The sequence below is a fragment of the Schistocerca cancellata genome, chromosome 2 (genome assembly GCF_023864275.1).
Source record: "Schistocerca cancellata isolate TAMUIC-IGC-003103 chromosome 2, iqSchCanc2.1, whole genome shotgun sequence".
In the NCBI taxonomy this organism is placed as follows: Eukaryota; Metazoa; Arthropoda; class Insecta; order Orthoptera; family Acrididae; genus Schistocerca; species Schistocerca cancellata.
In genome coordinates, this window is record NC_064627.1 from 836,387,227 (window position 1) to 836,531,405 (window position 144,179).

The 144,179-nt window shown below is 41.5% G+C and overlaps 1 protein-coding gene across 2 annotated transcripts; it reads left to right on the forward strand.

The window, feature by feature from the left end:
* The first annotated feature begins 12,946 nt into the window (after positions 1-12,946).
* On the forward strand, positions 12,947-101,167 carry LOC126162747 (torsin-1B-like). Of its 2 annotated transcripts, XM_049919427.1 has the most exons (7): positions 12,955-13,100; positions 13,358-13,450; positions 23,875-24,137; positions 53,182-53,333; positions 56,572-56,720; positions 81,076-81,223; positions 100,275-101,166. In XM_049919427.1, exons 3-7 carry the CDS (start codon positions 23,985-23,987, stop codon positions 100,408-100,410), a joined length of 738 nt encoding a protein of 245 aa, XP_049775384.1. In that variant the 5' UTR covers positions 12,955-13,100; positions 13,358-13,450; positions 23,875-23,984; the 3' UTR covers positions 100,411-101,166. The 2 variants fall into 2 exon arrangements, with proteins under 2 accessions (XP_049775383.1, XP_049775384.1); XM_049919426.1 differs by having other exon boundaries at positions 12,947-13,450; positions 100,275-101,167.
* Positions 101,168-144,179: the final 43,012 nt, after the last annotated feature.

Sequence of the window (144,179 nt, forward strand, 5' to 3'; positions counted from 1 at the left end):
GTTTTCGAAACGCGGATATTCTTTGAACATGCGTGTGGGTGTTTAATGGCGGGTTTTGTGATTTGTGTGCGTTAAAGCTTTTCAATCACGGAAAAAAATTGACAATACTTGCTGCAAAAGCAGATGCTTGCAGAGGAGAAAGGATAGTTTATATTCCACATAATGGATGTTAAGTAACTTCCGTTAGTAATCTTATAATGCTCAAGAAAAGTAAAGTGTATGGTAAATCTACAGAAATTTCATTATTTGTGCCTATAGTATTCTGATGCATTATGTTACCCAGTAAAGTTTCTTTCAATGCATCTATGTGGATTATTTGTGGTAACGGCGTATTCTCATAACAAATGGCTTCGGTATTTAAGTTGCAATCATTGTAACTTTTTCGTTATCAAAAATTGTGCAGTGACTATTCTAACATCAGTAACCTGCACATTTGAAAACTTTTGAATGTTCAAAATTACATCGTTCATCATAGTCAGTATTTTTTACAGTAAAATAGGTATGAATTGCAATGACTGAATCCAGATTTGTGAGTGATGTAATCTGTTTTTGTAATGGATGTTTCAGTTTCTGAAGTGAAAAACCAAAGAACAGAAGACAGCGAGAAGTAGCTTTTTGTCTGTTTCATAGTTTATAGGCCTACTGGGGAAACTCGCCATGTAAAAAAACGAGTAACGCATCAAGCTTGGTACCTCTATGGTGCTGTGGAAATCCGAGCATTGTTAATAAAGAATTCAGTGTGTGTGTGTTTCTTTTGATTCCTTTACCATGTTGCTTATAGTAGACCAAATTTAATTAAAATACCCAAGTGATAATTTTAATATAAATTGGACTAAGGGCATAGCTGTTTCTAATGACTTTGCTTCTTCTCAGAGGCAAAGTATGAACATTTACCTTCCTCAGGCATGTGTGTTCACTAGTCATTTATGGGAAAAGAAATCACTGACTGAAAGCATAATTTGCCTGGTAGACATAATTGGAAATGGCCTTTTTAGTTATAATTTTACATTTTTGGATTACAGTACTCCCTGAGAGATTAACTTATGCATTTCTTGACCCTGACATGATTAGTAATGGATGTTTCACCACCAGGTCAGGCATACAGCATTAAGTGTCCTGCTCTGCTGTGAGCAGTATGGTAGTCAATGTGTTAAGCAGACATTTAGGAACTTTGAGTGTGAAGTATATGAATCTGTACAATCGTAACTAAAAAGAACAGCTAGAATGCTAATTACTGTTTCAGGAATTATCCTTTACACAGTTAAATATGTATCTAAAAATGAATTCATGAATAACTTTGTAGTCATTTAATAGTTTGGTTTTGTAAGACATTTAAATAAAAATACTGCAGACCCAAAAATAGTCTGGAAATGGCAAGGAATATCAAATATAAGTAAATATTTTTCCTCAATAAGATTAAAGTGTAAAATTGCTGATACCTGGTTGTTACCATATCACTGCTGGCCCCAGCAGAGCAGTCTGCTGTGACCACCAGCATAGGACGATAGTGGAACAGGAGGGGAAAATTGCTGCGCTTCAGGCTGAGCTAGATCAGGCTAGGGAAGATCTGGACAGGTTAAGGAGGGAGAAGGGCAAAGAGAGGTGGGAAGTGGCAACAGGTAACAGAAGGAACAGGCCTAGAACTAAGTCTGACAGTTTTGTGGTGAATGTCAAAAATAAGTTTGACCTGTTGCTTCAGTTAGAAACTGATGAGCCTCAAGCAGAGGTAGGTGTAGACAGGACACAACAAACTTGGTTATGGGTTGAAAGACAAATTCGTGCTGCAAACGTCTCAGTGGTAGTTAGCCTACATTAGTAAGCTACAGTTAATGCGTTAAAAACATTCAGACACATTGTCCGCAATGCATAATATGTGTTATACTATAAATCATTCTGCCTTTCGACCAATAATTCGTAATCAGTTGGCTTCAGTCAATCACGTACGGCTCTAAAATGTAACTTTGACTACACTGTGGATTTATCATGTCACCATAATACAGATTATTCGCATTTAAACCTTCTTTCTATATTTTATTCTGTTAACGGAAGCTTCATTAAAACAATCTGGATTGATTTGACATTCCAAAACAACAGCTGAAGGCAAGTCTGTATAAACACTATAGCCAACGTGTGACGTCACTTACGTCAACAGAGTTGTTTACAGGTCTAGTCACCAGGCAGCGCTGTCACGCTTTCAGCATTTTTTTATGACGTCATGAAGCGATTCCTCGGGGCCCGCGAGACGCACGTGATGAGAGCTCTATGTAGAGGGGGTGACTCTGACATGTCCAGTTTCGACTCTTGGGAATAGCTATCGACTTTCATGTTCTTATCCCAAGTAACATTCGGTGTTTTGGCTATGTGGAGACGTAATTGTTTCATCAAAATCCCTATGCTGCATGCAGTTCTGTTTCTCTCATATTTCTATAATCGTTCATTTTGTTGATATGCACAAGATACTATAGCATGTATTGTTTTTTTCCTCACTGCACACATCTGTGAGCTGACAAAAACCCATAGGTACGTTTTTTGAAAACTTGAACACTAAAAATGTAGCTAATACGAACTGAAAACGTAACGAACAAGAAACAAATACCAGTAAGCAAACAAGTATTGGTTTCGGAGTTCCAGTTTCATTTGTTATCGAGACAAATACAGCAAAAGTGGAATTACACGGATTACGAAAGCATCCTCTTACATATGAACCTTCTCTTGTTGGTTATTCAAAATATATCAAGAAAAAAACAAGTTACATTAACGAGAACAAATGTGTCGTATCACAAGAGCTAATATTCCTTCAAGAACACAATAACTACAAAATTACCTTTCTGACACTATTTAATTCATGCAAACATTGAAATTTTTAATATTAAAAAAAAAAGCTGTTGTGTGCACACGAGAGAAACAATTAACAAGAAGCAATCGCAAACATTAATCTGATAGTGTTTTGGCTATTTAAGAAGGCCATCCTTTTTTTTTTTTTTTACCTCCATGTCGGATCTACAGCTGGTAGCGGTTTCTGGTGATAGTCGGCAAAACCTTACAATACTATTCACGTGCATTTGTTTTAATGCATTTGTTTACGTGACATTAATACAGCTCTCATTTGAAAAATGTAAAACTGTATTTGCAACTTGTGCTCCGCAGCATGCGGCAGTAATGAAAGCTTACTCGCAAAAATGTCCAATATGTTGTTGTTGTTGTTGTGGTCTTCAGTCCTGAGACTTGTTTGATGCAGCTCTCCATGCTACTCTATCCTGTGCTAGCTTCTTCATCTCCTAATACGTACTGCAGCCTACATCCTTCTGAATCTGTTTAGTGTATTCATCTCTTGGTCTCCCTCTTCGATTTTTACCCACCACACTGCCCTCCAATACTAAATTGGTGATCCCTTGATTCCTCAGAACATGTCCTACCAACCGATCCCTTCTTCGTGTCAAGTTTTGCCACAAACTCATCTTCTCCCCAATCCTATTCAATACTTCCTCATTAGTCAGCATTCTTCTGTAGCACCACATTTCAAAGGCTTCTATTCTCTTCTTATCCAAACTATTTATCGTCCATGTTTCACTTCCATACATGACTACACTCCATACAAATACTTTCAGAAGCGACTTTCTGACATTTAAATCTATACTCGATGTTGACAAATTTCTCTTCTTCAGAAACGCTTTCCTTGCCATTGCCAGTCTACATTTTATATCCTCTCTCCTTCGACCATCATCAGTTACTTTGCTCCCCAAATAGCAAAACTCCTTTACTACTTAAAGTGTCTCATTTCCTAATCTAATTCCCTCAGCGTCACCCACTGTCCATTCCGTTCAACTGCTCATCCAAGTCCTTTGCTGTCTCTGACAGAATTACAATGTCATCGGCGAACCTCAAAGTTTTTATTTCTTCTCCATGGATTTTAATACCTACTCCGAATTTTTCATTTTTTTCCATTTCTGCTTGCTCAACATACAGATTGAATAACATCGGGGATAGCCTACAACCCTCTCTCACTCCCTTCCCAATCACTGCTTCCCATTCATGCCCCTCGACTCTTATAACCTCCATCTGGTTTCTGTACAAATTGTAAATAGCCTTTCGCTCCCTGTAGTTTACCCCTGCCACCTTCAGAATTTGAAAGAGATTATTCCAGTCAACATTGTCAAATGCTTTCTCCAAGTCTACAAATGCTAGAAACGTAGGTTTGTCTTTTCTTAATCTAGCTTCTAAGATAAGTCGTAGGGTCAGTATTGCCTCACGTGTTCCCATATTTCTACAGAATCCAAACTGATCTTCCCCAAGGTCGGCTTCTACCACTTTTTCCAATCGTGTGTATAGAATTCGCGTTAGTATTTTGCAGCTGTGGCTTATTAAACTGATTGTTCGCTAATTTTCACATCTGTCAACGCCTGCTTTCTTAGAGATTGGAATTATTATATTCTTCTTGAAGTCTGAGGGTATTTCACCTGTCTCATACATTTTGCTCACCAGATGGTAGAGTTTTGTCAGGACTGGTTCTCAAAAGGCTGTCAGTAGTTCTAATGGAATATTGTCTACTCCCGGGGCGTTGTTTCGACTTAGGTCTTTCAGTGCTCTATCAAATTCTGCATGCAGTATCATATCTCCCATTACATCTTCATCTACATCCTCTTCCATTTCCATAATATTGTCCTCAAGAACATCGCCCTTGTATAGTACCTCTATTTACTCCTTCCACCTTTCTGCTTTTTCTTCTTTGCTTATAACTGGGATTCCATCTGAGCCCTTGATATTCATACAAGTGGTTCTCTTTTCTCCAAAGATCTCTTTAATTTTCCTGTAGGCACTATCTATCTTACCCCCAGTGAGATAAGCCTCTACATCCTTACATTTGTCCTCTAGCCATCCCTGCTTAGCCATTTTGCACTTCCTCTCAATCACATTTTTGAGACGTTTGTATTCCTTTTTGCCTGCTTCATTTACTGCATTTTTATATTTTCTCCTTTCATCAATTAAATTCAGTATTTCTTTTGTCACCCAATGATTTCTACCAGCCCTCGTCTTTTTACCTACTTGATCCTCTCCTGCCTTCACCTCTTCATCCCTCAAAGCTATCCATTCTTCTTCTACTGTATTTCTTTCCGCCATTCTTGTCAATTGTTGCTTTATGCTCTTCCTGAAACTCTCTACAACACTCTGGTTCTTTCAGTTTATCCAGGTCCCATCTCCTCAAATTCCCACCATTTTGCAGTTTCTTCAGTTTTAATCTACAGTTCATAACCAATAGATTGCAGTCAGAGTCAACATCTGCCCCTGGAAATGTCTTACGATTTAAAACCTGGTTCCTAAATCTCTGTCTTACCATTATATAATCTATCTGAAACCTGTCAGTATCTTCTGGCTTCTTCCATGTATACAACCTCCTTTTATGATTCTTGAACCAAGTGTTAGCTATGATTAAATTGTGCTCTGTGCAAAATTCTATCAGGCGGCTTCCTCTTTCATTTCTTAGCCCCAATCCATATTCACCTACTACGTTTCCTTCTCTTCCTTTTCCTACTATCGAATTCCAGTCACCCATGACTATGAAATTTTCGTCTCCCTTCACTATCTGAATAATTTCTTTTATCTCATCATACATTTCTTCAATTTCTTCGTCATCTGCAGAGATAGTTGGCATATAGACTTGTACTACTGTTGTTGGTGTAGGCTTCGTGTCTATCTTGGCCACAATAATGCGTTCACTATGTTGTTTGTAGTAGCTTTTTTATTCATTATTAAACCTACTCCTGCATTACCCCTATTTGATTTTGTATTTATAACCCTGTATTCACCTGACCAAAAGTCTTGTTCCTCCTGCCACCGAACATCACTAATTCCCACTATATCTAACTTTAACCTATCCATTTCCCTTTTTAAATTTTCTAATCTACCTGCCCGATTAAGGGATCTGACATTCCATGCTCTGATCTGTAGAACGCCAGTTTTCTTTCTTCTGATAACGACGTCCTCTTGAGTAGTCCCCGCCCGGAGATCTGAATGGGGGACTATTTTACCTCCGGAATATTTTACCCAAGAGGACGCCATTATCAGTTATCCATACAGTAAAGCTGCATGCCCTTGGGAAAAATTACGGCCGTAGTTTCCCCTTGCTTTCAGCCGTTCACAGTACCAGCACAGCAAGGCTGTATTGGTTATTGTTACAAGGCCAGATCAGTCAGTCATCCAGACTGTTGCCCCTGCAACTACTGAAGAGGCTGCTGCCCCCCTTCAGGATCCACACGTTTGTCTGGCCTCTCAACAGATACCCCTCCATTGTGGTTGCACCTACGGGACGGCTATCTGTGTCGCTGAGGCATGCAAGCCTCCCCATCAACGGCAAGGTCTATGGTTCATGGGGGGGATGTCCAAGATACAGCCATGATAAGTGTAAGTTAACATTTTTACTAGGAGGTGGAATCGGATGCTACACATCTTATTTGTTTTCGTTTGCAGAGGAAACATCGCGAATGTTTCTTCTGTACCGCAAGTAAAACTACTCAAGTCGATTTGTAAGGGGAAAAACTATCTAAGTGTCGTACACGGCACGGCCTTGCCACATGAGTCCTTATATTCAATCTTGTGGCACGAAATCTAAAGATACTTACAAATGGCCGTTACTGTTTTATTTGCTGCAGGAGAGTGAAAAGAAGCTGAGGAGCTAATGAATACAGCTTCCCATTTAATCTGCAAATCCTTACTAAAGATTACATTTCAACATTCTTATCCCCAACTTTTAATCTCGAGGACCTCAGACTTTGCCATCTCAAAAAAGTTATGGAAAGAACGATATTTCCACAACGTTGTTCTACTCTCATACCAAATATTACGTTTTTCATATTTGGAATGTACACCATATTTCATCAGAATAGAAACTGATGAAATAATAAATTTATTTATGCGAACAGTCTGATCTCTGTTTTGATGCATGTGCAATTGAAATATCTCATTTCTGAGTCATAGCCTACATAAATTTACAAATCGTATAAAAAAACTGTGTTGCATGTACAATTTAAATATCTCATTTCTGAGATATAGCCTGTATAAGTCTACAAATCGTATCAAAAACCCTACTGTCCCTTACTTTGTAATGGTTCTCAGTGTAAAAAAAAGCGCTTTGACAATTTTTTTACTTTTTTTAACTAATTGTCATTAGCAATGACAATTCCATTTGTTTTTTATTTATCAGCAAATACACTAACGGCAGCCAGACAGAACAGGCGGTTTTTTATTCTATCTTTTATGGTGCTAAAGTAATCTTAATAATCAATAATCCTGAATTCCTGCAATGCTGTTTGCACTTTACTGTTAATTTCTTAATTCGAAACGTCTTTAGCAAGAAAATTGCCCAGGTCACTAACACCGAGATTATGTACTCTAAAACAGTTTCCCAGTTTCCAGAATATTTCATAACTCTGATATAGTAGAGTTCTTGCTCTAATTATTTCTCATTAACATGATTATCTTATGCCAAAATACCAGTCAACAGTTTCTGATTCTCTACTTCAGTGGAATATATTAATAAACACTTCCGCACGTCCAAGATTGTGAAATATAATTACAACAGTGTTTGTGTTACTGGCAGATTCAATCTGTTGAAAGGAATGCCACATATGCCACATAAAAATACAAAACCATTCGTAAACTTCTTTAGTCAGATACGAACTTCTCGAAAGAACTTCATGAAGTTCTGCCACTTAAAGATATAATTCAGCTTCAGGTTAATGAAGGAAACAAGTGACAGTGAGCTTTGTGCAGCTATCAGTGATAAACACCGGATTCAGTCCAATATATCTGATTAGTCCTCTGCAGTCATAAAGTATATTAGTAGTCGATTATGGCCATAAGAACTGGAACACTTCTCTCGTGAAAAATTACTCTTAGTTTGACGATAACTTATTTATGTTTTTATTTGTGAGATATATTTTCGAAGAACTTTTTGTGAAGTTATTCATTATCGTAAACTAGGTCCTAAGAACTGCATAAGCGAGCTGCATAGTTAACGTACAATTTTGAATTTCGCACGGAAGGAATCAAGCAGCTCCTTGTCCTTTGCGAATGTATAAGCTTTCATTGTCGTCTGTTAGTGCTACGAGCTGCAGACCAGAGGCCAGCCGAGCTCAACTGATCAGCACACCTGGTCGGCACCAAGATTTGCTGTCCCTTGACGCCGCTTGTTGGTGGCGCACAGAAACCACTGGACGGGCCCCTCTACTTTTACGACGCGACTGCCCATGAATGCATGAGAGTGTGGGATAAATGTGCCCAAGCATCAGTACTGTACAAGCAGCTTGATGCTCGATGGAATTTTGATTACCCAGATAGCACAGTAAGCCGGTTTCAAACTTGTTTCCAGATGTAAAGTTCAAGTATATAAGCTTGATCAAAGCTGGAATATTCAGGCCTGGTAGTTGGATTCAAGCTTGAAACAAACATCAAAGTTGGCAGAGTTCAAGCTATATTTCAAGCTTGACTTATCAAGTTTGGCTCCAGCTGTATCTACACACGTGGAATACAGCCTGGTATTTACAGCTTGTTTTAAGCTATACATATAATTATTAATCTGAATTTATTGAACCTAATTAATTAAATAAATATCAGAATGGAAATGGCGTGAAAAAAATTATCAAGACATGTATGTTTAAAATTTTTTATTTTCAAAGTGATTAAAATTGTTTTATTTTAAAATTTAATTATTCTGAAGCCCCTCCAGCCCCAGCACACAGACCATAGAAGGATCAAATATCGCTGACTTCTGCCGGTATAATGATCCTGTAACAGGTAAAAGAAAATGTTAGCCATACCTAAACATAAAAAATGTAAAAAGTTGAAACTGATCAACGTAAATATAATTTATACCCCATATTAGCAAAATAACTTCAAACTCACTGATGTAGTAAGAATCATTAACTAGTATAAACGTCACTGAGTAAGCAGCTGCTTCTGGTGACTTCATTACAAAGAGTTTTAAAGTAATTTGAAATAACTTTTTGTTTGAAATTTTTAAAGTAAAGATGATATTTGGGTAATTTTGCGATGACTTCATGCAGAAGCCACACATCACTATTTCTAACAGTTTCAGGGCCATTTAATCTGAATTATAAAGAAACAATTACTTGAAATGATATACACCTCGTACTGTAAGCTTATAAGGAATCTACTGTTTAGAAAAATGTAGACTTTTATTCTACCCACAATTATTTTTTGGTGAGTAAAACTGAATCAAAATGAATTTAAGAAATTACCAGTTCTGGGGAACTGAAATGTGAAAGAACAAAAAAAGGCGAGATTTTAAAAAGGTAACATAACATTAAGTTTAATTTATTGGTGCCACATACTAGAGAGCTAGTTTAAAATGACCTCTTTTTGCTGAACAACTTGTAACTTAGCTGGTAATCCATTTCACTTTCATCCAGGCTCAATTTTTCTACATAAAAGAATATGATATTTCTTTATGTTACATAATAATATTTAACATTTGTAATATTAACGTACCACTATAGAAAAATGCACCAACGTACCTGTAATACACTATATATCCTCTTCAGACCCGGTGTAGCAGTAAGGTAGGAGACGCCACACACTTACCGAACTATTTTCCAGTATAAAACGAACTTCACAACAGTCAACAATCATTAATACGCGTCACAAAAGTAAAATGGCTGTAAACCTAGCAGAGTCAGTGCAAGGCTTATAAACGCTTGTGGCGCTTCCTGTGGACGTCTATGGAAGCTATGTTGCGCGCGCATCTGCTGTACAGGCTTCCAGGGAAATTACAGTTTATTTCAAGCTTGGGAAAATTATTTTAATTCAAGCTAAATTTTTACAGCTTGATGTAAACTGTGTAACAGGTTGATTTTTCAATCTTGAATTTTCAACTGAACCTAAACTCAAAGCCACGTTGAAATAAGCTGTGTAACAGGCTGATTTTTCAATGTTGACTTTTCAACTGAACCTAAACTCAATATCCACCTTGAAATAAGCTTGAGTGCTAGCTGGGTATGTATGCTTGTGCAAGCCTTCAAACGTATGTGTTCTTGAGTGTGTGTATCAAGAATAGGGAGACTTGTGCAAGCATTTGTCAGTTATCTGCCCTTGATTTAAATTTCATTGGTTATGTTATATTACTTTCTGCACAAGGTTGGACTGTACTGTGGGTCAAGTCAAAGAACACAATGTTTCACGGAGAAACAGAGAAGAAAATCAACAGTATGGCTCTGAGCACTATGGGACTCAACATCTTAGGTCATAAGTCCCCTAGAACTTAGAACTACTTAAACCTAACTAACCTAAGGACATCACACACACCCATGCCCGAGGCAGGATTCGAACCTGCGACAGTAGCAGTCCTGCGGTTCCGGACTGCAGCGCCAGAACCGCTAGACCACCGCGGCCGGCAAAATCATCAGTACTGTGAGATAATTTCCATAGCGTGTCTACCACAAATACACTCCTGGAAATTGAAATAAGAACACCGTGAATTCATTGTCCCAGGAAGGGGAAACTTTATTGACACATTCCTGGGGTCAGATACATCACATGATCACACTGACAGAACCACAGGCACATAGACACAGGCAACAGAGCATGCACAATGTCGGCACTAGTACAGTGTATATCCACCTTTCGCAGCAATGCAGGCTGCTATTCTCCCATGGAGACGATCGTAGAGATGCTGGATGTAGTCCTGTGGAACGGCTTGCCATGCCATTTCCACCTGGCGCCTCAGTTGGACCAGCGTTCGTGCTGGACGTGCAGACCGCGTGAGAGGACGCTTCATCCAGTCCCAAACATGCTCAATGGGGGACAGATCCGGAGATCTTGCTGGCCAGGGTAGTTGACTTACACCTTCTAGAGCACGTTGGGTGGCACGGGATACATGCATATGTGCATTGTCCTGTTGGAACAGCAAGTTCTCTTGCCGGTCTAGGAATGGTAGAACGATGGGTTCGATGACGGTTTGGATGTACCGTGCACTATTCAGTGTCCCCTCGACGATCACCAGTGGTGTACGGCCAGTGTAGGAGATCGCTCCCCACACCATGATGCCAGGTGTTGGCCCTGTGTGCCTCGGTCGTATGCAGTCCTGATTGTGGCGCTCACCTGCACGGCGCCAAACACGCATACGACCATCATTGGCACCAAGGCAGAAGCGACTCTCATCGCTGAAGACGACACGTCTCCATTCGTCCCTCCATTCACGCCTGTCGCGACACCACTGGAGGCGGGCTGCACGACGTTGGGGTGTGAGCGGAAGACGGCCTAACAGTGTGCGGGACCGTAGCCCAGCTTCATGGAGACGGTTGCGAATGGTCCTCGCCGATACCCCAGGAGCAACAGTGTCCCTAATTTGCTGGGAAGTGGCGGTGCGGTCCCCTACGGCACTGCGTAGGATCCTACGGTCTTGGCGTGCATCCGTGCGTCGCTGCGGTCCGGTCCCAGGTCGACGGGCACGTGCACCTTCCGCCGACCACTGGCGACAACATCGATGTACTGTGGAGACCTCACGCCCCACGTGTTGAGCAATTCGGCGGTACGTCCACCCGGCCTCCCGCATGCCCACTATACGCCCTCGCTCAAAGTCCGTCAACTGCACATACGGTTCATGTCCACGCTGTCGCGGCATGCTACCAGTGTTAAAGACTGCGATGGAGCTCCGTATGCCACGGCAAACTGGCTGACACTGACGGCGGCGGTGCACAAATGCTGCGCAGCTAGCGCCATTCGACGGCCAACACCGCGGTTCCTGGTGTGTCCGCTGTGCCGTGCGTGTGATCATTGCTTGTACAGCCCTCTCGCAGTGTCCGGAGCAAGTATGGTGGGTCTGACACACCGGTGTCAATGTGTTCTTTTTTCCATTTCCAGGAGTGTAGTTAATATGGGAATAATGTTTTCGTTTCTTTAACCACTCTTACTCCACATATCGCATTTCATTCCTTGTTTTTTTCGTAACACAAGCAAAAAGGCTGCTAAAGGCAACGCATCATAGTCTGAGCTCGACATTTTCTGATAAACAAACTAATGCTTGTACAAACATGCTTGACCGTGTGTAGGCGCCACGAATTTGTCCATTATTGCTCAAGCACTCTTGAGCAAGCGTGATTGTCAAGCATGTATTTACGTGAGTGGCCGCCTGAAGAAAGCTGTGGCTTAACACTACCTAAAACAAACAATTGAAAAGAATACATATTTATAGAACGAACCTGGAAAACTGGAAACAAAAAGACAGAAACGAAGCAAACGTGTCACAACAAAAGAGTATACCTAAGAAAATACAAAAAAAATATGCCATACGTATATCTGAAATTTTTTTGCTTCTTTCTCAGTCCTCTATCCATTCACCAGTGGTTTTCCACATGTTAGGTAATACGCTGTATATTAATGACCTGGAAGACATTATTAACAGTGAATTCAGACTTTTTGCAGACGATGCAAAATGAGGTTATATCCGAAAAAACCCGCAAAAGAGAATATCAACGCTTGAGAATATTTCAGTGTGGTACAAAGTTTGGCAGCTTCATTCAAATATCCAGAAAGGTAAAACTGTGCAATTCATAAAACCCTAGAATGAAATATCGTACGACTGCAAATCGAGTTCCAATTGGAATCTGTCACGTAGAATGAACAAATTTCGTCGGGAAGCATGTTGGCAGTCAACATGTTTGAAGGACAATGTAAACGCATACGTCAACTAGTACGAGATGTATTAAAAAAAATAACAATATTTGACTCTTTGCAACTGTTTCGGTGTCGAAACCATCCCCTGTCGCTCATTAGCTGAAATCAGTCATAATTATTGTTTACCTACGAGACACATTTTTCTGATTGAAAAAAAAAAAACTGTTTTGATGACGTGATATGTACTGTAGTTCTTGTAATAGGGGTCGGGTTTGACATGTGCTGCAGCTTAATCATTTAAGATTACAAGCTATGTCATTTTCAAGGTCTCCTCTCTCAGTGTCTTGCCGACGTGGTGGATTTCCCCTACAGTTGGCATGCACTGGACACTGTGTATATACATTATACTATATAGTACAATGAGCGCCGGAATCAGTGTTTTTGAACAACCGTAGAAAATGTTGTACTTAGAAGTGAGTGAATGAATGCAATAGATGTTTATATGCCTGCAACATTAGATTAGTAGCTTCGTGGGGGAATCCCGTCGATGTAGAATGATAAACATGCCTGTTGTTAATCGTTCACCGGATGGTATTTAACAAATGAGATTTCAAATAGAAATTGTATATGATTGTGCATTTTTAGTTGATTTGTTGTATTTCAGCAATGAAACGTATCGTAGTAATTATAATTTATGTTACTCTTGTACATATTAACATTGTTGAAGCAGGGTACTTTGATCTATTAACAAATGCCGTTTCTGGAGTTTGGTGTCAAGCTTTCGAATGCTGTGATTCTACGTGGGAAAACGCCGACGTCTCACGTAAGTATTAAAAAAGAAAAATCATGATTATAAAAAGGACAGTGGACGGAGTTATTTAAATTATTAATCTTATGTAAAATATGTTAGCAGCCGGCACAGCTTTCCTAGAATGACGGTGACGAAAACAGAGTAATCATTATTTTTTTCGTGGATTTATAGTCATAGCTTACCTAATTTCATAAGTCCTTTATCATATGTATAGACATGATAATTAGCTAAGACTAAAAAAATCTATTTAGATTTAAAGAAAACTCATTTACACCTACCGTGTAAAAAATTGATTTTAAGTTGTTAATTTTTCAGTGTTTTGAGTGATGAAATTCGTACAGTGTAAATCGGTTCACAGATTAATAAAAAAAAATCAAGCCAATGAACTTGCAGAAGCTTTGTGGGAATGAAGTCTCGCGCAAAATCTTTCGCTCATTTATTTATTGTGTAAGAGGTTTATTATGAACGAAAGATATTGATCGAATGGGACAAGTATAAGAGTACAGGCTTTACAGTTTTGTTATTTAGGCCTACTGGAAATTTTGTAGCTGATTAGTAGAGAAAACCAAATTTCACCCACTCACTGTTCATTACTGTTAATATTGCTTTATATCCATCACGGAATTAGGATAAGTAATTTTACATCCATTCCCATTCATATATAGTTGTTTTACGTTTCTGCTCTGTAAGCCCACATGTATTACAGAGTAGAGTAAGGATACTGCTTGGGAATGTCATGAGACATTTTCTATTTCCCTTCACAGTTGAAGTAAACGAAAAAAAAAGTCATTGTTTTATACCTGTGTGCTTTATGTTTTACATTTCCATTACTATTTTACCTAATAATGAGACAAGTTCATTGTGAGACTTATAACTGCACTGATTGTTTCACAGAAATGTACTTATTAACATTACACACTGTGAACCTTTATTGTAGACCCATCCAGAGAAATTTATTTGGCACATCAGTGGAGATGTCTTGTACTAATGAAATTGATCAGTCATGATCTGTGGTGATTGGTTTTTGTCTATTTATCGGACTAATGTGTAATAATGGGCTCCACACTAAAATGATGGTTGAGGTGATGGGTGGACCTTTAGAGTAGCCCCAGAGAACCATAACCTGATGTGTGGCTTATGTTTAAAACAGATTTAAGTGGTCATAGGCCTGCTGTGTGTACAAGGAAGAAACTGAATCATGTAGAAAGATGACCAAAAAATGTATTGCACATGACCTGTTTTAAACAGTGGTAAATATTTAACTGTTAGAATGTAAGAATATTGTAAAGTGGATAACTGTACATCTTGCAGTGTTTTCTAAGCAGTCTGCATTGTGGATTAAGTACAATCTTTTTAGCAATCTACCAATGGACTGAACTCTGCCACCTGCTACAGTTTAACCTCTTAGGTTTGCCCATGTTACCACAATTTGTGACTTGCAGGTGTTTGAATGGGTTGACTGATCCATTTGATACTCATCGATACTGTCGTATACTATATTTGGCATTTTGTGAATTACACAGTTTGACATTACTGAACATTTAAGGCAAGTTGCCAGTGTTGACAACACTATGCAGTTTCAAGATCTGGCAGAATATTTCTGCAGCATTTTTTTTTACTACCTAATATTTAAGCATTAGATAACTGCTTCATTAATTGTGACGTTACTATTAATAGAGTCTGATAGGTCATTAATATACAACATGAACAGCAAGGGTCCGTACTTTCCTAGTACAGACCTGAAATTACTTTTACATCTGTTGAATATGCTACATCAAAGATAACCAGCTGTGTCTTCGCACCCAGAATTCTTCAATCCAGTCTCAAACTTCATTTGATACCATGTATGTTGCACCTTTGCTGATAAACATTAGTATGGTACTGACTGAAACACTTTTTGGGAGCAAGTGAATGCTGCTTCAACCTGATTGTCTTGATCCATGCCTTTCATGACGTCGTGCAAGAAACGTCAGAGATGGGTTTGGCATGGATGGCGTCATTCTGTTTTAGATAACCTGATTACCTTATTAGTGCTAAGAATATGTTCTAAGATAATATCAGTGGTATTAGATAATTGTTTTATGGACCACATCTGCTACTCATATACATTTTTGTATTCCAGTATTTCAGTGCAACACTATACTGATCATCACCGAAGCCACTTTCCCTTGTCCTATAATTTTCAGCATTAACTCACACTAGATGGCAATCAAAACTTGTTTTGTTGGTACAATTAGAAATGTTTTCTAAAACTATTGAGAGAAAACCATATTGCTTCACATGTAGAATAATATTTGTGTCTGAAATGACAGTTGACAATTTGTGTCAGAACTAAGACTAGAAACTGCACTTCCTGTTTTTTTTTTTTTATGTGTTGTACTTTTAAAGCATGCGTCCTGGCCTGACCAAATTCTCTTTTTCAATTGATGCTTCCTACTAAATGTAAGAAAAAATATTCTCAAATCGAGTGCTGATTAGACAATCCCTGTGCTTTACTGAGTGTGGTTCTGTTGGAGTTGGTGTGCCGTTGCCTTCTTTTGACCTTTGAAGTGATCTACCTGGCCAATTATAGGAGATCTACCGTTTACCGTGGACCCCAAAGCACAGTGCAGCTTGGCGTTTTGCACATTAACAAAACATTGTTACAAGTGTTCCTTTAGACAACTGCATCATTCGTGAATGCCTCACAAAGCCTCCAACATTATCCTCTCGACTATTTATATTCATTGTAAGTAAATATTAACGGGCTTACAAAACTAACTTGAAGTTGTCTTGACACCATTCAGGTTTGTTCTGTTAGGAACAGTGTATTGTTCTGTTTGAATTAATGTACTGAATCCATTCACAAGTCTAGTCTGATGCTTGTTAAGCTTGTATTTTGTTTGCTGAACAACAGTGCAGAACTGAACTGAATGACTTTCCAGAAGTCGAGGAACCACCTGGACACCTTTAGGGCCTATCTATGGTGCTCTCAATCTCGTGGACAAACAAGTGGAGTTTTGCAAGTTCTCTGTTTGCAGAATCCATTTTAATTTTGGAATATAGACTTTTGTTCTATGAGTGAGCGTAGAACGTGTTCCACAATTCTGCAACGATTAATATTAGTGATGTAGGCTTACAATTACATGCATGTGTTCAGTGACTTTTTGTTCCAATCACTAGGTACCCGTCCTTGCTTAAGTGATCTATGACTGCTAGAAGGGAGGAAGTTCTTTCACATAATCTCCATAAGCCCCCTCCCCCCCCCCCCCACCTCCCTCCAGCCCCTATGGCTGTCTCATCCAATCTAGTTGCCTTTCCACTTCTGAGCAGTTTTAGTTGATTTTCTACACTGTGATAGCTTATGTCGGCATGTGCAATATCGAAATTCATTCGGTGATTGAAAAGAGCAACTATATTGGAGTAAAATTTAAAAGAGCAACTATATTGTAGTAAAATGTAGTGTACAATTTCAGGAGATCGAATTCAGTGTTCTGTATGTCATCTTCTGGTTCGGTGCCTCTTTGGGCACTGAGCGACTGGATAAGTTATTTTGATTCACTTACTGACTTTACATAAGGCTAGTGATATGGTCACTTGTTTCCTTCCCCAATGTTAACTGATTTGCAAAGTTTGGCGCAGTTAGTTATTGGAAGGTCTAAGACATTGTCCTCAGGTATAAGTTCTTTAACTACTTGCTTGAAGTAATTTTCATACTAGACATTCCAAACAGACCCGATCTGGGGCAGGCAGCTATTCAAAATGAAAGCGATGGTAACACCCAGAACACTCTAATGAATCCTCTTCTCTGTCAACAGGGTCATTCCATGTGAAATCAACAAATAAAAAAATAAATTTTAAATTTGATGATTTATAGTTTTGTGATCTTTTTTGTCATTTTGTTCTACCTATCAAAATAAGGTAAAATAAGAAATTAAAGATTTTTAGATGTTACATTTTTAAGTTATTTAATTTTTAAAGTTTCCACAATTGTGCTATTTTTGTCATGTTTTGGAACCTTAACACGACCATACCTCAAAAATCATTTGACTTATAGACTTGCCATATTATTCAGTTTTTTTATAGGCTTTAGAAGTATGTCTATGTGGCTATATTCAAATAAAAAGGATAAATTTTCCCAAACCAAATTCTTTTCAAAATTTGCATTTTTTTGTTGAAAAAATTTGTCTGGTGTGCACTGTTTGTTAACATTTACACCAAATTTCATGATGGTATTCTAGTGAGAACATATTGAATAAATTTTATTTTTCCTGAGATTTGTTTTGCCTGCTGTCCCACAACAGCACTCAGGCTGGCTCATAAAACTAATGTTAAAATGAAAGTATTCTTTACAAATTAAGCACACTTCAGTTAATCAAAACAAAACAAGCCATACAACAGTTTAAAATGGGAGTTTACAGAACTGTATTTTTGTCCCAATTTGAAAATAATTTCTTACTTTAATGATTGCACTGCAGCACAATATAAAAATCTCAAAAACATTTATAATTTTTGTCATTATTTTGAAGATTTGACAGGAATTGAGGCAGAATGGCATTTTTATGCTACTACACATGGAAAGGGGTTCGCTGCACATTAAAAAGGCTTGAATTCAAAGCTAGTTTGCAGAATCCTATGACTAATTGAATATTAACTCATGTTAATATACAGGGTGTCCTATTTATCTTGACCACCCTAAATAACTGTTTGTCCAGATGCAAATTACAAAATGTTTCAAGCAAATGTTCTTGACCTGTCAGGGAGATATCAATCAGCATGATTGCCTTCATTGTAGCGTTGTTTTTTACAAAGATATGAACAGTGGTATGACTTTTTTAAATGGCACCCTGTATTTTTTATTCAGTAATTCATTTGCTCTCTGAAATATCTATTCAAATATGTATCACAGTATACCCCTCACTGAAACACAACGTTATTAATTACATAACAGAACATTGACTTTGAGCCCGGGATCACAAACTCATTCACTTTCTGGAGTTGTCAGAAAACAAATGAAAACCCAGTCAAAACATAACACAAAATTGACTTTGACTCTCCTGTACCAATGCCCAGGAGTAGAACATTCGAAGGTGCTCAAAGTGGTGACCCTGGACACTAATACACTGGTGCACTCGTTGAGTGAAAGAATTATTTACTGCTTCCAGTGTTGCCTGCTGAAGAGAGTTACAAGTAAGCACGATACGTTCCTGCAAAAATGTCCTCTGGAGTTGTTGAAATATCGTGATAGACAACGTCTTTAATGCATCCCCAAAGAAAAAAATCCAGATGATTTAAATCCGGAGACCTAGCAGGCCAAGTAACTGTTCCTCCTCGACCAATCCATCTGGCAGGATACCTTCCATTCAGAACATGACGTGCACTCAAGGCATTATGTGCTGGACATCCATCGTGTTGATACCACATAAGTATTCTGGTTCTTAGCAGCACTTCATCCAGAAGAGGAGGAAGAACCAGTCTGTGGAAGTTGGCATACGCTGTGCTGTTTAGACTACCATTGATGAAATAAGGGCCAATAATTGTAGTACTAAGCATCTCACACCAGACGTGAACTCTCCACTGGCACTGATGTTCCATCTGTCTAAGCCATCGTGGGTTCTCGCTGGACCAATAATGCATGTTCCTTGTATTTACCTGTCCTTTGTTTGAGAAGGAACATTCATTGGTAAATAGAACACTGGAGAAGAAGTTCGGGTTGGTGAAGATTTGCTGCTGTGCCCACTGACAGAACTGTACATGATTCTGGAAATCATTCCCATGCAATTCTTGATGTAAGTGTACATGGTAAGGATGGAACTGGTAATGTGTAAGAATATGATGTACACTGGTTTTAGGAACGCCAGTCTCGTGTTCAAGCTGTCTTACGTATGCTCACATGTGGATTCACTGCAATGGAAGTGAGAACAGTAACTTTGGCAGCTTCGTCTGTGTGAGTGCTACAACAATTATGTTGTTGTGGGTTGGAGCTTCCCGTTTCCTGAAGGGTCACAACAAGACAAGAAAACATCCTCCGGGAAGATGGGTTCTCGTCAGGATATCGCTCTCTGTACAGTTCCATTGCTTGGGTAGCATTTCGCCTACCTTCAACAACAAGAAAAGAGATGTTATGTCGATGCACTTGGTAGGAAGGATAGCCTTTACTGTATGCCTACTCCACACAACAGTATGGCTAGGGCCCCCCCCCCCCCCCCCTCCCGTCGGGCAGACCGGGTGCCGGTCTTCCTATTTGACGCCACATCGGCGGCCTGCAGTCAATGAGGATGATAAGATGATGGTGATGACAGCACAACACCCAGTCCTTGGGCGGAGAAAATTCCTCGACCCAGCCGGGAATCGAACCTGGGCCCAGAGGATTGACAACTCGTCACGTTGCCCATTCAGCTACCAGAGGCGGACACTTAGTTACAATAATAAATATTAACTCCCTTCCAACTAAACTACTGTACTAAATGTACCCGTATAGTACTAAATGTACCCATGCATAAGAAAACAGTATTGCAATTACTGTTCTGCTATCTTACATTCCCCATAAATGAGTAGGATTTCGTTGGTGTACATTCTACTCACACAACTAACAATGGTAGATGGAATCACTGATGTGCATTCTATTTATGTTTGTATTTGTCCTCTGTCAACGTCAGCTCGTGGGTGTGTTCCATGAGCCCGAGTACCTGCACTAAGTGCTGGGAGCGCCAACGTCATTGTTGTGTTACTAATTAATAACATTGTATTTCAGTGAATGGTACACTGTGATACATTTTTAGATAAGTATTTAGGAGAGGAAATGAATTACTGAATAAAAATTAGAGCACGCCATTTAAAAAAGTCATATCTTTGCAAAAAAAACATAGCTACAATGAAGGCTGTCATGCTGACTGATGTCCCACTGATGGCTAAAGAACATTTGCTTGAAAAATTTTGTAATTTGTGTCTGAATAAACAATTATTTAGGGTGGTCAAGATAAATGGGACACACTGTATATTTAACTGATGTTAGGTGTTATTTTTTCTGAAATTCTCAGCTGGCTGTTATCACTGATCACCAAACATGCAAGAGCTGCATTCACAACACCACACAAAATTACATGGCAGTGGTCGTCAGCAGACTACCAGTGTCATTTAGTGTGGTGTTGTTGATTCGGATCTTGCACATTTCCAGATTGGCAATGACAGCCATCTGTAATTCTGGGAAAATAATACCTAACAAAAGTAGATGTATATATTAATATATGTGTTAAGATTGGGCTGGGAGTCTCAAAATAAATCTTGTATTTTTAATACATCCTTGCAACCAGAGGATCTTTTAGTTACAATTTATTTATTTAGTCCTATGGCTTGGGCCATCCGTCAGGCAGACCGTTCGCTGGGTGCCGGTCTTTCAATTTGACGCCACATCGGCGACCGGCAGTCGATGAGTATGATAAGATGATGGTGATGACAACACAACACCCAGTCCTTGGGCGGAGAAAATTCCTCGACCCAGCCGGGAATCGAACGCGGGCCCAGAGGATTGACAACCCGTCACGCTGCCCATTGAGCTACCAGGGGCGGACACTTAGTTACAATAATAAATATTAACTCCCTTCCAACTGTTGGAATCGTGTCAAGCAAATATCCCATCAGTCTTTTTTTCAATGTGGCAAATGACGATCATGTTGCAGAAGAAATGAGCTAGACAAAAAGATCTTATGAAGCGTTAGTGGTCATAGGGACTCAGAAATATCATACATTTACTCCCGTGAGCAAAGCCTTGGTTAAACCAAAAGTCATTTATGATTTTAAGGATTTTGATGCTCGTAAAATTCAAGTTGACACAGATGCAGATGCCATGCCTTTTGAACAGATTGTAGGATTTGTCACTGTTGTGACAACAAAAGGTGGACAGCTTGTGTGCTATTGAGAGTTGGAAAAGAAAGAGAAGTAAACCTCATATTTGTGCATCCTTGTGGATCAGTTCCTTCTTTTTCATACCGAAGAAGACCAGATAAATTGTTTGTTCCAAAAGACATCATATTTTGCTAAATATGCCCCACAGCTTCCACTGGAAAAACATACAGACTATTAGGTGAAGAGATACAAAGAAGCTCATAGATTATTTTGGAAAAGACTATGTTGTAATATCAGTAATACTGCTTGAGAGGACACAGTTACATCATTTAGAACAAGGCTGTAATATATAATCTTAGACTCTAATGAGATTGTAATTGGATCACCATAATGTTTTTCTTGTTGATGATGAATAGGTATCGTCTTATTGCGAGGCACTCAAATAACACAATACTAAATAGTAACAGCTTTGGGAATTTTTAATTAATAATATCAATTAATATTATTATACTTGTAAAATAAAGGTACAGTTAAGTTAATTATTTATTGCCTTTATTGAGTGCGTTTTGTTATGGTGTGTGTTAAAATGTTTTCACAGTTAACAGAGAAAGCTAAAAGTGATTCAAAATTTAAATGTAGGATTCTGATAATCTAATAAATCAGTAGTCATGAAATAAAAAATAAGTGATGGTACAGCCTTGTTTTGTTTTCATCCTTTGATCTTTCTATTACAGCATAATAATAAGCATAAAGTCCTACGTACTACATGCTGGATACTAAGTTCGCTAGCAAAATAAAATTTATTGTAACATGTTCACATTGAAATATCATCATGAAATCTGGCTCATACATTAACAAATGATGTTGGTTTGACAACACACATTTTATAAATTTAATGAAGTTTTAGATACTTTAAAGCTTAAAGGAAACCGAATAAAATTGTGCAATTCAAATGTTAAAAGTCAAATAAAGTCTCAAAATGTGACAAAAATCACATAATTTTGGAACCTTTTGATATCAATAATTCGAAAACATAAAATTCAAAAAAGAAAAAAATAATTAATTTGGGGTTTTTCATGCAGGCAACTACTGCTACCAATTTATAAAAATGTATCAAATTGTGAGATGTCAAGAACCAGACCATTGGTTGGTTTCACATGGAAGGACCCAACTGCTTTAATTGCACGACTTCCCCATATCTGGAATATTTAAGTCTCGCCATATTACAATAGCATGATCAGAAAACTTCCTCGGGTATTCTCTAAGTAATGTTTGAAGGCCATGCCACTGCATCTCCTGACACAGGTGATCCATAAAAGTGTCAGATTACCATGTTTTACTCACCGTTGATCTTTACCTTTAGCCAGACTATTCCACATTCAGCATCTTTAATAACCTCACGATATACTATAGGGGTCTTTATGTCAATAAATACACCACCATCTGTGGTACCTATCCTATCCTATCCTATCCTATCCTAGCCTTGGGATGTGTATTCCAATCAGAATTTAGTATTTTGCTGCTGATCATTTCCAATTCCAGTAAACTTTCTGTTCCTGATACTTTGTGGGTATCATTACTTTAAAAAAGCAAGACTATTCGGGGATCTTAGCATGGATGCCCATGCAGTTGACTGATAACATTGTGTGAAATGAGTAGGTTTACTTAAATGTGCGGTACAGTGTTACTTGACAAGACAGTGGGTGGAGTACTTACGACATTAATGTTGAACATTATGGAACAGATATGTTTCTGTTGTGTTGTGGTAGGGACTCATTAATTTTATTCATCTGATATGGTCATTGTTCCTTCATCAGATCCATCAACTCAGCACATCAAGACACCGGCTCATTTTCTGGAATAAAATTATTCAGATTTGTGTGCATCCACACTGGTCCGTGTGGTTTAGATAAACAACTTAAGACAAATACATGAATATTTCTTTCATCCAGATTATGGTGTACTTAATCTCGTGTCCTATTCCAACTGGACTGGATGTCCATCATTGACCAGCCTTTTTCTGGAAATAGTAATTCTACAGCTACACTTTATTGATTTTAGTTTATGTATTCATATTTCTTCTACACATATAGTCCCAAGGTGACAGCCTTTTTCTGCAGCATTCAGCCAAGTTGTCAAATTGGAACCTGGCATTGTCACTGGGCACTTTGTAAATATTTATCCACTATCTGTAGAAAAATACTTTTATCAATTATGCACTTACAAGTACATTTTCCTTCTAAGTTAATGTAGGGTATAAAGAACACAGTCTTGAAGAGACACTTAAACACCTATCTTTTTTTTTCATTGAAACCAGTTGTAGAACAATCTTAACAGATGTTTCTTATTGTTTCAAACAATGGAAATTGAGTATTGAATAATGACTATCTTATGAAAGGAATAGTTTGCTACTTGTCATGTAACGAAGATGTTAAGTCACTGTATTGTGAATTTTTTAACGTTTATTTGAATTTTATCACCATATGTGACAGATAGAAGAGTTTATTTTCCATCTTTATAGCTGATTCTTGTAATGAAACTATTTGTATTAAGGTTAGTTTGAAAGAACCCCCATTAAATGATTGTTATTGTTATTCTCTTTCCTTTTTCAGGTTTGGATTATGAACTGGCAGAAAAACTGTATGGGCAACACATAGCTCATGACTTAATTGTCAATGCGATAAGAAGTCATGTGAAAGGTAATAATCATAAACCTTTAGTGATGAGCTTTCATGGCTGGCCGGGCGGTGGGAAGAATTATGTTACAAAGTTTATCATGAAGAACTTATTCAAGAATGGCGAAACTGATAAACATGTACACATTTTTTCTGGGAAAGCTCATTTTCCTTTAATTCAAGAAGTTTATTTATACCAGGTAGGAGAAATAAGTACTTTGTTTTCACATTGTATTGGAAAGTAACAAGATAGAGGCATTTTAGTCAGAATTTTTACTAGATGCAAAACTGTATTGTTTGATCTTACGTATACCTCTCTTTGAGTTCCCTTCCACTCTCTCCTACTGTATCTCCCTTAACCTTGTGTCTGTACTGACTTCCTCTCTTAATCCATGAATATTGTTGTTTCGATCAGATGGAGGAAATTTAAATAAGCCTGGTGTCTCTCCTAAGAGTCTTCGGGTGCTTATCTCTAGTGTTTTCTATATGATATCAAAAATTCTGGCAGCAAATTGTAGCCACAGAGAGATAGAGAGCGAGAGAGAGAGAGAGAGAGAGAGAGAGAGAGAGAGAGGGAGAAATATGCCAGGCATTCTGGCCTGAGCCACTGGAGTTGGCATTCGTGTGTACATGAGGTACACTTGCTTGTGTGTATGAGTAGTGTGTGTATCTGTCTTTCTTTTGTCTCTGTTTTATTGATGGAGGCTGTGGCTGAAAGCTTTGTAAGTGTCTTTTAGTTATGCCTGTCTGCAACTTAACGTGTCTTCTTTACAGCAAGTAGCAGTCTCTTTCCCTACATTGTTGATAAACCTTGCACATAGAATGAATTTTTCACTCTACGAAAGGGGAGGAGACATGTGGAGTTTAACATCCCTGCCTGGTAGTTAATTATTTAGTTTCATGTTCTGTGGCTCATTCATACGAGTAATTGTAAAGATCTAAAATGAGTCAATTTACATTCCCATTACAAATTAATATGTAAATATGGCCATAAAAGCTGATCATGTGTGTTTTTTAAATTACAGTATTACAGTTGTGAGTTAATAATTCGTACCCATTACCTTTTACACATTACAAAATTAGGAAATCTTCTGTGGAATGGAAGGAGTTCCCAAGGAGAAACTTTTTCAGTTTGTTCTCAGATTTAACTGTGCAGTCTGTCAGACATTTTTGTATCATTGGGTTAGTGATCAAAAATTTTGTTGTCAGCGTTGTGCATTCCTTTTTGTGCTAAAGAGAACTTTAATGTGAAGTAATGAATTTCATTTTTTTCTTCTGGTGATGTAATTATGTACATCATTATGCCTTTTGAACTACAGTGAGTTATTTATAACAAAATTCATGAGGGAATAAATATACTGTGAAGCAATAGTCACAATATCCAACTTGTTAAACATTGTCTACAAAACTTCCTGGCAGATTAAAACTGTGTGCCGGGCCGAGACTCGAACTCAGGACCTTTGCCTTTCGCAGGAGAGCTTATGTAAAGTTTGGAAGGTAGGAGACGAGGTACTGGCAGAAGTAAAGCTGTGAGGATGGGGCGTGAGTCGTGCTTGGGTAGCTCAGTTGGTAGAGCACTTGCCCGCGAAAGGCAAAGTTTCGTAGTTCGAGTCTCGGCCCGGCACACAGTTTTAATCTGCCAAGAATTTTTATATCAGCACACACTCCGCTGCAGAGTGAAAATCTCAATATGTCTACAAGATGATCATGGATGAACACCACATATTATTCTTACAGCAAATTTTTGACCAGTGAAGATGTTCTCTCTTAAAGTTCAGTTACCCTATAACATCATCCTATATCACATTACTGAATGAAAATACGCAAAATATGTCAACTTACTTATTTGCCGCTCCCCAAGATTTGCAATAATTCAAAGTGCAAATGTGGCTGAAGTTGTTTTTGGAGTTCCAAAATGTATTTTTCCAGTTTAAATTCTCATTAATATGGACACTTAAAAATTTTGACTTTTATACCCTATTTATTACTTGCTCGCTGTGTGTTGATGTAGTACATCTAGATGTGCAGAACTGAAAATGTTGTGTCTTTTTGACCTTGAGATTGAGGTTATTTGCCGAAAACCACTAAATAATAGTTTTAAGAATCTTGCATACTGTTGTTTTTTTTGCTGTATGTTTGGGTTGATTAAAATACTAGTGTCATTTGCAAAAAGAACTAATTCTGCTTGTTATACAAGGTATTCATAATTACAGTTCCAGTTTCAAAACACTTTAGATAGAGAACCATTGTTCAGAATGATGTCAAATTTGAACAGTGTATTATTGACTCAAGGAGAAATGCCATAGAACAAAATAAAAATATTAAAAAAAAATGAACCAGTAGATATAAATGGGGTTGGCTACAAATGACAGATGAATCGCAATGTGGCGGCTATGCTTTGAGTTGCACAGCACACTACCCAAACTGTTCAGAATGGATGTTGGCACAAGTTTGGCAGTCAACTGTTGTGGCACTGTGAGTTAGATAATCCGATCCACCATGGCAGTCTACATCTAAATCCATACTCCGCAAGCCACCTGACAGTGTGTGGAATTGTACTACATTGCGCACTGCATGTTTTCAGTTCAGCTACATTTGTAATTGGAGCACTGAACCTGACATCTTTCAGATAACCCCACAGGCAGAAGTCACACATATTAAGAACAGGTGGTCTGGATGGCCAGGCTGTAGGGAAACGATGACTGATAAACTCTAGCGTTTCCAAAATGCCTCTACAGCTTCCACTTCACTGACTGTCCACTGTGCAGAGGAGCACCATATAACATAAAAATGATCCTACCCCACACATCCATACTGTTGAAGGATTGGAATGACTGCGCAAAAGACTCTCACAGCATTTACCAGGGACAGTATGTATAAGAGGACCTGCATGAATCATCTCGGAAAAATATGGCCCTATGATAAATGATAATCCTACAGAAATAAACAAAAAATATATCTATTCAAAAAAGCAGATAAAAATTCACATGACGCCTTTCTGAGAGATAATTTCCACTCCTTCCAAATTAACAATGTAGGTGTAGACCAGATGTGGTTTGAATTCAAAGAAATAGTATTGGCAGCAATTGAGAGATTTGTACCAATTAAATTAATAAACAGTGGAGCTGATCCTCCTCGGTACACAAACATGTTCAGAACATTATTGCAGAAACAGTGAAAAAAAAATGCCAGATTTAAAGGGACATAAAATCTCCAAGATCGGCAATCTTTTACAGAAGCTCGAAATTTAGTGCAGACTTCAATGTGAGGTGATTATAATACAATGGAACTTTGTCTCGAAACCTGGCAGAAAATCCAAAGAGATTCTGGTCGTAAGTGAAGTATGCTAGTGGCAAGACAAAATCAACACTTCCTCTGCGCAATTAACAGTGGAAATACTATAGAAGACAGTGCTGCCAAAGCAGAGTTACTAAGCACAGTCTTCTGAAATTCCTTCACCAAAGACGACGATGTAAATATTACAGAATTCGAATCAAGAACAGCTGCCAACATGAGTAACATAGAAGTAGATATCGTCGGAGTAGTGAAGCAACTTAAATCACTTAATGAAAGCAAGTCTTCCAATCCAGACTGTATACCATTTAGATTCTTTAAGAGTATGCTGATACAATAGCTCCATATACAAATGTTCGCCCGACAAAAGATCTGTACCCTAAGACTGGAAAGTTGCACAGGTCACACCAGAAAGGTAGTAGGAGTAATCCACTAAATTACAGGCCCATACACCTAACATCGATATGTAGCAGGATCATGGAACATATATTTTCTATCTATTGTGAATTACTCAGTTGCTGTTTTACAGCCATGTTTAAAATTGTGAACATATATTGTGTTCGAACATTATGAATTATCTCAAAGAGAATGGTCCATTAACTCACAGTCAACACATATTTAGCAAACATCGTTCTTGTGAAACACTACTGGCCCATTACTCACACGAAGCCTTGAATGCTGTTGACAAGGGATTTCAAATTGATTCTGTATTTCTAGATTTCTAGAAGGTTTTTGACACGGTAGCACATAAGCGGCTTGTAGTTAAATTGCATGCGTATGGAATATTGTCTCAGTTATGTGACTGGATTTGTGATTTACTATTGGAGAGGTCACAGTTGGTAGTAATTGATGGAAAGTCATCGAGTAAAACAGATGTGATTTCTGGAGTTCCCCCCGAGGCAGTGTTATATGACCATTGCTGTTCCTTATCTATATAAACAATTTGGGAGGCAATGTGAGCAGCCGTCTTAGGTTGTTTGCAGATGTTGCTGTTGTTTATCGACTACTAAAGTCATCAGGAGATCAAAACAAATTACAAAATGATTTAGAAAAGATATCTGTATGGTGCGAAAATTGGCAATTGACCGTAAATAACGAAAAGTGTCAGGTCATCCACATCAGTGCTAAAAGGAATCTTTTAAACTTGATTACACAATAAATCAGTGAAATCTAAAGGCTCTAAATTCAACTAAATACTTAGAAATTAAAATTACAAACAACTTAAATTGGAAGGAACACATAGAAATTGTTGTGGGGACAGTTAACCAAAGACTGTGTTTCATTGGTGGGACACTTAGAAAAGGTAACATATCTAGAGAGACTGCCTGCACTACCCTGGTCCGTCCACTTTCAGAATACTGCTGTGATGTGTGGGATCCTTACCAGATCAGATTGACAGGGTACATCAAGAAAGTTCAAAGAAGAGCAGCATGTTTTGTATTACTGAGAAGTAGGTGAGAGAGTGTCACTGAAATGATACAGGATTTGGTGTGAACATAATTAAAACAAAGGCGTTTTTCGCTGCAGCAGAATCTTCCTATGAAATTTCAGTCACCAATTTTCTCCTCAGAATGCGAAAATATTTTGTTGCCATCAACATACTTCGAGAGAAATGATCATCATAAAATGAGGGAAATCAGAGTTCGCATAGAAAGATTATAGGTGTTTGTTTTTTATGCACGCTGTACTAGATTGAAATAATAGAAAATTATTGTGAAGGTGGTTCAATGAACACACTGCCAGGCACTGAAATGTGATTTGCAGAGTATTCATATACACTCCTGGAAATAGAAAAAAGAACACATTGACACCGGTGTGTCAGACCCACCATACTTGCTCCGGACACTGCGAGAGGGCTGTACAAGCAATGATCACACGCACGGCACAGCGGACACACCAGGAACCGCGGTGTTGGCCGTCGAATGGCGCTAGCTGCGCAGCATTTGTGCACCGCCGCCGTCAGTGTCAGCCAGTTTGCTGTGGCATACGGAGCTCCATCGCAGTCTTTAACACTGGTAGCATGCCGCGACAGCGTGGACGTGAACCGTATGTGCAGTTGACGGACTTTGAGCGAGGGCGTATAGTGGGCATGCGGGAGGCCGGGTGGACGTACCGCCGAATTGCTCAACACGTGGGGCGTGAGGTCTCCACAGTACATCGATGTTGTCGCCAGTGGTCGGCGGAAGGTGCACGTGCCCGTCGACCTGGGACCGGACCACAGCGACGCACGGATGCACGCCAAGACCGTAGGATCCTACGCAGTGCCGTAGGGGACCGCACCGCCACTTCCCAGCAAATTAGGGACACTGTTGCTCCTGGGGTATCGGCGAGGACCATTCGCAACCGTCTCCATGAAGCTGGGCTACGGTCCCGCACACTGTTAGGCCGTCTTCCGCTCACGCCCCAACATCGTGCAGCCCGCCTCCAGTGGTGTCGTGACAGGCGTGAATGGAGGGACGAATGGAGACGTGTCGTCTTCAGCGATGAGAGTCGCTTCTGCCTTGGTGCCAATGATGGTTGTATGCGTGTTTGGCGCCGTGCAGGTGAGCGCCACAATCAGGACTGCATACGACCGAGGCACACAGGGCCAACACCCGGCATCATGGTGTGGGGAGCGATCTCCTACACTGGCCGTACACCACTGGTGATCGTCGAGGGGACACTGAATAGTGCACGGTACATCCAAACCGTCATCGAACCCATCGTTCTACCATTCCTAGACCGGCAAGGGAACTTGCTGTTCCAACAGGACAGTGCACGTCCGCATGTATCCCGTGCCACCCAACGTGCTTTAGAAGGTGTAAGTCAACTACCCTGGCCAGCAAGATCTCCGGATCTGTCCCCCATTGAGCATGTTTGGGACTGGATGAAGCGTCGTCTCACGCGGTCTGCACGTCCAGCACGAACGCTGGTCCAACTGAGGCGCCAGGTGGAAATGGCATGGCAAGCCGTTCCACAGGACTACATCCAGCATCTCTACGATCGTCTCCATGGGAGAAAAGCAGCCTGCATTGCTGCGAAAGGTGGATATACACTGTACTAGTGCCGACATTGTGCATGCTCCGTTGCCTGTGTCTGTGTGCCTGTGGTTCTGTCAGTGTGATCATGTGATGTATCTGACCCCAGGAATGTGTCAATAAAGTTTCCCCTTCCTGGGACAATGAATTCACGGTGTTCTTATTTCAATTTCCAGGAGTGTAGATGTAGATGTCATCAATCCATACCACATTATCACCTTTGCAGAATGAAGAGGGACTGGTTGATGTGCATTTGAATTTTCCATCACCCATATTCTGTTGTTCTGCATTTTGATATGTTCTCAGAGTTGGAAATCGCCTTTGTCTTCCCATAGAATATTCATGACTGTTCATTGTCCACTTCCGCTTGAGCCAGAAATTCCAGAGTGAACATTGTCGTGCTGGCAGGTCAGCAAGAAGTAACTCCTGAACATGGATGATTTTGTATGAATAGGAGTGCAGAATGTTTTGTAGGATTTTATGCACCGTGCTGCAGGTGTGTCCAATGTTCAGGCAATTCCCCATGCACTGCATGTTTGCACACCACCGCTTGACCCCTCCTGCAGTGGTGGGACCACATTTTAGACAGACACCGTATCAACTGCTCTTATCTCTCTTCCACACTGCATTTCAGAAGAATCTGCCTTTTCAAATTTTTTAATCATTTTTCTACAGACCCTTAGCAGATATTGGACCAACAGCTTTTTTCATACTCTTGAGTGTCTGGAACTTCTGTGGTGCTCCGGTGTCCAGTCACCATCAGTGGCACGCTATCCTTCATGGAGACAGTCATGTTGCGTGTCTCAGATGCAAATTAAGGAACAGCCATGTGCCGCACATCTATTGGTTTGCATATTCTGATGCATTCAGTGCCACCTATTATTTTCGTTAATTTTTTCTTTCCTCCCCCCATGATGTTTCCGCCTGCGTCAGTAATATGCTGTTCAAATTTGATTCTGAGCAGTGGTTCTCCTTCTGCAGCCTCTTGGAACTGGAACTTTAATTATGGACACCGTGTATTTTAGACGGAAAGTTGTTTACAAGTATGAGGAACAATGGTGGATTTAAGATTGAGCCTTCTGGAACCTCATAAGTTATTTCTCCCCCGTCAAAAGAATTTATCTTGCTTACACTGGTTGAATTTATTGTGACTTTTTGCATTGTTTAGTTATGTATGACATTATGTATTGGTTTATCCAGGAGAATATTGTGATTTACACAGTCAAATGTGTAAAATAAGTCAGACAGAATACCAACTGGTGCTATTTTGTTATTTAGTGGTTGTAAAATTGAGTGAATGAATGTGTAAATGACATTCTCAATTGAGCAACTCTTCAGAAATCCAAACTGTGATTTACTGAGGATATTATTGTTACTCACATGGGATACTATTCTAATGTACCTGACCTTACGAAAAATTTTAACAATTGATGTCTGTAGTGAAATGGGTGGGTAGTTATTGACATCTCTATACCGAGATTTAGCAAAGGCATATTCCAGTCTCCCTGGAAAAATGCCCTGAGTTAGTGATGCATTACATATTTCAGAAAAGACGATTCTTATTACATAGGTGAAAGTTGCCAGTACTCTGTTGGAACCTACATCAAATCCAGATGAGCTTTTATTTTTTGGAGAACATATAAATTTCTTAATTCCAAAAGAAGAAATGGATGAGTCATCATCTAATTGAATTTTATGCAAGCTGCTTGTTCATCATACTCTTTCCATTTTTTTCTAGGACATTTTGTCCCTTTATTTTCTAATACATTTAAGAAATGATAGTTAAGCATGTCTACTACCTGTTACTGGTCATTTATAGCCTTTCCATTAAAGTTAATAATGATTTTGTTCTTTTCCATGGCTTGTTGCTCTATGTCTCGTTCCACTACTTTCCATGTAGCCTTGAGTCTGTTGCCAGAATTTTAAGTCCTGGCGTAACATGCATGTTCCTCGATTTTTATTAATATTTCTTAAGAATTTAAGAGTAGTTCTCATAGAGTGCAGCTATTGCAGAATCTTTACTTGTTCTTTCCAGTGGATAACAAATCCTTTTTCTTTAACCTTCTAGAGATCCATGGTTTTCTTATGTAGCCATTTAAAGTTCTTACTGATTAGCTTATGTGGAAAATTGTTTTCAAATAATGAAAAAATGATATAACGAATTATTTAGGAATAAAGGAGATGACTCACTGAAAGGCAGAAGCGCTGTGTCATCAATAAGTACACAAACAAAAGGTACAGAGTTTGGCTGTGGGCTATCTAGGGATGCAGGTAGAGGGGGCAGGTGCTGGACAGCTGGGCATGCAGTTCATAGGCTAGGGCTTGAGATAACAACATACAACCAGCTGATGTAGGCGACACAAATCAACACACACGGGAGGGGGGGCAACGAGTTACCTTAGTAAGGTTACTGGACCAAAGGATGCACTGTAAGGATAGCTCCCATTGCGCAGCCCAGAAAACCTGATGGTGGTGGGGAGGATCCAGATGGCACAGGTTGTGAAGCAGCTATAGAAATCTCGCATGTCACTCTCTGCTGAGTGATGTGCCACTGAGTGGTCAAGCTTGTTTTTGGCAGTAGTTTGGCGGTGGTGATTCATTCTAGTTGACACCAGGTTGGTTGTCATATCAGTGTAAAATGCTGTGTAGTGGTTGCAGCAGAGCTGGTATGTAACATGGCTGCTTTCACAGGTGGCCCAGCCTCTGATGGGGTAGTATAAGCCTGTGGCGAGACTGGGGAGGGTGTTGCTGGGTGGGCAGATTGGGCAGGTCTTGCATCTGGGGGTTCCATAGAAGTATGATCCCTGTGGCAGAGGTTTGGGAGAGGGAGTGGCTTAGGGATGAACTAGGATGTTGAGTAGGTTGGATGGGAGGTGGTTGTATATATCTTGGGTAGGATGTCTGTCATTTCAGGGCATGATAGATAACCAAAGCCCTGACAAAAGACATGGTGCAGTCATTCCAGTCCGGGGTGGTAGTGCATGACAAGGAGGCGGGTATGTGTGAGGATATGGCACGGGAGTCCTGTTTGGGAATCAGGAAGTTATTGCCTGTCTGCGAAAGCCTTTGTGCGGCCTTCAGCGTACTGGGTGAGAGTGTTCGTATCACTGCAGATGTGTCTACCACGGGTGACCAGGCTGTGTGGGAGGGATTTTTTTTTATGTGGAAGGGGTGTGGCAGCTGTCAAAGTGTAGGCACGTTGGTGATTGGTGGGTTTGATGTGGACCATGGTGTGGATGGAGCCATATGAGAGGAGGAGATCGACATCTTGGAAGGTGGCATGATGGATCGAGGAGGACCAGGTGAAGTGGATGGGAGAGAAGGTGTTGAGGTTGTGGGGGAATGAGGATAATTTGTCTTGGTCTTGCGTCCAGAATATGAAGATGTCATCAATAAACCTGAACCAGACAAGAGGCTTGGAGTTTTGGGAAGCTAGGAATGTTTCCTCGTGGTGACCTATGAAGAGGTTGGCATAGGAGGATACCATGCGGGTCCTCTTGGCTCTGCCATGAATTTGTTTGTATACCTTCACTTCAAAAGTGAAGCAATTATGGTTTAGGACGTGGTTGGTTAAGTGTGTGAGGAATGAAGTGGTTGGTTTGAGATCTGCGGGGCATTGGAAATAGGGTTCAGTTGTAGCAAGGCCATGCGCATGAGGAATGATGGTGTATAGGGAGCTTGCATCAACAGTGATGAGGGGGTAGGGTTGTGGGGATGGTGCAGAGCCAATGCAGGAAGCTATTGGTATCTTTAATGTGAGAAGTCAGGTTTTGGACAAATCATTGGGGATGTTGATCAACAAGAACCGAGATTCTTTTGGTGGGGGCACTGTAACCAGCCACAGTGGGGTGCCCAGGATTGTTAGGTTTGTGGATTTTGTGGAGCATGTAGAATGTTGGTGTGGAAGCTGTTGTTGGGGTGAATAGGGAGATGGATTCAGGGGTGAGGTTCTGGGAACGGACTTCCGGAATGGGATCACTTTGGCAGAGCTCGTAAGCGGAGGTGTTGGACAACAGGCAGAGGCCTTCCGCCAGATAGTCACTCCAGTTCATCATAACAGTGGTGGAACCTTTGTCTGCTCGAAGGATGATCAGGTCGGGATCTGCTTTTAGGTTGTGTAGGGCAGTCCTTTCTTTTGTTGAAAGGTTATTGTTCTTAGGGAGGGACCTGAGGAAGGATGGTGAGGCCAGGTTGGAAGTTAGGAGTTCCTGGAAGTTGACCAGGGGATGGGGGCAAAGAAGTGTTTCCACTGTAGGGGGCAGGAGAAGGCGAGTAGGTATGTCACAAGTCCAGCATCGTTAGACCTGGGAGTAGGGCTGAATTGAGATTGTATAGGACTGAAATTTCTGTGGGGGCTGAAACTTTTGGTGGATAGGTTAACAACAATGTTCTGGTAATATTTTGGCCCCGATTTTGATGGTGTGTTGGTAGGGGGTTTTGGAGGATGTAGGAGGTTGAAAAGGTCGGCTAGGCAGGTACTGGGTGCTATGAGGGGTTGATGAGGAGGAGCACTGCAGGTAAGATGGGGGTTGGATAGTGGTGCCTCAGGGTGGGAATAGGATGTCAGCAGGATGGGTAAGTTGTGGAGGTGGGGTTTGGAGTATTCTTCAAGGTGTTGGGAGTGTCAGGATTCCAATTTGGGTGATGAGATGTAGGCAGTGGTGATTGCATAGTAACAGTATTTTGCAGAGGGAGTGGAGGTGGTTCAGGGATGCCTGTGCCATGGAGATTTTTTTTGTAGAACCAGGTTTGTGAGGGAAAGGGACTAGCGGAATCTGAAAAGATGGTTACTGTGGAAGGAAGGGTGAGATGCAGAAATAGGGATTTTATTGGTTAGACTATGGGGGAGAGGGGGTGGCTTAGGCAGCATTTAACAGGATGCGGGACAGGTTTTTGGTTGTGGTCGGGAATTTTTCTGAACTGGTTCATATAAATAGAGGAAGGGGGCCAATGTAGAGGGCGTGGGGGAAGGGGGGGGGGGGACAGTACTGAGGAAAGAAGTTGGCATTGAAAGTGGTGAGTAAAGGTGTCAGGTGGTTGTAGGGGGAGTCGAATAACATTGACGTGTGTAAGGAATGAAAGGAATTACATTGGGTCAGGGGGTAGTGTTGGCACTGGGGTATGTTTGATCGCACGTGGTGTATCATCAGGCTCATGAAATAAATCCAATTGCGTGATTTATCGTTGCATGTAGGAGATAAAAAGGAAACAAGGACTGGCAGATTGGGAGTGATATGTGATGGAAGGAGGGTTTTGAGTTGCTAGAAGAGTGTTATGCTGTTATTGGGAGTTGCATGGCACTTGGAGTTGTGCGCACAGCTGTCGTAATGGACATGACCGATGGAAGCTATATTTACAGCACATCCTTTGCTCCTGTAACCTTCGTGGCGTAAACCTAAGGTAACTCGATAATCTCCCCCCCCCCCCCCCCCCCCTTTTTCCAACACTCATCTCCCACCCCCTAGTTTGTGCACGCGCGCTCGTGTGTGTGTGTGTGTGTGTGTGTGTGTGTGTGTGTGTGTGCGTGCGCGTGCGCGTGCACACGCACGCATGCACAGCATGTGCACCCTGTTTGTGTCCCCATATCAGCCAGTTTTGTGCTGTTATCTCATGCCTAGTCTACGAAATCATGTGCGGAGCAGTCTGCCACCTGCCTCCTCTATCTGCACCCCTAGCTAGCCCACAGATGGCTCCCAACTCTCCCATGAGCTGCTAGTCACTTCCCCCAACCCCTCGCTATCTCCTGCCTCTCTCCATCTCTCATTCCTCCCCATCCCACACTCCCACCTCTCCCCCTGTGGGTCTGGGGGTTAGAATAGGCCCGAGGTATTCCTGCCTGTTGTAAGAGGCAACTAAAAGGAGTTTCACACGTTTCGGCCTTTATGTGATGGTACCCTGTAGGGTTTGACCTTCATTCTTCAAAATTTTCGTGAAGAGCGAGCCAATTGGGGAAGGGTGCCTTGCAAGGTGCATCGTGTCCATCGTGCATTGAGGTCTTTACCCACGTATGCCAAGGAGTAGATGCCCATCCCCATGGGGGCATCAGGACTCCGGTAAATGCCATCCTGCCAGGTGGCCTTTGCTGCGGCAGGGTGGCCTCTGTGGGGAGGGCCCCTGGTTTTAGTGGGTGGCATCAGGGCTGATGACACGCAATGAAGCGTAGTCCATCATCTCTTGCTAGTGGTGAAACGCCTGCAATCTCTAAGCGATCATGAGCTCACTTCAACGCACAGAAGTATGACCCCAAATCGTTCCCCTCCCTGACCACACCATGGGAGGAACATCAGGCTAAGGATGGCAGTAGATCTTATTCACCCTGGTACCTTGTATGTTCGAGAGCTGATGGCGAATCTTTCATGACGATGAAGCCTCAGTTTTTTGTTGAGCATTTAGAGGACAAGTTCGGGGAGGTGGAGGGCTTGTCCAAAATGAGATCTGGGTCAGTCTTGATCAAAACAGCACCCTCTGCCCAGTCACAGGAGTTACTCGCTTGTGACAAGCTGGGGGATGTTTCTGTAACCATCACACACCGTAAGAGCTTAAATATGGTCCAGGGTATCATATTTCACAGAGACCTTCGTTTGCAGTCCGACAATGAGCTGCACGCCAATTTAGAGCGGTGATGTGTACATTTCGTCTGACGTGTCCACTGGGGTCCAAAGGATAATCAGGTTGCCACCGGCCCTTCATCTTGGCCTTTGAGGGTAATACATTGCCTGAGAAGGTCAAGGTGATGGTCTACCGGTGTGATGTAAAGCCCTATATCCCTCCCCCGATGCGATGCTTTAAGTGCTGGAAGTTCGGCCATATGTCTTCCCGCTGTACTTCTAGCGTCACATGTCGAGATTGTGGACGCCCAGCACATCCCAATACTCCATGTGCCCCGCCTCCCATCTGTGTCAACTGTGGAGAGCACCATTCGCCTTGCTCGCCTGACTGCAGGATTCTCCAGAAAGAAAGGAAAATCGTGGAGTAAAAGACCCTGGACAGGCTGACCTACACTGAGGCTAAGAGAAAATTTGAACGCCTGCATCCTGTGCGTGAGACATCGTCTTAAGCCGCTGCTACAGTAGTTCTGGCACCATCAGCTCTGCCAACCCAGGTCACTTCTCAGAGCCAGAAGACTACACCTGCCCCCTTGAACTGTGGCGGGCATTTCCCTCCCTGTTGCTCCTGCATACCTACTTCGGGAGCAACACCCCACAACCATCAGTCTTCTTCGGCTTCTCTCGCTAGGAACGGGTCCCTTGGGTCACTCCTTTCCCAGTTTTTTTAGTGGGAAAGATGACACCTGCCAGTGGCTGAAGAGCCCAAAAGCAGCTGGTCATACGGCTTCACACTTATCCCGGAGACTGAGCCAGTGAAGTCCCCCCAGCCAGGAAAACCCAAGGAGTGGCGAGAGAAATCCAAAAAGAAAACCTCTAAGACCAAGTAAATTGCAGTGGCACCCACACCACCGCTACCTACGAGCTCTGCGGCTGAGGATGAGGTAGAGATTTTGGCATTCGCTTACGACCTATATCTCGCCAGACCCTCAGACAGAATGCATATGGACTGCTCGGGTAATAAGTCGGTGGCAGCAGGTGACCCTGAGGTGTAAACTGCCTAATTGAATGTTCCGTGCCTTCCCAGTCTCACGATGACATCATCCTCCAGTGGAATTGCAGCGATTCTTTCCATCCCCTGGCTGAGCTACGGCTACTGTTGAGCTTTAACCTGCTATCTGCCTTGCCCCCCAGGAAACCTGGTTCCCAGCAATGCAGACCCCTGCCCTCTGCAGCTATAAGGGATATTACAGGAACCGTAGCGACTATAATCGAATGTCAGGTGGAGTTTGCATTTTTGTCCTAAATTCGGTATGTAGTAAACATGTGCCCCTTCGAACCCCTCTTGAAGCTGTGGCTGTCAGAATAAGGAAGATGCAGGAAATAACTGCCTGTGGTGTATATCTTCTTCCAGATGGTGCAGTACCCCTGAATGTATTAGCTGCACTGATTCATCAACTCCCTAAACCTTTCCTACTTCTTGTGGGGTGGTACAATGCTTACTGGCCGAGGCAGAGATGTTGAAACTTTACTGTCACAATTTTACCTCTGCCTCTTAAATGCTGTGGCCGCCATACATTTCAGTATGACTCATGGTAGTTACTTGGCCACTGATTTATCAATTTGCAGCCCAGGACTTCTCCCATCTATCCACTGGAGAGCACACGTTGACCTGTGTGGCAGTGACCACTTCCCATCTTCCTGTCACTGCTCCAGCGTCAGGCACACCGACGCCTGCCCAGATGGGCTTTGAACAAGGCGGACTGGGGAACTTTCACCTTTGCTGTCACCGCTGAATCTCCCCCACACGGTAACATCGATGTGATGGTTGAGCAGGTGACCAGCACAATTGTTTCTGCTGCAGAAAATGCGATCCGTCTCTCTTTAGTCTGCCCAAGGCGTAAGGCAGTCCCTCAGTGGTCGCCGGAAGTCCTTGAAGCAATTGAGGAGTGTCGGCGAGCTCTACAGCGGCATAAGCAGCACCCTTCCCTGGAGCACCTCATAGCCTTTAAACGTCTCCGTGCCCGTGCTCGCTACCTTATCAAACGATGGAAGAAGGGAGTGTTGGGAGAGATACGTATCCACCATTGGGTGCCACACTGCACCTTCCCAAGTCTGGACAAAGATCAAACTTCTTTTCGGTTACCAGGCCCCAACAGCTGTCTCCAGTGTTACCGTAAATGGCAAGTTATGTACTGACGCAAACGCGATTGCTGAGCACTTTGATCGAGCCTCTGCATTGGAGAATTGCCCTCTAGCCTTTCACACACTCAAATGGCGGCTGGAACGGAATGTCCTCTCATTGACTACATGCTGCAGTGATCCTATAACACCCCATTTACAGAGTGGGTGCTCCTCAGTGCCCTTGCACAATGCCTCGACACAGCTCCCGAGCCTGATCGCATCCACAGCCAGGTGAGAAAACATCTCATCTGACTACAAGCGACATCTTCTTGTCATCTTCAACCGGATCTGGTGCGATGGCATCTTGCCATCACAGTAGCGGGAGAGCACCATCATTCCGGTGCTCAAACCCAGTAAAAACCCACTCGATGTGGATAGCTATCGGCCCATCAGTGTCACCGACGTTCTTTGTAAGCTGCTGGAACGTACAGTATGTCGGCGGTTGGGTTGGGTCCTGGAGTCCCGTGGCTTGCTGGCTCCATATCAGGGCGGCTTCCACCAGCGTCACTCTACCACTGATAATCTTGTGACCATCGAGTCTGCCATCCGAACAGCCTTTTCCAGATGGCAACGCCTGATTGCCGTGTTTTTTTACTTACGTAAAGCATACTACACGACTTGGCGACATCATATCCTTGCCACATTTTATGGTGGGGTCTCCGGGGACCACTCCCAATTTTTATCCAAAACTTCCTGTCACTCCATACTTTCCATTTCCAAGTTGGTGACGCCCATAGTTCCATCCATATCCAGGAGAATGGAGTCCTGCAGGGCTCTGTATTGAGTGTCTCTCTATTTTTAGTGGCCATTGATGGTCTAGCAGCAGCAGTCGGGCCATCCGTCTCACCTTCTCTGTATGCAGACGACTTCTGCATTTCGCACTGCTGCTCCAGTACTGTTGTTGCTGAGCGACACACCCAGGGAGCCATTTTCGAGGTGCAGTCGTGGGCTCTAGCCCTTGGCTTCCAGTTTTCGGCCGCAAAGTCGTGTGTCGTGCAATTCTGTCGGCACTGTACCGTTCATCCAGAACCCACACTTTACCTTAATGACAATCTACTCACTGTAGTGGAGACACATAAATTCCTAGGAGTGGTTTTCGACACTCGATGGACTTGGCTCCCTCATCTTCGTCAGCTTAAGCAGAAGTGCTGGCAGAACCTCAATGCCCTCCATTGCCTGAGCAACACCAATTGGGGTGCAGATTGCTGCACACTGCTGCAGCTCTACAGAGCCCTTGTCCAATCCCGAATTGACTATGGGAGTGTGGTTTATGGTTTGGCAGCACCTTCAGCATTGCATTTACTCGACCCTGTGCTCCACTGTGGGGTTCAGTTAGAGACAGGAGCTTTTAGGACGTGTTCGGTAACCAGCATACTGGTGGAGGCTGGTGTCCCTCCACTACAGATTAGACGTGTGCAACTGCTCGCCAGTTAATGCAGCACACATTCATAGATCCCCTGTGCATCCGAATAACCGACTCCTTTTCCCGCCCGTAGCAGTCCATCTCCCGCATCGGCGGCCCAGATCGGGGCTAATGACTGCAGTTCACGTGCAGTCCCTTCTCTATGAACTGGAGTTCTTCCCTTTACCACCTCTGCTTGCGGTCTGTTTGCACACACCTCCATGGTGTACACGCCTCAGTCGTAGCTTCGTCTGGACCTTTTGCATGGCCCTAAGGACTCCGTTAACCCCGCTGCTCTCCGCTGTCACTTCCTCTTGATTCTTAACGTGTTCTGGGGCTCTGAAGTGGTTTACACCGACTGCTCAATGGCTGATGGTGACATAGGCTTCGCATGTGTTCATGGATGACATGTTGAGCAGCACTCCTTGCCAGTTGGTTCAGTTTGTCACTGCAGCCCTGGCATGTCATTTCTCCTGTGTACTGACTCATTGAGCAGGCTACAAGCTATCGACCAGTGCTTCCCTCGCCACCCTCTGGTAACGTCCATTCAGGAGTCCATCTGTGCCCTGGAACAGTCCCGCCGCTCCGTAGTGTTTGTGTGGATGCCAGGACATGCCGGAATCCCCGGCAATGAACTTGCCAACAGGCTGGCCAAACAGGCGACGCGGAAACCGCTTCTGGAGATAGGCATCTCCGAAGCTGACCTGCGTTCTGGCTTACACCGCAGGGTTTTTTGGCTTTGGGAGATGGAATGGCACAATAGCATGCATAACAAACTGCGTGTCAGTAAGGAGACGCGGGCCTCTCGCAGGGAATCAGTTGTCCCCTGCCATCTCCGCATTGGCCATCCGTCGCGAGGACCCACCTCAGTGTCGCTGTGGCTCCCAAATGACAGTAGTCCACCTCTTGCTGGACTACCCACTTTAAGCCGCTCTGCGGCAGACTTTTAACTTTCCCAGCACCCTGCCTTCGGTGTTGGGCGACAATGCCTCCACAGCAGATTTAGTTTTACATTTTATCCATGAGAGTGGGTTTTGTACTTCTATATATAGGTTTTAACACATGTCCTTTGTCCCTCTATCTCTTCCACCCTAGTGCTTTTAGGGTGGAAGTTTTTAATGTGTTGCAGAGGGGTTGGCTTTCTATTTTCTTGATTGGCCAGCCACTGTAATCTGCTTTCATGTTTTACTCTCTTCTGTTTCTAGCGTCTCTGTTTTCGTGTCCTCTTTTGTTCCTTTTAGTGTTCGTTGCCTTCTCTTTGTTCTTATGGCTTTTCCTTTTTTTCCGTTTTGTGTTATATGTTTCGTTTTGTGTTATATGTTTCGTCCGTTTTATTCTCAAACTTGTGGCACTGGGACCAATGACCTCGTAGTTTGTTCCCTTCTCCCGCCTTTAAACCAACAAACCAACACTCCCACCTTAACCTAGTACACTCACCTTGGGCCAGAAAAGAATTGTGTGCAGGTAAGTGTGTGTTCATATGCATGTTTTCCTCCAAATGAAAAAGGAAGTCCATTCCAAAAGTTAGCCAAGCTCTGTACCTTTTGTTCAAGTACCTGTCGACGACGCAGCACTTCAGCCTTTATTCCTAAATAATTCATAATTCTCAACCAGAACTTTCTGTACACAAATAATGATATAAATTTATCATGGAATGGATTAAGTTTTATGTTAGCATTTTCTTTATTGTAATTTTCATCTGAGGTCATCACCTGTAAATTATTCTTACTATTCTTAAAAATGTTTGTTATGGGATCATTAATTATTCTAACTGATTTACACTGTGAGTTATCTATATGGTAAGATACTATGCCATTTATCATAATTAATTGTGCATCATGATCAGAGAGAGCATTGAGTATATAGTTATTTTCTTAATTTGAGCTTCAGCAAAGAACTTCCTTCTCTATTTATCGACCTGTGTTGGAAGTTAGTCAAATTGTAGGATCCAGATAAGTTGTCCAGATCATTTTTCCTACCAGAATCCTTTAGAAAATCTACATTGAAATAACCACTTACTATTAACTGTCTGCTGCCTGTCTCACAAATAGCACATTAGGGTATCCAATTCCTCATAAACAGTGAATGTTTTTCAGTTTTAATTTACAAGCTCTCATCTGTGTGCTGATCACTACAAAATCTACTTGTCTTAATGAATCTAAGAACTCCCCTTTTTCCACCTCAGGTCTATATGAGTGAGCTGCGAGAGTGTAACCATTTGTATTAAACTTCTTGGACCCTATGGTTATGTGGTGCTCAGGTCGGCACAGGATGTCTATATTTTCAGAGCTCTCCAAATTTTATTAACAGACAAGAAGCTCTTCTGCCTTATTGTTCAAACTTCTTCTTCTTCTTCTTCTTCTTCTTCTTCTTCTTCTCTACACTGTGATTCAAAAAAATGTTTACAAACTAACATGGCACATTGGGCATACAAAAACATATGAACTGGGGGTCACAAAGACTCGCTGAAACTACTAAATGGAGTTATATTTATTTAATCACATGCTACAAATGGACAGCCACTACAGAAGATGATCAAAGTTTTGTCCAGATGCATTGAGCCTAACAGTGACGCTGCATTGAACTGCGCACCCTCTCAAAGATACCTGGTGTATATCGAAGGCATCATGCTGCTGCATCAATCCTGCCCATTAGGTCCTTGGGTGTTGTAATAGATGTTTCATATACAAGGGCCTTCAGATACCCCTCGCAGGAAAAAATCGATTGGGGACAGATTGGGTGATCATGGTAGCCATGCAACTGAACAGCACCCCATGAAGAAAGATAGTCTGTACTGCGCCGTCTGTGATGTCATGCATGTGGCCCAAGGCAATCTGAGATCTGAGGCTGGTTAGCCTTGTAACTTATTGCTCAGTATGTCTGCATGGTTTTGAAACGATGCCGTATGTCAATTTGCATGGGAATCTTCCACAGCAGATATGTATAAATTGTTGTTCTTTTTTTTCTCGTCTTAAGCTTATTGCAATTTAAGAGAAGTTTTTCACCACACTCATTTTGCTTTTATGTGCAATATGTAGTCAATGGTGCCTGTTCCTCTTGTCTCTATGTTTTAAAATGCACTGTTTTTTTCTTTCATTCTTAGTGGATGTTGGAATCTGAAATGTAGTTGCACAGGTGCTGAGTGTGGAAGAAGAAGAACTAGAGTTCGATTTCCATGAAAACAACTGTTGTGGAATTTACTAAAGATAAATGCAAAAAATCACCACAAAAGAAAAAATGACTTTGTGAAAGCCAAGAAATCACAAAGGTTAAATGATGTGCAACCATGGTTCCACCCCCCCCTCCCCTCACCCTTCCCCTGACTCTACAATGAAGGAAAAACCATTGGACTTCAAAATATGTAAACAAGAGGAAACACCAGTGAACTCAGATGATGCTTTTTAAATACAAAGCAAAACCTGCTTGGTGAGAAAAATCTTTTAAATTGCCATAATCTTAAGGCAGCAAAATGAAGAATAATTGCAGATGTTGAAGTTATTGTTCTTCACAGTTCGTATAGCTTCCACTACAAAAACATGTCTCCATTCAAATGTCCCACTTTTTCAAGATGAGTATTTTTTTGTTGCCAGAAAGTTATGACAGCCCTGCTTTATGAATTCCGTTGAATTCACTCTTTTCACTAGGCTAACGGCATGTCGGTAAATATTTTCAAATTATGTTATAGATAGTGTCAAATCACCAATTAGCAATAAAAATTTCACTTCCTTAGCTCTAATAAAATGAAGAGAGAATGGTTTCATTTTCTTACTGCTTGCTTGACAAAAGTAACAGAAATAATGAATAAACTTATGTTGCCCCAATTGCAGTTGTATAGTTAGCTTACGTTTAAAGTTACGTGCAAACACTGTTCATTAATTGTCTTCTTCATTATTGAAACATCTTTCCCACTAGAGGTGGGCGAGAAATCACTTATCTTTTACAAATAATAATGGTTGAGACATCTCAGTTTTCACAATAACAACTTGATAGCATTTAGCTGCAATTTCAGTCAACCTGGGTCACAAGTAGCAACTAAAAGTTGCATTTAATGTACCATGCTGTGAATGTATAACTTACCTATGGTTGAAGAAATGAAACCAGAAGCTAATTTGCTGTGAGAAAATTTTACACCTCCTCTCCCATATCCATCCTCCGCTCCCTCTCTCCCCCTTTAGCTCCCCCTCCCACTCTCCCTCTCTGTCCATCTCCCCCTCTGTCCATCTCCCCCTCTCCCTCTCTGTTCATCTCCCCCTCTTCCTCTCTGTCCATCTCCCCCTCTCCCTCTCTGTCCATCTCCCCCTATCCCTCTCTGTCCATCTCCCCCTCTCCCTCTCTGTCCATCCCCCCTCTCCCTCTCTGTCCATCCCCCCTCTGCCTCTCTGTCCATCGCCCCCTCTCCCTCTCTGTCCATCGCCCCTTCTCCCTCTCTGTCCATCCCCCCTCTCCCTCTCTGTCCATCGCCCCCTCTCCCTCTCTGTCCATCGCCCCCTCTCCCTCTCTGTCCATCCCCCCCTCTCCCTCTCTGTCCATCCCCCCTCTCCCTCCCCGTCTCTGTCCTTGCCGCCCGCCCCGTCTCTGTCCTTGCCGCCCGCCCCGTCTCTGTCCTTGCCGCCCGCCCTGTCTCTGTCCTTGCCGCCCTCCCCGTCTCTGTCCATGCCGCCCTCCCCGTCTCTGTCCATGCCGCCCCCCCCGTCTCTGTCCATGCCGCCCCCCGTCTCTGTCCATGCCGCCCCCCGTCTCTGTCCATGCCGCCCCCCGTCTCTGTCCATGCCGCCCCCCGTCTCTGTCCATGCCGCCCCCCCGTCTCTGTCCATGCCGCCCCCCGTCTCTGTCCATGCCGCCCCTCCGTCTCTGTCCATGCCGCCCCCGTCTCTGTCCATGCCGCCCCCGTCTCTGTCCATGCCGCCCCCCGTCTCTGTCCATGCCGCCCCCCGTCTCTGTCCATGCCGCCCCCCGTCTCTGTCCATGCCGCCCCCCGTCTCTGTCCATGCCGCCCCCCCCCCCGTCTCTGTCCATGTCGCCCCACCGTCTCTAACCACGCCGCCCCCCGTCTCTAACCACGCCGCCGTCTCCGTCCTTGCCTCCCCTCCGTCTCCGTCCTTGCCTCTCCCCCGTCTCCGTCCTTGCCTCCGTCCTTGCCTCCCTCCCCGTCTCCGTCCTTGCCTCCCTCCCCGTCTCCGTCCTTGCCTCCCTCCCCGTCTCCGTCCTTGCCTCCCTCCCCGTCTCCGTCCTTGCCGCCCGCCCCGTCTCTGTCCATGCCGCCCTCCCCGTCTCCCTCTCTCCGTCTTTCTCCGCCTCCCCCTCACCGCCTCTCTCCACCCATCTCATCCTCTCGTCCCATCTCTCTTTCCATCCATCTCCTCCTCAGCCTCCCATCCCTCTTTCCATCCGTATATTCCTCATCTACCTATCTCTCATTCCGTCCATATTCCCCTCGCCCTCCCATCCATGTTTCTGTCCAACTCCTCTTCACCCTCCCATCACTCTCACTGCCCATCTCCTCCTGCCCCCTTGCTCTGCTCATCTTGTCCTTCCCTTCTGTCTCCATCTCCTCCTCCCCCTCTCCATCTCCTTGCTTCCCCCCTCTCTCTGTGTCCGTGTCCGTCTCCTCGCCCCCCCTCTCTATGTGTTCGTGTCCGTCTCCTCGCCCCCCCTCTCTATGTGTTCGTGTCCGTCTCCTCGCCCCCCCTCTCTATGTGTCAGTGTCCGTCTTCTCTCCCCCCCCTCTCTCTGTGTCCGTGTCGGTCTCCTCGCCCCCCTCTCTCTGTGTCCGTGTCCGTCTCCTCGCCCCCCCTCTCTCTGTGTCGGTGTCCGCCTCCTTCCCCCCTCCCCCTACCCATCCCTGTCTGTTCTCCTCCACCCTCACCCCCTCCCTATCCACCTGCTCCTCCCCCTCCCATTCTCCCCTGTGTCTATCTGCTCCTCCTCCTCCCATTCTTCCTGTCCACCTCCTCCTTCCCCCTCCCACTCTCCCATTTCTATCTACCTTCTTCTTCTGCCTTACGAGTTATGAGGCAAGGGGTCGGGAGGAGGGCTTGTGTGGAGATGGAGGAGGATATAGTGTAGGTTTGGTGGGTGACGGATTACCACTGTGGGAGGGGTGGGAAGGATAGTGGATACTCATTTCAGGGAAGGTAGCCAAAACCCTGGCGAAGAATGTGATTAAGCTGCTCCAGTCCTGGGTGGTGCTGAGTTATGGGGGCAGTACTCCTCTGTAGCCAGATGGTGGGACTTTGGGATGTGATGGGTGACTGGAGAGAGACGGCACAAGTGATCTGTTTTTTTTACAAGGTTGGGAGGGTAATTATGGTCCCAATGTGACCCTTGGTATATTTCAAGAGGGTCTACTCTTCACTACAGATGCGATGCCCATGGGTGTCTAGGTTGTATGGAAGGGATTTCTTGGTACGGAATTGGTGACAGCTGTTGAAGTTGAGGGATTACTGGTGGTTGGTAGGTTTGATATGGACAGAGGTACTGATGGAGCCATCTTTGAAGTGGAGGTCAATATTGAGGAAGGTGGCTTCTTGGGTTGAGAAGGACCAGGTCAAGCGAATGGGGAAAAGGTGTCCAGGTTCTGGAGGAATGTGGATAGGGTGTCCTCATCCTAGATCCAGATCACGAAGTTGTGAATCTGAACCAAGTGTAGGATTTGGGATTCTGGATGGTTAGGAAGGATTCCCCTAGATGGCCTTTGAATAGGTTGGCACAGGATGGTGCCGTGCAGGTGCCCATTGCCTTACCCCGTATGTGTTTGTAGGTGACACCTTCAAAAGATAAGTAATTGTGGGTGAGGATATAGTTGGACATGGTGACCAGAAAGAGCCTGTAGGTTTGGAATTTATTGGGTGTTGGGGAAGGTAGTGTTCAATAGGGGCAAGGCCATGGGCTCTAGAGCTGTTAGTGTAAGTGGAGGGGGTGGATAATAATTGGATGGAGTAGTGAACTTGAGTAAGACAGGGTTCAACATTGGTCTTTGGTTGAGTCTGTTAAGGTTGATGGTGAAAAAGTGTTTCCACTCTAGGGACCAGGAGAAGGAGAGAAGGTCTTAAACAAGTCCTGCATGGTTAAATTTGGGAGAGGGGCAGTAAGTGAGGCTTTTGAAATGGCTTTTGTAAAGCTAAGGCTTTTGGAAGAAAGGATCAGATGTGTTTATGTTCTGGATTTTGTATGGTGGTGGGAGGAAGTTTTTGAGGGTGCGGTAATTGAAGGTCTGTGAGGCAGGGTTCGTCATGTATGAGGGAATGTGGGAGAGGTTTGAAGGTTTTTGTAAAGGTGGCAGATAGTGGTAGTCCAAGGTGAGAGTAGAAGGGGTGGCATTGTGCATGCTGCTTTACTTCCTGGAGGGATCCAGGAATTGGAGATTGCATAGCAGGGAGACTGTTACAGGTGGAGAGGAGGTATTGCAAGGTGGTTTGGGCCTGATTTACATGGACTTGCAGGACTATGTTGATGAGGGTTAAAGATTGGCAGAATCTGATCAGATGGAGGTCATTGTGGGAGGAGGGGTTGCAGCTGGAGATACGTAATTCGATGGTAAGGTCATTTGGGGGGATTCCATGAGCCAAGCAACAATGCAGGAACAGTATGCAGGACTGAGTTCTGTCGAGGGATAAGGAAACACTTATGTATTGATGCAGATGGAGGGAACAAAGATCCATGGTGGAGGATAAAAACACTTAAAATACATAAATAATGTAGAAGTACATGGGAAAAAATTTGCAAAAATCTGCAAAAATATGTGGGAAAAAAATTACAAAAATACACCAAATTACTTGAGAAAAATCATGAAGAGAATGAAATGGGTGAAGTATGGGGAAGTGATGAAATCTGAGGGAGTAGACTGATAATGAAAGCGGAAAATCAGCTGAAATCAATGTGAAAACACAATGAAATCAAAGGAAAAATAAATAAAACTCTTGTAATGTGGGTTGCAGGTCTGTGGGCAGATAAGTGTGAGGAAGGGGGACAGCAGATCTGATTAGATTAGGTGAACTGGAATAAGAGAGGAGAAAGAGTGGAGGGTTGGGAGGGCTTGGTAGGATGAGGCACAAGTTCATATGCCACAGGAAAATAAGATACAAAAATTTGGGAGAGTTATGGAGGAAGATTGATCAATTTGAAGATGTAAGAGTATTAGCAGGAGTGATGTGGGACATGAGATGTTTGTTGCACCAACAATCAGCATGGTCTTGTAGCTGTGTGTTGTGTGTGGACGAGATGGTTGATACAGGGTGCCTCATAAGTAGAGTGTGCGGTGCAGTTTTTAAGGTGAAAAGTAAAAAACAGGAAAGAAGAGAAAGGAAAACGGACACTGAGTATAGTAATGTGTTATAAAATAGTAACAAAGGAAAAAGCACTGGGTTATGGAATGGAAGAAACACTGTTTGACAAAATCAAACAATGGAAAATCCAGCCTGGAATAATGACAATTTTAGGAAACAGATAGATTGCTGCTTATCATATGTTGGAGATGTTGAGTCACAAATAGGCACAACAAAAAGATGGTCAAACATGTAAGCATTTGGCCATGAAAGCTTTCATCCAAATTAGACAACATACACAACACACTCGCACAAATGCATCTCTCCCTGTTAACTTTTCAGGATTTCTTAACCTCGAACCTTGCCTCACCACCATTCCCCAAATCCTGCAACATGCAAACTAACCTTACATCCGCAGAAAGAACCCCAATCCCCCACCTAACAACTAATCCCAGCCTCATAATCCTACATTCTGGCAAAGGCTACACCACTGTTGTTTTGAACTGCGAGGATTACCTGGCAGAAGGACTCTGCCAGTTGTCAGATTCATCCACTTACAAACCCTGTTACAGTGACCCCATTCCAGAAATTCAGCAGGATCTCCTGTCTCTCCCCAAATCCTTAGCCCTATCCCAGAATATCTTCCAGGAGTCTATTTGTCTTCTCACCTCTACCACTCTACGTACTCCTACTATCTACATGCTTCATAATGTCTATAAACACGACCACACAGGACATCCCATTGTCGCACGTTACTGTGCCCCTACTGTGAGACTTTTCCTCTCATAGACAAATACCTTCAGCCCATTACCCGCAACCTACCCTCCTATATAAAAGATACCAACAGTTTCCTTCACCAATCTCCACAGTTCCTGTTCTTGTATCTCATGTTGCCCTGCTTATTACCGTTTGTGCCACCTCCCTTACACTAACATCCCTAATGCCGATGCCGGCCGTGGTGGTCTAGCGGTTCTAGGCGCTCAGTCCGGAACCGCGGGACTGCTACGGTCGTAGGTTCGAATCCTGCCTCGGGCATGGATGTGTGTGATGTCCTTAGGTTAGTTAGGTTTAAGTAGTTCTAAGTTCTCGGGGACTGATGTCCATAGGAAGTCCCATAGTGCTCAGAGCCATTTGTACCTAATGCTGATGGCATTGCCACTGTTGAACACTACCTTTCCCAAATCTCGATAGATTCTAATCACCCAGAATCCCAAACACCTCATCTGGTTCAGATTCATTGATTACATCTTCGTGATCTGGAATGAGGGTGAGGACACCCTATCCACATTCCTCCAGAGCCTCAGCACCTTTTCCGCCATTCACTTCACCTGGTGCTCATCAACCTTCTTTGATGTTGACCTTCACTTCAGAGGTGGCTACGTCAGTACCTCTGTCCACATCAAACCTACCAACCACCAGCAATACCTCCACATCAACAGCTGCCACCCGTTCTATACCTAGAAGTCCCTTGCATATAGCCTAGCCCCCACCCTCCCCCCACCCACCTCCCCCCGCCATGGCCGTCACAACTTTAGTGGCGAGCAGTCCTTGAAATATACCAAGGGTCTCACTGAGGCCATCATCATTATCATTATCCTCCCAAATTTGTACAGAAACAGATCTCTTGTGCCTTACCTCTCCAGTCTCCCACCACATTCCAAGGTTCTACCGTCTGGCTATAGAGGAGCATTCCCCTTGTGACTCAGTACCACCCAGGACTGGAGCAGTTGACTCACATTCTCTGCCAGAGTTTTGACTACCTCCACTGAAATGAGGAATGTCGTACCCACTATCCTTCCCACCCCTCTCACAGTGGTATTCCGGTGCCCACCAAACCTACACTATATCCACCTCCATCTCCACACAACCCGTGGTCCCAACCTCTTGCTCATGACTCATATCCCTATAATAGAAGTAGATGCAAGACCTGTTCCATAGATCCTCCTACCACCATCACCACCACCACCACCACCTACTCCATTCTGGTCACAAGCATTACCTATCTCATCAAAGGCAGGCTTATCTGTGAAACCAGTCACGTGATCTACAACCTAAGCTGCAACCACTGTGGTGTGTTCTACGTGGGCACAACAATCAAAAAGCTATCTATTCTGATGAATGGTCCTGACGAAGTGGGGCCAAGAAACAGCTGGATCACCAATTGCCGAGCATCCTGCCCAATACAATGTTCTTAGTTTTAATGACTGCTTCACAGCGTGCGCCCTCTGAATCCTTCCTAATGATACAAACCTTTTCTGAATTGTGCAGGTGGGAACTCTCCTTGCAATATATCCTACATTCTTGTAACCCACCTGGCCTCAACCTTCTTTAATCATTTCCTATACCTACCTGTTCCCTTCCCTGTTCTCACTCCAGCACTACCCAGCCCTCTATTCCATTGCCGCACCTCTGCTTCTCTCCTTTTTCACCCCTACCCAGCTAACACTCCTCCTTCGCGCCCCAGCCTCCTCGTTACCTCCACCATCCATATTGCTTCTCCCATCACATGCTGCTGCTGCTTGCAATCTGGCCTCAGCAGCCAGAGACTGTGGTCGTGTGTGTGTGTGTGTGTGTGTGTGTGTGTGTGTGTGTGTGTGTGTGGTTTTTTTTTTTTTTGAAGGCCTTTCTGGCATCTGGCAGAAAGCTTGCTTGTTTGACTGTCTTTTTGTTGTTCCCATCTGCGACTCAACATCTCAGCTATGTGGTGAGTAACAATTGTTCTTTTCATAATATTGTCATTATTCTTGGAAAGAACACTTATGATAAACTGCTGATGGAAATGTAGAAAGTACTCACACAGAAGCTATGCAAAATCAGACAGATGTCATATTAGTTACGGTGTTTTTCAAATAGATTGTGCGGATTTAGTTCTGAAGACAGTCCTCTCTCTTTTCTCCTTATGTACCTTGACTTCTCACTCAAGATTCTTTGAGATGCTACACATGAATTCAAGGATGAACAACTATTAAATTTTTTTTGTTAATATATTGATCTTTTTATTTTTCCGTAATTACCATTCCTTTATTTGGTCTTTATTTTCGTGTGTTTGCATATAGCTGACCTTCCACTTCTAAAATGAAAATTTCAGTTTCAGAGGGTGTCCCAAGAGGAATTATATTTATGGAAATGACAGGAACTGGCATTTGAAGCAAATAACGTCATATTTAGATGTGCCGTATTCTGAATGGTTTCCGAGATGAACACGTTTTACCAGATGTGGGAGGGAATGTCTCAGCTGCATTTTACCTGATCTCTGGATTTGTGGTGGTACAACTGGTCACAAAGATTTCTGGAATGTAATGTCAGTAGATTTTTGTTTATGTGGTTGAATGAAGCGTGCTACGTGCAAATGAAAGTGTTTGGTCACATCACGGACTTTTCTGTCCTTATTAGGAAACATGAAAAGTCACCCAGACAAGCAAAATGTTATCCCAAGAGTGCACAAATGCATTGAAGTTGACGGTGGAACAACCAAACATTTATTGTGAACTGTACAACAATTGTTATGTGACGTGTACGATAACGCTTAAAGTTGAATGTGTTAAAAATATGTATTTTTCAATTGATACTTTGTAAAATACTCATTGTAATGTTAACTAACTGTTATACATGTGCAAATGTGACAGTGTGTTGACCAAAGCAGGAAATAAATAACAAAATGCATGAAATGTGTTCTATCTCAGAATCATTCAGAATAGGGCATATATCTGTAGGAAGGTTTTTTGCTTCAAGTGACCGTTCCTGCCGTATCGCCAAATACTGATCATTCCTCCTGGGACACTCTGTATAATTATTTCACTAGATTTGTTACTAGATTTAGGCAGTGTATGATTATGCTTTAGTTAGTTAGTTAGTTTTTTCATGTTCTATGAATCTTAATTGTGATCTCCTGGTATGATGTGAAACAAGTCAGTTTACAGTTATAATTACACTTTCGTAGAAAAAAACGCGTGGCAAACTGTTGACCATATACATGAGCTGATGAGCTGTATCATTCAAGAAACATTAAATTAATAAAAACAATCATTCTGATGATGTGTACAGCAGTAAAGGAGATCACATCCAGATCATGCCTTGTGTGTGTGATCTCCTTATTGTATAATGTGCCACAATGACTGTTAGAAAAATGGCCATTTGCACTGCTATAGATAAGAAACCAGCAACAAGTGAGTTTGTTTATGCTTTGCTTTGTTAACTCTGTATCAGTAAATCTTGGGAATTTATAAAATTTTTTTATGTTGATAGTTAAAACACTCAAATTGCATAAAGTAATTAATTACAGTTCTAGAAAGAAAAAAAGCTTGAAAATACTATGTAATCGCATCATGCAAACCATTCCAAGTCTTTAAAACATTCTTATTTGCATAGTTTATCTGTTTAAAGTTGTTTTTGTTCAAGTATTACTATTTTAAATAACCTGTCTTAGATGCAGCTCAACACTCTTACTTTAAGACATAATCTCGATGGGAAGCCTGCAAAGACGTTGTGAAATTTTAATTTATTGACCTTTTACATTGTTCAGTTTTCATTATTTCCAGCACCAACTGAAAACTTGGATTAGAGGGAATGTGAGCCGGTGTTCTACATCAATGTTCATTTTTGATGAAGTTGACAAAATGCCACCTGGCGTTTTTGATTCTATGAAGCCTTATCTTGACCATCACGGATGGTTTGATCACGTTGATTTTAGGTAATGTGCTCATTGCATTTAATATAATAATTGAAATTTTATTGGAAATACTGTGAAATATTTATATATTTCACGTATGTGGAAAAGTCCATCTGCATATTTAATTTGTAATGCTGAATGGTGCTATGTGGCGAGATAAGTAGCTACAATTTCTGCAGAAATGTTATCGGTAAATGTCCACTATCGCCAGATATGTGGGTAATGACCACACTGTCCTGTTAAAGAGGCTTTTGCCATCAGTACAGATGAAGGTATACCTTCAGATATTGTTGAAACTGAAGCAAATTATCTTCCCTTTTGTTCATGCGAAGTGATTTGACGTTTTTTGATCACTTGCAACCTGGAAAAGCATATTCCTCCCTTCCATATTATATGAACCACAGAATTTTATTAATGTTCTAGAGCCAAGAAAAAAAATATTTTGTTCTCAAAAGTATAGACAAATACTCGAAAAAGCGATTCAGGCATTTTCTATGTCAACTAATAGGGCTCACCAGATCATAAACACATAAAATTTGTTCTCAAAATTGCCGAAGACGCATACCACACTCAGATACAAATGACTATGTTAACAGCGTTATCATAGAATTATGACAATGGAGCGAAGAACATTGCACTGGTACAGTACTTGGTAAAGGTCACCAAACATTTGGAAAAAAATTGCCCTTCCACATCACCCAAGTGGGCATTAAGACAGTCACACCACCAGCAAAGAATGAAGTCAGTTGAATCTCTATAGGCTGCTGTTAATTCCCTGTACATACCAGGAGTCTTTGCTCAACTACAAGGATAACTTTAAATCAATGAGGAAAAAAAACAACAGAGCTATTAACACATGGTTGACAGAGCTTAAGCATCACTTGTGACTTAGATACCATAACAAATCAACAGGTGTAGAATAACAAACTGAGTGTGGAAGTCCTGTACAGTTCAGAGAACCAGGTGGACTTGTTCGCTACTCTATAATCTATAATCGTCAAGGAAATCAAGACACTGTTGATATATACTTCAACAACCTGTTCAAATGGGTTGTGCAAGCATTGCAACGTAAGGAACATGAAATGTTGAAAATCATACGTGGAACCTACATTGGCATAGAGTGACAGGAAACTGATTAAAAAAAAAAGCATTCTGCAGATTTTTGCTTTGCCTTTCATTTAGTCTTTAGTGAATTGAAAATCTCATCTATGCTACATGTTTGCACTTTCAGTTGAACGTAGATAATGCTCCCTTCCTGAGAAAGCCACAGTTGCCTTTTCACTTTAAGATGTGACGCAGGCGGCACCACATATGAACAAAATTTGACATGAGAACTGGGGATCGCAAGGCAGCACCTTTTAAAATCTGTGCTTGTTTTTAGTCTGGAACAATAACTCCACTATTGTGATAGTCTTAAATTCTATACTGCAAGCTCAGCTCACCTGCCACCTTGCCTACCTGGAATGCATTCAATTGCTGCTATGCCATATGTACTGCCCACCCACTACAGAACACTAAAAGTGTAAGCTCTTTTCTGAAACAAACTCAAATCCCACTAGTACAGGCAAAATAGATCCTGTTTCCTTGTATCATCTCAGACGTCAGAGATTCTAGGATCACTGCTACATCATGGCAGGAGCTTTGACCTGATTTGATAATACTGGTCAATAAAATCATATGTAGATTACCAGCAAAAAGCAACTCGGCCTCCTTTCTTTCTTCTCCCATTATTTTGAAACAGTATACTGGAAAATGTTTGTGATGAAAACATGTGAAAGATGACTGAATGGTTCAGGGTAGGCCATATTAGGATCACCAATGTCCACTGCACCTGAGATCTAGATGGAGACACCACCATTGCACTGCAAATTCACATAAATGTCCTTATTTGTGAAGACAGGTACACAGAAGTTATGAAGATTACTATTTTACATTGTGTTAGTGTTATAACTATCCATTCAGTTCTTCATGATAAGCTTAATCGTCATGGAATGAGTTAGAGATCAGTTCCATTAAGTGTTGGCATTGGTTCTACACTCAAACAGCAGTTGGCACCGTGCTGAGAGTGTTACACACTTCCTAATGCGTATCAATGGGCTAGTTACCTCTGTCAGACCAGTGGCTATCCCTGTGCCTTAGGTCAACAACTTTTGTGTTTTATGGAGTTTCCAATCTGTAGCTTGGCTGAAAGCCAGTTTCAAGGAGCCAGCTGAAGGAGCTCCATGTGGACCCTTTCCCATGACTTTCAATTTTCCCCTCAAGAAAATGGGATCATGCTTTTCTGTCATTGTACCACAGTTCATGTTGACCCATAACTCTATTTGGGAACCCAGCACTTGAATATTTTTGCTTAGTTCCAGTTTTGGGACTTCTTATATTCATCAACTTCAGTCCAACTACAGGCAAAACCTTAGTGCTCTTTCCTTCATCACCCGTATGTGAAGACCCCCCCCCCCCCCCCCCTTTCTCGCTCTGTCTCACACGCACGCACACACGTATATTAGAAATTAGTTTGGCACGTCTGTTGTAATTGGGACATTTAGGAGATGCCATCGAGTAGTGTTCACCACAGAATCTAGATATTATCTCGACACAAGTGACCTTAAAATCTAAGTACTCTACGATAATGTCTTAGCACAACATAAGCCAGGATTTCCTTGTGAAGTGGCACAAGCCAGAACAAGTCTTGTCATGGCATGGTGTTTCATCACCTGTACAAAATTTACCATTGAATCACATCTTTTACTGTAAAAAGAAAATCATTTAACCCTGGTACTGAATGGATACTCAAACTTTCCATGACCTGTTCATGTACCAGTTTTCACATCTGTGTCATGGTGAATGATGCTTTGCAAATATTTTGCAAGTAAAATGGTCTTTTGTGTGGCAGTGATTATATTCTGAATTAAGCTTGATCTGCAGTGTAACAGTAATTTTTTTAAAGCATTTGATACTTCAGTGATTCTATATTCAAGTCAGTGGTATGTCTTAAATTATCATTGTATATTACTGATTCATAATTTTTGGTGGCATATTGTCACATATACAAATTTTGTCATTTAATCCCATCTTCTTCTGTAATAAATAATTATTTAACCCTGGTATTTGAATGGATTCTTAAAATTCCATCACCTGTTTATGTGCCAGTTTTCATATTGTTATGGTAAATGATGCTTTGCAAATTTTTCACCAGTAAAATGGTCTTCCGTGTGCTAGTGATTATATTCTGTATTAAGGTTAATCTGATTTTACGTTTCAGGAATGCAATTTTCATATTTCTGTCCAACACTGGAAGTAATGTAATTACTAGGACAATGATTGAGCTTTACAAAAATGGGAGAAAACGTAATGATCTCAAATTAAGTGATTTTGAAAACCTAATAGCCAGTGGTGCTTTCAATGAAAAAGGTAATAACACCATTATTTTATTTCTCTCGTGGAAACTCTTGAAACATATTTGTAGTAAATAAACTTTTCCCTAGACGTAAGTAGTGACAGGTGGAGTATTTTCAACATATATATATATATAATATCAAGTAATAACTTTTTCATTGTATGTACCTTTCACTTTTCTTTCTAAAATTAAGTTTGTTTTTGAGAATTTGATCATGGACCTCCAAGATGTTGACAAATTTAGTAATGCACCACCCAGGCTAGGGAGCACCACTAGGCAGCCGCTGAGAAAATGGTTAGTAGCTGTGGAAATGGAGTGGACAACAGCAAAAACTGTATAAAAGTACAAGAGGCAAACCGAGAGAAAGCCAAAACATGATTGCCAGGAATCATCAGCTGTGCATGAGCAAAACCACAGCAGCAAACTGAGAAAAATGGGAGTTACTGAGTGCGAATAATAATGTTGACAGTCCAAAAGCTTTTGATACATAAACACAACTGGATGAGGAAGGCGTGTGCATTTTTGTCATAGTTTAAGCCATCAGACAGTTTTGCCGACTGGCAAAAAGTTCACACCATACACAGTACAGCCATGAAACCAAACAAATCAAGATGGTTAATGCTGGGTGTTCATCTCTGTATCAGTGTTACAGAGTCCAACAACAATACTAAGACAAATTTATAGTATCATCATCACTTAAAGATAGTGTAATGGTTTCAGGGAACTTCTGTATAGTCTGGTATTCTAGATGGAAGACAAGCAGTAAATTTAATAAAGATGATGACACGTCTTTGGTGGAACTGATGTGCAATAGGTAGGCTCATAAAAAATTCATGGAGTTTGGCTGGTTAAATTAAAATATGTTGCTGACTTTAATTTTCTCTTATGTTGGAGCTTTTGTTATTCCTGAATTTTATCATTTGCAAACCTGCACCAGCAACAGATTTCCATGAAGTCAAAATGACAGGATATTAAATTCACAGTGTACTAGATATTGAACTGACTTAAAATACAATATGAAATGCTTGAAATACAAGCCAAAGAAAATCTACATTATTAATATTAAAATACAGTTCTAGTTTACAGAATGAAATTTTTTGGCAGGATATGGCTCTGAGCACTATGGGACTCAACATCGTAGGTCATAAGTCTCCTAGAACTTAGAACTACTTAAACCTAACTAACCTAAGGACATCACACACACCCATGCCCGAGGCAGGATTCGAACCTGCGACCGTAGCAGTCCCGCGGCTCCGGACTGCAGCGCCAGAACCGCTAGACCACCGCGGCCGGCTTGGCAGGATATCTTGTGCAATGTGGGTCACCAGTCATAGCAGTGCAGAGTAAGATCATGCTGTGTACACCTTGTGTAAGAGCAGATCGGCCACTAGCACTTTGTTCCAGGGCCATGTTTACAGTTTATGAGTGTGGTCTTACTCTGGGCTGCATCACGAGGTAACCTCATGATGCCCTACCTGGGTGAAACACATAATTTTTGAGCCAATAAAGAGCATTTTGCAATCTAGGACATTCTTTTAATATTAATCGCAGTAGAATGTTGCTGTACCACCGTTCCGCAATGGATTGGAATAAATTTTAATCTACATTATCTCTGTTTTTTGAGAAATAATACAAAGCTTATAACCAGAGATGCTATATTCCAGTTCGTTCTTATGTGTGTGTCCACCGTTTAAGTATCCCCCACCACTAAAATTAAAATTTAAAACAGTCTTGATCGCAAAAATTATTTTTCTTTATTGGAGATCGCTAACTATGTTTTCAAAATTTTATCCCCCACCATGGTGAGAGCTTTACTTATTACATTGATATAAATAATCTTTTGTTTCAAGGACTTCAGTCTCTGTTCTCTAATGTACAGTTAAAAATCACTTCCACTGTGAATATAATTTTGTTTTTATTTTAGTTGTTGGGGTTGTTTTAATGGATTTCCATAATTTCTGATGATAGTCTAAAAATAAAGAGAAACACAAAACTCATGACAACTAAGTGGTTTTTTTTTCTTTTTCTTTTTTTAATAGCTCCAGTGATTAGGAAGAAATACAAAGCCCTATGTACAAGTATAACTGATGTTGGCAAGCATCATGATAATGATTATAACATTGATAATAATTGACATCTGTGGTGGTGGTGATGGTTGTGGTTGTGGTGGTGGTAATTATGATATGGCAATGGTGATGGCAATGATGGGTGCTATGATGAGGCAGAGGGGAGAAAGAGAGCTAGCAGCCAGTCCCTGTAGAGTGGAAGAAACAATGGGTTGTGATTCTCATGATAGTTATGCAAATACAAAGCTGAGACGTTATCTGCCTGTGCTGGATGTTATGCTGTCTAGAAGAGTTTTGCGAAGCAATAAGTGAAATCCACGCTGTTGAATCAATGCAGGTAACAGCATGTTACGATGGCTCGCCCAGAAATGTGGATAAATGTTTCCCAACTGCTTTGTTTCTGATGCAAAATGCACCTTCGAAAATTTTAGAAATGATAACTGAAATTTGTATCTGCCAGGAACACAACAGAATTGTCAGAGGATCTTCGAGGAACCAAATAATATAGTGAAGCTTGACATTGTATTAAAGGATTTTTATCAACTCCGTCAGTTGGCCTACAGGCAAAGCACCCTAAGTGAAAGGAATGGCAAAAGAATACAAGCAGCACATAGACACTTGTATTTCATTTGCCAAATTACCCACTTATCAAAGAAGACTTTTAGGTGAAAATTAAAAAGAGAGTCTTTACACTTATTCGGAATGATATGCTTTAATACAGAATAAATGAGAAGGCTACATATTTCCCATGGAAGCTCAAGCGATGCATTTGACTGCATTCAGTAGCACAAGCAACCAATGAAGGAACGCTTCTAATGAAGGTGGTTTTTACTGTGCTGAATCTTTATATAACAAAAAGCTGTATCACCCACCATTGTTTTAAAAATTTGATTCAATGTTTTCAAAATTATTGTCTGCATTTCATATTCTATTTCAGTTTGTAGTGACTGGAGTTTTTATCACTTTGTCGCAATGGATTGTTACAGTCACCAGGGCTGTTGTGCTAGTGACGACTGAGATTAAAAAAGAGTGAAGGGTACCCCCCTGCGGGTTCGGGGGTTAGAATAGGCCCGCGGTATTCCTGCCTGTCGTAAGAGGCGACTAAAAGGAGTCTCACATGTTTCGGCCTTATGTGATGGTCCCCTCTCGGGTTTGACCTCCATCTTTCTAAATTATTCCGAAGAGCGAGCCAATTGGGGAAGGGCGCCTTACATGGTGCACTGTATCCGTCGTGCAATTAGACCTTTAGCCGTCTTTCTCGTCGTTGCAATGGTGTCCCGCTCGTTTTCGATCTCTTGGGCGATTACCACACTGCACTCTGCAGTGTTTCTTTTAACTGCGACGACGACCTTGGCCATTTTTGCACCTAAGATCCAGCACGGTAGCCAGTCCGTTGTGGTGGGGCCGCCATGTACCCTCTTGGTTGTAGCCCCCTGACAACACAGGGATCGCTCTACTGATGCCTGCGCCGTTAACTCCCCACGTATGCCAAGGAGTAGATGCCCATCGCCCTGGGGCATCGGGACTCCCGGCAATGGCCATCCTGCCAGGTGGCCTTTGCTGTGGCTGGGTGGCGCCCATGGGGAGGGCCCTTGGTCGGAGTAGGTGGCATCAGGGCGGATGACCCGCAATGAAGCGTGGTACATCCTCTATCGCTGGTGGGCCTCCACCAGCAGTCTCTAAGCGATCGAGGTCTAACCTCAACGGGAAGAAATTGGATCAGAGATCGTTTCCCTCCCTAGCTACTCCATGGGAGGAACGTCTTGCTAAAGAAGGCAGTGGAGAATATTCACCCCGGTACCTCGTGTGCACGCGGGTTGATGGAGAATCATTCATGTCGACCAAGCCCCAGTTTTTTTGTGGAGCATTTAGAGGACAAGTTCGGGGAGGTGGAGGGCTTGTCCAAGATGCGCTCTGGTTCTGTGCTCATCAAAACGGCATCCTCTGCCCAGTCACGGAGGTTGCTCAATTGTGACAAGTTGGGGGATATTTCCGTTAGCATCACGCCGCATAAGAGTCTGAACATGGTCCAGGGTATTATATTCCACCGGGATCTTCTTCTGCAGTCCGACGATGAATTACGCGCCAACCTCGAACGATGAGGTGTTCACTTCGTCCGGCGCGTCCATCGGGGTCCGAGGGATAATCAGGTCGCCACCGGTGCCTTCATCTTGGCCTTTGAGGGTGATGTCTTACCCGAAAAGGTTAAGGTGATGGTTTACCGTTGTGATGTGAAACCATATATCCCTCCTCCGCTGCGGTGTTTTAAATGCTGGAAGTTCGGGCACATGTCATCTCGCTGTACTTCCAGCATCACGTGTCGGGATTGCGGACGTCCTTCGCATCCTGATACTCCATGTGCTCCGCCTCCCATCTGTGTTAACTGTGGAGAACACCATTCCCCCTGCTCACCGGACTGTCGGATCTTCCAGAAGGAAAGGAAGATAATGGAATATAAGACCCTGGACCGCCTAACCTACACCGAGGCCAGGCGCAAATATGAGCGGCTCCATCCCGTGTTCATGACGTCTACCTATGCCACTGCTGCAACACGAGTTCGCTCTCAGCTCTGCCAGAATTCACCGGCCCCCTTGGTTGCGGGGGGCACTTCACTCCCTGTTGCTCCTGCTCCATCTCTTTCAGGAGCAACACCACCCCAACCACCGGGGACATCTGTTCCCCCTTCACAGCCGGAGAAGCGTGAGCCTTCTTCGGCTCCTCTCGCCCGGAAGGGGTCCCTTGGGGCCCTCCCATCCCAGGCTTTGCCCAGTGCCAAAGCGGACGCCCGCAAGTTTGTCAAACGACCACCAGTCGCTGGTCGTAGGGCGTCACGGACGTCTTCAGTCCCTGAGACTGACCCAGTGAGGCCCTCCCAGCCAGACCCACCTAAGGCACAGCGCGCAAAGCAGTCGAAGAAAAAGGCTCCCAAGCATCCTGAAATTGCGGTGGCACCTGTCCCTCCGCAACCTTCTCCCTCTGCATCCGAAGATGAGGTGGAGATTCTGGCGTCCGCTGAGGACATGGATCTCGCCAGTCCCTCGGATGCAATGGATGGCTGTTGTCCAGGTGGTGACTCAGTAGCAGCAGGGGCCCTGGAGGTGTAATCTGCCTCCCCAGTCCCTTCACGCCTTTCCCATCCATGGCTAATACCATCCTCCAGTGGAACTGCAGCGGTTTCTCCCACCATCAAGCTGAGCTCCGCCAACTTATCAGCCGTCATCCTTTCCTTTGCATTGCTCTTCAGGAAACTTGGTTTCCAGCAATGCGAACCCCCGCCCTCCGTGGCTATCGGGGTTATTTTAAGAACCGGGCAGCTTATGAAAGGGTGTCTGGTGGCGTCTGCATCTATGTCCTTAACTCTCTTCACAGCGAGTTTGTACCTCTACAAACAGCTTTAGAGGCTGTCGCTGTTCGGGTGTGGACGCCACAGGCTATCACCGTCTGCAGTATTTACCTTCCACCTGATGGTGCTGTCGCACAGCATGTCCTGGCTGCTCTGATAGCCGAACTGCCGCCACCTTTTTTGCTGCTGGGCGATTTCAATGCCCACAACCCTCTATGGGGTGGGACTGTCTCCGATGTTCGCGGTCGGGCTGTGGAGCATGTGTTGGCTCAACTCGACCTTAGCCTCTTGAACACCGGTGCTCCCACGCATTTCAGTGTGGCCCATGGCTCGTTCTCGGCCATCGATCTCTCTATTTGCAGCCCTGGCCTTGTCCCATCCCTCCACTGGCGAGTGCACCCTGACCTGTGTGGTAGTGACCATTTTCCCATCTATTTGTCACTGCCCCAGTGTCATTCTTCTGGGCGCTTGCCCCGCTGGGCTCTCCACAGGGCTGACTGGCCAGCTTTTACTTCCGCTGCAACCATTGAGTCTCCCCCACAGGGTGACATTGACGAGGTGGTTCGTGTTTTAACCACGTCCATCATTTCAGCGGCCGAGGCTTCCATCCCCCGTTCTTCTGGCCTCCCTCGGAGGAAGGCTGTCCCCTGGTGGTCGCCGGAGATTGCTGAGGCTATTCGCGACCGTAGGCGGGCTCTCCAGCGTCATAGGCGGCACCCGTCTCTGGAGACCCTCATCGCCTTTAAGAGGCTCCGTGCCTTCACCTGCCGTCTTATTGCACGGCGTAAGCAGGAGTGCTGGGAGCGGTATGTTTCCTCCTTGGGCTCCCGTGTTTCCCCCTCGCTCGTGTGGTCCCGGATACGGCGAATTTATGGACACCAGACCCCTACGGGTGTCCCTGGGATCTCTTTGGACGGCGCTGTGTGCACGGACGCTGCCGCCATTGCTGAACACCTTGCTGCGCAGTTCGCTACGAGCTCTGCGACTGCAACTTATCCCCCCGCCTTTCGCTCTCTCAAGGAGCGGGCCGAGCAGACGCCATTATCGTTCCACACGCGTCGTTCTGAAACTTACAATGCTCCTTTCAGCGAGAGGGAATTCCTCGCTGCCCTCGCCGATTGCTCTGATACAGCACCAGGACCGGACTGCATCCACGCACAGATGCTGAAGCATCTCTCCAGGGACTGCCAGAGACACATTCTCGCGATATTTAATCGCATTTGGAGCGAAGGCGTGTTCCCGTCGCAGTGGCGAGAGGGTGTTATTGTCCCCATCTTGAAGCCCGGTGCGGACCCACTGGCGGTGGACAGCTATCGTCCCATTAGCCTCACCAACGTTTTGTGCAAATTGCTCGAACGTATGGTGGGGCGCGTTTGTGTTGGGTCCTTGAGTCGCGCGGTCTCCTCGCTCCATCCCAGGGTGGCTTCCGTCGGGGCCGGTCTGCAGTGGACAATTTGGTGCGGCTGGAATCTGCTGTCCGTACGGCCTTTGCCCGATGTCAGCATCTCGTTGCTGTGTTTTTCGATCTGCGGAAGGCGTATGACACCACATGGAGGCATCACATCCTCGCCACATTGCATGAGTGGGGTCTTCGTGGTCGGCTCCCGGCTTTTCTTCAAAGCTTTTTATTGCGCCGCTCTTTCCGGGTGCAAGTCGGTGCCACCTCTAGTTCCTCTTACATACAGGAAAATGGGGTCCCACAGGGCTCGGTGTTGAGCGTCTCCTTATTTTTAGTGGCCATTAATGGTCTGGCTGCAGCAGTGGGGTCGTCGGTGTCTCCTTCTTTGTATGCCGACGACTTCTGCATCTCATTTAGCTCCACGACTACGGGAGTCGCCGAACGCAGGCTGCAAGTCGCCGTTCGCAAGGCAGCATCATGGGCTCTGACTCACGGTTTTCAGTTCTCTGCACCCAAGACTCGAGTTATGCACTTCTGCAGGCGTCGGACGGTCCACCCTCATCCTGCACTTTACCTCGACGGCCACCTGCTTGAAGTGGCGGACACTTGCCGCTTCTTGGGACTCGTGTTTGATGCCCGACTCACATGGGTTCCTCATGTTACTCAGCTGAAGCAAAAATGCTGGCGGCACCTCAACGCCCTCCGCTGCCTTAGCCACACGTCTTGGGGTGCAGATCGCTGCACGCTGCTGCGGTTGTACAGGGCCCTTGTGCAGTCCCGGCTTGATTATGGGAGCCTGGCCTATGGGTCTGCGTCCCCCTCAGTGTTGAAGTTGTTAGACCCCATACACCACTGTGGGGTTCGGCTTGCAACTGGCGCTTTTCGCACCAGCCCCGTGGATAGTCTACTGGTGGAGGCCGGGGTTCCCCCGCTGCAGATTCGCCGCCATCATCTGCTCGCCGACTATGCTGTCCACGTACATTGCTCGCCAGGCCATCCCAATCGTCGCCTGCTTTTCCCTGCCATGGTCCTCCATCTGCCCGAACGGCGACCTATGTCTGGGCTTTCCGTCGCTGTCCGTGTCCAGTCCCTGCTGTCCGAACTGGGGTCATTCCCTCTTCTGCCTCCCTTCCGGGTCTGTACACCTACGCCTCCCTGGTGTTTGTCCCGGCCGTCCGTCCGTCTGGATTTGGCACAGGGACCTAAGGACTCGGTTCCGCCTGTGGCCCTCCGTCGCCGTTTTCTTGCGCTCCTCGAATCATTTCCGGGCTGTGAGCCTGTCTACACTGATGGTTCCCTGGTTGATGGTCGCACTGCCTACGCTTTCGCTCACGCTGCCCATGTTGAGCAACGCTCCTTGCCGGTTGGCTGCAGTATTTTTACTGCAGAGCTGGTGGCCATCTTGCGCGCTCTTGAGCATATGCGTTCCTGCTCAGGTGCGTCCGTCGTCATCTGCAGTGACTCCCTGAGCAGCCTCCAGGCCATCGACCGCTGCTATCCCTCTTCTCCTCTGGTGTCCTCTATTCGGGAGTCTGTTTCCACCATTACCCACTCTGGTCGTTCGGTGGTTTTTGTTTGGACGCCAGGTCACGTTGGCATCCCGGGGAACGAACGTGTTGACAGGCTGGCCAAAGGGGCGATAGACGCCCCAGCTTTGGAGATCGGCCTTACGGCTCGCGACCAGCAGCTGGTGTTGCGCTGTAAGGTGCTTGGGATGTGGGCTGCTGAGTGGCTTGGCATGACAGCCCCGAATAAACTGCGGGCTGTCAAGGAGACGACCGCTGTGTGGCGTTCCTCCCTGCGGGCTTCTCGCAGGGACTCGGTGGTCCTGTGTCGGCTGCGCATCGGCCATACGTACCTGACGCATGGCCATCTCTTGCGTCAGGGGAATCCCCCCCTGTGTCAGTGTGGGTCCCGGCTGACGGTCGGCCACATTTTGCTGGAGTGTCCTCGACTGCGCACACTCCGGCAATCTTTTAATCTCCCGGGCACTTTGGCTTTGGTTTTATCTGACGATGCCTCCATGGCTGATGACGTTTTAAACTTTATCCGTGGTAGTCCGTTTTATGGTTCGATTTAGGGAGGTCCTGCACCTTTCCCTTTCTGTGTCTTTTGTCCTTGTGTCTGTTGCTGTTCTTGTCTGTAATGTTTGTTGCTCCATTTGTGTTCTTTTAGCGCCTGGGGGGACGTCTTCTCCCCCTTTGGTTTTTACCTGCTCCGTAGATTTTCGGCTCGCCTGATTTTGGAATGGGGGACTGATGACCTTCGCTGTTTAGTCCCCCTTAAACATCCCAACAACCACCACCAGTGAAGGGTAACCTAACATTTCTTCTCAATCAGATAGTGAGAGTGTCACTCACCTGCCGATCTTCCTTCCCTGGACTGCAAAGACGTCTGTCTTCTTCACTACCTTTTACGGGTTTGTCATTAAGTCAGTGATATAATTAATAAAGAAGGGATGGGGGAAATCTGTAACAAGTGAATGGCCTTCAGTGAAGTTAAACGTGAAAGTATGTTACAAATCTAAAGGAACATAAATTAAGATAGCACTGTTATGCAGTTACATTTCTCTGCTCACAATTACAATCAATTTGCTGCCTTCCTGCTGTAGGCCAGGTATTACACATGACAAGCACATTAAGAAGCTCAGTAAAGACCGTGAAATCAAACTGTGAGAGTTGTATAGTGAAAATTAGAAATGCAAACGATGGCAATCAACATTTGATACCAGAAACAAGGGCGACAAGTTGAAGCTTACTGCATTACTGCTGATGACTCACGGTGCCGAATGCAAGCGAAGCATTCAGTGTGACTGCATGGTAGCGTCTACCAAGGTTGCTGCAAGTTCTCGACTGCCTATTGTGTTACTCAATTGCTATCTGCTCTGTAAATGTCGCTGCATCCAAGGTGATGGAGAGACAGACATGTTATAAGATGGTAGTAACTATCATGTTGTGTCTGCTCATGAAGCGACATTTGTAACATCTTGAAGCAACTGCATACAACAGAGGTCTGGAGATCAGTTCTTGGTGCTTTTGTTACCTTGGATGGCACTCTGCAGTATCCTTTCATGGGAGGCGAAGTGGTGCTAGTAGCCAACATAAATAGAAGAAGCTAACAGTTTTTGTGGTCTCAGGCGAGTGGTGTGGATCAGCTGTCTGAAGTTTACATTACATGGCCTGTTTGGATGCCAATTCTTTGACCGAATTGACAGTTGATGTCCCTGCATGCTGGACAAGTTTGAAAATAATGGCTCCAACTTTAAAAAAACTCACAGTCTTGAGTGATATTAATAATTAAATGGTGAACCAGAAAAATCTTCAGCTCTTTCCATTCAGTATTATCAGTCTGTTGTCCACTCAGTGTTATCAGTATGTTCTTACATGGCATGATATCACCTCTACCTGCACTGGTTCCAAGTTATTAAATTTTTCTGGTAAGCTGAATTTATCCACAGTCACTGTTTGTGTGCCCCCTCCATGAACCATGGACCTTGTCGTCGGTGGGGAGGCTTGCTTGCCTCAGCGATACAGATGGCCGTACTGTAGGTGCAACCACAATGGAGGGGTATCTGTTGAGAGGCCAGACAAACGTGTGGTTCCTGAAGAGGGGCAGCAGCCTTTTCAGTAGTTGCAGGGGCAACAGTCTGGATGATTGACTGATCTGGCCTTGTAACACTAACCAAAATGGCCTTGCTGTGCTGGTACTGCGAATGGCTGAAAGCAAGGGGAAACTACAGCCGTAATTTTTCCCGAGGGCATGCAGCTTTACTGTATGGTTAAATGATGATGGCGTCCTCTTGGGTAAAATATTCCGGAGGTAAAATAGTTCCCCATTTGGATCTCCGGGCGGGGCTACTCAGGAGGATGTCATTATCAGGAGAAAGAAAACTGGCGTTCTATGGATCGGAGCATGGAATGTCAGATCCCTTAATCGAGCAGGTAGGTTAGAAAAATTAAAAAGGGAAATGGATAGGTTAAAGTTAGATATAGTGGGAATTAGTGAAGTTCGGTGGCAGGAGGAACAAGACTTTTGGTCAGTGAATACAGGGTTATAAATACAAAATCAAATAGGGGTAATGCATGAGTAGGTTTAATGTTGTTGTTGTTATGGTCTTCAGTCCTGAGACTGGTTTGATGCAGCTCTCCATGCTACTCTATCCTGTGCAAGCTTCTTCATCTCCCAGTACCTACTGCAACCTACATCCTTCTGAATCTGCTTAGTGTATTCATCTCTTGGTCTCCCCCTACGATTTTTACCCTCCACGCTGCCCTCCAATACTAAATTGGTGATCCCTTGATGCCTCAGAACATGTCCTACCAACTGATCCCTTCTTCTGGTCAAGTTGTGCCACAAACTTCTCTTCTCCCCAATCCTATTCAATACTTCCTCATTAGTTATGTGATCTACCCATCTAATCTTCAGCATTCTTCTGTAGCACCACATTTCGAAAGCTTCTATTCTCTTCTTATCCAAACTATTTACCGTCCATGTTTCACTTCCATACATGGCTACACTCCATACAAATACTTTCAGAAATGACTTCCTGACACTTAAATCTATACTCGATGTTAACAAATTTCTCTTCTTCAGAAACGCTTTCCTTGCCATTGCCAGTCTACATTTTATATCCTCTCTACTTCGACCATCATCAGTTATTTTGCTCCCCAAATAGCAAAACTCCTTTACTACTTTAAGTGTCTCATTTCCTAATCTAATACCCTCAACATCACCCGACTTAATTCGACTACATTCCATTATCCTCGTTTTGTTTTTGTTGATGTTCATCTTATATCCTCCCTTCAAAAGACAATCCATTCCGTTCAACTGCTCTTCCAAGTCCTTTGCTGTCTCTGACAGAATTACAATGTCATCGGCGAACCTCAACGTTTTTATTTCTTCTCCATGGATTTTAATACCTACTCCGAATTTTTCTTTTGTTTCCTTTACTGCTTGCTCAATATACAGATTGAATAACATCGGGGAGAGGCTACAACCCTGTCTTACTCCCTTCTTAACCACTGCTTCCCTTTCATGTCCCTCGACTCTTATAACTGCCATCTGGTTTCTGTACAAATTGTAAATAGCCTTTCGCTCCCTGTATTTTACCCCTGCCACCTTTAGAATTTGAAAGAGTGTATTCCAGTCAACATTGTCAAAAGCTTTCTCTAAGTCTACAAATGCTAGAAATGTAGGTTTGCCTTTCCTTAATCTTTCTTCTAAGATAAGTCGTAAGGTCAGTATTGCCTCACGTGTTCCAGTATTTCTACGGAAACCAAACTGAGCTTCCCCGAGGTCGGCTTCTACTAGTTTTTCCATTCGTCTGTAAAGAATTCGCGTTAGTATTTTGCAGCTGTGGCTTATTAAACTGATTGTTCGGTAATTTTCACATCTGTCAACACCTGCTTTCTTTGGGATTGGAATTATTATATTCTTCTTGAAGTCTGAGGGTATTTCGCCTGTTTCATACATCTTGCTCACCAGATGGTAGAGTTTTGTCAGGACTGGCTCTCCCAAGGCCGTCAGTAGTTCCAATGGAATGTTGTCTACTCCAGGGGCCTTGTTTTGACTCAGGTCTTTCAGTGCTTTGTCAAACTCTTCACGCAGTATCGTATCTCCCATTTCATCTTCATCTACATCCTCTTCCATTTCCATAATATTGTCCTCAAGTACATCACCCTTGTATAGACCCTCTATATACTCCTTCCACCTTCCTGCTTTCCCTTCTTTGCTGAGAACTGGGTTTCCATCTGAACTCTTGATGTTCATACAAGTGGTTCTCTTATCTCCAAAGGTCTCTTTAATTTTCCTGTAGGCAGTATCTATCTTACCCCTAGTGAGATAAGCCTCTGCATCCTTACATCTGTCCTCTAGCCATCCCTGCTTAGCGATTTTGCACTTCCTGTCGATCTCATTTTTGAGACGTTTGTATTCCCTTTTGCCTGCTTCATTTACTGCATTTTTATATTTTCTCCTTTCATCAATTAAATTCAATATTTCTTCTGTTACCCAAGGATTTCTACTAGCCCTCGTCTTTTGACCTACTTGATCCTCTGCTGCCTTCACTACTTCGTCCCTCAAAGCTACCCATTCTTCTTCTACTGTATTTCTTTCCCCCATTCCTGTCAATTGTTCCCTTATGCTCTCCCTGAAACTCTGTACAACCTCTGGTTCTTTCAGTTTATCCAGGTCCCATCTCCTTAAATTCCCACCTTTTTGCAGTTTCTTCAGTTTTAATCTACAGGTCATAACCAATAGATTGTGGTCAGAGTCCACATCTGCCCCTGGAAATGTCTTACAATTTAAAACCTGGTTCCTAAATCTCTGTCTTACCATTATATAATCTATCTGATACCTTTTAGTATCTCCAGGGTTCTTCCATGTATACAACCTTCTATCATGATTCTTAAACCAAGTGTTAGCTATGATTAGGTTGTGCTCTGTGCAAAATTCTACCAGGCGGCTCCCTCTTTCATTTCTTAGCCCCAATCCATATTCACCTACTACGTTTTCTTCTCTCCCTTTTCCTACACTCGAATTCCAGTCACCCATGACTATTAAATTTTCGTCTCCCTTCACTATCTGAATAATTTCTTTTATTTCATCGCACATTTCTTCAATTTCTTCGTCATCTGCAGAGCTAGTTGGCATATAAACTTGTACTACTGCAGTAGGTGTGGGCTTCGTATCTATCTTGGCCACAATAATGCGTTCACTATGCTGTTTGTAGTAGCTTACCCGCACTCCTATTTTCCTATTCATTATTAAACCTACTCCTGCATTACCCCTATTTGACTTTGTGTTTATAACCCTGTAGTCACCTGACCAGAAGTCTTGTTCCTCCTGCCACCGAACTTCACTAATTCCCACTATATCTAACGTTAACCTATCCATTTCCCTTTTCAAATTTTCTAACCTACCTGCCTGATTAAGGGATCTGACATTCCACGCTCCGATCCGTAGAACGCCAGTTTTCTTTCTCCTGATAACGACATCCTCTTGAGTAGTCCCCGCCCGGAGATCCGAATGGGGGACTATTTTACCCCCGGAATATTTTACCCAAGAGGACGCCATCATCATTTAATCATACAGTAAAGCTGCATGCCCTCGGGAAAAATTACGGCCGTAGTTTCCCCTTGCTTTCAGCCGTTCGCAGTACCAGCACAGCAAGGCCGGTTTGGTTATTGTTACAAGGCCAGATCAGTCAATCATCCAGACTGTTGCCCTTGCAACTACTGAAAAGGCTGCTGCCCCTCTTCAGGAACCACATGTTTGTCTGGCCTCTCAACAGATACCCCTCCGTTGTGGTTGTACCTACGGTACAGCTATCTGTATCGCTGAGGCACGCAAGCCTCCCCACCAATGGCAAGGTCCATGGTTCATAGGTTTAATAATGAATAAAAAAATAGGCGTGCGGGTAAGCTACTACAAACAGCATAGTGAACGCATTATTGTGGCCAAGATAGACACGAAGCCCATGCCTACTACAGTAGTACAAGTTTATATGCCAACTAGCTCTGCAGATGATGAAGAAATTGATCAAATGTATGATGAGATAAAAGAAATTATTCAGGTGGTGAAAGGAGACGAAAATTTAATAGTCATGGGTGACTGGAATTCGAGAGTAGGAAAATGGAGAGAAGGAAACATAGTAGATGAATATGGATTGGAGGTAAGAAATGAAAGAGGAAGCCGTCTGGTAGAATTTTGCACAGAGCATAACTTAATCATAGCTAACACTTGGTTCAAGAAGCATAAAAGAAGGTTGTATACATGGAAGAATCCTGGAGATACTAAAAGGTATCAGATAGATTATATAATGGTAAGACAGAGATTTAGGAACCAGGTTTTAAATTGTAAAACATTTCCAGGGGCAGATGTGAACTCTGACTACGATCTATTGGTTATGAACTGTAGATTAAAACTGAAGAAACTGCAAAAAGGTGGGAATTTAAGGAGATGGGACCTGGATAAACTGAAAGAACCAGAGGTAGTACAGAGTTTCTGGGAGAGCATAAGGGAACAATTGACACGAATGGGGGAAAGAAATAAAGTAGAAAAAGAATGGGTAGCTCTGAGGGATGAAGTAGTGAAGGCAGCAGAGGATCAAGTAGGTCAAAAGACGAGGGCTAGTAGAAATCCTTGGGTAACAGAAGAAATATTGAATTTAATTGATGAAAGGAGAAAATATAAAAATGCAGTAAATGAAGCAGGCAAAAAGGAATACAAACGTCTCAAAAATGTGATTGACAGGAAGTGCAAAATGGCTAAGCAGGGATGGCTAGAGGACAAATGTAAGGATGTAGAGGCTTATCTCACTGGGGGGTAAGATAGATAGTGCCTATAGGAAAATTAAAGAGACCTTTGGAGAAAAGAGAACCACTTGTATGAATATCAAGAGCTCAGATGGAAACCCAGTTCTAAGCAAAGAAGCGAAAGCAGAAAGATGGAAGGAGTATATACAGGGTCTATACAAGGGCGATGTACTTGAGGATAGTATTATGGGAATTTTAAGAGGATGTAGATGAAGATGAAATGGGAGATACGATACTACGTGAAAAGTTTGACAGAGCACTGAAAGACCTGAGTCGAAATAAGGGCCCGGGAATAGACAACATTCCATTACAACTACTGACGGCCTTGGGAGAGCCAGTCCTGACAAAAAAAGTAGGTATTAAAATCCAAATAGAAAAAATAAATCTTTGAGGTTCGCTGATGACGTTGTAATTCTGTCAGAGACAGCAAAGGACTTGGTAGAGCAGTTGAACGGAATGGACAGTGTCTTGAAAGGAGGACATAAGATGAACTTCAACAAAAGCAAAATGAGGATAATGGAATATAGTCAAATTAAATCAGGTGATGCTGAAGGAAATAGATTAGGAAATGAGACACTTAAAGTAGTAAATGAGTTTTGCTATTTGGGGAGCAAAATAACTGATGATGGTCGAAGTAGAGAGGATATAAAATGTAGACTGGCAATGGCAAGGGAAGTGTTTCTGAAGAAGAGAAATTTGTTAACATCGAGTATAGATTTAAGTGTCATGAAGTCATTTCTGAAAGTATTTGTATGGAGTGTAGCCATATATGGAAGTGAAACATGGACGATAGATAGTCTGGACAAGAAGAGAATAGAAGCTTTCGAAATGTGGTGGTAGAGAAGAATGCTGAAGATTAGATGGGTAGATCACATAACTAATGAGGAGGTATTGAATAGAACTGGGGAGAAGAGGAGTTTGTGGCACAACTTGACAAGAAGAATGGACCGGTTGGTAGGACATGTTCTGAGGCATCAAGGGATCACAAATTTAGCATTGAAGGGCAGCGTGGAGTGTAAAAATCGAAGAGGGAGACCAAGAGATGAATACACTAAGCAGATTCAGAAGGTACTGTGCAGGAAGTACTGGGAGATGAAGAAGCTTGCACAGGATAGAGTAGCATGGAGAGCTGCATCAAACCAGTCTCAGGACTGAAGACCACAACAACAACACTGTTTGTGGCAGAGAATTGGCCAGTAACTGAACAAAGGAAACTTGTGTTCAATTTTTGATATTATTGGTTTCTACAAACAGTACTTTACCTTAATTCTGAAGATGGTCCTAGTGCATTTGGAAACTAAGGGAAGAATGTGTCTCCCCAATGATTATTTTAATTCGTTTCCTGAAAGCTGCACAAGGAAGATCCAATCACTGTCTGTAATATAATCGCAAAGTTCTACTGTCACTTCAGATCATTCCAAAAATCACTTTGCAACTTCCATACACTAGAGGTATTGACAAAGCAGTGCTCCATTAACACTCTAGTCAGTTTAGAGAAAGATTGTTGGAGCACAAGTACATGCAATAAATGAACTGTATAGTCCAAAAAGCCATTTCATCATTATATCACCTCATTTTTTATTCTCCACCAAATAAATTTCTGTACATCTGTTTGTAGTGTCCATTGTTTCCGAACATTTTTCTTTAGTGTGATTCCTTCATGACATGTACTGTTAGACAATTCACTATTGGCATTGTACTTACTTAGATACTTACTTGTATAACTACTTATTTACTTTCAGTTTCCAAAATTACTTCTGCAGGTAGTGTTCCACAGATCTTAAATTATCCGAAGAGAAATCTTAGAACTATGAAAAGCTGTTATAGTATATATTTTTTATTTTCAACTAGTTTCAATCTAAAACTATCAACAGGTCAACAGATATTTGTTATGACAAGGAAGGATGGCCTGTTGACATTAAAAGTCATGCAGAATGCAGGAATCCACTATATCAAGCATCGTGGTTTTAATCTCTAGCTTAGTTTGTTGACATCAGCTGAATAAGTTATGAACACCTGTTGTATGGTGCAAAAGTAACTCTTGGATAAATATCAGAAAATCTTAAAACAGTTGAGCACAGTACACCCATACACTTGCCCACATGGCTAAGTAGAGTCCAAGCATGTTTACAAGTTTTCATTACAGCCTTAAGTCAAGTGATCCAGTTGTAAATTTAACAGGAATCCTAGCTACTGCATGGGATTGGATTTGAGTTAACCTTTGGGAGTGTGCACCTATGTATAAAATGCACCAGTCACAAATAACATGCTTTTACCATTTCATTGTTGTTTTACAATTGCGATCATGTACCTATTCCTTCATATTGCTTCAGCTAACAAGGTGATAAGTGGTGGTGTCACATGCCCAAGTGAGCAGCAGTACTACGAAATAAATAGTGAGCAAGGTGATGAAAAAAACATACGATCTGCACAAGAATATGACCAGATTCCGAGCTAGCAGTACAGTCCCAAAATGAGGCAATTATCTACAAGATAATTGGCAGGGATTTGATGCAACTGCGCTGCATAATGCTTCGAGTGGATCATTAATTTGGGATAACACTTGTAAATGGCAACAGAGTGATATAATGGAAGTTTAATTGATTATTGTATAATTAAACAGTGATTTAGCTCATATAACATAAGTTTATTTTATCGTTGCTTATTTAATCTGAGGTTAAACTGTGATTTTGGTTATACATGTTTCCCGTGGTAATATAAACACAGCTATTCTTATATGTGTACAAAGTACACCACATGCCCACCCATGTTATGCAAACTGATGCATCTGCTTGTAGGTTAATAGCTTTTTCCTGATAGTCTAATGTAAACACGTCTCTCTCTCTCTCTCTCTCTCTCTCTCTCTCTCTCTCTCTCTCTCTCTCAATCCCCCTTTTTTTCCCAGGCCTGTCATAGTGACCATCTGTCACACCTGACAGTTGAAATGTTTGGGAAAAGGATAGTCTGTGTTAGTTTTGAATTCTTTTTATAAAAAATGAGTGACACTAAAGTGCGCATCATTTATGTTGGCGGCCGAGTTTAGGTTCGTTCTGCGCATCTGACGATACAAAACGCAGTCAGTCAATGAACAGAGAACGACGTTGCCAGATCTCGACTGCAGTGCAGAGCACGGACGAGTGTCCTCAGTTTTAGAAACATTCAGTCAAAAATAAAGTAATAGAACAAAAGCAATGTCTTGATAGCAGACTTTCTTTTACAGAATGTTTGGAAAAAGCATTCTTTATATCAATTGCTTCATATTCTATTAATTAATTAAACCAAACAAGCAATAAGACCCCTAATTCAGGCGATAGCAAGGAAAGGTGTTTGTATCAATCTCACGAACTGCTTTTTTGCAATAAAGAACAGCGGTAATTGTTTATTTCCTGTTGTACTTCGACGAAGCGTGAGTAATTCATGGTCACACCAACAGTGTTTGTCAGTATTTTGCATGATGTGTTACAATCCTCTGGAGTTTTGTTGTCAGATGAGTTGCGTTAGCGTATCGGTTAAGGTGTTGGGCTGATAAGCGCAAGGTTATGAGTTCAAACCTTGTGCGGTGCCTAACATTTTCTTTATTTAAAAACAATATTGAAGTGCCTTACTTCACGAATTTTATTCGTTTGAATACAATTTTTTGAAATTTGTAGTGCTTTGTCTCTTCATTAACCCTTTCGCTGCTGCCGACACGTGCTCCCCGCATTCCGTGCTGTGCGCGATTTTGTCATCACTGCACTGCTCGCCTGTGCAGACACATGGTGTTCCCAATGCTTTGACACACTTGTCATTGGATTTCACAAAAACTATTGGGCCCAAAAATTTGATTTTAACACGTCTTCTTGACTGATACCTTCCTCCCATAAATGACTTAATATTGTTTTGATGTTCAACGCAGTTATTGTGCAGCATTAGATGTAGTAAACCATTGCACGAAATTTTGAAGACTTTGCTTTAAAATAAAGCCAAACGTGCCTGGTGTAAATAAAACTTTTGTTACAGTCGCGAAAGATGGAATATTTCTCAATATTACGTATGACACCTATGTGGTACTTAAATTAAATGAGATGTTGTTATACAGTAAATTTTATATGAAATTTAGGTATCTTGTCCACATTTCATTCTCAACATTGTGGCAACTAAAATTGACCATACGGAAAGTATACGCTATGGACTTTTAACTCTGCAAACTCTTTGAAATTTCGTGCAATAGTTTACCATATTTAATGCTTCATAATAACTGCGTTAAACATCGAAACAAAATCAAGTGATTTATGGTGGGAAGGTATCAGTCAAGAAGATGTGTGAAAATCTAATTTTTGGGCCAAATAGTTTTTGTGGAATCGAATGATAAGAGTGTCAAAGCAGTCGGAACACCATGTGTCTCCACAGGCGAGCAGTGCAGTGACAAAATCGCGGGGAGCACGTCTGTGTAGCAGCGAAAGGGTTAATGCAGCCGTGGTGGCTTTACTTCATAAACCGCGCGCTCCCCCCTAAACGTAAGCTTGCGAACTATGCTATACAATGGCGCTGCTTCTCTTGGCGCGTGCGTCGTGTGCAACTGGGAACACAGCAATCTCCCGCGTCTGGGCGGGCATGCGCGAGCCGCCAAGATAAAAGAATTGAACTATAGCATTAATAGAATTGCTAAGTTACTGTGCCTCTTAGCTGATGTAAACCTGGTGTGATAGCATTACATCTGGTATTTTTACTAGAACTCTAAAGGATCTGATTATTATTAAAATATTCAGAGCATGTTGCTTGAAATTTTCTAGCCTATTGTTTCATCCTTGCCTTATTATAGACACAAGGAGTATGCAAAAGGATAATGAGATTTGTGGTGCATCATGGTAGTATTAGTGGCAGTGGAGCCTTTGACAAATCCCATTGTCAGCTTTTGTGAAAAATGTGTTGTTGTCTCTCTTCATTTGTGCAAAATGTGTTGGAGGTCTGTCCAGCAGTCATTCAAATTGTGTGTTATTGCTTTGTTTTTGTTGAATTTACTCCTTGTCAACACAGTATAAATCCATTAAGTATTTTTGACAGCAAGCGTGCTTGTACACAGGAATAGACGTGGAGTGAAGGGAAATCATTGGCTAAAGTTGAAGCAGATCTTCATGACCTCTTTACTTTTTATTTTGAAAAACCAGTAGCCTGGTTGAGATTTTAAACATCTATTGATATTCGAATGATGACATACGTGCCTTGTGTCCATCTGCCTTTTGTTACCATAGCAAATGGATATGTGTGACTCAGTGGTCAGTTGAGATTGTATGACTTTTGGCAAGTTGTTGTTAGTTAATACAACTTCTTTCTCTTTTGGTATTTTAATCCTCCCTCATCAGCAGTGGGCTGTAGGAAGAAGTTGTGGTGCGAATGGAGTTGAAAAATGGAAAAAAAATTGAGTTCTGTGCAGTGATTAAATTCTTCATAAAAGAAGGTTTAACACTACCCAGAATTAGTTTAAGGCTTGTAAATCTTTATGGCAGCTCTACACCTTTAATTTCCAATATGAAGAAGTGGGTGGCCAATTTTAAACATGCCATGGAAATGTCTCAGATGGTCCACACCAAGGATGTGCAAAAAGTGCAAGCACACTAGAAATCATTGACTGAGTGCATGATATGATTTTGGAAGATTGGCATATAAATGTGTGTAAAATTTATAATGTTCTAGAAAAAGGAACATGTTGGTCATCTTGCACCAGGAACTGAACATGAGAAAGCTTTGTGGAATGTGGGTGCCACACGTGTTCACTACAGATCACAAACACATTTGTACAACACTTTCTGAAAGGTGTGTTTCAAGAAAAACAGAAGTGACTTGTTGCATCAATACGTGACAGTGGATGAAACATTGATTCGCAATAACTCATCTGAATCCAAACAGCTCTCTGTGCAGTGGATAGAAGCTGGTTCTTCAGCTCCAAAGAAGGCAGGGGTGGTACCATTGGCAGGGAAGATCATGGCATTGGTGTTTGGGGATGCAAAAGGAATTTTTTGTCTGATGTGAAAAAGATAAAACCATAACTAGAGGTTACTACTCTTATCTTTTAAGTAAAATGGACTCGAGCAGTCATGAAAACAGACCTGGCTTATGAAGGAAAAAATCATCTCCAGCAGAACCATGCATCTGCCCACAAATGGGGAAACTGAGTTATCTGCACTATGAAGTGCTGGAACATCCACCCTATTCCCCAGATTTGGCTCCCTTAGACTTCCATCTATTCTCAAAACTGAAGAAATTCCTCACTAGTCAGCACTTTTTGTCCAGTCAAGAAGCCAGTGGGAAGGGGATAATGGCATTGTAACACCACTGGGTGAAATGTATTGATATTAGAGGAGATTATGTTGAAAAATGAAACTTCTTTGAAAGCGTAAATTGTCATTTTCACTGCCAGGCTGAGATCTTTTCAGACTGTGCTCCACATAACATGTTGTGATGATAAACTTTTTTGTAGTACCATAACCTGTTTGCTGTAATGTCAACGCTGATGCTTGCCTTAGCTGTTTTTTTTTTTTTTTTTTTTTTTAACCCTATAGTGGTAAAGGAGGCTTACCTAATGTTAATGACTTATATTTTATAGTTAGTGGGCCTCAAATTTTTGTAGGAACTTGCTTCACAGATTGCACAGTCTTGACAACACAGTCAACGTGTGCCAATAAAGCAGATTTTAGGTATCTGCAAACCTTTAAGATTATGCCCACTGCTGTCTGATTGGCAGCCATAAGAATAGGTATCAGAGATCTCAAATGAACGGGGTAGGCCAGTGTAGCTGAAACATAAATGTGGAATAATCAAACGCAGAGGATATGGGTGTGCTGGGCAAGCAGGCACATGCTGCTGGTAGAAAGAAACCAGTACTCCGGGTTTCTACCTGGTGTGAACAGGGAGAAAATCTCTTCAATGGTGCTTCCACTTTTCATGTAGTATTTAATGGTGGCCTGTGTCAAGACAACAAAATATGGTAAAATGTTATATTCATAAAATCAGAACTATGGTTTAATATATACAGTACCGTATGCAATCAAATATACTAAAATGTTCATAACAATGAGAGAAATTAGTTGCCACTAAACCTTTCAGTGAAGTATTAGTATGTGTTGCTTGAGGTTTACCAGATGGAGTAGTTGTTCTTGGGCAAGATGTCGATGTCGTCATGAAAATTCCAAAATATTTCATCTCTAGGTGTGGCGATCACAGTGCTAAGGCTGTGACCAAAGCCACTTATTTCTGACAATCAGAGAAGAAAATTATTATTGTTATTATTATTAGGTACATTGGACCATGTCAGATCATGCAGAGCTATTATGTTTCAATCTTCAGAGATTTCAAATGGCTCTCAGTTTTTCTCTGTAGATTCTTTTTCTTCCTTCTCCACTTTATTCCTGATCTGGTGGAGACTTCATTCTCTGACAGTACTTCCCATTTGTTGGTTTTTTATGTGTATAAGTTTCTGTTAAAAAATATCTGATGGAGTTATATTGATGGCAGGCTGTGAAAACGTTGTAACTTCATCTGTCTGTGAAAACTCGTAATTCCAGTAACTAATAATGCCATAATCAAAAATAGATTTGAAGGTGCATGGATTTCTCAAATCTGTCAGTAATTAGGCTTCTACTTTACTATTACAATGTAGCAATTTTCTATATCACTTTATATTATTTTTTAAAAAAACAGTTTTTGCTTCACTTGCAAAATTTAACAAAATGAAGTTAAAAGGTTTACATTACCTACTATTGATATGAGTCTGTCCTAAATCCTTTTTGACCTGCTGGATCCAGGGTACGGTTTTGAGTTGCTCTAAATACATCGTAATTTCATGACTGAGTCTTGTTGTTAGGAGCATGTTGATATGCTCATAAAATTTCAGTCTTCATTTTCTTATGTCTACTGTGAGATTCGATAGTTTTTCGGGGTTTTAGTCTATCAGTCTTCTGTACATATGGGGTCAAATACCTTTCTTAGAATGTTGCTTTCTTCTCATAAGATATCTTCCATATCACCTTTTCTGTGGAGAGCATTTTGCTAGTATTAAAGACTTCAGCCTTGATTACTGCGTTATAGCGGCTGATTTTGGTGCATGTGGACATACATTTTTATTGTAAATGTAGATTTTACTGTAGATTTTCCTATGTTTTTGCATCCAAATTTTCTGTGCCTTTTTCTCTCCCCCTGTAGGTTTAACGATTTCACCTAACTACTTCAAGTATGGAACTCTCCTGATTTATCCACATTTTGTGATCAGTTTTTGTGTAGGGTGTTTTGAATAGATGTACTTGATGTTTTGGAAAGATATTTGGAGGCCAACTCGTGTGGCACATTTCGTAATAGATTTTTTCTGTTTAATTGTTCCTTGTCATCTGTTAGTATTGCCAGATCACCTGCCAGAGTTAGGCATGGAATTTGGGCGTCATTTTTAGGTCTTCCAAGTTGTATGGGTTTCTAAAGCACAGTGGCTGGAAACATCTCTATATGATGAGAAACAATCTATCTCTTTCATAATATTGAATATTGTTGTTGCTCTATCATGGACTTACCTCTGTTTGACACTCCAATAGTCTTATTTCCCCACTCTCAGATGACTGTGTCCAAAACAAGATTAAAAAAGATAGGAGGAAGACAGTTACCCTGCTGAACACCGGTTTTGATCAGAAATGGTTCTGACACCTCACCCATGTTTTCCAATATATTTTTGTATATTTATTAGTGCATGTCCATGTGTTTTGTATTTTAATCTAGATTATCACATTGTATTACAAGGTCTCAGAAGGGCCAGCAAAGACAGGCTCTACTTTCACAATTTGTAACTTGTTTATTTGATTTTAAATGGTGGAACATTTTTGTTAAATTGGCAGTTATATGGCAGAGTTGAGGGAAGCCAGTGAGGAACATATGTGCTCAGGATCTTACATGAATGGTTGTCAATTCTGGAGGTACCTGTGTTATTCGTTAACATGCAGTTTGAAGTGGGTGATTTTGTGCAACAAGTTGGGCACAACAGCGAAATACTTTTACTTTTGTTCATGCGTAGTGCAATTTTGGCAGATTCCCACGCCACATGGTTACCACCCTAACCTTCCTCCCCCTACACACACACACACACACACACACACACACACACACACAGTGTCATAAAAAACTTACAATAACCAAGAAGACCGTCAGTGTCAGAGTGAAGGCTTTTTTGATGATGTCTTTGTTGTGACTACTATTAATTCACTTGTGTTTGATTTATCTTGTATATAGGTGGCCTTCATGGAAGTGATACTATTGCTGGCAATGTGATTGATCATTATGTACCATTCCTCCCATTAGAAGAGGAACATGTAAAGAAATGTATCCGTGATGCATTTGGAAGCAAGACCTCTCAACCACCTTCGAACAGTGATTTAGAGTGAGTCTTCTTTAAAAATGTATAATGCTTACCTTCATTATGGATGTGATTGTAGTGTATATAATATATGATATTTGCTAAATGTTAATGTTAAATGATTGTAGTTGCCTAACTAGACCAAAACCTTAGCCTTGACATCAAAACTTTTACAGGTAGATGCTGTATTTTGAACTTAAAATGTACCCTTAATAACTTGTCTGGTGCCTCTTTAGTCTCATTAAAACCCACGAGTCGAATCTTCTTACAATAATTGCTAGGTTATCCAAACTGTTAACTGTGACATACTAAAATTCCTTTTCTTTTCCTTTTTTCAGTCATGTTTATTTTTAATAAGCAGTTCAGATGATCAGCTTGTTCTTTTTAGGATCCAGTTTTCAGTACATGAATCCATAAGTTACTCATACAACGAGTGGTTTGACAGAATTTTTCACACAAAAATGATGTAATAGTTTCACTTTTTAACTACTGGTCATTGATCCCATGAGGCTTTGTGTGGAATGTCTATTTAAAGCATGCATATTACAGAAATTACAAAACAGTAAAATGCATGACTATTATGTTTTGGGTATTAGCATAAAAGACAGAAAAAATGGAAGATACAATGGACAGTGATGTAATTTTTTTAAACTAAAAGCAGTATAATTAGAAAATAGCAACATAATCAGTACTATCTTGTGGGAGCAAGGCTTTAATATGCACAAGCATTCCCAAAGTTAACCAAGAATTTCATAGATAGTGATATTTTCCAATCGAAATAATTGATAAACTGACAGATTATTTCAGTTTAAGGTGTACACTTTGGAAACATAAAAGTTAGGACTACAAAATAATAAGATTGGAACATTCTGTAAAACGAACATTTTGAATAAGAATAATTTTTGAAGTATTAGTTTTTGAGAAAAAGTAAAACATTTGCTTGGAAGAGGAGAACAAGAGGTTTCATATAAGCTACGCCAGTCTAGAAATAAACAAAAAGAGGTGGAATTTTGTGGAGTTCATGGATATGGTAATTCATGAACTTTTTTGAAAAAAAGGGAAAAAAAAAATGTCGTCACTCAACGTAAGTCACAATACACTTATTAAGAAACTCACACTCAAATCAGTAGTGGTGGGGGATATGAGGTCACCCATCTCTTGGCATGCAAGTGGCTACCTTTATGAGTGAGATGGCAATGGATGAAGCTGCGATTTTTCAGGCCTTTGTGGTTGGATACAATGCAGAATGACTCGAATGCCAGGCTAAGGGTGTAGATATGGTAGTGATAAGGAAATGTAACTTTGTGTTGGCTTACTGGCCTGCTTTTTAATGCTTCGTCAAGTGTTGCAATGAACAAGCAGAGGAGAACAGACACTTGTTTATAACTTCAGTAAGTGTAAAACATAGATGAAGCTTAAGAGGTTCTCTGCTCAGTTACCTAAATGAATGGCTACACCAGCCTGTAACTTTATTAGGATTTGGGTATACACAGTGTCAGATTCTGTTTCTCTAGTTGAACACTTAGGTTCATTTACACATAAACATGAAAGTGACTGTAGTGCTCGACACTTGAGGGCTCTATATACGGCATTTGGGCCCGTTTATTTTTAGATGGTACATGACTGTTACCTTTTACCTCCAGTTTACATTCAGTGCATGTAAAATCAGTGTTTTCTCAATGCACTGAACTGATGAAAACGGCTTGCATTGTATGTCTCCATCGAAGTTATAAGGCTTACTGCTAATATTCATACTTACATGATTTTTCTTTTTTTGGACAATCCTTTATGATTTGGTCATTACAAAATGTGCTATTTCATCAGCAGACTGAATAATAAAATTTAGTGAAATACTGCATGAATATGAATTTGGTAACTTAGTATACATATAATATATCCGTTAGTAATGAAGAGAAGCCATAAAAATTGTAAGTGAATAAGAACAAGTAGAGTAATCCTTATTGCTCTGTTACGTCAAGAGTACAGTATTTTTGCTTTTGTATGGTAGAAAGGAGAAAACGTTCTTAATTCAGGATCCAAAACATCATTAAAATGCAGCCAGGTCTATGTGCAGGTATGAAGATGAATGTGACAGTGAGATTACAAGTTCAGAGGGGTTAGTAATCCAGACAGAGTACAATATCAAGGAAACAGAAGTTGAAACTAAAGAGAGAAGTGAGGAAAATAAGCAATAGACCAACAAATTATCTCTGTGTTGAAGAAGATAAGAGCCGTTGCAGGTAGAAAAGTGACAATGCAATGGTAGATTGTGAAAATGTACCATAACTTGTGTGACATAGCAACACACATGCTTGTAAGGAGGCAAAAAAGGAACAGAATATGTTTAATTACTTAAGGAAAGGATCTGAGCACTGTCATGTGGATTGGAGGATGGGAGAGAGTTTGTGCATATTCCATGTCTTGGTCTGCTCTTAAAGAAGTGCCAAGGGCATGTCTTGACAGTTCTCACTATAGTCCAAAGGAGTGTCCTAGGTTGGTGTCTTGTTAGTGTCCTGTGGCTGTCTTACATGGTTATCCAGCCGGTGAACAGCTCTTGTTTGGGTGTAGGCAGATAGATGTTGGTCACAGTCCTGAGCTGCGCTGGATCAATGACATCTACATCCACAAGCCACCGAACAGTGCGTGGCGGAGAATACCCTGTACCACCACTCTTAGTCATTTCCTTTCCTATTCCACTCGCAGATAGAGTGAGGGAAAAATGACTGTATGCTTCCGTATGAGCCCAAATTTCTTGAATTTTATCTTTGTGTTTTTATGTGCAATGTATGATGGCAGCAGTGGAATCATTCAGCAGTCAGCTTAAAATGGCAGTTTTCTAAATTTTCTCAATAGTGTTTCTCGAAAAGAACATCGCCTTCCCTCCAGGGATTCCCATTTGAATTCCAGAAGCATCTGTGTAACACTTGGCATGTTGTTGAAGCCTACTGGTAACAGATCTGGTGGCCTGCCTCTCTATTGCTCTGATGTCATCCTTCAGTCTGACCTGGTACAGATCCCAAACACAGCAGCAGTATTCAAGAATAGGTTGCACCCAGCAGTATTCAAGAGTCAGTTGCACCAGGATCCTATATGCGGTCTCCTCTTTCCTCTATTCTAAAATTCTCCCAGTAAACTGAAGCCGACCATTCACCTACCCTACCACAGTCCTCACATGCTCATTCCATTTTGTATTGCCTTGCACTGTACACCCTGATATTTAAATGACTTGACTGTGTCTGGCAGGACACTAGTAACACTGTAACCGAACATTAGAGGTTTTGTTCTTTCTACTCATCTGCATTAACTTACATGTTTCCACATTTAGTGCGAACTGCTATTCATCACATCAAATAGAAATTTTGTCTAAGTAATCTTGTATCTTCCTACAGTAACTCCACTTTGACACCCTGGCGTACACCACAGCATCATCAAAAAACAACTATAGATTGCTGCCCACCCTGTCCCCAGGACAACAACAGTCCCATCAGACTTCCCTGGGGCACTCCTGACAATACCCTTGTCTCTGATGAACATTCACCATCAAGGACAACATTCTGGGTTGTATCACTTAAGAAGTCTTCAAAACACTCACACACCTGTGAACTTATTCCGTATGCTCATACCTCTGATAACAGCATGCAGTGGGGCACCATGTCAGATGCTTTCTGGAAATCTAAAAATATGGAATCTGCCTATTGCCTTTCATCCATAGTTTGCAGGATATCATTTGAGAAAAGGACAAGCTGAGCTGCATGTGAGTGATGGTTTCTAAAACTACACTGATTCATGGACAAAAGTTTCTCAGTCTCCAGAAACTTTATTATGTTTGAACTGAGAACATGTTCAAGGATTCTGCAGTGAACTGAGAAGTTAGGAATATTGGTTGTAATTTCACGGGTCCAGTTGGAGAGCAGGATAGCACAGAGGACTGTTGCTGAAGATTGCTTCCAGTGGATCAGTTGCAAGGGACAGCCAGCATTGAGCTTGGAGTGAGTGCTGTGCTAGCTGTCATGCTTCATCTTAAGTACTCTGGCAGAAGGATTTCTGTGAGGATCACATGAAGTGTGGACCCGTGTCCCATTCTGTCCGGATGAAATGTAGTGTTGCATTTGCAGCACTGCAGTCGGCTGCGTGCATTGCTGGCAGGTGAAGCTGGTTCGTCTCATCGATTCTGCTTTAGTCTGGCGTGTATGCAGAGGGATGTTAATGTTGCTGTTGTCCTCTCGCATGTACACAGCTGTACATGTTGCCGTTGTCATCTGGCATGTACACAGAGTGGCGTGTACGACAAGAGTTGGGATAGCCGCGTGTGTCTGACTGTGGTGGAATGCTGAGTGTATGGCAACTCCATAGCCACATGTATGTTCTGTGGTGTACATTGCCAGGCAGAGGGCCAGATACTACAGCCCCTCCCCCCCTTAAAAATGGAAGGCGAAGCCATTGAGTACAGATCGCTGGAGGGAAGGAGGAGATGAACAGAAGGTGGAGAGGGGGGCCAGGGATGCTGGGTGTGATACAGGCACCAAAACGTGGGGAATGGGGATGAGCATGCAAGGAGCTTGAACAATGGAGAAGTGATCCATGGCACAGATGTGTCAAGAGAAGAAGAAGCATTTATGCTCAAGGAAGAAATGAATTGGAAGATATGAAGATAAAGGCACTGAAAGAGGAGGAAATCCAGTTAATGAAGAAGGCACAGAGGAAAACATGCATCAAAGAGGCATAAAAGGAAAACGGGAGACCCGTCCAGAAATGTCAGCATATTACTGGGGAAGAGGTGGAGCAACACCACACTGAGATGCAGGCCGATGTCCAATTGTGATGGCAGCCACAGGTGAGGAAAGCTGCAGTGCATGCGTGGACGTGTGCAGTGTTACATGTGGGAGCATGGTGGTGCCTGTTGGTAGGGAATGTAGGTGGGGACCTCATTGCCTGTAGATTTATTGTGCCACACATGGAGGGGAGGCTGGCCATGGCTGTATCCTCATAGCAAAGACAGCAAGACTATGCGTGGCCAGGTCTTGCGACGAAACTTGCAAGTCTGGAGAACTGGAGAACAGGAGGTGCATGGAAGTCCATTGCGGCCAGCACACTGCGCAGAGCAGGAGGCCTGAGAGCAGGGTGTATACGACCCGGGAGATCTGGGAAAAACCCAGGAATTTTTTGATCCGGGAGCTTTTTAGAATTCCAGGAATTTTTCATTGTTTTAGTTTTCAGTTAAATTTTTGTAACTTTGACTGGTAAGTACTGTATCTTGCTACTGCAGAATAATATTGCAGCAATAAAACATGAACGAGAGAGGTGGGAGGGGGGGGGGGGGCTTAAGTTACAAAGGAAATGTGCCATATACAACAACAAATCAGTGCTCATACAAATGTCTGGCAACAACAAAATGTGTCAAAGGCTTTAGGAAGACTATGCAATGCTTCATAACAACAAATTGCCTCCGATGAGCGTGATATCACAACTGCTTACATCAGATTTGTTTGAGTGGTTGCGAGTGAGCTCACACGCGTGCACAGTTGAGCTGCGTATGAGTAGTACCTTCTCCCGCTTCTGGCGACAGAAGTGTGGCAGTTAGTTGTATGAGCAATAGCAGCAGGCAGCCAGATGCTGTCTGGAAAAATTTTACTGGTATGCCTAAGCTGCCAGATTCACATATGCGCAACAGGCCCAGAACTAGGGGATGGGGGCAAACTGGGGTATCTGTCCCGGCCGGCAATTTCATTTGGGGGGAGGGGCAGGGCGGTGCACCAAATGCATAGTATTGAGGAAAAGACCTTGTTTCACAAAGTGCCTAGCATCCAGCTATCAATTATTCATATGATTTTGAAATGCATTCCTGTTGATGTTTGAACAAATTCTAAGTTGATTTCTGAATGAATTGTTAGTTGATTTTTGATTGCATGCGTAGTGTATGTGATGTCTCTGCCAGGTGAATCCCCATCACATCTAGAAATAAACTTCCCTGCAGACAAAAGGAGATGGGGCTATACGAGCTGTGTCGAATAAAGCTGAACGGGTGAATGACATTCTCTGTTTATGTGGTTGACTGGGTTTGCAAATGATCAGCGTTGTTATAATTACTAGCAAAATCCATAGATCTAGACAACCTGAGTGGAAATAAAAGACTAACAGGAATAACAGATAACAAAGATTATGTTTTATCATCTCCGTGTATCCAAGAAAATGAAATTTTGACATAAAATTTTTGGCCAGACCAATACACTACTAAGGGCTAGTTATACAGTCCCCGGCTAGCAGCCGCTGAAATTCTATTCTGTGAATAGCGCAGAAAACGTGTTGTATGAACACGTAATAACACCTAACGGGAGAATAAACTCAGGATAACTAAACCGGTGGTTGTGGCAGTTAGTAAGTTAACCAGAGAATAAGCATTGACACTGGCAGGAATAGTTACAGAATTAGTGATGACAATATTGTTGTTAGAACAAGAAAGAGGAAGAAACGGGACTCTCACAAATTATGGAAGAATATGGCGATTCCAAATTTATGTAAAAGTTTCGTACTACTACTCTTCGATCTCGTGCATCAGGAGCTAGAGAGTATGAATGAAATGTGAAGCTATTTCCTGACATAAAACTTTTAGCTTGTAGTTGGCCTAATAGGCATTTTATATTGGTACTTCGTGAATTATATTCTGTTGTGTTATAAAAATGACCATTTGTGCCAAAACAGTCTCGTTTATTTGGTGTGTGTAACAATTGCTGCAATATTAGGCAGGCCTATTTTGTTTCATTTAGCAGACAGTGACAAAATACATGTAATCAGATCGAGAAACCACACCAGTCTTACGTATTATTTGTATTAACAGCTTTTCTAGTATTAGACGACGACATTTCGTTTTTTCATGTAGCTAATCGTTGACGAACTTTGATGAGGTAATAGATTTTTCCACAGAAAGGAAAGTATGCCATATAAAGCTGTGGCAAGATTAGAGAGAAAAAATGCTAGGACATAAGGATTGAAGAAATGTGTACTATCTTCCTTGTCTCTTGTCTTTACCCGTTTTATGTATCTTATACTTAATTTTATGTCACACAAAACAGCAAGTTATTAGCTAATAAGCAGTAAAGACTGCAAATTTTCTGAAGAGTTCTTGTTCTGCCGGTTACAAATAATCCCATCCAGTATTAATTGCGAGTTTTTTTTTAAGAGGGGCAGGATGTCAGACTGGCCGACTGGGAGCAGGAGAGGCACCACAGGATAATATAATTTCCACTGTCCTGAATGTAGTTTGATAGCACGCATTACAAAATATTACAGCTTGGAATTCCACAGAGCAAAATACAAAGACATGTGATGGAGGAATGCTGTGTGAAGAGGCGTAGCACTGCACTTTCGCACACTTACAACCAAATAGAATGTCTTACATTCCCTTGAACATATAGGTTTTATGTATCAGACTCTTCAGAAAGATGTGTGCTGCAAAATGAAGATATTTTTGAAAAGTCGACTTTTTTTAAATTTTTGACGTACAACCTCAAATACTGAAGGGAGGGGGAGTGCCACCATCTAATATTGCCCTGGTTCGGAAATATCGTAGATCTGGACCTGAAGCACAGAACAGTCTTTAGGTGTAGTGGGGAGGTGGTAGTCTCCACATGACCTGTGTTTACATTAAGTGATTTTGCTGTCTCCTTTTCGTTTATTGCTCTCACGTCAAATGGAAACAAAGCAGATTTCTGTGGCCGGAAGCTATCAAGTACATTAAAATACTTTCACATAATTACAGAAGGCTAAAATACACTCCTGGAAATTGAAATAAGAACACCGTGAATTCATTGTCCCAGGAAGGGGAAACTTTATTGACACATTCCTGGGGTCAGATACATCACATGATCACACTGACAGAACCACAGGCACATAGACACAGGCAACAGAGCATGCACAATGTCGACACTAGTACAGTGTATATCCACCTTTCGCAGCAATGCAGGCTGCTATTCTCCCATGGAGACGATCGTAGAGATGCTGGATGTAGTCCTGTGGAACGGCTTGCCATGCCATTTCCACCTGGCGCCTCAGTTGGACCAGCGTTCGTGCTGGACGTGCAGACCGCGTGAGACGACGCTTCATCCAGTCCCAAACATGCTCAATGAGGGACAGATCCGGAGATCTTGCTGGCCAGGGTAGTTGACTTACACCTTCTAGAGCACGTTGGGTGGCACGGGATACATGCGGACGTGCATTGTCCTGTTGGAACAGCAAGTTCCCTTGCCGGTCTAGGAATGGTAGAACGATGGGTTCGATGACGGTTTGGATGTACCGTGGACTATTCAGTGTCCCCTCGACGATCACCAGTGGTGTACGGCCAGTGTAGGAGATCGCTCCCCACACCATGATGCCGGGTGTTGGCCCTGTGTGCCTCGGTCGTATGCAGTCCTGATTGTGGCGCTCACCTGCACGGCGCCAAACACGCATACGACCATCATTGGCACCAAGGCAGAAGCGACTCTCATCGCTGAAGATGACACGTCTCCATTCGTCCCTCTATTCACGCCTGTCGCGACACCACTGGAGGCGGGCTGCACGATGTTGGGGCGTGAGCGGAAGACGACCTAACGGTGTGCGGGACCGTAGCCCAGCTTCATGGAGACGGTTGCAAATGGTCCTCGCTGATACCCCAGGAGCAACAGTGTCCCTAATTTGCTGGGAAGTGGCGGTGCGGTCCCCTACGGCACTGCGTAGGATCCTACGGTCTTGGCGTGCATCCGTGCATCGCTGCGGTCCGGTGCCAGGTCGACGGGCACGTGCACCTTCCGCCGACCACTGGCGACAACATCGATGTACTGTGGAGACCTCACGCCCCACGTGTTGAGCAATTCGGCGGTACATCCACCCGGCCTCCCGCATGCCCACTATACGCCCTCGCTCAAAGTCCGTCAACTGCACATACGGTACACGTCCACGCTGTCGCGGCATGCTACCAGTGTTAAAGACTGCGATGGAGCTCCGTATGCCACGGCAAACTGGCTGACACTGACGGCGGCGGTGCACAAATGCTGCACAGCTAGCGCCATTCGACGGCCAACACTGCGGTTCCTGGTGTGTCTGCTGTGCCGTGCATGCGATCATTGCTTGTACAGCCCTCTCGCAGTGTCCGGAGCAAGTATGGTGGGTCTGACACACCGGTGTCAATGTGTTCTTTTTTCCATTTCCAGGAGTGTATGTTATTAGTTTCAGATTTTATTTTATTTCCACCTTTCTGACAGTCAAGCATTAATTGTCTTACAGAACAATGTAGTTATTTTTGTTGGTTTGTTAAAGAAATTTGGCTTTTATTAACCTTTTCTGTTGAGACAGTTAATTTATTCGAAAAGAATTGTTTTATTCCACACTATTGGCTAGTTTCAACTGATCGCTGCATTTCAAGTGCACGTTTTCATCTTCTAGCACATATGTGACTATGCCATAATAAAGAACCAAACGTGAGATAATACAGTACTGGTACTCCAAGAAAATTTACATCCGAATCCGGACATACGAATGTGCACTTTAAGCCGAATTATGCATTTTAGTATGGTTCACAAAATTCCCATGCTCTTTGAGTATCCTCTGATGTCTTGTTTCTTTTATGACATAATGCAAGATCTTTTAATGTTTTACACATACAAACATATGGCCTTCCTGCATCATCGGAGCTGCGCACGCGCAGTGGCACCTGTTATCTGGCACTGTGGCAACTGCTGAAACGAACCTATTTCTAACAGACTGCAGGAAAATATTCCGAATAGTTGTTTGAAAAGTGTTACTTTCAAAGTAAATTTCCTTTCACGCAAGATGAAATCTGTTCGAGAATGTACGATGAACTTCTTAAATCACAGAGCCTTTGACTCTCATTCAAAAATCAACTCTTTGAGGACGACCATTTAGAATAATTTTGAGCCCAGAAGATCAGACATTTATGTGGTTGTTAAAAATTTTACTGGCACATTTGTGTGATGTACCTTGAAGTGTAACACGTGTAAAAAAGATCAACATTATGTGTGAAAGCTTAGCTTCTCTTGCAGCTTATTAATCTTAGAGACCAATATTATATGTGAAAGCTTTTCTTTTCTTGTAGCAACACTGCCTATATTAATTTAAACTATTACCCTTTTCCAATTTTTGTGTTCACGCTTCTTAACAGTGATGTTGCTATTGGCTGACTACATCACGTGTCCTATTCTGTCATTGGCTGGCGAGATCACTTGACATGAGCTATGACTGGCTTACAAAAGCACATCGCAATCTCGATTTCAGTGCTTCAGAAAGTAACATGCGGTGTTTGGTGGAATTCGAATTTATACTTTTGTAATATGAAAATATGCAGTGTACATGTTGCTGCACTTAAGACATCTTTCCAAAACGTGGTTTTTTTTCTTCCACCCCCCCTGAGTTTTGTTTTCTAAAGTGCCGGGCAATTCTACGCCGCTGTTTAAAACCACAACCATTGAAAGGATTGATAAGTTTTACAATTATGAGGAAAAGTATACTGTCACTTAACACGGAAAAAGTGTATTTTCATACGGGAGAAAGTGTATTTTTAACTGGGATCATCATCATCAGTGTTCTGCCTAAAGGCAGGTTTTCACATGGTAGTTCTCCAGGCTGTCCGGTCTTCTGCCATCCTCTTCAGGTCTGCATAATTTCCTCTTCCCTTTATGTCATTTATCACCTTGTATCTCCTTCTTCCTCTCAGTTTTCCCCCACAAACCAACCCTTTCAAAGCATCTACGAGCAAGCACTCCCTTCTCAATGAATGTCCCAACCAGTTTTTTTCCCTTTCTCTTACAACCTTCACCAGACATCTTCTCTCACCAACCCTTTTCAATACTCTTTCATTACTCACACTTTCCATCCAGCTTATTCTCTCCATTCTCCTCCACATCCACATCTCAAATGCTTCTAACCTTTTTTCATGCTCTCGTCTCAGTGTCCGTTTTTCTGCTCCACATAGTGCCACACTCCAGACAAAACATTTGCCAAGCCTTTTCCTTAGTCCTTTATCTAATTTGCCACATAAGAGTCTCCTCTTTCTGTTGAATGCCTCCTTCGCTATGGCGGTTCGAATTTTCACCTCCTGGTGACATCTCAAGTCTTCAGCTATTGTGCTTCCGAGATATTTAAATTCACTTACTTGGCTAATGGTAGATTGTCCTATTTTAATATTGGACAGTCTGCGTCTTGTATTGATGACCATACTCTTTGTTTTTGCTGTGTTTATTTGCATCCCATATTCCACACAAGCTTCATTCAGATCTTTGAGCATGTTATTCAATGTCCACTCACTTTCTACCACTAATACCATGTCATCAGCAAATCTTATACATTCTATTCTCTTTCTACCAATACATATTCCTTTTTTTCCATCTAAGCTTTTCGCAATAATCTCTTCAAGGTATATGAACAGTGGGGAAAGGCAAGAACCTTGTCTTAACACCTCGTCCAATGCTGCTTCCTTCTGACATTTCATTTCCAATCCTTATCCTTACTTTCCGGTGTAAATATAGATTCTGTATCAGTCGTCTCTCTTTCCAATCTACTCCTTTCCTCTTCAAGATATCCATCAGCTTGTTCCACTGAACTCTGTCAAAAGCCTTCTCTAAACCTATAAAAACAGAAAAGATTTCTCTACCCTTTTTCATATATCTTTCCCCTATAGTTCTTAGCAGGCCAATAGCATCTCTTGTTCCTTTTCCTCTTCTAAATCCGAACTGCTCCTCTGCAATCCCTCTATCCAGCTTGCCATATAACCTTCCATCCAACACTCTCAGCTAGACTTCAGCTGCATGGGAAATTAGACAGATGGTCTGGTGCTCTTCACATTTTTTAGTGTTTCTCTTTTTCTCTATTGGTATCATAACTGTTGCAGCGAAGTCCTCAGGCCATTCCCCTTTGTCATATATCTTGTTACAGAGGTAGGCTATTTCTTTTCTTGCCTTGTTTCCCAGACTCTTCAACAGTTCTGCTGGCAAATCATCTATTCCACATGCCTTCCTATTCTTCATCTCCTTCAGCGCCGTTTCTACTTCTGCTTCCAAGATGGTAAATCCCTTTCCATCTTCCGGCACATATTGCTCCTCTTCAACCTTAATTTCGCTTTGCATGTCATCCCCCTTATACAGACATTCAATATATTCTTGCCATCTCTTCAAAACCTCCTGTGGACTGGCCGGCTACTGACAGCGCTGATTCATGGTGAGCGGCTGACTTTAGGCTATGCATCCTACTGCCTATGTGGAAAGTAACGGGAAACTGCCACATTACATTCCCAAGCAGTACATGGTATGTCTCTTTAACTGGGAAATCCGGGAAAAATCCAGGAATTTTTTCCTCGTCCACGTATATTGCCCCGCAGAGGCCACAGGAGATGGCAGTGACAGGGGACATATGAGAGCGGTGACTAGGCCAAGGCGGCCCCAGACAGGGCCATGCAGTAGGTGCACCGAGTGCCATGTAGTAATCTGCCAGACTAGAAGGTCAATACATGAGATGGGAGATGGGTGTAACACACGTAGAGAAAGCAAGAGGCCCAGAATGGGATGGGGTGAACCAGGGACACAATGGAAGTGTCAGCTGTAGGCAGAACATAGGTTACATGTCAGGAGGTGACACACCTGTGTCCACAGAGTTCAAAAAGAGCAGATCGATGTGACCATGGGACGAAGAAGGAGAGTCCACAGAGTGGATGGGTGCCGAAGGCACTGGAAATAATGGAAAAAGTCTTAAAGGGAAGGTGGTGTGGCAACATGCCAGCTGGTGGCATGTTGCGATGGTTAGTTGCATGATGAGCAGACCAGTGATGCTGGAGGCAGCTGTACTGGAACCTGGGTGGACACTTGGATTGGTGGCAGCAGAGGAGTAGGCAGCACAGGAGGTGGTGTCCCAGATGGAGGCACATGCGCCGGAGGCACTGAGACATGTAGGTTCCATGGTGCAGGAGCTAGCATGGCCCATGCCTTAGGAGCTGGATTGGTGGACGCTTCTGGGCTGGGGGACTGGCAGAGGTTGAAGAGACAGGAAGGTTGGAGAAGGCAGTGGAGCCAAGGGATCCTTGAAAACTATAGAAGGTATGGGGGCCGAGGCTGCATTAAAGCAGGAGAGGGTACTGGACTCAAAGGATGCATTAGAACAAGTGAGAGCATCAAGAATCCAGGGAAACTGCACTGGAGGTTGTGGTGCCAGAGGCAGACAGGCCAGATACAGCCAGGAGAAACATATCAGGAAGCACTGAGATGTGGAGTAAGTGGTTCAGCCATGCAGGGAAGGTGGGTCCTAAATTCAAAGCATGGCTGAACTCCGGGCAAGCAGCAGCTTACATGCTGAGTCCCAAGCTGGGCGGGGGTGGTGGGAGGGGGGGGGGGCGGGGGCTGGGAGGGGTAGAGGAGGGCATTCGAATGTGTGAGGCACTGTCAAAGCAGCTCAGTGGTGTGCAAGAAGTGTCATGCAGGATTCAGAAGCTGCGCTGTTTCTTCTGTAGCGTGTGGTGTCGTTGTCACCAAACAGTGCAGAATCGAGCAAGCCATGCCATGGTTGAGACACTACAACTGTAAATCACATAACAGGGAGAGTTGCAGAAGTGAGAGTTCCAGTGCAGGTTGAGCCGTAGTGATCACAACGATAAGAGAAGTGTCCATGAAAGAAGAATTGAAGAATTGCACATGTAAGATCATTCCTTGTCACCACTTCTGTGGTTTGGTCATACGAAGTGGCTGGGACAGCACGTAATAAAGTCCCTCCACACGTTACAATGAAAGAACACTTTTATTAGTAACATACTAACAAACAGTTCACTGTTTAACATGAAATAGAAAATAAGAGTCACTTGTGATAAAATGCTAAGAGTTCTCACTGTAGTCCAAATTGGAGTCCTAGGTCGGTGTCTGGTCAATGTCCAGCTGAAGTGATAGATGGTGACTAGGCTTGGTCAGGTATGGACAAATCAGTATTGGTTAGAGTCCTGGACTGTGTTGGGTTGACGTCTCGTCGGACATTGGGATGGCTTTGAACAATGCTGCTGTAGAGCGCTACTGACGGATAAGGCTTAAGTGGAAGCTGGTATAGAGCCTGGAGCGAGCGCTGTGCTAGTGGTCAAGCGCCACCTTAAGTACTCTGACAGAAGGATTTCCATCGGTACCATGTGAAATGCAGATGGGGCTGATGTGGTATGCGGAAGAAAGCTCGTGTGGCGTTTGCAGGAGGGCAGTTGACTGTGGTTGGTCAGCTCTGTGCATTGCTGGGGGGCGATGCTGGTGCCTCTCACGGAGTCTGCTGGAGTCTGGCGTGTACAGAGGGGGAAGTTTATGTTTCTGTTGTCATCTGGCATGTACACAGAGTACTATGTACAAACAGAGTTGGGATTGCTACTAGTGTCTGGTTTCAGGGGAGGATGCTGGTGTACAGCAACCTTCTGTGTGTGTGTGTGTGTGTGTGTGTGTGTGTACAAGTTTAGTGGAGTTTTTAGATTTTGTGTTTACGAATGTTAAGCACTCCGGTTCCTTGTGTCACTGTGTAGTGTGCTTTATACCTATCGATAGGCCATAGAGGATTATTGCTTAGTTCAGATTATTAGACCATGTTGCCTTTTGTAAAATTTTAATTTGTTGCAAGTAAAATTTTGGTGTAACTCTACTTTCAACATTCATGATGAAAAGTGTCATAGACAACTGTTTGATCCAAATGTTATGAAATTCAGTGTTTACATTGACCTGAAAAATGAAGTCCTCAAATATTTAGTAAAAGTTATATTATGTAATGAATCATATTCATTAAATCTTTGTTGTAAAAGGATTGGTATGTGGTACTTGCTATGCCCAATAAGCAGTTAATGTATAGTATTTTTGCATTCTTTGTTTTCTGTGTTTGGATAAAATGTGTCTCTGAAGGTATAACACAGATGTTACCAATTTCATGGTTATCTCTATGCAGAAGTTCACATCCCCCCCCCCCCCCCCCCGCCCCCCCAGTTTGTACCGTATAAAGAATTGGAGCAGTTAGATTTTTATGTTAGTAGCACTACAGATTTGAGTGACAGCCATTCTTCCCATGCACCATTCACAAATGGAATGGTTAATAGGTGTGGGAGAGTGATAATGTTACCAGAAGTGACATTTGCCCACTCAACTTAAAATGGGTCATGGAGTATAGATGTTAGTGTAGAATTGTTGTTGTTGTAGTCCTCAGTCCTGAGACTGGTTTGATGCAGCTCTCCACGCTAATCTAACCTGTGCAAGCTCCTTCATCACCCAGTACCTACTGCAACCTACATCCTTCTGAATCTGCTTAGTGTATTCATCTCTTGGTCTCCCTCTACGATTTTTATCCTCCATGCTGCCCTCCAATGCTAAATTTGTGATCCCTTGATGCCTCAGGACATGTCCTACCAACCGATCCCTTCTTCTAGTCAAGTTGTGCCACAAACTTCTCTTCTCCCCAATCCTATTCAGTACCTCATTAGTTACGTGATCTACCCACCTAATCTTCAACATTCTTCTGTAGCACCACATTTCAAAAGCTTCTATTCTCTTCTTGTCCAAACTATTTATTGTCCATGTTTCACTTCCATACATGGCTACACTCCATACAAATACTTTCAGAAACGACTTCCTGACACTTAAATCTATACTCGATGTTAACAAATTTCTCTTCTTCAGAAACGCTTTCCTTGCCATTGCCTTCAGGATAATGATTTTTCCTTTGTCTCCAAAACGTTCTGTAAGAGCTGTAAGGATTTCTTCATCATTTTGAAATTTGCTTCCTCGAAGTTGAGACATAATCTTGCAAAGACCAAATTGTCGTTTTGATGACAAGAAGACTACAGTGAATGAAAAAGTTGTATATGACACACTCTTGAATTGTAGCGCAACTATTGGATATCACAGGCAGAAACATCAGTGATCTTGAAAGTGTGGATTAGTCCTGTAAATATGTTGAATCATTTAGTAAGTTAAGAAGATTGTTCATGGTGGGCCTAAGCAGAGAATTAAAGTTTGAATCTTTCAGAAGTTTACATGTAGCACTTCCAGTCTTAAAGATGCAATCATGAAGTCCAGTTCTCAGTATTTGCTATTTTGTGTAGTACTTCTCCTGGAGTGTTTCAATTAAACTTGCATCTCAGGTTGTTGCTTTGATGATTTTCTTTTCTATCTTCAACAGAGATTATTCTCCACAACACTAGCCTTTGGACTCCCTCTTAGATGGGGGTTGCTAAGATATTTTTTGAAATGATTTTGATAATTATTTGTTTTAAATTAAATTAATTGATTTAAATGTATTTATTTTTATTTTGAATCCTGTGTCATGTTAATTTAATCATCATATTAACATTTTCATTTTCACTCATTTTTTCTTCCTGTTTTTATTTTTATTTTATTTTTATTTTTTCATTTGGTATCTTTAAAATAACATGGACAATTATGTTTAGTATTAACTTTGATTTAATTTGTTCTGTTGTATTATCTGATATTTTTGACCATTTTTAGCATTCATTATTTCTATTCCTCATTTTGCTTGAATTTTGTTTTGTTTGTAATCCTTTAATTCTTCTGCTGCATTATTTTATCCACAGTGTAATAAAAATTTGTGTTACAAATGTTTGTGTGATATTTACCATCCCAAAATAATTAAAATCATATGCACGGAGATACCAAATGAAAAAAGAATGACAGGTTGAAAAAAATGAGAGCAAATGACAAAAGTTAATATGGTGATTAAAATAATTTGACAAAGGATTGTAAATAAAAAAATACTTTTTTACCAATTAACTGAATAAAAATAATCAGTGTCATTTCAATAAAAATGTACAAATAAATAATTTCAAAGCACTAGATGACATTTGAACCACCACCTTCTGGATGTTAGCAAGGTACCAAAACTACTACACTGCTCTTCCGATCTGCTTACTGCTATCAATTTTAAGGCTCTAGAGCAGTATTTCTCTCTCTCTCTCTCTCTCTCTCTCTCTCTCTCTCTTTTCCCCCAAGAGCTATCACTGACATCGTGGGGCACTGCCTCAGGCCGCATATATACCAACCTTATTATTAACTGGGAATTTACATAAATGAGGATGTTGTGAGCCCCCCAGTAGACTAGGTACAGTACTGCCAGCCTCCAAGTGCTGATGGTTAAAAGTTGACACAGTTTGTAACGCTTTGTGTTGACTGTACTCTGTTTCAGATTGCTGCCACCCTCAGCAACCCTAAAGTTATGACTGTAATTGCCTGATGATATGTTGTATTGTCTGGCATTATGCAAAATGAGACATGATCACAAATATTTACTAAATATTTTGAATGTCTTTTCCTTCTACTCATCGTGTTGTATTATAGCAGTCTAAATTTAATTTCATATTCCTAGTTACCAAGATGTACTGCATGAGCAGTCTTTCTACAACAGCTTAATTAACAGTTTTCTTACCAGAAAGTCGTGTGCCGTCATCCAGAAAGTGGTTCCTCATTAATTTAAATAAAAGTGGAACATCTGAAAACACCCAGACACATTTATTTTTGTGCTGCAGATTTAGAAAGCAGATATTTGTCTCTGTTACATTAAGACCTTTCCACACTGATCGATATTTTATGCCGAGATCAAACACTGCTGCAACAGTATTGTGCCCATCATTTTGCATGGAGAAGATAATTGATCATCTGTTATCCATGTATCAAAATCATATAGAGTGGTTGCTTCCATTCAGCAAACAAACCACGTACCATAACAAATAACACATTAGTGTGTGGCCACATAACACGATTTTTATCAAAATCATATTTAACACTACTGTATACATTCATTTCATTGAATGAGAGTACATGTTGAGCTTTTGACAATACTGATAATTGAACTTCAATTAGCTACAAAATATATGTAAGCATGCCAGGAAAGCATCTGAAAGAGTGTGATGTCCATCTTCTCAGTGTTGATAGTCAACCTGATTTCTTAAAAACAAATAACACTTCCTAGATACAGCCTAAGAGTAACTGTCTTGCAGATATCTTCTCTTTGCCACTTTGCTTGTTCCTTTCCTCTTAGCAAGCAGTTTATCTGCATTCTTGAAATCAGTTTCCCTCATGTTTGTTACCTCCTCTTCCACTTGCTTCTTTTTAATAAATTTGCTAATGCTTTATTTTCTCAACACTAAATTTCACTTTTTGTTTCAGGCACTTCTCACTGTACTTCAGTTTTGCACACATAGCTGTCAGTCTGTGGTTCCTATATTCTAAGCCTTATCTGCATTTACAAAGTTCACTGATTTGTTTACTGTCACCTTTTGTCTTCCTGCTGTACGACAGGCATTCCATTACAGCACAGCCAGTCACTTTAAAACAAGTCTTTTATTAAGCACCATAAAGTACCACAAACAAGCAAACAGAACAAATCTGTTGTGTGCCTTAATACACAGTGGAATTGCATGCTCCTACAATGACAACATGCCTAGAACAACAAAATGTTCAGCAGTTAGTGCATGCCATTTGGACTCTCCCTGCCTGGGATTCTGACTCACATCACTGTGTAGATGGTATCAAAAAATCTTTTCCACCCCTGAGGACCATGCCTTGTTAGAATATATAACATATCCTGATTCACTCTATTGGGTAGGAAGACACTATCCACAATGATAACCATCTTGAGTATTAAGCTACACATTGCTGTCATCTCTGCCTTTTCCTGGATGTACATAAAATGGATCTGGCCAAGAATTATTAGGCTTTCTTACATTTTAGATCTAACCATTGTGGTAATTTTTATTCATTACTATAGCCTTTTGTCCAACAAGCACTTCCATTACCCACCATTTGAATGACACATTCTTCCCGGTTTCTTATTAGGATGTCTTTGTACTGTTAAATAACAAACGTTCTGTTGTATAAGCTTGAGAATTGCTCATTTATTACTAGTGTGTGTATGCAACCTTTCATGTTGGGGAATAGTTTGTTCTTAACTCTTTGATTTTAAAATTTCCATAACAGAAGTTACTGTTTGCATAGATAATACTGATACAACCTTGTGCCACCTCATTAAAGCTGTAATATTGATTTTTTAAATTTATTTTATTGTATTTTTTTTATTTCAGAGAAGTTTTGGAATACTTAACATATGGCCCAGAGGAAATGAAAATATTTTCAAACTCTGGATGTAAAAGAGTTTCACAGAAGGTTGCAACAGTTGTGGAAAAGAAGAAGTACCCTCCAAGACGTACAGAGCTTTGAATTGTTTTTGATCATTATATTTACTTTCAGTATTGAAGCTTTGATCTTCCCGTGTTTGAGCATTTTATGTCTTGTATCAGATTTTTAACCCACTATATAGCAAAAGTTGTTGTGATGTGAACAATTTACTGAAAGCAATTTTTTATGTTTATTGTACAATGTTTTATAGGCAGTGTAATTGTGTGTGTGTGTGTGTGTGTGTGTGTGTGTGTGTGTGTGTGTGTGTGTAGGGAGGAGATGGGTTAACAGATGTTTGTATGCCATGTTTTCCAATACTTGATTGGGTCTGTAATTGAAACACTTTTATTTTCATTGCTTGTTATAGGCATTAAAAGCTAACTGTGATACTCCTTTTTAATTTGTTGCACTATTTTGTCTGTGAGTGGCTGATGTAAAAAAAAAGGGGTGTAAAATATATAAAATATAGCTTTGTTGCACATTACAGCATGACACAAGTGCAGCTTAAAAACCTTGTGCTGGTTTACCATAGACATTATAAGACGGCAGCTACTTTTTAAGACAGCAGCTACTTTTTAAGACAGCAGAAATGAGTGTTTGCATATTGTTTTGTATGGATTGTATAAATGTACTTCAATATGCATGCATAAGTTATTTGTGAATAAATACAGAAAGCGCATATTTATAGAAAAATTGTATATGAGAAATATTTTCAGTGCAGTAATCATACTAAGGAACTTGTGATTATATCTGTAAGTGTACTTTGTTACGCAATAATGTAAAAAAATAAAAGAAATTTATTAACACGTTAAAAATGAAACTTTCATATTGGAAAGCATTGAAATGAGTTTAGAACCTATTTTTGAACACAGCAGTGTAACACTACCCACATTATTGTTATTTTTTGAAAGCAGTCCTGTTACTATAGTGCAATTATGAAACTTATTCTCAGGTCTTCATGAAGAGGACAGAAATGCTCGCTTGTAAACTGAAAAAAAACTTCAAATATTAGATGAGCATGTTTCTGCTTTCCTGAAGTTTAAAATACTACAGCTGTGTTTTGAAGGTCAACTAAAAAATTCAGTAATACCTGCTGCTGTCCTACTGTACTTATGCTATGATACACTGCAGTGGTCATTGGTGTTTTACACACACACACACACGCACACACACACACACACACACACACACACACACACACACACACACACACACACTTTTGAGCCAACATGATTGCTGCCCACTGCAAAATACTGAATGCTGCCTGGTGGCATTGTGGGCACGTGATGCGGTAAGTAAGGTATATAAGTGGAGTAGAGATGAATGGGAATTTGTTCAGGTGACAAAATGAGCCACAAATAGTCTACTGACAAAAGCAGCTGTGACACAGGGCACATTCTTATGGCCTATTCCTGTACTACTGTTCTGAACACTGTGCACAATAGTTGAAGGACAGTGAAACCATGAGTAGGCGGCAAGGTGTTGGATGTCCATTCTTAATTACAGGATGTCTGGATCAGAGGTTTGCTTGCTCTGTAAAGTAGGATACATCTCAATCAGATCTGATGACAAAGTACAGTGATGGCATAGGGGCAAGTGTTTTGGAGCACACCATTCATTCAGCTTCCCCACCCCCACCCCCCTGCAGGCCGACAGCATAGAGCAGGATCCTCCAGCCTCTGTGCCCTGCAGCAGCGAGTCGTCGCAGGCTGGCATTCTGCAGCCACCGAGGTGACCCCTTCAAGTTTCCTCATCATGACTCTTCTCCAATGGAACATTTGTGGCTTTCGAAAGCCGGCCAGAGTGGCTGTGCGGTTCTAGGCGCTACAGTCTGGAACCGCGTGACCACTACGGTCGCAGGTTCGAATCCTGCCTCGGGCATGGATTTGTGTGATGTCCTTAGGTTGGTTATAAGTAGTTCTAAGTTCTAGGGAACTGATGACCTCAGAAGTTAAGTCCCATAGTGCTCAGAGCCATTTGAACCATTTTTTTTGGCTTTCGAATCAACAAAGAGGATTTGTGGCTGCTTTTAGAATCGCAGCATCCACTTGTACTCTGCCTTCAGGAAACAAAATTGCATCCTCATGACCGCTTTGTATTTCTTCTTGGTCTGTTGTGACCTTCCTCTTGAGATCGGCATTCCATCTCATGGGGGAGTCATGCTGCTCATACAAGATACATTGATAGTCAACCCTTCTCCCTGACTACCCATCTTCAAGCTGTTGCAGTTCGCCTTTTCCTTCCTCATTTGAACTTTTCCCTTTGAACCATTTACATCCCTCAGTCATTCGATGTCACCAGAGCAGACTTCCTCCAGCTTATTGGGCAGCTACTTCACACATTTCTGCTGTTCAGTGGCTTTTAATGCAGACCATCCCCTTTGGGATTCTCCCAGTACCTGTCCGAGAAGTGCCCTCTTGGTTGACATTCTTAATCAACTGAACCTCTTCTGCCTTAACAGATTCTTTGCACACCTATTCCTATTTGGACCTATCCTTCTGCATTTCCCAGCTTGCCCATTGTCTTGAATGGCCCGTTCTTTCTGACACCTACTCAAGCAACCGTTTCCCATGTGCTGTCTGTTTGCTGACTCCTACCCCACCTGCATGCACACCCAATTGGCAGCTTACTAAGGCTGACTGGGGGGGCTTTACTCGTCCCTGGCAACCTTTGTTGAACAAGATTTCCCCACTTGTGATGACTGGGTGGAATATCTTACAAGCATTATCCTTGCCACTGCAGCACATTCCATTCTTTGCACTTCTTCTTTACCACACCCAGTCCCTTGGTGGATGCTGCAACGCAATTTGCATGTGGAGACATGCTCTCCACATTTTTAACCATCATCCTACATTGGCAAACTGCATTCATTACAAACAGATGCGTGCACAGTGTCGTCGCGTTGTAGTGAATGGGTGCCAGGAGGTGCCATAGTAAAACTCGTCTGAGCTTTTCAGATGACTTATTTTTTCCACTACAGAGCTTTGTTGACCTCGGTCCACGTCACAGGCCCCGCATTGCTGAGGAAGTACCCCCAGCGGGCTGTGCAACGCAATGCTGTGTCGTGCCGGCCTTGTTCGCCAGCTGTAGAATTCCCGTAACGTAAGGATGGCTGCACTAGCAGCCGACTCAGCAGCCACCGTCCCTGTTGACTCCACACTGCTCCACCGAGAGCCGTAGCCGGCCGCGCTGCTGCTTCTTCCTTTACTTGTGTCTCTGGGAATGCGGCAGCAATGACCGCTCCCGTTCCAGTGCCCAAACCTGTGGCCCTCGCCTTGTAAGCCTCCGGCGTGTGTCGGGAGCCAAGATGACTGTCCGTGGTAGTGACCTGAAGAGTGGCCCACTGTGGCTAGTTGCGGACCCCGCGTCAGCCTCAGAGGGTCAAACCAACGACCCACCGTGGACTGGGATGCTGTCGCCCCATCTGTTGCCGTGTGTCGCCAGTAGTGTGACATGCCCCGCCGTCCAGGAGAGCTGCCACACTTGGATGAATCTCATTAGAAAACCACACCTATTTATACTTGGCTTTGCGGCTCTGTTTCGCTAACGCATCGCTCCAAGACATACGCCCCACACCACGGTTGCGCCTGTGGGCCCCTTCTTCCTATAGCTTGCGACATGAGAACCACTGCGTTTACGCTTTTCAGCAGTTCGATGGCCCCTGTGGCCTCCATTCCACTTTGCAACTGCTGATCAGTGTAACTTACTGCAATCCAGCCCACACCCGGCTGTAACTTTTGCATTCCGAAATACTGCACCAAATCTAACTTCCCTATCTTAAACTGTGGTGCCGCTACAGCATTCTTCAGGATAGCAAAAAAGCTAGCTAGATTTCATTCCCTAGTTCTTTTAACAGTTCCACTCCGTCTTCCATCCTGTGGGCCAACCTCTGGTGGCTCTGCAGCCAAGATCGTTTCCCCAATTTCCGGTCTGACACTAACAGATGATGTTTTTGTGGACCCTATTGCTATCTCCAACACCTTGGCCCACCATTTTGCGGAAATTTGGAGCTCTTCCCACTATCACTCTGCCTTCCTCCATCCAAAACGAGCAGAGGAGGCTTGGACAATATCCTTCTCTTCTCAGAATTGTGGGTGCTACAATGCCGCCTTTACTATGAGGGAGCTAGATCATGCTCTCACTTCATCCTGATCCTCCACACCAGGGCCAGACACAGTTCACATTCAGATGTTGCAGCACCTTTCTCTTGCAGGCAAGCACTTTTCTGCTTAATACATATAACCACATCTGGGCAGAGGGCACATTTCCCAGATGTGCTGGTGTGAAGCCACTGTCATACTCATACTTAAGCCCGATAAGGACAAACGGCTTCCTTCTAGCTACTGCCTCATCTCCTTCACCAGCTGTGTTTACAGTAGAACTATGATTCATGCCTGTCTGGTATAGTGGCTCAGAGCTCGCAATTTTTAACCACTGCACAGTGTGGATTTTGAGCACGCCATTCTGCAGTTGACCATCTTGACACTTTGTCCACCCATGTCATCAGTGGTTTTCTGCGGAAATCCCACACTGGCCATTTTTTTTTTTTCCAATTTGGAGAAAGCTAATGACACCTGCTGCAGGACTGGTATCCACTGTACACTCTACATGTGGGGCTTCTGTGGTTGCCCGCACTGTTTCCTTGAGAAATTTTCAAAAGACCCAAGTTTTCAAGGTACATGTGGGTTCTGCCTTGTGGGACACCTTTATCCAGGAAAACGGTGTGCCTCAGGGTTCCATCCTGAGGGTTGTTCTCTTTGCTATCGCCATTAACCCTATAATGGCCTGTCTCCTGCTGGGCATCTCCAGCTCCCTTTTTGTTGACGATTTTGCCATCTATTGCAGTTCTCCACAGATCTGTCTCATTGAGTGGCGTCTTCAGCAATCTCTTCATCATCTTTACTCATAAACATTGACAATGGCTTTCGTTTTTCCACTGACAAAATGGTTTGTATGAATTTCTGGTTTCTCTTACCGACTTTACATCTTGGACCTGTTGCTCTTCCTTTCGCTGAAACTACGTAATTCTTGGGGCTCCTTCTCGATAGGAAACTCTTTTGGTCAAACCATGTCTTACCTGGCAGCCCACTGTGTGTGGTCCCTCAATGTCCTAGGTGTTGTCAATGGTACTTCCAGGGGTGCTGACGAACCACCGTCTTCCATTTGTACCGGTTCCTTAGCTGTTCAAAACTAGACTATGGGTGCTTTGTTTATGCATATGCACGTCGTCCCTCTTATTCTGTCTCAATATATCCACCATCGTGGCATCCTTTTCACCACTGGCACCTTTTACACTAGCCCGGTTGAGAGTCTGTATGCAGAAGCTTCCGAACTATCGCAGTCCTACCACAGTGACTTTCTCCTCAGCAGATATGCATGCTGTTTGTTTGCCATGCATGACCGCCCATCCTGCGCCTCCTTATTCGACGACTCCTTTGATCATCAGTGTGGTGCGCGCCTCTTTTCTATTACCTCTTGGAGTTCGCTTCCAGCTCTTGCTCCGGCAGATTAACTTCACGCTTCCTGCACCTTTCCTGGTGGGTGTGAACCTTTCACCAAGTTGGCTTCGCACGGCAGTCTGTGTCCACCTTGTTCTTCATTCACTTCCTAAGGATACTACTCCATCCTCACTTCATTGGCTTCAGTTTTATGACCTTTGTATGGAACTTCACGATAGTACCTTTGTGTACACTGATGGGTCTCAGACTGACCGTGGCGTTGCGTGTGCCTTCATCATTGGCACCGATGTTTTCGGTATCGGCTTCCAACATACAGTAAATTAGTAAGTAGTACTTTGAAAAAAGCATTGTATCCCCATTTTTACTCAACAGTATAGCTTCTGTTTATCAGCTGATGGTAGTTTAATATTTACTTGACTACAATGTTATTTTTCAAAGAAATATTTTCTTATATATGTAAATTATGAGTGCTATTTGCATTTTGCCTTGAAATCAACAGGCTTTTTCAAACTCTGAATCAAGATAGTTACATAATTGTAGAAAGTTCAGCTAATGTTTTTATTTTATTTATTTATTTTTAACTGGCAGGTTTTTTTTCTGTGTGTTTGCTGGGAGCTTGTTGAATGCCTTTGAACCAGAGTGCATAAATCCATTCTGAATGAGGCAAATTCAACATGAAAATTATTCTTTGCATTGTATCGATTATGTAATCTCATTTAGCTGAAACTGATTTTTATTATCAGAAGCAAAAGCCATTAAAAAGTAAATGTACTGGGAATATCCTTAAAAAGGCTTCTGCAAGGCATACGGTTACCTCCTTTGTGCAGTATTCGTACTTTATGAGGGTTGTCATAGGTTCTGGAAACTAGGGGATTTCAAATGTGTTAGAGAAATATGAAAAAAAAAAAAACACTGGAAAATCTCGTTTTTGTCTCAGTAAATGACATGGTTTGTTTACTGAGATGTCATGCATCATCACTGGTTGGGTGCAGGTGAGCACATGCACAGCTTCCCTACTCCCTCATTGCTACAGCTTCTCCCCTTTCTACCACACCCGTCAGCTTGCAGTCAGTGCTGTCATCAGTTGTTGCCACTAGCCTAAACCGAGCGAGGTGGCGCAGTGGTTGGCACACTGGATTCGCATTCTGGAGGATGACGATTCAAACCCGTCTCTGACTATGCTCATTTAGGTTCTCCATGATTTCCCTAACTCGTTTCAGGCAAATGCCGGGATGGTTCCTTTGAAAGGGCACGGCAGATTTCCTTCCCTAATCCAAGCTTGTGCTCTGTCTCTAATGACTTCCTTGTCGACGGGACGTTAAACACTAATCTCCTCCTCCGCTAGCCTAAGCAGCTGCAGACGAAAGGCAGGAAGGCATGAGGAGTGGTTTGTTTGGATCTGATTCTCAGAGACTGTAGATGCAGCACCTGGAGATGGTGATCATGTTTGCATGAGTCTTGTCTGAGTGGTTGTATGAATGTGTGTGTGCTCTCGTTTTATGACAAAGACTATGGCCGAAAATTTAGTTGTTTTCTACATACCTGCCTGCAGCTCAGCAACCATTTGTATGGTGCATTGCTAATATCCTCATTACTGTTGATTCTCAGAATAATTGCACAAGTTATTTGTTGCATGGATTGATCACCATGGTCCTATTTCATCGACACACTAGTGGATTTTTGTGAAGGTCATTTCTGCAGGTATCTCTTAACGGATCGGGCCGGCTAATCTGAAGCCCTTCGTTTCCCACTAATGTGCAGGTCCTGCCCATCAGATCTAGTCTCATCGACCTGCCCACAGGCTGGGCCTGTTTCTCTGTGGCATAATGCAGCAAATTTTCATGGCTTATCCACGGACCAAGGACTATAGTGCTTCTCGGCAGGCCAGAGGCCACAGGTGATGAATTTATGAAATTTCCACTGTCTCATTGCAAGTATGTTGCAAAGTGCGGCATTTTATAGACATTTTATTTATTCTAGTACATTTTGGCACTTCGAGAGTTGTTTATATATAAAAAAGAATGGATGATAAGAAGAAGAAAACATGGCAGTTTGTACGCTACGTGCTAAAAAATTTCTCAAAATAAAAATCACATAATACCTGTAAAATAATAGATGTAACACAGTGGGCAATAACTGACAATAATGAACATAGTGGAACCAATGTTTTATTGGAGTCATCTATGACTCTTTCCTGCCTTATATACTTCTTTCAAAAGTCTTTTTTTTTTTTTTTTTTTTTAGGTTATTTGTGAAATCAGTGATGGTATTTAAAATCTGTCTTGTAACTCCAAGTAAATGCATATTTTGCCACCAAATGTGGTTCACTGTATTGATATAAAACAACATCAGTAGTCTTAATGAAACACATGTATCATTTGACTTGCTTTCTCCATCAAAAAACAGATCATTACAAAAGATGTTGATGTTAGTACTTAAGATTTTTGTTCACATTAGAAAACACCATCTGTTTGCAAGTTTTATTTATTTTTCCTTGTTTGACAGTATTGTTTCTTGTGCCATAGTTGCAAAGACGGATTGTCAACTTCTGCAGGTCCACTTTACTTTTTGAACTCGCTCAAAGAAAATGTTTCTACTTGATATTTACTCAGCAGGATAAGGAGTTGTGACTATCAATAAAAGTTTGGGGTTCTAACTGATTGATATAGTCTTTAAAAGTTCACATACACAAAATATAATAATTTCCCTAATAATAATACCGGTAATAATAATAACATCCCTATCGGAGACAGCACTATTAACACTTCAGAGGTGACCTCTACGTGAAGGTCCTGGTAAAATAATCTATCGCCCTGGCTGCTAATCACTGAAAGTTAATTGCTCACCTTAAAAGTGGAAAAAATCTTGCCATTTGCCACACGTTTTTGTCAACATTACGGGTGGCACACAATCAGTTACTTCTGTGAAAATTGTGTACACTCCTCGCGAGTTCACTTCCTGCTTTTATCGAAAACGCTTTCAAGTCTGTTCAGCTCTGGCGTAATCCTAGCATAGTGCGTGCCGGCGTTTGATGCAAGCAGATGGCTATCTCACTCTATGCGCAGCGGACCACCAAACAGATCTGCCATCAACAGCCTAGGTACAAGTAGCAACATCTAAATGCCCTCTTACTTGCACATGTATTAATTAATAGTTCTGCCGTTTAAGAATTTACAATCTTCTTCATTTTTATATAAATAAAGTTAAGTTTGCTTTAGTTACTGAAAAAGTTATAGCTTGAATGCATTTAAACCTCGCTGGCTAGAATTTTTAGAACGGAACTGACAATAAAACATGACCTTCGAACTGTCTCTTTAAGATTCTTTCTAACTGTAGTTATTTACAATAATTCTGTAATCAGAACTTTCTGTTACAAATACAAATGATACTTAATCTATCATGAATGAGAACGTTTTCTTTCCAAATTTGGTTTTTAGTAAATAACTTGGAAACTAATAGATACAGCATATTGTTGTCACATACATAAGGCTATTACATGTAACTGAGGTTGCATGCGAATATTCATCTTTCTGAGTATAAAATTTAGCCCCTTCAGTTTCCTGTAAAGACGCCGATTATGGTTAAAATATTGCTCTGATCAAGTTGAGGCTTTTAAGTGACATACATTTGCATACTCTGAAAAGTGTTTAGTTTTGTAGTCTTATTATTCAGCGCCACTTTTTTTCTTCTTCTTCTTAAGAACGTACGTTTTACCTAATACATTCATTTGATCATTCTGAGGCCTAACATTGTTAACATTAATGCACTGAAGTGTACCCTGACGAAGTCTGGGGAAGTTATTTTAATTTCACTCTTAGATTATGGCGCAATCCTTTGTGAGTTAAGCACATGCGCATTATGATGACATGGCGCTGGTAGTAGTGAACTGGGGTAAGCCCCGGAACAGGCGTCTAAAGCTAGCGAAATGAGGGATGCTCAACTACCGGACCTACCGTTAGATGGCTGTAGCGCGTGCCAGCAAGAGATCGTATCATTGAGTGTCCGCCATATCTGAATTTGGCAAAAAACAAAGTGTCAAAACACGGATGAAAATGTTTTTCGTTCTGCGCCCTCATAAGTATTTTATATTGGATGTTCAAGATATCTACACATCAACATAATGAAGTGTTTCTAATCTAGCGAGAAAAAACGGTGACAGTTCTGCTATGAAATTCCTAAATTCGAGTGTGTTTTGAAAGTTTGACAAGCTGACCTATAAATTGATTACTATTTTATGAGTGCTTTACTTATTTGCCCGTTTTAAAGCACTATTTAAGATTCAATGGAGGTCAACAAATTACCTTACTTGCCGAAGCTTTTAACTACTGGTATAATTCGGAAAAACAAGTGTGGACAACAGTGAAGACGGCTCTTGGAAAAAAAGTTGACATCGTTTGCTTAGGGGTATCTTTACTGACAACAGAAATTACAACTGAGCTATTGAAGTATTACTTACGTATAAACGGAAAAAATCGTTATTTTTTCTTTATCTGAAGTGATGCATTACCGATCTGCATATATGCTGACACTGTAATTGCAACATGCACTTACGAATTTGGCTCTCTGTTTGATCAGTAATTTAAATGCCATGATTTTATTAACGCCTGTACATGACACGGTGTATTTAAACTGAGTGATATGGTAGAAGCACCAGTTTTTAACAGTGCTTCAGTCTTTGGTACGAGACAAGAAATACATTTAAATGAGACAAACACAATGCCCAACGTTAAGGCTCCTCTTAAATGCATGACTTGTATCATTTGGAAGTTAAGTCTAGTAATGATATTATATTGGACTGATCCATGATGATGTAGGAAGTGAAGAAACTTGTTGAAAATAACCTCGATCACAGCTGTTAATTTTAAGGTTGGGGTGTCTTAAAACTGTAATTTTCCAGTCTGACACCCAAACAATTTTAAAATTGAATTCAGAACATGCCAGTGAGCAAAATTAATTACACTTTGAATTACAACCATAGAATTCTATTTCTGTGAATCTTGGTTCCAGTCTTTGACATGGTGTCAATCACTGGAATGACTTGTCAGTATATGGCCCAAGCAAAAAACAAACCTGAAAGTGAAAGCTGCAGAAGCTGGCCAGACAGGCACCCCAATGGCTGCTACAATCTGTGTGAGACAAGGGTGACATTATATTGCAAATTTAGTGTAAAAAGTTCCATATTGTCTGAATTTGTCCTATACTGACAGGGAATTCTAGTCCAGTCGATTTTCTTATCTGCAAAAGTACACTAGCCAATACCAGTGGCACAAAGGTAGTGACACATTACGAACTATCTGGTAACAACAGAAGTATTGGTGGACAATGTACAGTAAATAATATGTAATAACCTGAGAAATTCAAAATTGGTTTGAAGAAATAGAACAGTATTTGGATAGAGAGTAACATTTTGAAAATAACAACTGACGCAAGTAGAGTTTTCAGTTTTTATGAAAGCTCGCTTAAATTTTTTTTCCCCCTCTCCCTTTTCGATTATCAAGGGAAAAATGTGATAACATAAAAGTGCAAGAAAGTTGTGTACAATGTTGGAAATGATGAAAAATAAAATCTCACTATGCTTCCTCCTCCATGTGAAGAGTATGCCTGTAATAATAGCTAATAGCATACCAAGAACATGAGGGTGTCACAGTGGAGATTTGTTTTCTGGTACAGACATCTGATACAACTATTCCACAGCAAAACGTACTTTCAATAGGTGTGGTACCAGTGCACTCCCATAGGATAACAGAATATTATGTCCTCCAGGAATCACAATGGGTACACCACATACAGCATAAACTGTACAGCAACTACAATGCTTTGTGAGCAAGTAATAACAGTATCTTTAATTTTAACTTAACTCTTGACTCCCATAATTATCTGCTTATACGTGTGCTTGTACTACAGGTTATTGGTAAAGCAAATACTAATTGAATACGTCTTCACGCTTTTAATACTTAGCAGAAATTCTGAAAAAAGTAAATTGTTTTATTACTGTATCACTTCTGTGGTGAATTAAGAGGTACTGACTGGTTTCTTTGAACATTTAATAGAAGCCTTCTTTTTTACCTGCTATTGATAAAGAGCCATTCCAAGTTCTGCACAGAACAATCTCTCGCATTTTTCATGAGGTTTGTTATTATGTACACTAATATTTCTTCTTCTAAATGGTAAATAATGCATTCAGACAGTGCTGGTATTAAAGGTAATTCATGAAATAAAACTATATTTAAACCAGAAAATTAAAGGTTCCACGTGGTACATGAAAAGCACCTTGCTACACACATGTATGTACAGATTCTAAAATGTCTGTGAATTTGAGTTACAAACTTTTTTAAATAGAAATATGAAGATCACAATACTTTGGGTCTGCAATAACTCAAACGTAAAATACTTTAGTTCCCTATGGGAAACTTTGTTCTTTACGTGACTCGTGCAACTGCTTTCACTCTTAATGGAAAACTAAATGGCTTATGTTAAAGTTAACTAGCAAAAAGTGTAACCATTGTTACATAATTTCTGTGTCATCATAACTTGATAATTTCAGTTCCATATGGGACATATGAACTAACAAACTGAAATGCTTTTATTACTATGCCCAAACAAAATCTTTTTAACATGTAGTACACAGTTCAAATCAGCAAAAAGTGTAACCGTATAATTAAGGTAAATGTTGATGAAAATTAGGCATGTAACATGAATACTGAAATTTCCTAGATTTCCATGTGTACCTGTAATCACTGTATTCTGTACTTTGTAGTGCTAGAAAGATAATTCTATATGATTATATGCATTCTCTCCCCCCCCCCCCCCCCTCAACACAGGAAAATATAATAGAAAGACATCCTAGCAAAATAAAGACAAAATTCAGAAAATTAGGTTTTGCCTGACTCAGGCCCCCCTATTCTAGAATGGTTATAAAGTAATAAGAATGCTTATGATCAACTGGAACATTGTGTTCATTATAGGAAGTATTAAAACAAGAATTAACAGAGTAACAATTTTATTGCTCTTATGTTGCAGAGTATCCACAAACATTACTGTTTGAAACATAGGGCCACTGCATACTCCATTAGATCACACCCATCCTGTGATTAAACTGTTTTCTTAAAGTGAAAAATTCAAGTTAACATAATTATTGAGGGAAATATTTTCTCACACTGAAAGCCATCTGTCAAATAAGTCTCAGAACATTTTTTTTTCATTAATTTCACACAAATCACACGTTTTTAATGCAAGTGCATATTTTGTAACACCAAACATCTTAAAATAAGCTTATACAATAAGAAATTATAATTTTTTTACAATATCTACACAGGACGTAAAGACTTAATTTTACTTCAATGTGATTCATCTTTTGAAGTTCATCATTACACAACAACAACTGTATGGACAAAATAGTTTTAAAAAATCTGTCAAAATGTCACACCCATCTGCATAGAATGTCCCGTTACATAATTTTTCCAATTTGAGCACTATACATGATTAAACAATATGAGTTTATTTAACTTCTGCCTTATACTTGATTTGTTGTTTAAAATTTTCTCAGCAGGCTTTTTTTCCACATGTTTTTAAGCGTATGCAGGAGTATAGGGATGCAATCTTACAAACAAGTTGAGTCTGATGTAAGTCCTCAATCCTAATTTCATAATGGTAATCATGACCAAGAGCAGGAAATGGGTAATCTACAAATTTATTTTTAACACAATGCAAAATCTTGGCCTGTATATATTTCTGTCACACATCCCCAGCAATCACAAACATCTGAAACAGTTTCTGAGTATTCTACAACAGAGTACACGCAGACACTTGTTTTAACCAGTTTTCCCCGGTTAACAAAATTTACAAATGCATTTTTATTGGCCATATTGGGAAAAGCATAGAGAGAATCACACTCTAATGCAGATTTAACTACTGGTGGCTTCAGTATGTGAAGACAGTCTTTGCATGTGATCTGCCTTGAAAGGCGCAATGACACATACCCTGCAATATAATAGAGTATGTTTTACTTGTGAAATGAGAACTTAATCTTATCATCAAGAAGTGCACACCACTCCTCTACTTCATTTTCTGCAGCACTTTCATCGCTTTTTACTACATGCTTTCTTGCATGAAAATCATAAACAGGTGGCAAACAACACACATTAAAATTTGAGCAATTCCCATTCATTGCAGTGACACTGTTACCCAAGAGCAACTTTCTCATGGCACATTTGAACTGGTATGCATTTGGATTGTTGTTCCAACCACATCTGGACCGAATGCAGGGGAAAAAAAGCTCTATGTGGTCTTGTGACAGTTTATATGTTAGCAAATACTTCAAAGGAGATTCAACACGAAGCATACTTGTCAGAGCTATGTGCCTTACTGATTGCATATTGAAAATTATCCCAAAAGCAAAAGTATTTCTTGCATGGAGCAGCAATGGAACACCAATGATTTTTAAGCTTTTGATATAATTTTCAGTGTGTCTGAAAATACCAACGTGTTGACTGGGTGTTGTGTGATATCCTTAGGTTAGTTAGGTTTAAGTAGTTCTAGGGGACTGATGACCATAGATGTTAAGTCCCATACTGCTCAGAGCCATTTGAACCATTTTTTTATTTTATTTTAAATACCAAGCCAATAAGATTTGTTGTCAAGTCTCAGGGGGCTCTTATACTCTTTACCTAATGGATTTCTGGAGTTCAGAATATCAAAAATCCTATCAATATTATATAAAAATTCTACTGTTGCTTCACTTCCTTTAATATTTGGATCACCAGCCCTCCTCAAAAACACTATACTATCTGCCACACTAGAACTCAAAGTCTGTGGAGCTAATGAAACATTCATTTTTCTATTTACATAACTTATATGTTGTCCTGATAGTTTGTTGGCAAATGTCATACCTTCTTGTTGTTGTACCTTGTTCAATTGCTCAATGACATGCCATCTAATAATGCCAGTTGGAGACTCAATAGCAGATACTTCTGCTAGAGCATTTCTGGCAAACTTAATCATATGACATGTCCAAGATACAATAAACATTGTAGCTTTTAAAATCACCCTTGGAAAAATTTAAAGTACAGCCAAGTGTACGTAAAGTGCACATATTTACCTTGCAGCCATCACATGTAACACACCAAACCCTAATGCCAGAACTATGCAGCCTATCTAAAGCGGATTTTATCAGTGTGGCCTGATTATTTGCCTGTACACCGTTGATAAAGAAATATGCAATCGGGCATATAAATTTGCCTTTAATATTCCCCACCAAACTCTAAAAAACCTGTGTGTTGCTTAGTTCCTTGGTCCCAAACTACTTGCTTCCTAATTGCCACACTGTCTACAATTAGACATGAATCGCTGAACAGGTCCCTTACAATTGGGTTCGAATCAACGTACTTAAAAACATCTTTTAAAAAGACATTTTCACAGTCGACACCTGCCATCCATTTGGAAATCAATGATTTATGGGTCAGAGGCATTAATTTTTGTAGCTATTCATATGCTGCTGGTGAATAAAAGTACACAGTCATCGCAAACATTTTCACATTTGTTGTGTATCTATTACCCTTTGACGAGAGAGAGTTGTCCACTAAATTGCACACTAATTCCACTTGTGTTCCTTTCTGATGATTGAGGAAGTTATGTAACTTCTCAGGAAGATGCCCCTTCTCCTTCAATGAACTTATGATGTCATCCATGGAAAACACTTTCTTCTCTCTTCGAAGTTCTTCTCGGACACACTTCAGCTTACGTTTTAATTCGTGAACAATGTCTGAGAAAAAATTGCAAGTTTCGGTCGCCTTGTCTTCCATTTCTACTTTCGACTGTATACCACAATCAATTACTTGAGGAGCAACTGCACTCTGAAATAAAGAAATAATTTCGTTATATATGATTGAAATAACTCAAGGCTTGATGAAAAAATATTATAAGAAAACTTTGGGGGTGTGAAAACATCCTTATACTAACGTTTTCGACACAATTCGCAGCTTCTGCATTGGATAAATGGGACATGCTTTTCACGGAAGAATTCTCATTGACAACATTCTCCACGCAATCACTAGCTTCTGCAGAGGGCAAATCAAGCACGGATTCCAGGACAGAACGCTAAAAACAAAAATATGGAACTGTATTACAACATTGCTTAGACCTATGTAGCCCATTTGTGTCCGTACGAAATAAATTCACAAAAATCAAAAGCACACACATAGCAAGGAAATTAATTAGCTACCTCAAATGGAGAAGCATCATTGTCACTCAAAATCCTAACATGTCGTCGTGGCTGTTTATTTGGCGGCATCAAATGTGTCGGAAAGTCAAAAACTGATGGCACTGCTTCGGATCTGAGACGTTTCTTCCACGTTCCAGGGCTCACTACGTAATCATCTTGTCGGAAAAGGTTACCGCAAAGAAAACTGCAAGACGTAAGTTTAAAATCTTTCCGCGTCACGGAAGGAATCCACTTCTTTAGCAGCTCTGGGTGCTTTAGAGGAAACCTGTTCAAAAACATCGAATTAGCAAACGCACTAAGTCTGTATTGTTGTCGTATTGTATCGGTAGTCCTATTACCTGTGAAATAGTAAGTCACTTTCCTTACTCCATCGCTTCGTACAATTGAAAGCAGAACAAGAAATCACAATATCGATAATCCTTAATTCCTTATACACCGTACAGACCGAGAGAAACTTCTTGGCAAATTCAAATATGGCGGGCAATACAGACGATAGTGATCAGCTGGCAGAGCCATCTATCGGTAGGTACGGTAGTTGAGCATGCCTCACTACGCTAGCTTTAGACGCCTGTAGCCCCGGAACACTCGCTCACCTCTGTACCTCTCACAATGATACAGCGCTTTATTCGCTTCATATTGTCGGTTATTTATAGGTTGGTTTGTGTTTCTCGTGATCAGAGTACGATCCTAAGCCGGAATGACAGTAAATATGTGAGTTTCTGTCAAAATCTTATTAACACAAAACGGACCGCACTCGGTATTGCCAAGTGTAGCCCCTACGTGATCTGGGGCAGCGATGTCATCAGTTCTCAGTTGCGTCACTCTATTCCTGAAGTACCACGACAACGGATCTCTTGAAATGAAGCGGCAAGAAGCGCTCCATGCCGCAACTGTTGTAGTTGTTATTATTATTGTTTGTCTTACTTGTATTGTTCTTGGTCAGACAAACATTCGCAGATTAATAGTGGATGCACTGATCCCACGTCATATAACTTACATCTGGGTGACATACCTGCTTTTTCCGTCTTGCTCGTGAAAGTTATAGCATGTACTGTGGTGCCAATGTTATCACTACGTGGAATAGAGGTAGATGACAATGTATTTTGTGTTGCTTCTTTTGCATAGGAAGTCTCCGGCTCCACCTTGCTGATCTGCATTGTATCATTACGATTATCTGGTGTTTCTAATAAAATATTGCTCATTCTCACTCACTTTGGGCTCAATGACCTTTTCCAAAGTTTCATTCTGAAGTGTAGATCGAACAGTTGAAGGTTTACTTCGTGTGTTGATCTCGATTCTCTTTTCTCATTACTGTAACTTGGCGCATTGATATGCAATTGTTTGCCAGGTAAGACTTTATATGCTTCCTTCAAGTCGGTGACATCACTGGCTAGCAAGATGTATTATAAAATTAAGTTTGATACCGTAGTATTCGAGCTGGAAGTTTGAGAAGAAATATCATTACTGTATGAAAGGTAGGCATTTCATTATGCAAGGCGCTTACTTCATCTTCAGTACACGTTTCAGATGACGTCTGCTTTGTAATTTCCACTAAACTATTAATTGTTACTGTAGTTGAACCATGTATTTGGATAATGGTGAGACAAATAATAGGATTAATGGACCCAGTTTTAATGTGCAATTGAGATTCGCGACCTGAAGCATCTATATTACGCACAACATTGTCAGTATTTTCACTCTCATCAATAAATTCTATCTCCTATATACTTCCAGACACCATCTTCTTTCATTTCCCTACCTTTACGATAAAATTTACAAAATGGCTGAAGTCACATATGTGGATTTACATAAACATAATTATGTCGACATACAACTGAATAAGAATGCCAAGCAAGAATGTTCTCAAATACGTCATAAACTTAATGCAACAGCCGCGAATCACTGAGCCATTACGGGCATTCCCGTTATGAATTCAGCCACCTTGCTCAACTGAGCCACTGATAATAGTTATGTCAAAATACTGTTAAGAAATATAAAGCAGAGAAAAAAATCCAGTTTTTATTGTAGGTATGTAATTATTATCTTTATAATCTTCTTTAGTGTGTTTATACTCTTATATGAGTCGTTTTCTGTGCATTGTTTCTATGAATAGAAATAAAGACTAAATGTAATAATGTGGCTGACACAATTAGATTTTTACAATTTATATATGTATGATATATGTGGTCCTGTTGAAGACGCCTCTCTGTTTAGCCAGCGTAACTCGTCCGATAACAAGAGGAGAAAAGCTAAAACTGAGAAAATTTCTGTAGTTACATTCTTCTAAATCTTAATTGTTTGGAAGTAAGAATGGGTCATGTGAGGGGGCAACACGGGAACTAAACATGAAAAGGAACCAAGTAATATCGATATTTTATCACTTTTACTGTGAATGGTTTGTTGCAATTAATTTTGATTCCCTGTTTTTCTAGTAGTGGCCGAGCGGTTCTAGATGCTTCAGTCCGGAACCGCGCTGCTGCTACAGTCGCAGGTTCCAATCCTGCCTCAGGCATGGACGTGTGTGATGTCCTTACGTTAGTTAGGTTTAAGTAGTTCTATGTCTAGAGGACTGATGACCTCAGATGTTAAGTTCCATAGTGCTTAGAGCCATTTTCTTTGCTACTAGTCATGTTCCGAATTGTTGTTGGCGAGCAGTTAAGTTTGGTGACAGTGGGCCATGACTGTATTAAATGCAATGTAACAAATAATTTTGCATTACACTGAATAGTATAAATCAGACTTCGTGTAGTAAATTTAGACTGCAAGGATTCCACTTTCCTGTGGTGTGCAAATTTGCATGTAATGGTGCATGGTTGGCATGCAAATCGACATTTCACCAAACTGAACTCCTTCCAGCTCTAATTACACTGAAATACAGAAATTTTTATACCATTAGCGACAAAGGGATAACAGAAATGCTCTTTAAATGAAACATAGACGAAAGTAGAAATTATAATTATTATTACCCAACTCCTTAAATGTAATTGCAGTGGTGCTTACGTGCTAAGCTGTTGCAAGAGAGAAGTCCAAAGAAGAAGAAGCGACAAAAAATAGAAGGCGAATCGTGTCACACTTATATGCAGAGGAATGTCGTAAGTCACATCAGTTATTGTTGTAGGAATCTAACAACAATATCTTGGACCAAACTAATATCGAAATATTTAGTTACAAACCCCAAAGGATGTAGCCTGCATATGACATGAACTACTTGCATTCTACAAGGCAGTAAACTATTTCAGGCAGGACACTGAGGGTGCCCCCTCACACTTTTCACTGCCGCCCCCCCCCCCCTTCCCAGTATCATAGCACAGTTCTCAACTGATTTCCAACACGTGAGTTGGAGGGGGGGGGGGGAGGCCCCCAAAACAGGCCTACAACGTGAACAAATTGGGTAGTCTGACTCTCACGTCACACTATGGCTCGACAAATAACAGGGCAGATTACACCCACTGATCCTCATGCCATTCATGAAATCAACTGTTGACAACCTTCACAATCTGTCACACCCCAAAGTTCGCCCCATCACAAGGCTCATTATAGAGCCTTTTGTTTCGCCAGGGGTTAAAGCAGAATGCAGGAAATGGGGGAGGGTCTGTGGAGCAAGACAGGATGATGCACGCTCTTCCCACAATGCATCTTCGCTGTACCAAAAGAATGTTTTCAGCATGTGCACTTGGACCTAATGGGCCCCTAACCAAAGTTCACAGGATACAAATACATTTTATTGGCCATCAACCACAGGATCTGTTGGGTAGAAACAAACCCTTTACATGACATAACAGCCGAATCCATGCATGGGCTTTCAATAACACCTCGTTTTTCCGTTTTGGTTGCTCCCATCTATCACAATCGGCCAGGGTCAGCAATATGATTTCCTCCTCTTTGCTGAACTGTGCAGACTATGCGTCATGCAACGATTTCACAGAGTGGTCTACCATGCACAGATCAACAGGTTAGTGGAAAGATGGTATTAGGTATTGAAGACTGTTTTAATATGCCATGAGGTTCTGCAAGGCATCCAGGCAGGAAGTCATCACTTGCAGAGGTACTAAACGGTGAATGCCTCACCCTTCCAGCTAGTCGGAGTGGCCGAGCGGTTCTAGGCGCTTCAGTCCAGAAACGCAGTGCTGCTATGGTAGCAGGTTCGAAGTATGCCTTGGGCAAGGATGTGTGTGATGTCCTTGGGTTAGTTAGGTTTAAGTAGTTCTAAGTCTAGAGGACTAATGAGCTCAGATGTTAAGTCCCATAGTGCGTAGACCCATTTTTTGAACCTCACTCTTCCAGCAGACTTCCTCTTACCTTCCGCACCATTCACACACACAGAACTACCTTCGTTAGTATACGAGGTGCATTCAAGTTCTAAGGCCTCTGATTTTTTTTCTCCAGACTGGAAAGAGATAGAAACATGTGCATTGTTTTAAAATGAGGCCGCGTTCATTGTCAATACGTCCCAGAGATGGCAGCACCGTACAGCAGATGGAATTTTACTGCCAGCGGCGAGAATGAGAACTGTTTTAAATACTCAAAATGGCAACGTTTTCCTTACTTGAACAGCGTGCAATCATTCGTTTTCTGAACTTGCGTGGTGTGAAACCAATTGAAATTCATCGACAGTTGAAGGAGACATGTGGTGATGGAGTTATGGATGTGTCGAAAGTGCGTTCGTGGGTGCGACAGCTTAATGAAGGCAGAACATCGTGTGACAACAAACCGAAACAACCTCGGGCTCGCACAAGCCGGTCTGACGACATGATCGAGAAAGTGGAGAGAATTGTTCTGGGGGATCGCCGAATGACTGTTGAACAGATCACCTCCAGAGTTGGCATTTCTGTGGATTCTGTGCACACAATCCTGCATGACGACCTGAAAATGCGAAAAGTGTCATCCAGGTGGGTGCCACGAATGCTGACGGACGACCACATGGCTGCCCGTGTGGCATGTTGCCAAGCAATGTTGACACGCAACGACAGCATGAATGGGACTTTCTTTTCGTCGGTTATGACAATGGATGAGACGTGGATGCCATTTTTCAATCCAGAAACAAAGCGCCAGTCAGCTCAATGGAAGCACACAGATTCACTGCCACTAAAAAAATTTCGGGTAACCGCCAGTGCTGAAAAAATGATGGTGTCCATGTTCTGGGACAGCGAGGGCGTAATCCTTACCCATTGCGTTCCAAAGGGCACTACGGTAACAGGTGCATCCTACGAAAATGTTTTGATGAACAAATTCCTTCCTGCACTGCAACAAAAACGTCCGGGAAGGGCTGCGCGTGTGCTGTTTCACCAAGACAACGCACCCGCACATCGAGCTAACGTTACGCAATAGTTTCTTCGTGATAACAACTTTGAAGTGATTCCTCATGCTCCCTACTCACCTGACCTGGCTCCTAGTGACTTTTGGCTTTTTCCAACAATGAAAGACACTCTCCATGGCCGCACATTCACCAGCCGTGCTGCTATTGCCTCAGCGATTTTCCAGTGGTCAAAACAGACTCCTAAATAAGCCTTCGCCGCTGCCATGGAATCATGGCGTCAGCGTTGTGAAAAATGTGTACGTCTGCAGGACGATTACGTCGAGAAGTAACGCCAGTTTCATCGATTTCGGGTGAGTAGTTAATTAGAAAGAAAATCGGAGGCCTTAGAACTTGAATGCACCTTGTAGAATGTCCAATGGCACATTAACAACACTCACCCACCTACCTCATGCTGACAAGCTATGACCAATCTTCATCCACAAGGTGCTAAGCAATTGCTCACATGTAACGCTATACAATCATACAGTCTGCGCTGGACTTCAGCAACGATACGCCGGCCTGTTCATAGAATTACGATGGAGGAACAAACATTCTCGATACTAGTGAAAGACAAACCCACTGCGTATCCGTCCGCCGGGTCAGACCTGTTTGGGTGCTAATAGCAGAGGAGGACAACGACCTTTCCACCCTTCTTATCTCAATTTCCACCCTCAATCGTCCTGGCGTGTATCTTCATGCCAATACAACAGCTTCGGCACCAGAGCTGGAGACACACCCACACGTCACACACTGCAAGGAAGCAGTCTACTCACGCCATATAGAATTCAAACGCTTTCCATTGTGTGCCAGCCTAGTCCGCTGTGATTAACTATGACGTCACGATTGTTGTGCAATACCTTAAAAGTCAAGTAAATAATCTGAAAAGTTAATAGCATGTAAGGAGTGATGCTACAATGATTATGTGTTAAGTTTCAGTTTAGTAACTTTAACAGTTTTCGAGATATGGATATTTTACGTAAAAACCATTGGCGCAACAGGAAGGAGCTAGAAACTTCAAAATTTACATTCGTATTCCTTTTTCATTGTGATTTAATGGAAACAGCATGCTGGATATCACAAAGTAATATTGTGGTTGAAATTCATGATTTTCTGCTTTTGTATCCTAAAAGTACGGAAGAAAGATAGATTAAGTAAGTTATTAGATAAAGCTAGGATGTTTAGATTTAGGTAGAATGGAGAGACGCTATAATAACAAAGACGTGAGAAGTTACCGAAAGGTAGCTATAAAACTATAGCTGTAGCGTCTCTCCAAATGGCAAGTTCAGAGCCCATCTATTGCGTGCAGTGCAACTAAAATAATTCTCTCGCCAAAAGTATTTAACCTAGCCACATCAGAATTTTATTATAGATACTTACCTGTGTGCTGATTGCACAATTAAACTGAGAGCTTCATCGGTCTTCAGTGAACGAAGCCATTAATTACTTAATAACTTCAAGTGGTGCTCTACTAGCCCCAGCGGCTAATCAGGAAGGTAAATTTGGTTTGCTGCGCCTTTGGCGGTCCACACCGCGGCTATATAAATAAGAGCGCTGCGAGGTAGTGTCAGGCCCCAGTTCTCTTCTAGATTCATATCAGCGCGAACTCTGTGTCGGAAGCCACGTCGCGTCTGTGCAGTTGCAAGGAACATCCATGGATGCCATATTACGTAACTCAGTATGCACGTAACAATGAGTTCACGTTGTGGTAAAGTTTTAATTGTGGAACGACTTCAGTTAAGTATTCTCAATTTGCGTATGTCGTATTTTCACATGTCGTCGCCGGACAGACCTTCTACCATTACTAGTGTGGCGTTTGATGAGTATTAACATCAAATTTTGGCGAGCATTCACTTTGAACATTTACATTGAAAACGATTATTGAACAGTTTCGTTATCTACGGATAATAGGATCCGCACAGTAGACTCTGAACAGCTCTGATAGTACAAGAGCTGATAGTAGTATTGCTTGTGTAAACTTTTATCTGGAACTTTATGCTTTATCGTTTTCAGAATATAGTGAAAATTGTTATAATAAGCTGTATTTTCTATGAATCCCAGACATCATCCTAAATCCTCAGCCTAATGAACTTCAATGATCAATAACTTTATTTATCCATCAGAGTGGCCACAGTGAACTTTATTTACAGGTATCACATTTTTGCTAATCACTTATCTGGTTGCCAACATTGTAGTTAGAGAGCCTGTGTGGAGAACGACAACAATAGTAAAATTTTCCTCCCACCACCCCACATATGGTGCTAATCGCCGGGAAAAATACCGTTAAACTGAGTGAAAATGATTTTAATTATTCGGATTCGGGAGTGAAATGCAATTGGATTAACGACACTCTTGGATTACAACGCATCTGGACTGACGAAGCTGGCACTGAATCTAGCTGGCATTGGGTCTAGTGTTTCGTCACCTGAGTGTGATAAGAAATCGGCTAATGAGCAACCCAAAGATACTGGGACAATTGATTTAAATGTAATACTACAGGCAATATCAGCCAGTAATGCTAAAGTGACAGCTGAATTAGAAACTTCCTTCAAGGCTGGCTGCAATAAGTTGAAAGAGGATTTAAAAGCTGAGCTCGAAGCAGGTCTGGACAGTTTAGATTGATTCCAACTATGCTGACATTAAGGAAAAGGTTGCTTAGCAACTATCTGAGTTGCCTAAAACGGCAAAGTCCAAAGTTGCCGTGGTTCACAAGGACTTCCAAAAGGAAGATGCGAAACTGGAGCAAAAGTTAACAGAAAAGATAGAGGCGGAATCTGAACTGCGCTCAGATAGATTTAAAGATGTTAGTGTAACAGTGAACATATGTCAAGCAGAGGTAGAAGCAATTAAGGCTGATACTACTCATGTTGTGCAAAGAGTAGGTAATGTTGAAATGAAAGTAGAAACTATTAGTACTACCATTGCTAAAAGTGAGAGTAAAGAAGCTTCAGTAGCTTCTGGTAATGGTAGTTTACAACAAGTTGTAGCTGCAAACGCCGCTTTTATCGGATGTTGGCAGTTCTTATCGTTCGATCCAGACAAAAATACCCATCCGCTAGACTTCTGAAACGAGTTTTAAGATGTGTTTCCATCATTTTGGTCTGAACGCGACAAAATTTCATTTATTAGAAGTCATATGGCAGGTGATGCTATGCGTTGGTCAGCTGATGTCATGTTGAAGTGTAGCACATTAGCCGAATTTAAGACAGCTTTCATTAATGAATGTTGGTCTAGTCATAAGCAGAATGAGGTGTTGAGAGAATTTTGGAGTGGGAAACGGGAATCTATCAGAGTGTTTGCCAGATCTTTGATTTCACGTCTGTCGCATTTGACGGGAAAGCTGAAACCTGAAATAATAATACTAGGTCTTGAAGCTAAATTGCCATGGTATTGGCAAACTAGAATCATATCCGCTCCTAGAGACAATCTTTACCGTTTCATTGAATATTTGGAACGTGTAGAGCGTGTTGCTGCCAATGAGGAGCAGGCACGTAATAATAGAAATAGTAATAGCACTAACAGTAATTTTAAGAATGAGCAAAATGGCAATGTAAACATGTGAACAGTAGGCGTTCGCCATCCTAAGAAAGGTAGGAAATGGAGAAATAATAACCATAACCAACAATGGCAACCTGATGATAGTAATTTTGTCCCTACCGAAAATGTGGAGGTAGACAACAATGTTGAAAGCAATGCTGTTCCAGTTAACAATAATGGCAATAAGGGAAACAGTAGTCGGCAGAGGCAGAAAAACTAGTTACCGTCTATGAGGACACTGGCGCTCACCAGGCTGTTACTTTTCCTAAGCCAGTAATTACAGCGATTGGTAAGACAGCTCAAAATACTCAAACTGAGCATTCGGATGATGAGTCGGTAGCATCCAATGATGCAGCAGAAATATTAAACCACTCACAGTATTTAGTTGATACCGTGTTAGAGACGCTTTCTAAGTGGGAAAAGCAAGAGAAGGCGCAGCAACGTAATTTTAGTGAAGAGCTACAAAGTACTGAATTGTCAGGTAAAGAAGTAGAAGAAATTCATGCTTATATTTACGATGAGAATAATGTGCTCTTATCTAAAGTGCCTGTGCAGGATGTTGATACTGTGCTGATAGATTTAGGGCAGGAGGTTGGCTGTGAACAGTTTTCACTTGAGAAGAAAGCCGACGATAATAATGAAAGTGGTTTACCTGTAACTAGTGTTATGCCCAGTCTGGAGGCGCAGTCGCTCCGACCACAATAATTTGGGTCACGTTCAGCAAACTAAATGTAATGAAGTCGTTTGGTGTTTTGATTTAAAGTTAGTAGACCGATTGGAAAAGGCAGCTGAAAATGTGGTTCAGGAAACCCCTACACACCTTGATTCAGATGTAATGAAAACAGATGTCGATCACTTTAGCTGGAGACAAATCCAAAAGGAACTATTGGATGAATTTAAGGAACCACATGTACAACCTAGAATAAGCCACCCTATAATACTAGTATCAATGTACACTCCTGGAAATTGAAATAAGAACACCGTGAATTCATTGTCCCAGGAAGGGGAAACTTTATTGACACATTCCTGGGGTCAGATACATCACATGATCACACTGACAGAACCACAGGCACATAGACACAGGCAACAGAGCATGCACAATGTCAGCACTAGTACAGTGTATATCCACCTTTCGCAGCAATGCAGGCTGCTATTCTCCCATGGAGACGATCGTAGAGATGCTGGATGTAGTCCTGTGGAACGGCTTGCCATGCTATTTCCACCTGGCGCCTCAGTTGGACCAGCGTTCGTGCTGGACGTGCAGACCGCGTGAGACGACGCTTCATCCAGTCCCAAACATGCTCAATGGGGGACAGATCCGGAGATCTTGCTGGCCAGGGTAGTTGACTTACACCTTCTACAGCACGTTGGGTGGCACGGGATACATGCGGACGTGCATTGTCCTGTTGGAACAGCAAGTTCCCTTGCCGGTCTAGGAATGGTAGAACGATGGGTTCGATGACGGTTTGGATGTACCGTGCACTATTCAGTGTCCCCTCGATGATCACCAGTGGTGTACGGCCAGTGTAGGAGATCGCTCCCCACACCATGATGCCGGGTGTTGGCCCTGTGTGCCTCGGTCGTATGCAGTCCTGATTGTGGCGCTCACCTGCACGGCGCCAAACACGCATACGACCATCATTGGCACCAAGGCAGAAGCGACTCTCATCGCTGAAGACGACACGTCTCCATTCGTCCCTCCATTCACGCCTGTCGCGACACCACTGGAGGCGGGCTGCACGATGTTGGGGCGTGAGCGGAAGACGGCCTAACGGTGTGCGGGACCGTAGCCCAGCTTCATGGAGACGGTTGCGAATGGTCCTCGCCGATACCCCAGGAGCAACAGTGTCCCTAATTTGCTGGGAAGTGGCGGTGCGGTCCCCTACGGCACTGCGTAGGATCCTACGGTCTTGGCGTGCATCCGTGCGTCGCTGCGGTCCGGTCCCAGGTCGACGGGCACGTGCACCTTCCGCCGACCACTGGCGACAACATCGATGTACTGTGGAGACCTCACACCCCACGTGTTGTGCAATTCGGCGGTACGTCCACCCGGCCTCCCGCATGCCCACTATACGCCCTCGCTCAAAGTCCGTCAACTGCACATACGGTTCACGTCCACGCTGTCGCGGCATGCTACCAGTGTTAAAGACTGCGATGGAGCTCCGTATGCCACGGCAAACTGGCTGACACTGACGGCGGCGGTGCACAAATGCTACGCAGCTAGCGCCATTCGACGGCCAACACCGCGGTTCCTGGTGTGTCCGCTGTGCCGTGCGTGTGATCATTGCTTGTACAGCCCTCTCGCAATGTCCGGAGCAAGTATGGTGGGTCTGACACACCGGTGTCAATGTGTTCTTTTTTCCATTTCCAGGAGTGTACATTGTCTCTTAGACAGTGTCTGTGAGGTGAGTGCGTTGTCTCAGTCCTTCTTTCATGCATTATCTAGTAACAATAAGCTTACAGTAATGAAGGTATCAGGACAGAGAATAATTGGTGCTACTGGCAAGGTGTCAAAAACGGTAAAGCAAGAAGCTTTGCTGCCCTTTAATATTAATGGTAATGTAATTGATCATCCACGCTTAATAGTTAACAATCTCAGTATCGAGGTTATATTTGGCATAGATTTCTTGTCAAAGTATCAGGGTGTTGTTGACTTTGAAAGAAGCCAGTTAAAATGGTCTTGCCAATAACCAGAGTAATTATGGTACCATTTATTGACAAACAGATAGTAACTAATGATGAGACTTGGGATCTCCCTATACGAGTCCTGAAAAATAGAAGGTATTGGGACGAAGATGTTGTTTTGTAGGGAGGAGGTTGTTCTGTAACCTCTACGCATTGATGCAGCTGTGCAGTCCCAGCTGTGTGAGATCTTCTTTCCCCATTTCAGGTCTCACACATTTTTCATCTTTCCTATCCACCAAAGTTTCGATCCCTTCTTTCAAATACTAAAAGTTTCCGATATGGCTATCAAGTCAGTAATAAGCCAATACATTTTGTAAGGAGGAGGTTATTCTGTAACCTCTACACAGTGTGGCAGCTGTGCAGTCCCAGCTGTGTGAGATCGTCTTTCCCTCTTTTCAGGTCTCACTCATTCTTCCTCTTTCCTATCCCCAAGATTTCGATTTCTTCTTCCTATAACAAATTTTGAAAATATTGCCAATAACAAACCATGAGTTCTGTAACCATTCTATCCACTGGTTAGTGAAGAAACTACTGGATGTGACAAACCTAGTAGTGACAAGTAAACAATAAAAAGGTATGAAGTAATGAAGACGTAAATGTGTCTGAGTAACAAGTATGTATATATACGTTTTAGGAAGGACCTTGCTAATATTATAAGTACAAAGTGTTGTTTTATTGGAAATGGTTCCACAGTAATATTGAAAAGATACACAAATTCGTTTTTAAGCAGAAGCTGAAGTGGCAATGAGACCTATTGTCTGCATTAGAGCTAACTAGTAAATAGTAGAAGAGATTGCTTAGTGTTTTGGAATATATGCAGATAAGTTGTAATGATGAACCCACCTTGTATAGCAATGGAATGGCAATAATAATGGAATTGAACAATGTTTGTGGTTCAGACGTGAAGGACACGTCCTTGAAGTAATTATGAGGTCGGAACTGGCCATTATTTTGGTGTAGTGTGTGCTAGGACACGCCTACACGTGTTAAGGTTATGAGTTGGAGGCGTGAATGCGACTGTAGGTACCCCTATGTTAGATGAGACAAAGCAGCTCATGGTGTCCTATAGGTTTAAGGAATTTAGGATAACGCATATCCATGATTACTTTATGCACTTTAGGGGTAAGTCGAGAGACACAACCTGTGGTTTCAGCATCCGATCAAGTGGAAATGGATAGCCACGTGAGCAAACTGATCAGCTGCAATACACCATAAAAATAAAACCAGTGTGCTATCCTGTGATTTAAATTGTTAATAGAGTGAGTATTACATAAGTACATACACTAGCAATGTAATTGAATAACATAACTGCAGACGTGAAACATTATTAATAAAAATGGTTCAAAACTCTCTGAGCACTGTGGGACTTAATATCTGAGGTCCTCAGTCCCCTATAACTTAGAACTACTTAAAGCTAACTAACCTAAGGACATCACACACATTCATGCCCGAGGCAGGATTCGAACCTGCGACCGTAGCGGTCGCGCGGTTCCAGACTGTAGTGCCTAGAACCGCTCGGCCAATCCGGCCGGCCATTATTAATAGCTCAGCATAATTAAACTTCATTGAAATGTGGAACTGACACAGCAGCAAAGGACCAATAAGTTAATTTAGTAATCGACTAATCGTAGTGTGTTTTGAACACTCAGCAGTTGTACTCCTATTACCACAAGTTACTGAAATGTACAGAGAAGCTAAGAATGACAACCAATAATTAAGTATACTCATACTGTCTCTAAGAATGAGATAGTTGACGATGAGTCAGCCTCTAAATAAATACAGTTGTGTCAGGAATGTACTGAGCATTGGTTCAGTGTTCTGGCCCAGAATGATAATGGAGATTTAAAGGTTTCATGTTTGTATGCCTTGGGCATAAATTTTTCTTTAGTTCATAGTTAACGGCGTATTGAGACATTTATTTACCGATTTAATTACAGTAAATTAACCATGAGATTGAAGTAGAAAACCGTTCTGTTAACTTTGTTTCAGTGACAAGTTGAGAGGCAAAATGTATATATCCCCATTTCATTGTGACCCTCCCTTAGCTATTAAGTGAACGGAGTCTGAGGCTCCCTTTTTGTTTGTTCTACAGGGCAAACTAGATAATGGCAGCCTGGTAGCTGCGTGAAAGTGTGGAGTGACTTGGACACAACTCACAGTGACCCTCCCCCTTCCCCATTGCAGTATAGAGTGGACGTGAATGACGCACACCATAGCAACTTCCCTCCTCTACCCTTGTGAATCGAAATGCAGAACGCCAGCCAAAGCGGCTACAACAACGTTTATAAAAGTGGAAGTGTTATGATTCTTGAAATTCTCTTTCAGGTGTAGAAAAGATTGCTAAGATTTCGTTAATTATTTATGTAACAAGAATAACCATTTCATTTTCTTTGTACCTATGTATGCAAAAATAACTACAGACAATTTAATAGGTTTAAGATTTTCACCTAATTAAGTGAAACTTGAGCCGGACATTTTCATAATTTTACATGTTTATATTTTTATGTATTTGAGGCAATATGTATGCCAAATTGTTTCATTGATTTTGGAAACTACTTGAAATTCTGAGTGATTTTCTAGGCAGTATCAAGCCATCCATTTAATACCTGTGTCATGAATAATTTAACATGCAAGGCATTAGTGCCTTGAATTTTGCAGACTTGCAATTTATGAATTTTATAGATGTTCTTATCAGTTTTGCAGTTTTGCTGAAGAGGCAGTGAACATGCCAGCAATCTAAATAGTTGGAGTAGGTAATAAGTTTTCTTTTAATATTTCTAAATGTTTAAATTTCGACTTTTCCGTTTTTGTAGGGAGTTAAGCTGTACTCTTGCTTCCCCTTTTGTAATTTTTTTCTTTTATATTCAAAGAAAATTAAGTAGATGGTGATGTAGGGAAGCAGCCTACTCACACCATATAGAATTCATATGCTTTCCACTTTGTGCCAGCCTAGTCCGCTGTAATTAGCTATGACGTCAAGAATGTTGTGCAATACCTTAAAAGTAAAGTAAATAATCTGAAAAGTTAATAGCATGTCAGGAGTGATGCTAAAATGAATATGTGTTAAGTTTCAGTTTAGTAACTTTAACAGTTTTCGAGATTTGGACGTTTTATGTAAAAATCATCGGCGCAACAGGAAGGAGCTAGAAACTTCAAAATTTATATTCAGATTCCTTTTTCATTGTGATTTAATGGAACAGCATGCTGGCTCTCACAAAGTAATATTTTGGTTGAAATTCATGATTTTCTGTTTTTGTGTTCTAAAAGTATGAAAGCAAGATAGATTAAGTAAGTGATTAGATAAAGCTAGGATGTTTAGATTTAGGTAGAATGGAGAGACGCTACAATAACAAAGACGTGAGAAGTTTCCAAAAGGTAGCTATAAAACTATAGCAGTAATGTCTCTCCAAATGGCAAGTTCAGGGCTCATCTATTACGTGCAGTGCAACTAAAATAACTCTCTCGCCAAAAGTATTTAACCTAGCCACATCAGAATTTTATTATAGATACTTACCTGTGTGCTGATGGCACAATTAAATTGAGAGTTTCATCGGCCTTCAGCTAATGAAGCAATTAATTATTTAGTAACTTCAAGTGGTGCTCTACTAGCCCCAGCGGCTAGTCAGGAAGGTAAATTTGGTTGGCTGCGCCTTTGACGGTCCGCATCGCTGCGAGCTAGAGTCAGATTCTCTTCTCTTCCAGAGGTTCTCTTCTAGATTCATATCAGCGCGCACTCTGTGTCGGAAGCCACGTCGCGTCTGTGCAGTTGCAAGGAACAGCCTTGGATGCCATATTACGTAACTCAGTATGCTCGTAACAAAGAGTTCGCATTGTGGTAAAGTTTTAATTGTGGAACGACTTCAGTTAAGTATTCTCAATTTGCGTATGCAGTATTTTTACATTTCGCCGCAGGACAGACCTTCTACCATTACTAGCGTGGCGTTTGATGAGTATTAACATCAAATTTTGGCGAGCATTCACTTTGAACATTTACATTGATAACGATTATTAAACAGTTTCGTTATCTAGGGATAATAGGATCCACACAATTGACTCTGAACAGCTCTGATAGTACTAGAACTGATAGTAGCATTGCTTGGGTAAACTTCTGTCTGGAACTTTACGCCTTATCGTTTTCAGTATATAATGAATATTGTTATAGTAAACTGCATTTTCTATGAATCCCAGACATCATCCTAAATCCTCAGCGTAATGAACTTCAATGGTCAATAACTTTATTTCTCCATCAGAATGGGCACATTGAACGGTAATTACAGGCACCACGTTTTTTGCTAATCACTTTCTGGTTGCCAACATTGTAGTTAGAGAGCCTATGTTGAGAAAGGCAACAACAGAAAAATTTCCACCCGCCGCCCCACAACACGTTGCCGATGCGACCATATCCGCCTCGCTACGGCAGATCCCTCCACCCGCCTCTCCCCACCATTTCGACGGAACTACGTGTGGGAGTGAACCACTGCTTCTAACTATGCAGACATCAACCGTCAGGATAGACCTTGCTCAGTATATCGACAGCAGCAACTACAAAAATGTTTTATTTGTAATGGAGAATCATTATCTTCGTTCATCTGTTGCTGCACAGGCATCTAGGGCTAGCAGAAATGGGGACTGTCGACTACCGAGCAATCCGACAGATGTCTCTACGGTCACAGTGCCATGATCCTTTGCGAGTTCAGGCTGCTCATTTCTGCTACTCAGCTTGGGAAGGTGAGAGACGCCAATTCAAAACAACGACCCGCTGAAGATTAGTCACAAACACGTTTTTTGAGATCTTTGTCAAAGATTTTGTCAATATACTTTACCAAACTACTCCACTGGAGCTACACTATCGTAAAATTTTTCGTAAAGTTGCTCAGAAATGGTGCTGAACAGTTAGTCATCTGTACAACAGCAGTTAATTTAATGTTGGGGACGAGATCATTTCTTGAAAAGAAAGAAAAATGGATAAATTGTGGATGACACCATGGACAGCGAGTAGAACACAAAATATACACAAGAATTAGCTCTACGAGCAACAGTGCAATGACATAAAGAACTATGAAATCATTTGAGGATGGGTGAATAATCAATTCAATTTGCCCATATGAAAGTTGTCCCCATATTTGCAAACGAGATACCCATTTAATAAATGTCATTTCTTAATTTCATTAATTATAATTGAAGTTTTCGGAAGGCCTGCAACTGTCATTCATGAGTTAAATAATGAAAGACTGCACTGTATACTTATCATTTGATGCTTAACACGATGTGTTACGAGGAGTTATTCTCATTATGAAGAGCAAATATTTACATAGGTATTTTGTGTTATGTTTATATGGGCGTTGTATTGCCTCTCACACCTTACCGCTGTCTTGTTTTTGGTCTGCAATCGGGGAACGGGACAGATTTATCACAAAAAATACATATGCAGATTTTTTTACTTGATTATGAGAATAAACGCTTTAAATGCGCCGTGCTAAGCATGACAAAATACGTAACTGGTTACATTACTTGTTTCCTCTTTCAAACCGCGAACGCCATTTCTGCCAATGATCGTCTCGTGGTTATGTTAAGATTTTTAGCAACAGACGAAAGCTGTTCCAAAAACGTGACCTGAAATGTAAATCACTTAAGGAGGAATTTGTGAAGGTTAGATTAGGTTATTTAGCGTACAAATAAATACATTTCTTTCACTTATGTGGCCTACAATGTATTGATAACACTTGACGTTCCACATCCCTACAATTTAATTTCTTTGTTCAATCATCCACTGTGCACCCACTTTGTTTACTGTTGACTGCTGCAGTTATTTCTTCACAATATTCTAATTACCTGTTGGGGTTTTTGTAATGTGTGCTTTGTGTTGTGATGACGTTCGTTCTTTTTTTTTTTTTTTTGTACTTTGAAGCAATCACTGTGATTGCAGCCACGCACCAAATAGACGTAATTTTATAGTTTAAAGGCACTACAGAAACCAAAGTGACAACTATAATGTGACGAACTGAAGGTTTTCCAACACCGATAGGTCATTAAGTGAGATTTAATTACAACAAATTGTAAAAAAAGAGCGATGTTTTTGTAATAAATCTTCAGGTGGCCATCTTGTTGACTTGGCTCCCTGACTTCACGAGCCGAACAGTAGCGAGAAATGGGCACCCTGAACTCACAAAGGATCACAGTACCATGACCGTAGAGACATGTGGGATTACTTGGTAGTCGAGCGTCCCCATTTCTGTTATTCCTGGACGCTTGTATCAGTTGCCTGCTACCGCTTGTTTCTTGAGTACTGAACATCGCAATTACACGTTTTGTATCTGTTCAGTATATAACAGCGAGAATAAAGTGTGGAATTCTTCGCCAAAGTACCTGTACATGACTTTACTGCACCTGAGCTAAGGAGGATTCTCACAAGCGTTCCTTGCCCTTTGAAGTAAAATATGACTTGATGGTAGGCCAGGAGTCTACAATTCTGTCAATTACAAGAAGTAGCATACGGTACAAACGTGTCATAATACTTACTTAAACTCTATCTCCACAAACTCTCAAAAATCTTTAAGTTACTGAACATTTGATACAGAGAGCCCAAATTTACCGCAGAGTTTGAGAACTAACGTCTCTACGTTGTAATGAAATGTTTTAGGACCATATTTACAGTATTATTTATGACATGACAGTTGCAATTAGCTCTCAAAACTGATGGATTTTCGTTTCTCAGTAAGACAAAAACCGAATGATCAAAATATCCACGGGTGTGCTGCCGGTCTATAGTGTCCAACGGGCACAATATTTCGGCGATCATACATGTCGCCATCATCAGGTGAATTGACGGACTGAGCTCCTGTGAACGTGCCGGCACGGAGATCCGTACGCTATGGCTGCTTAGAGGAAACTGGGTTCGGTCGCAGCGGCGGCCGATTTAAATACCCTCCGTCCGCGGCGCGCTCCCTCATCATTAGAGGAAAGACGAAACATCTTTTCGAAACGCCGATCCTTTCTAGTTCTGAAATGCTCAAATTGAACGTGAAATGCGCTGGCAATAATCTCTAATTTAACAGATAAATGTGTATTTTGCATCGTGTATAGTGATTGGAAGAGCAAATTCACACATCATTCTTTCTCTTCATTCGCTTAATTAGCAGATTCGGTACAGGCGGAGAAAAAGTGTGTCCTGAGTTCCTTTGTTTTATCCACAAACAAAGTTCACACTTAGCACGTGGTGGTTGCTGGGAGCGACCATAAAGGCATTTGCCATACACAGTCGCTCCCGTCAGACACCGCGCCGAGTGTCAAGCTTGTTTGCGCGTATAATACTCGGGATCCTGGGCAGTATTTTAAATTCCATGACAATCTACCCAAAAACACCATGGTTAGCAATGCTAGTCAGGAGCTTCTAATCTGCACTACGCTGTTTTACAGTACTGAAAATAATAGTACTGGTTAATATTATGTGTGCATGATTGTGTAGTGTTTTTAAAACAGTGAAAATATAAATAATGATTTAGATAAAGCTATGTGTATTTTCACATTATTGAAGAATACATTTCTTTTATGTATGATGAAGTAGATCAATTGCTGTGTTTACTGTTTCATTCCACTGCAGTCTGCTGTACATTGTTAAGAATGTTGACTGTAATACAGTTTTTTTATCCATATGGAGGTTGCAGGGAATGAAGGAAGAAAGCCCAGCTCCCCACATAGACCACCATGGAGTAAGCAGTCATGTGGGGGTGCAAAAGCCTAAGTCACACATAAAGATAAACATCACATAAATGTTGTGCATTTTCAAAATTGGAATCGTCTTCAGCACTGACACACTTTCTAAACATCATAACTGCAACAATTACATACATGTATCACAAGGAAAGGAACCAGTATGGAATAGCCTAGAATGAACACAACTGTATTTGTTGTGGTATCACAGTCCCTTAGAATTTTTAAATGACTTCATATTCGTCATTGGGTGTATTGTGTATTACAATACACAACATGACAGTTTTGACCATAGGTCGCTTCCACGCAGTTTCAGATGCTGAAAACACAGCAGTAATCAACATTAATAAATAGAATAAAAATGTGAGCCACTATAGTTGACACTGTACTACAGTAGTTCAATGTTAATTACCGACAAATGCGGAAAGCATGTATCTAGTTTCATGAGTTTTTACCCCATCTGCCATGTATCGATGATGTTTATAACAAAGGCCGATATAACCATAGAGTTTAACGTTTTTACTCTTTTTTATTAATATTGACTACTGCTGTGTAAAGAGCACTTGTAACAACTTGAACATGACCTAATGTCGAAATTACAATAGTGAATATTGTAATAAAAGTTACAGTCAATGACAAATATGAATTCATTTAAAACGAATTAGAGTGAAGTACAACAAGGTAACACAGCAGGCAACAGTGGCTACCCTGGGAAGTACTGTCAGCTAGGAAACGTTCGTAAAAATAAATTACTACCAACAAATAAATTACTACCAACAGAAGCATTCTGAATAATACCAATTCAGGACCAGGTACCTAATCGACCAACTTACAGTTAACATATCTTATTTTTGTCGACAGACACTCTTTGCACTATGTTGTTGTCAAAGTTCGCTAAAAATCATTTCAGAAGTACCCTCACACCATACGATGTAGGCAACTAAGTGTATCAATCGCATAACCCAAACATCACAGTCTCAGAGATATTTGGTTGAATGAAGGCTAGTAAAATCTAGTTCATTTAGTATTTTTGCGATAATGTTTATGTATTCAGACACAGTGATGTGCTCATTCCCTCCTGCCAAATGGCACAGTATTTGGTTTCGAGCTTCCACCTCCAAGCGCTGTTTGGATCATACATTCTCAGCTGATGCATCACCACAGTATTTAACTTTGTGTCATAGAGCAAAGGAGCATCTCCAAAACTTCCTTGTATCCGAAGGTTTAAGCTTTATAATTTTATAGTAAGTTGCATTTTACATTGTACTGTGAGCTGTTATAATTTGTAATTTCGATGTACACACAGACTGTACAAATTAGAATCTGGAACAGCAAGCAACTGTGTGATGGTACAAACTAGTACTAGTACTAGTAATCTTCATATTAACTGAAAACTTATGGCCAGCATGCATCAGTCTTTTTTCTGTTTTAAGATGGATGTGCTCATAGTCATTATTCATTAAAGGGAAGCTGGATAAACTTTTTAACTGTTCCAAATGCCAATAATGAGAGTGAATATTGTGATTCACATGAACATTTTGAAGAACATGTAGTATATCACAAATATGTTAAAAAGTTGTTGCAATGAATTAGTTTTTTAATGTAGAACAGTTGTTTAAAATTTACTGTTTGTATATGCAGAACTGAGGCTTAAATAGCCCACCATTAAAAACTGATTTGTCTAAACAGAAGTGTTTCCTATCTACATGAATGGAGTAAAGTGCGACAGGTAATTTGAGTGTCTTGACTAAGGGTTATTATGTTGGTCACATAAATATTCAAAAATCAAAGTGAATGGTATATGCTAGTGATTATAATGTGGATTCGTGATGCAAACTTCATGAGTATTTGGAAACTGGAAGCGCTATTATTAGTTGGTGAAAGTCAATTTATTTGTGATCAATGGCAAAGTTTTCTGACAGATACTTACTTCTAATTTCCATACTAAAGTGAAGTCAGTGGAACGAGTTTTGGAGAAGATCATTTTGTTTGAGATACTTCAATATGCTTGAGTTCAGAATATGTTCTAGGACTCTACAACAGATGGACATCTATGGCATTAAATAGTAGTTCTGAGGATCATTTTTGCTATCCTTTGTATAGACAGTGGAGAAGTATGTACATGCTTCCATACTTCCAGTCACTGAGAGGTATGCAATATACACACACCAAAAAAAGTTTTGCATGAACTCGGTTGCGAGAGTTCCAGAACCTGTACAGAAAATTAGAATAGAGATCGACATAAACATCATTTCCGCCCTTTTTATTGATCATGAAAACCACACATTGCATGTCGTACCACCATACAGCGAGACTCTGAGAGGTAGTGGTCCAGATTGCTGTACACACTGGTACCTCTAATACCCAGTAGCATGTCCTCTTGCATAGATGCCCGCATCTCGTGGTCGTGCGGTAGCGTTCTCGCTTCCCACGCCCGGGTTCCCGGGTTCGATTCCCGGCTGGGTCAGGGATTTTCTCTGCCTCGTGATGGCTGGGTGTTGTGTGCTGTCCTTAGGTTAGTTAGGTTTAAGTAGTTCTAAGTTCTAGGGGACTGATGACCATAGATGTTAAGTCCCATAGTGCTCAGAGCTACTACTCTTACATAGATGCATGCCTGTATTCGTCGTGGCATACTATCCACAAGTTCATCAAGGCACTGTTGGTCCAGATTGTCCCACTCCTCAATGGCGATTCGGCGTAGATCCCTCAGAGTGGTTGGTGGGTCACATCATCCAGAAACAATCTATCCTAGTCATGTGCAATAAGGTTCGTAACTGGAGAACATATTGGCCACTCTAGTCGAGCGATGATACTGAAGGAAGTCATTCACAAGATGTTCATGATGGGGGCGCGAATTGTCATACATGAAGACGAATGCCTCGCCAATATGCTGCTGACATAATTGCACTATCAGTCAGAGGATGGCATTCACATATTGTACAGCCGTTATGGCGCCTTCCATGGCTACCGGAGGCGTACATTGGCCCCACTCAATTGCACCCCAACACTGCAGGGAACCTCCACCTTGTTGCACTCGCTGGACAGTGTGTCTAAGGCGTTCAGCCTGACCAGGTTGCTTCCATTCACGTCTCCAACGATTATCTGGTTGAAGGCATGTGCGACACTCATCGGTGAAGAGAACATGACGCCAATCCTGAGTGGTCCATTCAGCATGTTGTTGGGCCCATCTATACCACACTGCATAGTGTCGTGGTTGCAAAGATGGACCTCGCCATGGACGTCGAGAGTGAAGTTCCGCATCATGCAGTCTATTGTGTACTGTTTGAGTCGTAACATGACGTCCTGTGGCTGCACGAAAAGCATTATTCAACATGGTAGCGTGGCTGTCAGGTTCCTCCGAGCCATAATCCATAAGTAGTGGTCATCCACTGCAGTTGTAGCCCTTGGGTGGGCTGAGGTGAGGCATGTCATCAACAGTTCCTGTCTCTCTATGTTGGAACAACATCACTTTGGTTCACTTCGAGACGCCTGGACACTTCCCTTGTTGAGAGCCCTTCCTGGCACAAAATAAATCGCCATTGAGGAGTGGGACAATCTGGACCAACAGTGCCTTGATGAACTTGTGGATAGTATGCCACGACGAATACAGGCATGCATCTATGCGGACGCGATCGAACGGCGGTATTGTCCTTCTAGGCATGGTTGGACTACAGACAACATGAGGTGCGTACTGCCTTCCTGGTGGAATGACTGGAACTGATCAGCTGTCGGACCCTCTCCGTCTAATAGGCACTGTTTATGCATGGTTGTTTACATCTTTGGGTGGGCTTTGTGACATCTATGAACAGTGAAAGGGACTGTGTGTGTGATGCAATATCCACAGTCAATGTCTATCTTCAGCAATTCTGGGAACCAGGGTGATGCAAAAACTTTTTTTGATTTGTGTATTATGGTTACAATAGGAACTGACTGAGATGAACATTCCATCTGGCCTATGAGTGTGGTTTTACCTATTTCTCAATGAGAATGACACTTACGTCTATTGTCAGTGAACCAGGGCAGTATGTTTGCACCTTCCTTAAAAATAAGAACGTTTTGCAATGTGTTTCAAAATTTCTGCCTTTGCTTTGCAGCTCTCATTCTCAGTTGCTGTCATCTATGCATTTTCAAACACCAGCTCTGACACCATTGGCACCCTTTACCTGTGACAAAAATTTCTTTGAGTTTTTTGAGCGCTCTTTCGACAGGATTCTGCCACAATAGTCATTGAAGGATTCACACGTAGTCTTCTTGACAGCGAATTTCCCTTTTCGTGATCTGCTCTACCTAGGTACATATATATCTATTCTTCTTTGAAATATGATATGTCTGCTTCTTTATCTGATTGAACATGTAAATCTTCCGACCTGTTTTAACTGACCTTTTTACTTCATTAATTATTGGTTCTACAGCTGTTTTATGGCCTCTGATACCAGTTTTCATATGAACTTCTTCAATTACATTAGGTTTATTTGTTGCCATTAGGTTTCATATATTTCCATCATGGGTAACCTGCTGAATTATCTGTTTCAGTTAGTTTCCAGAGAGTACTTTTTACGTTAACAGTCGAATATTTATTTTTGAGGGAGTCGATAACACTGAGAACTTTTTTGAAGATGTAACATGAGGTTGGATTTTATCTAACTTTCTTTGGAAGTCTTTTCTTAGGAACTTTACATGGCTGATAAGTAAGTATTGAAACATAAGTTACCTGTGACTGAGAGACAAAAGCAATTAACAATCTCTGCAATTTTAGGGCTAAGTTTTACATTCAAAGAAATTTCTTCATTTCCTTGATTCGTTTTTCCTGTCTTGTGTTGTATAAAAAGGCAAGGTACTGAAATATATATTTGTTGTCAAATGGGATTCAGAAACACATGTTATATTTTTTATTTTTATTTCACACTTATAGTTCCATTAGACCAAACTGAGGAGCTAACCCAAAGGTCATGGAATGTGTCAGTACATGAAATTACAACAGAAAGTAATATTAGCTAAAATGAAATGTTTATGAACACAAAAAAGATATGCGATAAATTTAAGGAAACGCAATCAACAGTGTAACGTAGGATTCAGCTTAATTTTTCAAGGAACTCCTCGACAGAATTGAAGGAGTGACTCAAGAGAAAACTTTTCAGTTTCAATTTGAAAGCACATGGATTACTGCTACGATTTTTGAGTTATTGTTGTAGCTTATTGAAAATGGATGCAGCAGTATACTGCACACCTTTCTGCACAAGAGTCAAGGAACTGTGATCCAAATGCAGATTGAATTTTGGCCTAGAATTAAGTGAAAGTTGTCAATTACTGGGAGCAGGCTGACATTGTTAACAAGGAACGAGAGTATATATATATATATATAAAATATTATATATATATATATATAATGAGAGGCCAATGTCAGAATACCCAGAATAGTGAAAAGGGAGCGACAAGAGTTTCGTGAACTTACACCACTTATTGCCTGAACTGCCTGTTCCTGAGCCAAAAATATCCTTTGAGAATGGGAAGAGTTACCCCAAAATACAATACTAGATAAGCGAACAAAAACAAGAAAAGTAGACCAATTTTCATGTCGAACAATCACTTTCTTCAGGTACAGTTTGAATAGTAAAAATGGCAGCATTAACTCTTTGAAGAAGATCCTGAATGTGGGCTTTCTGTGACAGTTTACTATCTATCTGAATACCTAAAAATTTGACTGTTCATTTTCACTAATCATATGCCCATTCTGTGAAATTAAAAAGTTGGCTGTTGAATTGTGTATTAGAAACTGTAAATATTGAATCTTACTGTGATTTAGCATTAGTTTATTTTCTACATGCCATTAACTTATGTTATGAACTGCATTATATGAAACACAGCCAGTGTTGAACACAACATCCTTTACTATCAAGCTAGTGTCATCAGCAAACTGAAATATTTTAGAATTACCTGGAATACTAGATTCTATGAACTGCAGCTCATTAAACGAAATCAGATATTCATTGATTTAATTTTTTTACTCTCTAATATTTTGATGCAGTAAGTTTATCTGGATGACCTTTTTTTCTTTCGTATTTCAGAATCAAAATTTTCAGTTATAATTATTTGTCTCAACATTGACAGCCTGAAACATGAGTTTACTGTAAGAAAGTTGTGCCCTAACACCAGTGACAACAAGGATGTGTCCATGAGTATCAAATATCTGCCCTTAAAGATTCTGCAACATCTCACTTTCCCATTACTGTTGGGATGTAGCACATATCCTGCTGAACTCCATCTGTAAGTAGAGTCAATGGAAACCAAATTTATTTTTGATCCAACACCTGATAGAAACTGTTGATCTAACTCTATGTAGGCCTGGCTCACAAAGATGTTCACTGGGGCCAAAGATCATAAAGTCTCAAAAAAGAGCAAACTTGACAAAGGGCTAGACAATGTATAGAATCAAGTACTGTATATTTATTTCCAGTTTCTGATATTCCTTCATGATTAATTATTTTATTTTCAGTATATTGTGGTCGGTATTTGATTCTTTGGGCACTTACTACACACTGTCAGCATGTCCACTCATGTTCATCTTACATATATTTAAATGTACTTTGACACATTTGTTGTGGTTCTATCACCTATGTGCGTGGCACAGGGTATATCTACCTTTTGATGTGCAGGTTTTATAAACACCACTATCACATATTTAATGAAATGGAGACATCATTACATGAATAACTCGGCACCATCCACACAAAGTTCAGTTTTTCTTATAGAACTTGGTAGACTACAACGACACACAAAACATTAAGCTTTTGAGACTGCAAATAGAGCAGAACCTCAAGGGGATTATCCACTGTCTAGTATTAATAAAGAGTCTTTGTTCAAATTTTTGTAACATGTATATTCATATAATGGAAAATCCAGAATGGAATGTAACAATATTATGAGAAGGAAAGTTCGCATATAGGCATAACAACATTGTGAGAGTATTTGTCATGCCTATCTGCAACTCAGCATGTCCACTATGTGGTGAGTAGCAACTTTCCTTCTCATAGTCCTATATATATATATCAATTTCTCTTATCTTACCAAAATTTCTCTTTCCTGAAAGATAATATAACATTTGGACAAAAATAGCCTTTACGAATGCCTCAGAGAGTTTACATTAATAGAGAACGAATTCAGATGTATTGATGTATTGAGCATCATGAGTATCCTATCAGAGTACATCAGTTCCAGACAGTATCTCAGACTGAATTACAGACGTTTCTGGTGGCAACTCCTTCTACTCCTCTACTTACACATAAATTCAATCTTTAGATTATTGTATAATTAGAATTAACACTGTGATAAACAGTTTTTGTAATACTAAGTCATTTTATGGTAAGAAACTTAAATAAATTTAAATGTGCATCATTAACTGAATTTTCTATCTGTGCCTGGTAGGTAATGATGGCAATATGAAATGGGAAACACTTCCTACTGTTCTGCAAAATTATATTCATTTTGTTATGAACTAGATTTCAGCTTCTTAGGGTATTGTTCAGGATTTGAGGTTGGTTCATGAGCAAGTCCATATAATGAGAAAGTGTTTCCTAATTAATATTATTAAATGTATTCGATAGACTTATTTCTTGACAGGTCTTAGCTTATTAAATTACAAACAACAGCTACATAATCTGATTTCAATAGAAAACAAGTGTTAAATGAAGTAATAATTGTACCATGTCATATGCCACAAGGCAACAAAAACATTTAGTTCAAGAGGGGACATTGACTTTGCTGTTATCGAGTTCTTGTTGTGTCATGTATTGTGTCCTCAACACTGCTATCAAAATTTTTGTCCAAAATATGGACAGTCTGTCAAAGTGCCTGTACTTATTTGGATATAAAACCATAAAATTTCAATTTTTGATGGTTTTAATACTCCTGTGATGATAAAAATTATAAGGCCAGAAAATTAGAGGACACATAAATTTTTGTTCCCTTAATAATGAAAGAGACTTTTTTAATACATAGTGACATATGTCATTATGTTTAAAATGCAAATCTGAAATACCCTCTACAAATGCCTCAGAGAGATTACATTAATAGAAAAAGAAGTCAGAGTGTGGAGAGGAATAATCAAATTTGAAGATGGCAATCAAATATCAAAAAGAGTAATATGAACATTGTAATTATTATGTGATGTTGATGTAAGAAACTATTATATCAGTAACAACAGTTACAATATACATGCCTCCATCTGGTAGTTTTGAATTGTATACAAAACAACTTTATGCATTATTAAATATCTTGACTTTCAAGTGGAATGAGGTAATATTAAATTGAGATTTCGTTTTTAATTTTTTAGAGCATAAATATTCCATAATTGCGTCTGAACTAGCTGTCATTTCATATAACCTAGCTCCCCTCAATACTTTGTTACTGGGTTAATGGGAACTAGCAGCACTGATACTGATGAAATTTTTAAAAATGCATTAACACTGCAAAGTCATAATGTAATTCCCATATTTATTACCTCTCAGATCACAGTGGTCAACTGCCAACGTTCAGTGTCAGAGTGCATAACATAAACAAAAATCAGAATACTCTAAGGGTAATAACTGAAAAAAGAATTCAGTAATTAATGAAGAATTTGCTGAATATTTACAGGAAAGATGTCCACAACACCTGCATTGTGAATCTAAAATGTAACTTATTCTGAAACAGGGTCATAGGCTAACTTGAAAACTGCTTTCCTAAGAAATTAACTGTTGGAAGCAGTTCAAATGCACCTAAACTGACGATCACAAATGGATCTGAATTTCATTGGGAACTTGGAGTAGAATCTATTTGGCACCAAGGGACATGGACGACAACAAGGTAACTTATCATTGAGTAAAAGAGTGTTCATTGCACAAAAGCATGTAATCAGAATAATTGCTGGAGC

Excerpts from the sequence above, each read along its gene's own strand:
- LOC126162747 (XM_049919426.1), top strand. The coding sequence starts at position 13,294 with ATGAAACGTATCGTAGTAATTATAATTTATGTTACTCTTGTACATATT. Across the intron at positions 24,138-53,181 it reads AAGAAGTTTATTTATACCAG|CACCAACTGAAAACTTGGAT; the intron begins GTAGGAGAAATA and ends CATTATTTCCAG. Across the intron at positions 53,334-56,571 it reads TTTGATCACGTTGATTTTAG|GAATGCAATTTTCATATTTC; the intron begins GTAATGTGCTCA and ends TTTACGTTTCAG.